The 139,878-nt window shown below is 33.1% G+C and overlaps 6 protein-coding genes across 10 annotated transcripts; 5 read left to right on the forward strand and 1 right to left on the reverse strand.

Moving 5' to 3' along the window:
- Positions 1–31,100: 31,100 nt before the first annotated feature.
- Positions 31,101–43,129, forward strand: LOC133189851 (cadherin-23-like). The gene is made up of 18 exons (XM_061325243.1): positions 31,101–31,264; positions 32,878–32,993; positions 33,218–33,398; positions 33,635–33,793; positions 33,941–34,078; positions 34,368–34,490; positions 34,660–34,842; positions 35,057–35,250; positions 35,373–35,784; positions 35,920–36,110; positions 36,718–37,141; positions 38,258–38,448; positions 38,988–39,411; positions 39,502–39,692; positions 39,871–40,649; positions 40,737–40,832; positions 41,047–41,096; positions 42,875–43,129. The coding sequence occupies exons 1-18, from the start codon at positions 31,114–31,116 to the stop codon at positions 43,072–43,074; spliced, it is 4,203 nt and encodes a 1,400-aa protein (XP_061181227.1). The 5' UTR covers positions 31,101–31,113; the 3' UTR covers positions 43,075–43,129.
- A 23,000-nt stretch (positions 43,130–66,129) lies between these two features.
- Positions 66,130–75,468, reverse strand: LOC133189852 (perlucin-like). Its single transcript, XM_061325245.1, has 5 exons — positions 75,441–75,468; positions 71,624–71,712; positions 71,340–71,430; positions 66,801–67,038; positions 66,130–66,179 (listed from the first exon to the last, which is right to left on the reverse strand). Exons 1-5 carry the CDS (start codon positions 75,466–75,468, stop codon positions 66,149–66,151), a joined length of 477 nt encoding a protein of 158 aa, XP_061181229.1. The 3' UTR covers positions 66,130–66,148.
- A 363-nt stretch (positions 75,469–75,831) lies between these two features.
- Positions 75,832–81,890, forward strand: LOC133190112 (uncharacterized). Its single transcript, XM_061325585.1, has 4 exons — positions 75,832–75,910; positions 77,296–78,236; positions 78,385–78,536; positions 79,354–81,890. The coding sequence occupies exons 1-4, from the start codon at positions 75,891–75,893 to the stop codon at positions 79,621–79,623; spliced, it is 1,383 nt and encodes a 460-aa protein (XP_061181569.1). The 5' UTR covers positions 75,832–75,890; the 3' UTR covers positions 79,624–81,890.
- Positions 81,891–89,478: 7,588 nt separating this feature from the next.
- LOC133190113 (temptin-like) lies at positions 89,479–100,289 on the forward strand. 3 transcript variants are annotated; one of them, XM_061325586.1, is made up of 3 exons: positions 89,479–89,661; positions 91,192–91,342; positions 92,022–92,129. In XM_061325586.1, the coding sequence occupies exons 1-3, from the start codon at positions 89,479–89,481 to the stop codon at positions 92,102–92,104; spliced, it is 417 nt and encodes a 138-aa protein (XP_061181570.1). In that variant the 3' UTR covers positions 92,105–92,129. The 3 variants fall into 3 exon arrangements, with proteins under 3 accessions (XP_061181570.1, XP_061181572.1, XP_061181571.1); XM_061325588.1 differs by lacking the exons at positions 91,192–91,342; positions 92,022–92,129 and adding exons at positions 98,750–98,900; positions 100,174–100,289 and having other exon boundaries at positions 89,509–89,661; XM_061325587.1 differs by lacking the exons at positions 89,479–89,661; positions 91,192–91,342; positions 92,022–92,129 and adding exons at positions 93,347–93,523; positions 98,750–98,900; positions 100,174–100,289.
- Positions 100,290–105,805: 5,516 nt separating this feature from the next.
- LOC133190114 (temptin-like) lies at positions 105,806–117,229 on the forward strand. Its single transcript, XM_061325589.1, has 3 exons — positions 105,806–105,984; positions 116,700–116,850; positions 117,108–117,229. Exons 1-3 carry the CDS (start codon positions 105,808–105,810, stop codon positions 117,194–117,196), a joined length of 417 nt encoding a protein of 138 aa, XP_061181573.1. The 5' UTR covers positions 105,806–105,807; the 3' UTR covers positions 117,197–117,229.
- Positions 117,230–117,802: 573 nt separating this feature from the next.
- On the forward strand, positions 117,803–129,973 carry LOC133189991 (nmrA-like family domain-containing protein 1). Of its 3 annotated transcripts, none has more exons than XM_061325448.1 (8): positions 117,803–118,179; positions 120,048–120,229; positions 120,471–120,598; positions 123,265–123,409; positions 123,849–123,893; positions 128,322–128,417; positions 128,629–128,822; positions 129,089–129,973. In XM_061325448.1, exons 1-8 carry the CDS (start codon positions 118,112–118,114, stop codon positions 129,284–129,286), a joined length of 1,056 nt encoding a protein of 351 aa, XP_061181432.1. In that variant the 5' UTR covers positions 117,803–118,111; the 3' UTR covers positions 129,287–129,973. The 3 variants fall into 3 exon arrangements, with proteins under 3 accessions (XP_061181432.1, XP_061181433.1, XP_061181434.1); XM_061325450.1 differs by lacking the exon at positions 117,803–118,179 and adding an exon at positions 118,924–119,208; XM_061325449.1 differs by lacking the exon at positions 123,849–123,893.
- The last annotated feature ends 9,905 nt before the right edge of the window (positions 129,974–139,878 follow it).

A 139,878-nucleotide genomic window follows, 5' to 3' on the forward strand; every position in this document is an offset into this window, starting at 1 on the left:
AAGAGATCCAAGAATATTCAGTATCTTGTCCTTAGTTTAAATGGACCGAATTGTTCCGGAGAAGTAAAACAAGAGGCCCATGTGCCACATCGCTCACCTGAGCACTGTGGCTAGGAAAAAAGCAGAAGTCAGTTCAGTATTGAAAAGCTTAAATGTGGTCCCGACCTACCCCTGAAAGGGGGGATATGATTTGAACAATCTTGAATCTACACTAACTAAGGATGCTTAATACATATTTCTTTTAATAACTGTGGCTTTTTCTATAATTTTGAACTTTCATTGTGGTCCCACCGTAACCCATCCCCCACCTCCCGCGGTTATGATTTGATCAAAATTGAATCTATTCTACCTGAAGATGCTTCCATATCAATATGATCAATCATGGCTTTGTTGTTCGTGGGAAGAAGGTTCTTGAAATATTTTTTCTAAATATTCCTATGTAAAATTTGAGCGTCCATTGGGGCCCCATCCTACCCCCAGGGGTCATGATTTGAACAAACTTGAATCTACACTACCTGAGGCTGCTTCCATAAAAATGACCAATCATGGCTTTGCTATACTTGAGAAGAAGATTTTTAAAGATTTTTCCTATATATTCCTATGTGAAACTTTGACCCCTTATTGTGGCCCCACCCTACTCCCGGGGGTCATAATTTGAACAAACTTGAATTTACACTACCTGAGGATAATTCCACATAAGTTTCATTTTTCCTGGCCCAATGGTTCTTCAAAAGAATATTTTTAAAAGATTTCATTTGAAGAAACTTGAATCTCCTTTACCCAAGGATACTCTGTACGAAGTTTGGTTGAAATAGGCCTAGTGATTCTGAAGAAGAAATTGTGAAATGTTTACAACAACAGCGACAACGACGACAGACAACGGTCAATTTTGATCAGAAAGCTCACTTGAGCCTTCGGCTCAGATGAGCTAAAAATACTAAACGGAACAGAATTTTTAACAGAAGGCAGAGGGGAGATTTTGAGGGACAACAGATACCCGAAAATTTTACTTAAATAAAGAACGTGAAGATAACGAGCAGTGATCGATCTTCTAAAATAAATCTACAAACTGTACAATTCTGTGAACAGGGCATAAAACACGGAACCCCCCCCCCCCGAAATTCCAGAGGTGGGATCAGGTGACAAGGAGGAGTAAGCATCCCCTGTCGACGGGTCACACCCGCAGTGAGCCCTATGTATTGATCAAGTAGACGGAATATTCTCTAGTCAAATTCAGTATAAAAACAAAGACCTAACAATTTGTGTGTAATCTAGTATGTTAGTCAAATTACGACCCAGTGATAGGTTATATTTGCTAACGAGGTCATTATAACGACCATACAAATTAAGAAATATTGACTTTAAACGAGGTTGTTGAAATCCCTGTAACATCAACTAATATGTCAGTAGTTGTCAATTAAGCTGTTCGTTGACCCTTATCGTCTATAAATGCAGTCAGTAAAACATTCTTTTACTTCGAGTTAACTGGGATATATCGAGTCGACATACGAATGGAATTGAAGTATTTGTTGTGATAAAGCGTCGTCGATATCTGAATGCGGAGTTGAAGGACACAGCAAGTGTTTTCTTCTTCTTATGTAAAAGTTTCTGAATAAATTCTGCTTTATAGGAATTTAAAAACAGGTCGGCTAATAAATAACAGTTAGTGTCCATCGAAATTCCAACAGTTTATTGGAAGACCTGGTCTCTGAAGACTACATATTTGTTGCCAATGAGGAACTCCAGCATCCTTTTAATATCAACTTTAGAGTACTTGTATGTAGAATCAGAGTGATTTTTAGCAAAGTAATTTTTGTTCATAATCAAACACAAGATCTGAAAATTTCCGAGTTCCGTTTTTATTGAAGAAGCAGTTGTCTATATAGCTATGGTTTAAAAAGAACCCTATTTTTTAATTTATCGTGAGAAATGGTTGTATATGAATCGTAGAAAAGTCGTTCTTTTTTATGTTAATGACTTTTGAAAAAATTGGTGATTTTAAATTATTTTTTCTAAAAGTTCTTTGGATTTTTTTAATATGATGCAGCAAACTAGCTGCCAATAAAATGCAATTTCCTTAAGTTTCATCGGCATAAAATCTAATTCAATCAATCAATCAATTTATAATATGCTTGAAATGTTTTGGTTTGTTTGACAGGCTTTTTGTAATGTGAGACAGTCACATCCACAAGTTTACCGCGGAAGTGGGTGTCTTGTGGAATGATTCTTCTGCATTGTAATGTCACTTTCTTGAATGTTGATTACAATCGGAAGCATTGCGTATTTTGTTCATTGTTTAACAATGTAAAGTTCTGTCAAATCTCTCTGTCAAAATGTATATATTCTGGTCACATACATGCACATTTTGTTGAAATCCATGTTACTGGGTAAGTAATTATTTAGTACAATGTATAACACAACCTTTCCCGGTTATGTAACACTTTAGTTTGTGTAGGAGGAGGATGCAATGTTCCAGATGGTTCTAGAATCAATTGAAACTAATTTAATTTCCTTATCTATGAATATGGAATAGATTTTTTTTAAATGTGTGTTTATTTAATATAACTTTAATGATTAGATAGAGTTTTTCAAAATTAAATTGAACTAGAAAGGATTCATCATTTAAGAAGCATTGAAAAAAGTCATACTAGGTATATAAGCAATAAATATCAAATACATCCAAAGCCCTACAATCTCCTGAGGACAATAACACTAACACATTTATTCCCCAGATATCTGTAAATAATCCTACCTGGCATAAAGTATAATTAAATCAAAAGTTTCGTAGTGTTCGCTGTAGGTTATATCTTTGAATACAGTTTAACGTTATCATATACTTTAATGTCTTTTCTTAAAGGTTATTCCACCTCTTTCGCCTGTTTGGGTTGCAACCAAAGTATATACAATTTAATTTTGTTTGTTTGTAACAATTTGTTTTTATACTGACTTGGACGACGGATTACTCCGTCTACCTGATCAATACATAGGGCTCACGGCGGGGTGTGACCGGTCAACATGGGATGCTTACTCCTCCAAGGCATATGATCCCAATTCTGGAATTTCCAGGGATCCGTGTTTTATGTCCTGTTCGCAGATTTGTATAGTTTGTAGATTTTTTTAGATCAATCATCGTTCTTTATCTTCACCTATTTCATTCAAAATAAATTACTCAGTAGTTTATACGATTTCTTCAGCTTTATTTTTTCAGAATTTCGACTTCTTCCTGAGTGCTCTTTTCACTAATGTTTGACCTGTGTATGGAGGATCGTGACTCTCCATGTAAAATGAAATTTCTTCACAGCAAACTGGACTGATTCACGATAACTGCGGTACTGTCCTTTTGCAGGTTTGATATAGTTTCGTGAAATTTCTCGTTATAGCAACAATTTAATATAAGTCATTTAATTATCTGTTAGCAAAAACTTCGCCAAACTTTATTAATTTGCCCTACAAAATAGTAGTACCGTATACGTAGTTCGTGAGAGGGCTATTTGGCCTTCTTGCAGAAACCTTAAAAAGGTCCCATGACAGAGTCGGCTTGATTCTCCACTGCCCGAATTTTATTTAATGTTTGCTTTGACTTACAGTTACAGTACTGTAAGTACTTTGATTATTCGTATCTGCAAAATCGTGATTCTCTGGAGACTTACTTAATAGAATTAATAAATTTGCAACAAAAGGAACAAGGAAGACTCTCTTTAAAAAAAAATAAAATTGTGAATGATGCGGTTATGAATGAAACGAAACAAGTAAATCACTGGCAAAAAATATTTCTGTATCCATTTTATTGCTAACATATAAATGTCAAAGAAAAAAAAAATTAAAATCCTATTTTGTGGGGAAAAGAATATATATTTGTGGTTTGTTTTAATGACTTCAAATGTGCCAAGGTTACTCGAATATATACAGTTGTTATATAATTAGGCATGCCACTGCATTATTAGTACTAGTGGGTACATGATTCAGAAGTAAGCAAAGAGGAATAACAACCATAAGTTAAACTATGAAAATTGAAAAAGGAGTTTAACAAGAAAACTAGTTTTTGCAAGGAAGTAATTGCATAAATGGAAATCATGAAAGTTTTTTTTTTTCAAGAAAGTAAACCACTATATTAATAGAGCACGAGGCGTCAACTGTTACGTCATATCCCCTAAACGGATTATTAATAACAACACTCCCTTTCTTCAGGAAACGAGTCAAAAGTTCAACCACATTCGTTAAGCACTTGAATGTGAAATACAGTAAAATTTATTCATAATGTTGCATTTATTTTAAGACTGGACAGCTGCTATGAAGAATCAAAGACCTTGTCATAACCAGAGTGATAGCAGTCTTGTGACGTCACTTGCACTGACAAATAGCCTACAGTCTGTCCCTCCTGGACAAGCGTGATATGTCAATAAATAAATATAGTAGCAATCTTTGTCGTTATTTGATGTTTGGTTGCAAAGGTTTTTCACTTTCAGCCCTTTATCCAATACCATTTTTTTCAATTTTATTTTCTACGTGTAAATACTGATGTTCCTATATATTTAATTCTGTGTATTTCATTTTTAATAAACTGACATCCTTGTTTAATTGAAAAACACCGAGAAAAAAAATCATACTTCCTGAAATAATGTTTTAAAAATAGACAAGGTGATGAAACACAGTCGCGTGAATTGAATAAAACGTATGTATAGCAACAGATTGATAAAACATGCATTTCAATAGAAATGTTAAATTACCGTTCCCATGGAAATCAAGCATGTTACAATTTATTTATGGCCAATTTCATGATGGGTAGAGGCAAAGAACAAGGTTCACATAGGGCCTTTTTTGGCCCTGTAAATTTCCGAAAAAGTGAAACTGTTTAGATTTAGTTGATAATGTATTTATTATCATTTAGACCATTGACCAGTGATTGTGTATCTATCAAAAATGACGTAATTTTCTGGCTAGTCAATGCATTATGACGTCATGAATTGCGTCATTTTCCTCACAAGCTAAAAAAAATCTACAAAAACGGCCTATTTTTTAAGCAATTTTTCAACATTTCATATAGAGCGCAACCTCTGATCTAAGATATGCATTTAATAAATGGTAGAACTGTTTCTGAGGATTACTAAACTTGTTTTATTGTTTTATTTTTTGGATCAGAGAGTGCGCTCATATTATTTTCCTTCTTTGAACGTATTCAAATATAACTGTTTTCATTAAAATTCAAGGACATTGTGATTTCATAAAGCTTGTTTTCCAATACCTGGACTTTCATAAGAAAATTTTTAATAGGAAATGAAAGCACTAAGTCTCTACATTAGCTTGATGTTTGAAATGGAACATAGAGTGTTTGTCAATAAATTGGTATATCTACAGGGCCATTTTAAGCATAAAGTGAACCTAGCTCTTTCCCTCTGATACATGTATCTTATTATATCAATTTTGAGTTATCCTGATAGCATATTCTTATATTCTTTTTTGAAAGGATAGCTAATGGAATATATATGATTTTTTTCCAAAGCCAATATCAAGTTGGCATAAGATGTCACCCTTTAACTTGTCTTACACCGGAATATATGTGCATTATCTAAATAATTATTCGCTAGATGTGGTTAAATATCATCTGAATATGTTTGTATTAAAGTATTTTTCCAAATGAACTCTATCGCACTGAGATACACTGTTTTGTTTCATTTACATAAAGCCAAAACACAGTAAAAATGGAAGCATTGTGTGGAAAACTCACAAGACCTTGACTTAGGCCATAGAATATTTATATTCTAGGCTCCTGGACAGGGGAAAGCCATTCAGTAACATGATTCATAATTCGTTATTTTTTGAAAGGTTGAATGGTTTCACTAGTGAAAGAATTTGAAATCACGTGTTTGTGCATTAAATGTCAATAATTTATATTAATAATAAATTGTTAAATACATTTTGAAAATAAAAAGATAAATGAATATAAAATGCAGAATTTGAGAGTAACAAACATAATTTTTTTTTATCTATTTAGATTTATCTTGAACATACATGTACTGTATGTCACCTTTTAAAAAAAGTATTATATCCATATAGGTGTAAAAAAAAATTGGACATAGGATAACATTCAAGTAAAATATATAGGAAAATACAAAAGCTATACATATGTATACTTCCGTAAGAAACAATGTCTGATTTCTGGTGCTGTTTATTGTCTGTTTTTCTGCAGGAATGATTAAGGACGGAAACAAAACCGTATAGCTTTATTTTCTTGGAAAGAATTCCCAGTTGCATTCATAGAACAGATTTACTCTTAACCAAACATCGTCTACAGCATGACAATATGCAATTTCTTGAAACAGAATGTTCACGTTTGGTATATGATGAAGTTATATCTATTTGGTTTTATTGTCATAAATGAGCTTTGTAATTTTATAGTCGTTTCTTTTCCATGAAGCATCTTCAAGAATGCAGAAATCAATAGGCACAAATAATTAAACAGAATGAAAACTCACGATTTTTCAACTTCAGGTTCTCAATTATACCCTTCTAATGTGAATGTTTGATAGCTTTTGAAAACAAACCTTTTTTCATGCCTCCAAATTCTCACGTGTTACCGATTTGGAATGTGACAAATTGTTTGAAAATGCATTATTTTGTTTACAAATAGAATGACTAGGATCTCTGGCACGACCTAATCATTACTGACTATACTTTCATTCATGTGATACTCAAACAAAATACAGACTCTCAATCATGTCATACCTTTTTTTTTTTTAAACACTTTCACCTTTTATTTACACCTACATGTATTTTGACATATTTCTGACAGGAAATAAAATTGTCTGGTGCGGGCTGTAAAAAATTAGAAATGATGTAATATAATTTCCATCAGACCTTGTGAATAGATTCCCGTTCTCTTCAGACCATAACAAATGTCAACAAAGTGAAAACAAACAGGAATAGCAATTCTGTTGTAGTGCAAATGCTTAATTCAAGAACAAATGAACAGAATTTATTTATGAAATATAAATATTTAGAAAACGTAGATGCTGTAAATGAAAAGAAAAGTATTTGTTTCAAATTCAGATGTTTTAAAACTGTAATATCATATAAAGGGGAAGTCATGCTCTTCGCCTTAAATAGTTCTGTCAAAAACACATATCTGTGTTTGAGTTTCCTGTCACAATAGCGTGCTGAACATTGAAATATTCTCCCTTTTTCAATTAAAATTCACTAAACAAACTAAGAACTATAGACATTTTAAGACAATCAATAGATAATCAATAGATAAATGGAATCGTAACTCTGTTGCATTGTATATATGGAAAAACAGCATACACATTCAGAAAAAATGGTCACTAGGTTAGTTTTTAGAGGCACGTTTTACCCATTTCTGTTTTCGTTCGGTGTACTTATTATGCTTTAAACGACGCCCACGTGTGGCACAGAGCTGTGATAGTATCTCATCGTGGGTCAATTTTGAAAGAAAATTGATCGGTTTCGTACAATTTCCATTACACTGAATTAGAAAAAAATTTAATTCATCAACAAAGAAGAAAAGGTATTTATCGTCTTAATAATATATACTGTATATATATATATATATATATATATATATATATATATATATATATATATATATATATATATATATATATATATATATATATATATATATATATATATATATATATATATATATATCAATGGCCCAAAAGATAATGTGTTTTTAACACATAAATATTTTGAATTTATTCAATTTATTGACATCACCATGTTGGTATACAATCAAAATAACAAATCAAATGACAGACAACAGAAAAAAAGAAAAAAATATATTATAGCATATGGCTAAAATATGGCTATAGTCTGTCGGACAAATTTAATCTAGAATACGTGCTTTGACACCGTCCTTAATTCATGTATGCATGAATAACAGAATTCAGTCATTTGTGAAATGTAGCCAGTCAGATACAGCATCCGAATGTTATTTAAAATGTCCTGCAATCAACTCATGCTTTTTTATTAATTTCTTTTTTAAAATATATTAAAACAAATGCAGCTGTCTTTGATATTAATTTGCAAGTTAGCATTCTATAATCTTCATACAGAAATAATTAAACGAGTGATCCAATCACAGAAAATATCAAATTGTTATTGTTATATTTACTAAGTTCTCTCAAATGCCAAATTAAAAGATCAAATGTCGACACATGTCTGTACGCTTCAAAACATTCACACTACTATACATTTCGTGTTGAAGAAAGTTTAAAACACAACAAAATAACTTTATCACGTCATCCAATCTTTTCACAGATCTAGAGTTTATAATTAAGAAATATTTTAAAATATTAAAAAAACAATTTGCATCCACAGCAATATACGAACGTGTCTTAAACTTTCTACGAATGAAATTAGACTTGTACATTTTTGTAAGAAGGTAATTACCTGTATAGTTTAACGTGTCATTTTTAAGAAAGTGCAGGAAAACAAATCTTTGTTGTCCTTTTATGGATATGACTTTTTAGGAAAGATGTCAAATACAGAATCTGAATAAACATTATTCATTGCAACAACTCACTGAACTGGGTTACCTTTGAAAACACCATTACTTTAAATGTAAAAGGTGAAGATAGCGAAAGGAACAATGTCATGAATCCCGTAAAACAAAACAAATCTCGAACAGAGCAAAAACACGGACCCCAGGAAACACCAGAGGTGGAATTAGATACCTAAGAGGAGTAAACATCCCCTGACGACCGGACACGCCCACCGTGAGCCCTATGTATATATCAGGTATACGGAGTACTCCGTAGTATAAAAAGAATAGCCTAACAATTATGTAACATGTCCAGTCAAATACGACCCAACGATAAGTTGCATTTACAAACAAGATCATTATAACGACCGTAGATATGTGAAATGAAATATGTGGAGATAACGAACAGTATTCGAGCACAAATGTCCATTAATCATTACAAGATAGGAGCAGAGCAAACACGGACCTTTAAGACATCAGAGGTGGGTTCAGGTGCCATGGAGGAGTGAGCATCCCCTGCCGACCGGTCACACCCGCCGTGTGCAACTTGTCATGATCAGGATATAACGGAAAAATCCGTCGACAATTCAATGTGTAAATAATGGCCTAACAATTAGTATGATAAAAGTCAGTCAGCATTTGACTTAATGAAAGATTATATTTGCTGATAAGGTCATTGTATCGATCATAGAACTTACGAAATGATGACTTTAAACGAGACTGCTGATATTCTTGTTTCATCAACTTGTTTGTCAACAACTTACCTCGTTTTAGAAGTTGTTCATACGTAGAGCATGCTCTGGCGTATCGAATCAACTGTGTGAGAGATATAAACCCCGTATGCAGGTGATAAGGGTATATTGCTGCCTAAGTAAGGGAAGTTAACGATTGAAAAGTTAAAGTCATCACGTTTATCATCTTTTATCTCAAGCTCACCGGGATATATCGTGTCGACATTAGAATGGAAATAACCATTGTTAATTGACAATACGTCGTTGATATATCTAAATGTCGAGTTGAAGGCCACAGCAAGTGTTTTCTTCTTTTCACGTAAAAGCAGACTTTAAATGGTGTTGTTAAAATCCTTGTAACATTAACTTCTTTGTCATAAGCTTGCCTCTGTTTAAAAGTTGATCGTACTCAGAGCATGCTTTTGCGTAACGAATCAGTTTGGAATGAGGTGTAACTTAAAATATTTCAATACCTCACACTAACTGCATATTGTGCAACAGTGTCTTTTATTACATGTAGATTTGTGTGTTTGCAGGTTCACGTGGTAAAATAAGCTTTTGCAAAAGTTCTTTTTCAAAATTTTCCGTTAAGGAACAACAAACAGGTCAATATTCTCTGGTGTTGTGTATTTTTTTTTTAAAAAACAACCTCTCTAAAGTGTTTGTGCAGTCCATCAATCCATATAGTCTTCTATCAATTTTTTTAATTTTTTCATGATACAAATATTGATTTTTTAAAATTAAAAGATAGAGTTGCTGAGTGGAGGATGTACAAATTTTGAAAAGACCTTCATGAAGTGTGAGTGGAACACTCTCTTTCTTCTTGTCAACTGCAAACAACTCTGTCAGAAAGATCAGTAGAAAGATATTTGTTTATAAGTTTCTGAAGTATCAAAATGTTGACAGAACAATGTTTTCCTGAGAAAAGAGATTACTAGCAGCAAATCTGAGATGATTGCAGTTGTGTGTGTATATAATCCCAATGTACACGGAGCTGTAATTAAATTGCCGTAAATAAATAAAATCTTATCATTTACTTCAATTTCAAACATGGTTACCTCACCTGGGCCAGGGTGTGATTCGCAGGTTTTGTTTCACGTGTCATCCACATGGTTAGTTTGGTACATAATAAGTGCTTCTGGTAGCAACTATATGGCTCAGAAGTGGTAATCTTGTTCGAGTGGAGTGGATATTTTTTCGACATTCATATACAGTTCATGTAACAATGAACAGAATAGAACAATCCAGTAGGACATGTTATACAGCAGTGTTGGTGAAAAATTATAATTTTCGTGCTAAGTTTCTTTTTAATGAAAGTGAAAAATTATTACTTTAAATAAACAACTAAAATGTTACAGGGAAAACATGTGTTGTCTGCTATATAGCATCATTAAAGATGTAAATAAATCTAAGAGTGTTCAGCTATTTATCTGCTACTAGCATTATACTTCATACTTTTACATGCACTTTATTCGTTGTTGAATCCAACAATCCCCTAGATTCGTGAGTAGAGAGATTTCACTCTGTCTCTACTACAATTGTCAGTCTACAACTTTATTTGAAGTAAAATCCATTTTGGTATACCGATCCTGTTGTATTTTCATAGTAAGTTGTGGTAACTGTATATAATACAGTTTTAAAATTAAAGTACAGTGTCACGAATTCATAAGCATGTGATATTTATTTTAGTTTACGAAACTCTGCCTCTCAAAATTCAAAAGACAGGTTTTAAACTAACCGTTCGAAGTATTTTTGCAAAGAAGGTCAAAGGGCAAGTGGACTGTCACCCTGGTATTTTTAATAATATCGGACAGTAAGACAAACGGACGGACGGACAGACAGACAGACCCCGGGAAAGTGATCATTAAGTGTCGCTCTGCTCTGCAAGCGACACAATAAAATTACTTCAAGTCTTAGTTTTAATAAGCCAAATCTAAACTCTGGTGGTAATTTAAAAAAAAAAATCAACATTTGCTCCAAAATAAATGATAAGATATTTTGAGAGAAAAAAAAATTACAACCATCTTGTCACATTATATATTGTATGTATCATACCATAAAATTCATATGTTAATGTTAAAAAAAAATGTAACATTAATACATATTTATCTAATGAATGTTAATTTTTAATTAAAATTAATATATATAGCCAAGTTTCATCTAAAGCGAAATTCATAGAGGTATGCAAAAATTATTTAACAAATACATTACAACCCTTCATAGATGATGAAAAATGTGAAATAATCATCAATATCCAACTATAGAATAAGATAATACAACCCTGCTTCATTATGCTACCATTAATATTTATGTGAAAAATATTTGAGTTTCTTAAGTTCTTTGACGAAATACTGTGACAAAATTATGGCAAAGTTTTTTTTTTTTAATTTTGAACAGAAAAGTGTTTTCCCCCCCATTTTTCGAAATTTCAAACACCTTTACTATGAGAATATCTCAGAAGAATACCTTTTAAAATATAAAGTCACATGATAAAGAAGAAGGTACAGTTTTGACTTTATTATGCCCTAAAAATTTAATGTCTTCAAAGAGTTTTGAAACTGGCTTAAATATTAGTGGGGTATATGACAGTGATAAATCAGGAAAGAATATGACATGAAGGAGTACCATTCTGGAAATATGACGTCGTTAATTTGATGCATTTCTCTGTTTTAAACAGAAAAAGCCACAAAATGACCCATTTCAAGGGTCATTTTCATTAAGAAAATAGTGTCCACAGCCGTTGCCCACTATAATATTCGGATATGTTGTGTAAAAGTCTTTGAAAAATCACATATCTCAAAATCTTTGTGGGCGATGCCTGTGGACAATATTATCTGAAAGAAAATTCCATGGAAAATTAGTGTCCTCTGCAACTTTTTAAGAAAATACGGGAAAATGCACATGTTTATGACATCACAATTAGCATTTAGAAGGTCATGTGAGAAAAATGATTTGCAAGATCTTTCTGCATGGAATTTCAATGATTCAGAAAGCATGAGTTTTAATTTTTTACAGCACTTTCATTTTTAAGAAAAACACAGGGCAAGATTTGTATTGAAACCGTACCTTGTTCTTTATACTGTATTTTTGTAAACGCTGTAGAAACTTTGCAAGTCATTCTTCACAGATTACCTACTGCACAATATAATGCTTTTTCAGAATTAATTTACATAGATTTTGAAAGAGAATTCTTGTCGAGAATATGCATATCCATATCTATTTCATGTATATACCCGTATGTTATGTATAAATTATAGAAACGGGGAAAAATTAAATTTTAGAATTTCCGGGTTATATGTAACCCTATAACCTATTCAGTCATATATAGGTATAGTTTATATGTGAATTAGTACGGTATTTAGGCTTGGGAGCATTTATTGTCTGGAATTTTGGTTTCTCTTGTGAATGAAACAGAACTGACGCCAGTTTGTGACCAAAGGTTGACTTTTTTCCAAACATAAACAACATACTAGTCATCAGACTAATATATGTACTAATATCGGTGCTGTAACATCAAAATTGGTAAACACATTCGACTAAAAAAAATCTAGTTGCTATATTTTTCTAATGCTAATTGTTTTGCTGCTAAAGTTGATATGTATGTTTTACTTTTAAAATATGTAATTTATATACATGTATTATTGTATTTTCAGAGAAATGTTTTACTAGATATTGATCAATTATTCAAAGTCGACAAAAAATGTTAGACAACTGTTTTTTTTTCTCCAATAAAAATAGAAGTCGTAAATTTACAAAAAAAATTACCTTGTCACTGGTCGTCTGCAAAATTATTTTGTTAAAATACAGTCTGATTCTTCACACAAGGGCTCCGAGGTTGAAATCGATATTAAAAAGATGGTTTTTGTTTCTCATTAACTATATCTACTTAGTTTTTGGAGACAAGGTCTTTTAAAATTACTATGGGTACTCATAAAACCCTTTATAAGCAGACCTGTTTTTGTATTCACATGAAGCAGAAATTTTTCAGAAACTGCTACGTGAGAAGAAGTCTATCGCTGTGGCCTTCAGTTCGACATTTAGATATATCGACATTTTATCAATCAAAAAACCGTCACGATATTCAGTCGTTAGAGCGCTCGCTCCGTGTTCTGAACGTCGTGGGTTAAAACCCGGCTGCGACTGAGCTAAATCGATTTAAAAAAGGTAGCAACTTTTCTTTTGCCAAGCGCTCGGCACTTTGAAGCGAAAGTTGCGAGTCTTTCGGATAAAACCTTAAAAAGCGAGGCACCGTGTCACAACAGATGCTGGCACGATGAAGATTCCTCACTGCTCAATGCCGCTAAGCGCCTAGTAAAGGTCTGAATTTGAGTCCCTTCACCGGTATATGGTGGCGTTTCTATGTGCGTGAAAAATTCGCGAATGAGATGTAAAACAACATACAATCGCTCAATAAACAATATTCAGTTTCATTCCTACGTTGATTCGATATATCTCAGTGAACTCAAAATAAAGACATTACAGAGTCTGTTTCATGTGTAGATGTTTTACTAGCGAAAGACAATGATGGCAGATTGAAGATAAACGTGATGACCTTATTTATGTAGCGACATACCATTAGTTTATATTACCATGAAGTTTATATCTCCCAGTTGATTTGATAAGTAAAAGCATGTTCTATATACGAAACAATATCCTAAACGAGACAGCCTGTTGACAAATAATTTGATGATACAAGTATATCAAATTCCATGGTGTTTACTGATCTATAGGGGATGCTTATTCCTTCATGGCACCTATCTCCTCCTCTGTTTACAGAGGTTCGTGCTGGCTCTGTTGTAATTTGTATTGTTTGAATTGACTTCTGAGATTGATCACTGTTTGTTATCTTCACATTTCATTTCAATCTACATTGGCTTATTTACATTGTCATGTGTATATGACCACAAAACACACTTGCGATAGTGGGTAAGCTGAGAAAAGCTCACTTACTAGGGGCAATTATTGCATCATATGAGTGCCTTGCATCATCACTGATAAAACGTACCAGAATAACAACTTTAAGATACATAATAAGATATGTTAAATATACTTCTTATAAGAACAAGCAAAGAATATATATGTATGTTTTGATATTTTGATTACGCAATTTGGATTAAAGGTCATTTTTGTTTATAAGCGTCATTTTGGACAAATATGCGCAAATTTGACAAAAACTGACTTTTTATTCTTTCTTTGGTAATTGAACAAAATGTTTCCAATATTTGCACAAAACATTGACTTATAATAGAGACACCAAATACATGCAGCATGCATGTAATCAGTCAAATAAAAAGGTCGCCTATTGCATCAAATGTTGTCTTGAATATATTATAAAGGAGCAACATTTAATAAAACGTAACAAAAATAATTTTCTTCTAAAGTTTAAGGGAAAACAAATAAAATAATCTTTCATCTGAATTCTGTACTGCTTCCACTGCATACATATTTGTCCCAGAATGACCTCTCAATGACCAAAATGGTTTATTATAAATTGTATTATGAAAACATCAAAAAATAAAAACAATTACAAATGTACATACACTATGATTAGGTTACAAGGTCCAGTATATTTATAGAACTTTTGGGAATAATTACTCATTGTCTGGAATTCTGCGTTTCTCTTGTGAATGGAACAATGCTGGCTACAGTTTTGACTAAAGGTTAACAATTTAATGCATATAAACATCACAGTCACCAGCCTAATGTTTGTACATCGAATTCTCAGTACATCAACATCACAATTAGTAAACACATTGAGTAAACAAACGGTGTTTTTCTATGAAAGTTTTTTTCTCTCCATACTTCATAATGGCAAAAAAATATTCTCGGATAGAGACTGGAAATTAAAAAAAAATAAGCAAATTGTGCAAATAAAAAACTATTGGTTCTTTATTTTTTTTGTAGTAAATTGAAGAAAAGGTTTCCAGACTTTGTAAAATGATAAAAAGACCAATCCACAATAAGTATTTATATATGATCACTTAAAACATACGTTCATATATACGCTAGTCCGTCAAATTAAAAAAAAATCACTTCTTGCATCAAACTGTGTCTTGCATAAAGGTTGTAAAAAGGAATTCTAATGCAAACTTTATCAAATAATCACCTTTTAAAGGCAATTTTAGTACATGTAACATTATATTTATGATATTTTTATGACACAATATGCATTAAATCAGTCAATCTGGTCAATATGCGGTCATTTTGGGACAAATTGTGTGCAGTGGGAGGCAGTAAAGAGTTCAGAAGAAAGGTGTAAATTGATGTATAGGACATAAAGACTTACTTTATAGCCTTTGTATAGGGACCATGGCCACAACGTACCAAAATCAGAGGCAACGCCTATTTTTATATTCTACAACCATGTGCAATATCATTTTAAGTGTAGTTTGTCGCCAAAAATTTAATTACAGAATGTCTCAATATAATGTAGGAAATGATAAACCTTTAAGAGAGAGACTTTGAAGTTCTATTATTAGATTAGTATTTATGAAGATGATATAATTGATTTCTAGGCGTCGACTTATATGTAAATCGAAAAATGGTAGTCAAATTTAAAAAAAGAAAACTTTTGAAAGAATAAACATCAATTTTTTTTATAACTTGGTATATCAGAATTTATTAAATGTTTATCTTAGATTTGTTTGACAATTCCAGAGTTAACAGAAACAACCTTGTCATCTCTATAATCTGCGAACAATGGCCAATTATGACGTCTTCATTGAAAATGACAATAACTTTTCATCAAATTTTGGATTTATACTAAACAGGCGCCAGAAATTCTATGTTCTCACAGTATTACACGATATTTATAGAAAAATATTTATTCAGTTCAATATATATGTAAGTATACTGTATACAAGGAAATTTTCGCTCCCGTTTTATTTTTATTTTCGCCCTGGTTGCAAGTGGGCGGATATTAAATGGGGCGAATTTAAAGAAAAACAACATTTATCTTTTCAACACAACCGTGTCTATGCGAATTGAAAACGGGGTTAAATTGTTTTCAAATGAGAAAGGGCGAAAATAAGACGGGGCGAAAATAACCCTGTATACAGTATTGAATGAAACGGAAAGCTGACGGTCGGTCCCCAGTCATAAAAATATTAAAAAGCACACAAAATTATGATTTGCAGCCGGAGATGATTGATTAGTTGAAAAAGAAGGATGGATATGACATTCTCAGGTATTTTATAAGCTCTTCCCTGCATAAAACTCCGAAACATTTATATTATTTCTAATGAAATACTGTTATTTGCACATACATCGAAAGTTGGAAGACTATGCAAGAACGATAATTCTATTTTCTTCGAAATATGGTGTTAATCAATGGAAAAAAAACAGCTGAATTTATCAAGAGCTGCATTATATATGACTGAAGTATATGAATTTGAAAATGTTTTTTTTTTTTTTGATATCAACATTTTCTCTTTAAAGAAAGTAATATTGGAACTGTCATAAAATTCCCATTTTCAGCTATTTTAAGACAACTTTCTGCTTCGTATACATCTCTGATACATCTGATACTTATGTCAATTAAATCTGGCAATGTTGCTCTACCTTTTGATTGACAACACATCCTGCCTAAAGCAATATAAGTTGCATTTTTGTGTTTCATTTTGTTGTTAAAATGTGCTGTTATGATAAATCTGCATGTAATTTAAACCTTTATGATCAATTAGACTGATGTAAAGCATTAAATTTTTTTCAGAAGAAAGTTTTCTATTTAATGGAAGGTATAGCTTTATATAAGAAATCAATATTGTACAGGATGACAATAATGTAATTTTGCTTCAATCAAAGCATATAAATAGTTCTTCCATCTCAAATATAAATAAACAATAGGTTTATAAACCTTCTTTTCTGTCATTTAAATAGTTTATTATAAAATTTGCAAAAAAAAAATTTCCAACATCAAAGTTGCAGCTCATATTGCTTTAAGAGTTACATGTGAATATATACTATTCTTACTTGGTTCATGTCAATAGTGATTCATCAAATGTTTGTGGTCACAACTTTTCCATCAGTAAGATTTTAGTGTTCGATAAGGTATAGAAAGAGGAGTGTGCCTTCCCTCATATCACAATGTCTCTCTTGTCATAGCCATGTGAGCAATGACAAATCAATAATTCATTTTGAAAACAATGTCTAGTACACATACACTAATTCAAATCTAACTTCATTTTGAAAATCTTTCTTCATTCTATTCCTGTGGTTAACATGCTGTGGAAGATTTTGGGATTCTATTGTTACTTCAGTTTAATTTTAAGTTTTTCTGGTCTGTCCTTTATTTTAAAAACTTTGTAAAGCTAAAATAATGCTTCCACATTAGGACTACTCATTTGGATTTTGGTCCAATTCATTATTATTTCAGTAAACATATTGTTTAACATATAGCTGAACATTACTAGATATTCTTTGATTGGTAGTTATAGACAGTAAGGCTATCAAATAAATATACAAAGATAAAGAGTTGTTCTTTGTTTGGCATCAAATTGGTGCTCTTGACCTTCAACAGTCGATTTAAAAGGACAAAATAGAAAATGTTTTACAAACTTTAATTAAAAATACATTAACAACAGAAACTCTCCATATTTCTGTACATTGGGGGGGGGGGGGGCTAATCTTAATCCGCCACTTAATTTATAACTTTTGGGACAAATAGTATACGTTACTGTTGTAATGCATTGCAAGAAAGACAACTGTACCATTTTTAATATAATCCTGTGTAAAATGAAGCAGCGATGTATTTGAAACACACGATTACAACTTATCTGTTCTTGAAAGTTTAATCATGCCTAGACTTTCATGAATTAAAAGAAACATAATTAATGTATCTCAAGAATGGAAACTAAATACAGTCATTTATCTGTTCATTTAAAGAAAGAGACAAAAGAATTTTCGGTCAATCTAAATCATTTTCGTGGAAAGAGGTGGGGGTAATTTTCTTTAATTTCGTGATATGAAGACACTCACAAATTCAGGATTTCCATTTCCAGAAGATTTCGAACTATACTATATCTTTTTAAAGAAAGAGACCAAAAAAAAAAACAAAAAAAAACAGGACAAAACAAAACAAAAAACAAAAACAAAACACACACACACACCCTCACACACACACACACACACACACACACACACACACACACAAACAAACACCAAAACTCGGTGGCAACTGCCAATCTTCTAAAACTGAAAATTGCTCGTCTTTTATGTAAGTTTAATATCAATTTTACTGAATGCTACAAAATTCTGTAAAATTCTGTAGCTCCAAGTATCAGTCGACAAATAAAATTGAAGAATATTTGAGTTAAGAGGCCTTCCTGTAGGTCAGCAATAATTTCGCAATATATTTACTTATTTCTCCGTCCCCATTATTGAAATTTGCTAAATAGTGTCAGTCCAAGTTTATACCTCCTCGGATATTTAAATCAATAAGCAACAAATACTTTTTATGTTCAATGTTTACTGACAGATTTCACGTTTCCCTCTGAAATTCTAAAAATCATAAGAAAGAAAGAAAGAAAGAATAGTCTGACAAATTTAACTTTGTATATAGTTATTTTCCTGACAATTGTTCAGAAATCAACCAAGTCTTACATTTTTTTTTAAATAATAAAATAAGATCTGTAAAAAGGTTCACATTTAAAATTTAAAAAAAAAAAACTGTCAGCATATTCTAGAATTTTGAAATCAAATGAATTCCATCACTTTAAGCTTCTATTTAATATATTGTTTAACATGAATCATCTAACACAGAAATGTAATCACCTGAGGTTCTACTTGACTTTGTTTTGTTTCAAAAGGGACAATTATAATTTCAAAGTTGTAGTTTTACGCAGAATGTAAAAATAAAATAAAATAAAATAAATTAATTAATTAAATTCAAAAATAAATAAAAAGCAGCATGATCAAATCTTAATTTTCCCCCTTATATATTATAATTACCCACAGTTAAAAAGACGGGGCAAGGAATTAAAGATTGAATTGTTAGGGGGAAATAATTAATTTATACCAATTTGACATATGGTTTATTAAATGTAGTCTACCTCAAAAGGAGGAAGTTTTAGTGTATGAAGATAATTAAAGAAGTCGTTCCTAGGGTTGCTACATTGATCAAGATGTTCAAGATGAAATGTACTTCTTAATTGAATTTCCGTTTTTTCAGATGTAGCATTTATCTTCACGAGAGCGTGATAATAATGATATGAAAACATAATTTAATGAATTTAAACATCTCTTAAACTAAAAAAAAATCTCTAAAGCATGGTTGTTTTCAGTTTTGGCCCCCAGAATTAAGTACCAGACAAATGAAATAATATTTCAATAAAAGAAACTGAAGCAGCATTGATAGCATCTCTTTAAGAATTGTTTTAAGAGGGCTGGGTGGTTGTGGCCATTTTCAGTCTATATTGATCTCCTTTAGAAGAAGAGCTCCATATAAAGATATACAAAAATGATCAAATTTTAAAACTAAAATGTATGAAATTTTTGTTTGCCAAATGATAGTTGACAGCTTATGATATCACTTCTAAAAAATTAAGTTATATCTGATGGTTAATTTGGTGACCCCCAGCCTCCTTAATTATAAATTTGTCGGAAAAAAACCCTTGAAAGAAAATTCTATCCACAAAAAAAAAAAAAATAAAAATGAAAAATAAAAAATAAATAAAAATTTTCAGATACATGTACATATTAATTCCAAGAGAAACTTTTCTGTTCAGTTAAATTAGCAATTGAACTCTTTTAAAACTCAAAAAAAGGTGTTTAAATGACGAAAACTATATTGAATCACTTGTTATTTCTGGCGCAGTAAATGGCTGATGTGCAAATTTGATTTCATTCAATATGCGTTATGTTTGCTGTTTAATTTACAGAACAAACAAGACAAAATATCAAATGTAAGGTCAATGCACGTGTGCATTGTTTTCTTTGCCTTCAGTTCCATTACTTGTCAATCAAATTAAAGATTTGGTTGAGAGTAACCAATTTACAGACGCGACATGTGTTCATCCCCAAACCTTAACCTTGGGTCACAAATCAGAGAATGCTCTACTTAATTTTTGATACTGTTGCAAAAACTCAAGTGGGCCAGAATTTCAAAATTGAATTAAAAAAAAATCATTTTCGACCTCCAAGTGATGATAGATGGGCAAGTGAAAATGGTACTCAAACTGATTATGATGATGACGCTTCTTAAAGCTGGTAAGTATTGATAAATCTTATTTTTTTTTAATTGAATGATGAAATATTTGCAATTACAATCCCAGCACTTCATATTTTAAGGAATGGCCGCCACATGTACAACCTCAGATTTCGCTGGTCATAAAGATGCGCAGGGTAAAAAGGACAAATTTGAATCAGGAAATCTTGGTAAGTTTTGAAAACTATTTGTAATTTTTCAAGAATAAAAAAATAATGTATTTATTAGATAAAGTAGTTTAGTATAAACCACTGATCTGAATTCTGTTGAGTTTTGTTTTTAAGAATGACATGTTGCATTATTACTTAGAAAATCCGATAAAGTGTTTATCGGAATCAAACGATTTTTAATTTTTGACTAGGCATTTTGATTTTTTTTTGTGGTTCATTTATTCGTAGTAGGAGCAAGTTTTAAACATTTTGTTCATAAATGCTGTTTAAAAATTAAAAAAAAATGTAGATTAGTAATTTTACAAGTATTTTTATAGATGAAATAGAGAACAGTAGTAAAGATCATTTAAAAAAAAAAAAAACTTAAAATTTAGGAGGAAAGGGAATTGAAAAACGCAACATCAGTAATTTGCACTTTTATTACATTTACATATTTCAAGGCCACTATTAAATACCTGTAGCTAAATATATTATTTAGGGAGCTACCAAGATGCTTGTTACACGAGAACTAACTTTGTTTTATTTTTTTAAAAATTCCAGTTTTATGAGAATCCAAAAAAGGTTACGAGATTACCTCACTCATTTCAACTAGAACTGTCATTCTGAACAATAAAATACATCTTTTGTTAATTTAGTTGAAGTTAACAAGTAGCGACATTTTTAATATTTTATTGAATTAGAATTACCAAAAGTTGTTTAAGTTCACTACAACAATTGCATTATGATATTAAAGGCCGAGGTCACTTAACCCTGAACGCTTTATACATTGTCCCATGCTGTGGAGAGGTCCAACAATGGGAAATTTATGTAGAACAGGCTGGGACGGTCCACCTACAGATATGGCGAGATTCTACATCCGGATATCGACTTGTAGGACAGAATAATTTTACATTTACATCAGGTTTGTTGTTATTTAAAAATGTGGACTACAAGCGAGACTTTATCGTATCATTTACAACAGTTTTCCCTTTCATCTACTAGAATTTTATTTCATTTCAACTATAATTATTCCATATGAAATTCTACTTTGCTCTTTATACCTTACGTGTACGTTATGTCTTGAATAGCACCTAAGTAGAGAAAAGAACCAAACTTTCACCATAGAATTAATTTCAAAAGGGGTTACATGTATGAATTAGATTATGATTGCTTACAAGTTAATTCGTTTAAATTTAAATAATTATTTATACAGAAATATTTAATTCTCCATATTCAGTATTTCCAAGCTCGAAAATAATTCAAATGAAAAACAAAAAGTATTTTTAAAAATCAAACTAAAACTGCAGACATAATAAAAAAAAATAACCAGCACCAGAAAGGAAACCTGCTACTGATGCAAAATGAAGTCAACTAGAAAATAATTAGCACCAACAATAGAATCTGCTACAGCTGCAAATTGTACAAATAAGTAGAAAACGTGTATTGTATCAGGGATCAGGTCTATGAACGGTATAAAGTTGGCTATATATCGAAATTTATTTTCTTTACTCCTGAACTTCTAGTATAGAGCAGTCCATGCCCAGACTGTTCATAGCCTGAAAAACTCATCATATTCAGGTGACCATCAAGGCCCATTAGCCCCTTGTTTTAAATTTTAGGAGTGAATGAAATATGGAGATAACAAAAAGTATTCTAGCTCCAAGTCCATTTAAACAATACAAATCGGGAGCAGAGCAAACACGGACCTCCAGAAACATTAAAGGGGACCAGGTGCCTTGGAGGAGTGAGCATCCCCTGCCGACTTGTCACACCCGCCGTGTGCTCCTTGTCATGATCTTGAAAAAACGAAAAAATCCGTAGACAATTCAGTGTGTAAATAATGGCGTAACAATTATAAGAAAAACGGCAGTCATCAATTGACTTAATGATAGGTTTCAGCTCTTCAGAATCTTTCTTATTTAAATTTTTTGGATTTCCAACCTTTCGGCATGAGCATCACTGAAGAGACATAATTTGTCGAAATGGGCATCTGGTGCATCAAAATTGGTACCGCATATGATTTACATTGTATTCGCTGACAAGGTCATTGTATCGACCACAAAACTTGCGAAATGTTGACTTCAAATGAGACTGTTGATATCCTCGTTTCATCAACTTGTTTGTCATTAGCTTGCCTAGTTTTAAAAATTGTTCATACGTAGAGCATGCTCTTGCGTATCGAATCAACTGGGAGACAAAACCCTATATGCAGGTGATAAGGGCATATTGCTACATACGTAAGGGCAGTTGACGATTGAAAAATTGAAGCCATCACGTTTATTATAAAGCTTTGTTGTAAGGTTACCATTAAAGCCTTTTTAGGTCACCTGAGTCACCCAGGTGACCTATTGCTATCCGTTCTCGTCCGTCGGCGTGCGTCGTGTGTTAACATTTGAACATTTTTAGCTTCTTCTCTGAAACCGCTAAACCAATTTCAACCAAATTTGGCATATAGCATCTATGGTGAAGGGGAACAAAAATTGTGAATTTCATGGTCCCGCCTCCCTGGGGTCTGAGGGGTGGGGCTAAAACCACCAAAAATAATGCAATCTTTAAAAATCTTCTTCTTTACTCCAGGACATCAAGCAGTCAAACTGTTGGCATCGTTGTAATAAGCATTGAGCCCTCTACCAAAATTGTGAAATTCATGGCCCCAGGGTAAGGGGTTCTGGCCCCAGGGTGGGGCTATATAGATCATATAGTGAAAGTGCATTATTTCTTTGAAAATCTTCTTCTCTGCTCCTGGGTATTAAATAAAGTAACTAAGTACAACGTTATGAAGAGCAAGAGAGCCTCTTCCAAAATTGTGAAATTCATGGCCCCAGGATCAGGGGTTCTGGTGTTAGGATGGGGCTCTATTGATTATATAGTGAAAATGCATTGATTCTTTGAAAATCTTCTTCTGTGCTCCTGGGTATTAAATAAAGTAACTAAGTACATAGTTATGATTAGCAAGAGTGCCTCTTCCAAAATTGTGAAATTCATGGCCCCAGGGTCAGGGGTTCTGGCCCCAGGGTGGGGCTATATAGATCATATAGTGAAAGTGCATTATTTCTTTGAAAATCTTCTTCTGTGCTCCTGGGTATTAAATAAAGTAACTAAATACATAGGTATGATGAGCAAGAGTGCCTCTTCCAAAATTGTGAATTTCATGGCCCCAGGGTCAGGGGTTCTGATGTAAGGGCGGGGCTCTATTGATTAAATAGTAAAAATGCATTAATTCTTTGAAAATCTTCTTCTCTGCTCCTGGGTATTATTTAAACAAACTAAGTGCATGGTTATGATGCATAAGGATGCCTTTTCAAAAATTGTGAATTTCATTGCCCCAGGGTAAGGGGTTCTGGTCTTATGGCGGGGTTCTATTGATTACATGTATATAGTGAAAATGCATTGATTCTTTGAAAATCTTCTTCTCTGCTCCTGGATATTAAATAAAGTAACTAAGTACAAAGTTATGAAGAGCAAGAGAGCCTCTTCCAAAATTGTGAAATTCATGTCCCCAGGGTCAGGGGTCCTGGTGTTAGGACGGGGCTCTATTGATTATATAGTGAAAATGCATTGATTCTTTGAAAATCTTCTTCTCTGCTTCTGGAGATTATTTAAACAAACTGAGTGCATGATTATGATAGGCAAGGATGCCTCTTCCAAAATTTTTAAATATATTGCCTCAGTTTTTGAGGTTCTTGAGGAAAGGGGGGGGGGGCTCTATTGATTATATAGTGAAAAAGCATTAATTCTATTAATTAATCATTAATTAATCCTGTCTGCTCCTTAGCGTTGAGCTGATAAATAAATTGCTTAGCTATGATGAAAATGGGAACTTCGAACAGAATTTTTAAATCTTGTGGTCCTAGGGTCAGGGGTTCTGGCATAACGAGGGGGGGGGGGGCTTTTGATAATATAGTGGAAAAGTGTTAATTCTTTGAAGTCCATAGTTATGATGATGAAGGTAACTCTTCCAAATTTGTAAATTTCTTGATCCTTGGTCTTGGGTTCTGGTGTTAGGGTAAGGCTTTGTTGAATCTGTAAATCTGTGAAATTCTTCTCTGCTTCTGGGCATATCGGAAGAAAACTGAGTAAAAGTTTAAATGATATAGGTAAGCGTATTTCTACCAGATTTTTGAACATCTGGACCATTTGTCTAAGCATTCTAGTCCTGGGCAGGGCTCTAGTAATTTGTATTCTACTGAGAGAAGTTATTCCCCTTTCCCATTCACCTTTGATAATTAATCACTGTAAATAATGTATTTGAAAGGTTAATAGAATAAGATAATTATGCAAGAATGTTTATCATATAATTCAAAAAGTATTTTCTTAGTTTTAATAATCAGGTAGACCTGTAAGTAATAGATAAATAAAAATGAGACAAAAATAACTTATCTTATTAAAAGTTCTTCAAAGACCATAAGAGAGGTCAATGCTAGAGGTCTTAATATGGGTTTAAAAATAGTACAGAAGCACTAATAGTTTGTTAATAGTCTGCATGGTGATAGTGTTAAGTGGGGGACAGATTAGAACTTAATTTATGAGTTGATACTGAATACTAGACTAATTATTTTGTTGATCCTGATCTTCCTACTTCTCTTGCGTTAGGGCAACAGAGCTTCATCTATCAGTGTATTTAACTTCTAAATTGTTGTATTATACTCAGGTTACCGTTAAGGCCCTTGGGTCTCTTGTTCTATTAAAATCAGATGTGTCAGACTCTGTGGTACATGTATCTTTTATTTCAGGCTCAATGGGATATATCGAGTCGACATATGAATGGAAGTAACTTTTGTAAATTGAAAATACGTCGTCGATATATCTGAACGTCGAGTTGTCTAAGTTTTTGAATAAATTTTGCTTCATATGAATACAAAAATAGGTCTTATAATAAGGGAGCACAATTGGTACCCATGGCAATTAGAACAGATTGTTGGAAGACCTGATCCCCCCAAAACTACATAGATATTATCAATCAGACACTCAAGCATCTTTTTTAATATCAACTTCAGAGTACTTGTGTTTACAATCAGAATGTTTTTTAACAAAATAATTTTGCAAATGACCAATGACAAAGTAACTATATTTACGAGTTCCATTTTTATTGGAAAAGCAGCTGTATATGATATCAAAAAGCCTGAATCCGGTTGCACCAACGTTAGTTAAATTAACTTCCTGTTAGTGTCGTAATTAGCTGTTAAATTTTTAACGACGAGTTACGTAAATGTCAGTTAAAATATTGTTGTTCGAAAGTCTATTAAAAATAAATTAGCTAACTCACATTTAATTGATGTCTTATAGTTAACTCTATGTTAAAACCGTTCTACACGCACATATCCCTTACCTATGGTGAAATATTTCTGACGTCAAAATTAATATGACGTCAATTCATAAATGTTTTAATTTGCAAAGGTTATATACTTTAAATGTTAATCTTATATTTATTAAATATATCTAAATATATTATTATAGATATTTACTTCGAATATAATTTTTTGCATTGAAATATAGTCATTTTACCTGCAGTAAAAGCAATGTAATTACAAAGTACATAATGTAGTTTTCTGTATTTTAAAAGTTCTAACACGAGGCATTGATTTTTGGGAGGGGAAATTGAATATAAAAATAAAAAAAAAAATCGCGAAAAAAATCTCTCAAAAAGTGGGACAGGAACACCCTCCTCGTGTTACGTGCCTGGTGTATGTGGAATTGAACAATTAACCTACCTTTCAGTAACTTGTCTGAAGTAATTTTTTTAAAAGATGATCTTTCTGATAAAATATAATGTCACTTATTGTATGCATAATCGGATTAAAAAAAATTACCTACATCTCCTCTCATATGGAATGATTCGTTCTTTGCAGATAATATCGCAATATATATCCGCAATATGCAATGTATTGTACAACCTTGCTAAATAGAAATCAGGATTGAATTTGCGAGTTGCTCAAGTCAGACATTTCTATTACCTCTGTGTAAGTTCTTCCTTCCCAGAAAACAAATTTTGAAATGATAACAAGTCCGCGATCATGATTTTAATGTTTAATTAAATATTTAATGTACCTAGGTAACCTCAGTTAAATCAGAAAATTAATTAAGCTTTAACTGTTAGTTTACTTTTGTGCAACCGGTTTTAATCGCCGTTAAATTTAACGTCGGGTTAACGCAAAGTTAACGGCCAGTTAAATGTAACTAACGTTCGTGCAACCGGATCCTGGACTTTAATTTATCGTGGGGAATAGTTACATGAAGTGTAGAAAAGTCGTAAGTTTTGATGTCATTGATTTTGTTAAAAATTTTTGATTTCAAATCTTCGAAAAGTTCCTTGGAGATTTTTTTTAAAGTATCCACATCTGATTTACACCACTTCTCGGATATACTGTTCTACAGTACTCCTGAAGTTTCTCCTTAACCGCTGTAAATATTTTAATGAGGAGTCAAGAAAGAGGTTTGGTAGAACATTTACTGGAACCCGCTATGTATCTTTGGAAGGATTTTTATGGAGTTTTGGTATCCAGTATAGGTATGGTAATTGAAATTCATTTTGATTGTTGGGAATATTAAAAATATTTAAAACTGAGACATCTTTTAAAAATTGTTTGGTTGCTCTCTCCCGACCGACTGGCTAGTATTTTTTTTTTGTATTCAGGAAAATAGATCTTTAAAATTTAGAACTGAAATTTTCTGAGAGAAAAAAATTTTCTCACCTACCTACCGACCCATTTCTTTCATCCTGAGTCGGGAGAGGGCAAATAAACATTATTTTAAAGTTGGCCTGACATATGGTTCTGAAGAATTTCCTGCTTAAAAAGGAAGCTATGGGTATAAGTTGGATTACCATTTGCAGAATTATATCCGAGTTCCTCTAAAATACAATTCAAATATTTAGCCTTAACCTTTAGCTTCAAGACAATGTTGTTACCTGCTCTGTCAGTGAGGACTAGTACCATACTGATAGTGTAATCTATTTAATTCTTGTTTCACTTCTGTATTGTCGAAGACAGAAGGAAAATGGTTTTCATATTGCCCCTTAATCAAGCCAATCTTCTGACGTAATCTTTTACTGAATTCATAATATTTATGAAATTATGACGCCAGTTTCTTATGCCAGGATTCTTTAAATTTCCCTTCCCCTATATTTCAACGTCAGATGTGCCACAATCAACTTTCTGTAAGATAAAGTATTACCCTCACATCATTCATGAACATTAGAAGACGTTCATTCCTCCGTGTCTGTTTTTTTAATTGTTTAAATATCTTGTAATCATAATATATAATTTCGTGCTGTAACTGAGCATTTAAAAGTCAGATTTAGTGGCAGATGCATTTATTCAATAGAATATTTTAAAATAGGCATTATCTTATAAAGAAATACAAAATATTAGATACAAAACAATCTTATAGATATTTGATATTTCAAGTACATAGACCTATGACAATAACCTTTAGCACAGTATACGTTAAAATGAGAGGAAAAAAGAGAAAAATATGTACTGTTTACAAACTGACTTATGAATTTTACAACAGAGAAAGATCAACTTCAACTGCAAAAATACAATAAAATATAAACTTTGCAGTTTAAATGAAATAAGATTTACATGAACATTAAAGTAATGTAACATATAAGTATTATATGAATATTACATAATATAAGATGCAACTGATGCTGAGGAGATTGAATTGATTATCATAGAATAGAATATTTATTCCACCAATTTCGGCCCACAGTGGAGCATAAAGATGAACAATGTCCGATTTCAGTCTGTTGGAATTGAAATTGCCAATGAAATGATGGAAAAACAATTCAGTCCAATATATATATATATATATATATATATATATATATATATATATATATATATATATATATATATATATATAGGTTCATAGATTTTTAAGATTTTGTTTATGTATTTAATAAAACGAAAAAATGGGGTTAAGATCTAAAAACAAAAACATACAAAAATATCATAAATAAATTATTTGTACCATCACATTTGGCCGTTTTATAATATCGGTGTAACAATGGGTGTAATATGTAATAAAACTTTGTGCCTGAGTCATATATAAAATTTAGAAATTCTTCAAGATCGCTTCAACTAGTCTCCATTGAGTTTTATTGAAGCAGTGAATGTGACTAAACTTTTGACACTGTGTAATGTATAATGGTCATTCAATACATGAAAAGGTCTTAAGTTGTAAGATAATTACAGATTTGAAAATATCTTGAGTCATTTACTTTACCTTTAAAAAGAGTGTATAATTTTGTGCAATAGCTGGCTTGAAAGAACAGGACATGGCTATACTTCCAGCACAAAGAATACATGTTCAGCAGAACGACATGATAGGGTGGTAAGTATCCAGCTCTGAATGTACATTCCGCAGAAACAGTTTATTTTTGTTTATTTCATTTGTATACTGTGTTCAAGTATATTACAACATTGAAAAAAAAATATACGTGTACTCGTAAAAAAAATCAAATTACATTAAGAATGTAAGTAAATTTTGCTAATTCATAAGAATATACATACAAACTTTTTTTCATATATTCATATCGAATACTAGTATTTTTAACCATACAGTGCGTCTTCTTGAAAAAAAGGTCTATATTATATTACATTTGAATAAGACACGGCTGCATCAATTGAAGAACATGCAGCATTGTTACTTCTGTTTTTCAGGTATTCCCCTGTTGACGAGGTGATCCCTTATAAATCGGAGGGAAGTGGATCGACGATTATACAGGATAACATGGCGATTGTGTCGGTCGGAGGAGTGTTTGATTGGAGTGCGGGGACACACGTCCAAAAGAGAACATATGCCATTAAAGCTCTGTTGGCACCAGGTTGTATCTGCTTTTCTGCACATAATGTTCAGCTGTATCATAAATGGGGGGAAATATTTAGATACTGCAGTGGACCCAATGTTGAAATATTATTCCAGCTTATGTAAAATTCAAATTTTATATCATTGAAATTTTGAGACACGTAATATTAATTTCATTATTATTCTATAGTAAGCATTATAAGTCTCCTGAGTAACTCAGGTGACCTATTGCTATAGGATTTTGTTTGTCGTCGTCCATCGTCCGCCGTGAGTTGTTCGAAATTTTTTTTCAGCATTTCAGCATCTCTTGTACCACTGAACCAATTTTGGATGTAGCATCTAGGAATAAAGGATAACACATGGTATCTAGGGGTGGGGCCAAAGCAATCAAATTAATGCAAACTTCAATGCAAACTTCAAAAAACTTTTCTTTACTATTAGGCATCACGCTGACAAACTGTTGGCATGATTATAACAAGCAATAAGCCCTCTACAAGATGTTGTGAAATTTATTGCCCCTAGGTACAGGCTCCAGGTGGGACTATGTTGTACATTCATTGAAAATGCATTATATCTTATAAAATCTTTACTCATGGAGATTAAGAAAGGGAAACTTCTTGCTTGATTATTAGGACCATTCAACATTTTACCATAAAGTGCGAAATTCATGCCCTGGCCCTTAAACCTATATCAAAATTATGAAATTTATGATCCCCAGATCCATATTGCTCAGGCCCCAGAATGGGGCTAAATTGTTCTTATATTGAAATATCATTTTATCTTGAACATTTTCTTCAATTCTTAATGATATCTAGAATGTAAATGGGTAAACTGACTATATGACTATATTAAAAAAGTATTACTGGTCATATATTGATAATACAATGCACCTTTGAAAATTTTCTTATTTACTGGTCATGGACATCTGGCAAACAAACTATTTTGCATGATTATAATTAGCACTAAGCCCTCGATCAAAGGTGTAAAATTAATGGCCCCATGGCCAGGCTCCGGGGTGGGACTGAGCTGGTCATATATTGCAAGTGAATCACACCTTTAAAAAACGCCAGTGCTCATGGACATGTATCAGGCAAATTGTTGGTATGATTAAAATGAGTAACTAGCTCTCGACACAAATTATAAAATTTGTGTCCCCAGGAGCAGGTCCCAATGTGGGGCTAAGTTGGTCATATGTTATTGAGAGAAACCATATATAGTTTATTATATATTGTAACTTATCTTCTTTACTTCTGAATTTCTGGGAGACAAGTCGTATGAATATGATAATGATTATGGAGTCCTCACTAAACTGTAAATTTTTTAACACATAAGTCCGGACCAGTTCCAGGTGGGCCCAAAGTAGTCATAGCCTGAAAAATTCATGGTATGCGGTGACCTTCAAGACCAATGGGTCCCTTTTCCCTATTTTTTCACAAACGAAATCATGAAATATATATGTATACGAAATTTGAACCCCTGACAATTCGAAGACATGCATTATTTTCCTCGTATACAAAAATTATGGTTTAAGAATCTGAAACAATTGGAAAATAACATTCTTTGTAGCTGCTATTCTCTAAATCAAAAATGAAGAAAAAAATTCATTATACATTGTATACACATGTTACCTGCCTTCTACTTTCCCTCACAGATAACTATGCAAAATTGTTTTCTGTAATCTTTTGCGTTAACTTTTGTTTACCAGGCAGTAATCCAGTCATGACCACATTTCCAGTCTCTGTGACCTTCAGTCACATGACCTCTATCGGGACTACGGTGTACATTCCTGTCATATCAGGAAAGGACGAGACCACCACATACATATTTACACTTAGTGGAGCAGGATCATTTGTAATCGACTCTGGATCTGGTAAGTGTAGATTTTTACTACATTTGAAGGCACTACTATGATTCTAAAGAACAAGAAATGAAATATGGAGATAATGAACATTTTTCAAGCTGAAAGTCCATTTTGACAATACAAATCGGGAGCAGAGCAAACACGGACCTTCAAAAACACCAAAGGTGGGATCAGGTGCCATGGAGGAGTGAGCATCCCCTGCAGACCAGTCACACCCGCCGTGTGCCCCTTGTCATGTTTTGGTAAAAACGGAAAAATCCGTAGACAACTCAGTGTGTAAATAATGGCCCAACAATTAACATGAAAAAAAGTCAGTCAGCATTTGACTCAATGACAGGTTGTTTTTGCTGACAAGTTCATTGTATCGACCATACAACTTGCAAAATGATGACTTCAAACGAGACCGTTGATATCCTTGTTTCAACAACTTGTTTGTCAATAGCTTGCCTCGTTTTAGAAATTGTTCATACGTAGAACCTGCTCTTGCGTAACGAATCAACTGGGAGACATAAACCCTATATGCAGGTGATAAGGGTATATTGCTACATAAGTAAAGAAAGTTGGCGATTGAAAAAATTGAAGTCATCACGTTTATCATAAAGCTTTATTGTCAGGTTACCATTAAAGTCTTTTTCCAGTAAAATATCCAAATATGACTCTGTGGTGTCTTTTATTTCAAGCTCACTAGGATATATCGAGTCGACATATGAATGGAAGTAACTATTGTTAATTAATAATTCGTCGTCGATATTTCTAAATGTCGAGTTGAAGGTCACAGCAAGTGTTTTTTTCTTCTCATGTAGAAGTTTTTGAATAAATTCTGCTTCATATGATTACAAAAGTAGGTCTGCTAACAAGGGGGTGCAATTGGTACCCATGGGAATTCCAACAGATTGTTGAAAGACATAATCTCCAAATGTAGAACATGTCTTTTAATGTGATCATTAAGGGCATTAGGGGATAAATAGCATTGTTTATTTTCAATATTATCTCATGTTAACATAAAGAATCTTTAGCAATATTTTCTCAAAGTTCTGAAAAATGAAGTAAGCTGTGCTCTGAAAAAAATCAAGCAAGATTTTTTTGATGGGGAATTAAGGGTCGTACATATATATATATAAAAATTTAGATTGCATGATAACTTACCAAACGCTTATAAATGTCATTAAAAAGTATCATTAAAGCATTTAAAGGTATAACTGCTCATGTTCAAATTGGAGATTGACAAAGTTCAAATTCAAAGAAGCATTTTAAATAAAGTTTCAAAATTATGAACTGAAAGTTGAGTGTAATTTCAGTTATTCAAATTAATCGATATGAATGGGCTTATTATTTCATCAATGATACATGTACATGCTCAGTATATACTGTATGTGTACTTGAAGAAGTGGGCTTCATATTTTAGCGGCTTTGGCATAGACAACGATGCGCTAATTTATGAATACCGCTAAGAAATCATTTATAAATACAATATACGGTACGGACATGTATAGCGCGAATAAATGATTTCGCCAATAACTCCATAACCAGTAATTGCGCTAAATTTTGAATACACCAATTTAAGTACACGTACAGTAATTATTCTGCTGAAGTAACTTATCACATTCCTCTTTTGTCACAAGGAAACATAACCACATCCTCTTCAGTGACAGTGGGTACTTATAGTCTTTCTGTAACCGTTACGGACGCCTGTGGAAGATCTCAGACCCAGACCCTCAATGCCATATTCACAAACACGGTAACTTGTTTCATACCACTAAAACAGTATTCTTATACATCTCTAAATCCTTCTTTTGCTTTTATTCATATTTATAATAGCTAGAGTACTCCTTTTGCCACTGAAATAAGGGGACACTTTGTGTGTTTTGTAGAATGTTTGACAGTTAATGTAGTAGAAAGATTGAAATTGATGTCTAAAAGTACATTTATCTTGTAGACCAATTTTTCATTAATTTGAATTAGGCTCCAGCTATATCTGGTCTTCCATACAGCGCTGACCTTCAGGAGACTACCGTCCTTGAAAACTCTCTTCATTCAATCAGCATAGAAGATGGTGACGGCGACTCTTATACGTGCATGTTGGAAAACACCTTTCCTTCATCAGGAAATTTCTTTTTAAAAGCTAATTATTCCAATGGACTTGGTAATGTACTTTATATTCTTTTTCTGATCTTTGAACGAGTATTTTGCAACCAAGAAATTCAATTGGTTCGAAATTTACTAGTATATAGTTAAATTGCTAACGTTCATCGAGTCACAAAAAGAAAACACGAATAATTTTGCAGTGCTTATGGTTTAATAAGACGATTGTCCTGAAGGAATGTATAAAGTTGCTTCTTTCATAACTTAACAACAAGCTAAGGACTTTTATTTCTCCAGGTTATGACATACTCTCCAAAAGCAGTCCAGTTTTGTCCTACGCCTCTACTAACACATACACACTGAATATCAGCTGTTTTGATGGTATCGACACATCGTATGGAACGTTTACAGTTTATATCATACAGAATGTAGCGCCTTCATTCACCAATCTGCCATGTAAGGGAATAAATGAAATTATTTATTCAAATAAATAAAATAAAAATAAAAGGACTACCTCATTCAAAAATCTACATACAGATTAAATTGGTAAAGAGAATATTATACTGATTCTACCTGGTTGAGAAAGTGTTTTTATTTTTCTAGATTCACTAATATTGTCCGCAAAGTCAACAGCTATAGGAACCTCTGTGTATCAAGTCCAAACTGCTGATCCAGACAGCAATAATCTGGCAACAAGCAGCACTTGCTCGCCCTTTCCATGTCCCTTCTCTGTTGCCAGTGGTAGGGAAAATGCAGTAAAACAAATATTAAGAGAACATGCTTATAGCGAATAAACACTTATGATGAAGTCATAGATGAACAAAAGCTTAAAATGCTAAATGTATTTATAGCTTAAGCACAGAAGATACACAATGTACTAATAATCAATTTTGCCTGTAATTTAACGATTCGACATAAAAAGTTTTCCTTAAGTACGGTGTATATAGTTGGAACTAACATAAGGACAATATAGAGGAAAGTATTTGCTTGCTGAATACAATATGTATATAAGTATTTTTAACTGTTGAAGATGGTACAGTGACGAGCGTCACGGATCTACGGACGGAGACAACCGTGGCGTATACCTTACAGTTCTCCGTTAATGACAGCTTGATTACAACTGGTCCCGGTGTCTTAACAATCACATTGACAGGTACATAGATTCACTTAATAAAATTCCTCGAATTTCCTCAAAGTAAAACATTACAGACTGTGAGTAATATTTCACATTGAAATGGTCGACTGAATAATTTATGGAAAATTTTCAGTAGTTTTTATAATTTTAATTTTAAAAATATTGTAATATTTGAATCCTTTTCTAGATTTGAATACAGCACCTACCTTTCAGAACTTACCAAAAACAGTGTATGTAAGTGAGCATATCTCGGAATCCTCTGTAATTTATCAGATTTCAGCGAAAGACTTAGATGTTTCTGATGTATTATCAACGACATTTACAATTCAGCCACCCGATGGGACACTATTGTTTGATATCAACGCCACTGGTATGTATATAGATTATTTCTTCTTATAAGTATTAATTTACTAGACTGAGATTATAAAACAAAAACCATTTACAAGGAAGTCTTCAAATTTTAATTCGAAAAGGGTATTTTAGCACAAAAAAGTAACTTAAGCTGAGATATACCCTTTTTTAAAACTTGAAATAAAATTGCAACAGACCCTTACTTAGCATTTTTTTTTATAAATTTCATTTAGATTTGACAATCAGGCGAAACAGTGGAGAATCTTTCAACTTTGAGTCTCTATCTGCATATAATTTTACCATTTCTGTGACTATAAGTGATGGGATATTCAGTGCGACTTCAAATCTGATGATATCAATACTTGATGTTAACGATCCTCCCAGCTTTGACCAAAACATTTATTATGTTACCTGTAACGAGGGGCAGGTAAAAGATACAGTTAGATGGGGAAAACTATTGTAAAGAAAATTAACATTCCTTATATTCACTATCCATGTTTCTCTAAATATCTACATTTACACATGTTTGATTTTTTTTTATTTTTGAAGAAAGGTTCATTACTTCCGGCCTTGGGATTTACAGTATATGATGAGGACATTAGCGACTCCTTTACATATGGGATTACAGACGGATCAAACTTTGTCATCAATTCTTCTACCGGAATTATTTCCTTTGCCATAGATATTGAAGTGACTTCAAACACTTCCTTCAATTTAACTGTCCAGGTAACAGACACAGGTGGGTTGTCTGACACCTGTATCGTGATGATCACAATCCAGAATGTCAACAGGAAGCCGTATTTTACGAACTTACCTCAAACAGTTACTGTACCCGAAAATACAGCTTCCGGATCCTCTTTGTTCTTGTTGGGGCTAATTGATGAAGACCTGATATCTACTACTGTGTCCTACACAATCTCCCCAGTGTTGTCTTCTAATCTGTTTTTCTACAATGATTCAGGTATATCTACTAGTATTAGACATGTATAAGCACGGTTTCCACAAAATACAGTCTAGTTAGATATTTTATGGGGAAAATCTTGTGATTATATTATGTACATGTATATATTCATCAAATTTTTCTCCTTTTCATCAGAAAGGAGACTTTATCAAGCAAATGGATTTTACTTTGACTATGAAGGAACCAATGTTTACAACATTACCTTTGAAGCCAACGACGGAACAGAGATCTCGGACCCAGCAATTCTGTATATAGATATCACCGATGTGAACGAACCTCCAACATTTCAGTCACCATTTTATTATTTAACATTCAACGAAAACAAGGTACATGTATATATCTCTTATTATATAAATATTGCATGTAGTTGAATGTAACATTGAAAATTTTCACCTTAAGAAAACCATTGTCAACCGAGGCGCAGCCGAGGTTGACAATGGTTTTCGAGGGGTGAAAATTTTCAATGTTACACTCAACTACATGCAATATTTATTATATTATACTGAATGTTTTATACAAATACATTTTACAGTGAACCTTGCGCGCATAATTTCTGCGCAGTCAATATTTTTTTGGAATATCACCCGTCGTCAAGCAATGTTGACTGTTGCTACGCTGGAGGGCGTGGCTTCATTATTCAGTGGGTAATAGTGTTTTTTAACAAATGTTCCTCGACGAATCAGATTTAACTAATTTACATGAAAGTATAATATTCTAATATATTTTTATAAAGTGATTTAAAAAGCTTTAATATTTAACTAAACACTTTGCTCTTAGTCAAATAAAATTATAAAATGAAATCGGAAAAGCCAATTCTCTTCACTGTCATACCTAAAAGATTATTTTAAAAAAAATCCGAATTTAATCTTTCATGTTTTAAGTTGTATCTCAAAGTTTATTTAAGATGAAATAATTTGGTTAACCATATTTCAGATTGGATATGCACTCCCAAACATAGCGTATAACGTTACTGATCCAGATGCAGGTGACATTGTAATCTTTAGTCTAATAGACGGCCATTTCGTGACAAAAATAGGAATAAACTCCGGTACTGGTCAGATGCACCTGACAGCAGACATTCTAGTGGATAGCACTCTTACAACTAACCTCTCAATACAAGCCACAGACTTAAACGGTCTATCATCCACGGCTACCATTGAAATAACAGTTTATAACGTGAATAATGCACCTTATTTTACAAATCTACCTTTCACTATCAATACAGATGAGAACATTTCGTCTGGAAGTGTTATATATGACGTCACTGCACGAGACGATGATGTAGGGGATGTTTGTTCTTGTAGCGGTACTTTTTTACCGTCTGCTGCCGCTACATTACTGCACTTTGATTCTGCAGGTAATTCAAAATCATTTTTTTACTAGATAGCCTTTGTGAAGGAGGTCCTATGTAACAAAGAATACAATAATTGACATTTAGTCTTACTCAGAATAAAATATAATAAAGTTCTCCACATACTTCTTGTCACTTCACAATTCTTATTGGGGGGGGGGGGTTCGTCCATCCTGTCCTTCTTTCTACAAAACTTTGACATTTAACTTTACCTTTGAACCACCTTAGGTAAACTCTTCAAGTCTGGCAAGCGTTCAACTATTAATGCTCTTGGAAAATACTCAGGCTAAAGACCCTATGTTCATCTGGTTATCTTTACTCATATACATGTACATGTATTAATGAATAATACCCGATTGGCATTCCTTCATCTTAGTAAGATGACAGGCAAAGAAAATATTTAAGTGTTGTATGCTTACGCATTGACAGTACTAAACAACATTTATACTTCGTTTTCTTGGCTGGGATTAGAATTGGCAATTCAATATGCAAAAATGTACATTTTACAGGCAATATGACCGATGCCTCAAGAAACTATATCTGAATTACCCCGGTATTAATTCTTTCTTAGGACTAGGAGTGAACTAAATTTAGCGAAGTTTATTAAACCATATATATTATATATCTCATGTGTAAAAAAAAAAATGATTTGTTCAATTCTCTATCATACTCTGCGTTTATGGCCTTTGAGTACTGAGGGTTCTTTTACGTGCCATACGGACACTGCTGTGAATGAGCAATAACTTTACAGATTTTTAATATATGGTCTGTGATAAATATAAAGAAAGTTGTCTAACCATACTTACACGTATGCATTTACTAACGCTGTTCCAGAAAATAGTATATTCTTTGTACAGGAACGATTTTTCACATCACAACTTGACCACATTTGAGGGCATTTGTGTTAAAATAAACACTTTTTGTTTTTATTGCACATGATCTTAACGTGCGACTAATTTACATAATTTATCCATAATTTTCCAATGTACTTGTCATCTTTAAATGTGATATAAAGAATACTGAATTAAAACAAAAGACGAAAGTCATAATAATACTTAGATTGTTTTTAAAATTATTTTTAGTACATTAAAATAAATCAGTGGATATTTGGATTACTTTCAGATCAAAAAATAAAACTGCGAGACAATGCAACATTGAATCACCAGCTTTTCAGTAACGTAATCGTGACTGTTAATGCTTGGGATTTGACGGGCGCTACATCAACATCAAACCTTACACTCCACATCGTCAACATCAATGAGGCTCCCCAATTTTCTTCGAATATTTATTATGGAGATGTAAACGACGGAACGGTGATATTTATTTCTTTTTTTCATCTGCAGAGTGTGGTGGACACAAAAGTATCACTATTTCCACCTTATATTTAGGGGTTAAGGATAAAATTTTAGTAAAATGCCATACACATATACTGGCGATGTATGTGTTCCAAGATCCCTTTAATTTATCAAAAGTTTTTAATTCAAACTAGATTGACTTAATCAGATCATTTGGTCCATCGCATAAATTGCTACACAACAAATCTAACAGCGTCTCATTTGGGTTCCTCTCGGACCCTTTAAATACATGTAACCATTCAGCTCATCGTTTTCTCAACATTCGATTTGTCTATTCAGAATGTAGATCTAGTACTTGTGTTGACTAAGGCACTCTTAGAAAGTTGTATATTGTGTGGAAAAAATATATGCTGTTTTGTTCCAGTATGTTCATATTTCTTTTCTTCTTCTAACCTTTTCAAAGAGTACTTGACCTGTATCTTGTAAATCTAAAAGTCAGTAAGATTAAAAAAGTCAGGTAAGTGACATGCTCTAATTTTGGAAGTTATATTTAACAGTTGGGATCACCTGTCACAGCCTCAATATCAGCAGTAGACCCAGATATAACAGATGTCCTTACTTTTAGTTTAATCAGTCAGAGTGTCAGTGGAATATTTAACATAAACACTAGCTCCGGAATACTTTATACAGCAGTGAGTGATACCTATTCCAAGTCAAATGGAAACTGCACTCTTGTTGTTCAAGTGGAGGACCAGTATGGTGCGTACGATCAGACAATATTAATTATTAATATTCATCATGTAAATACAAAACCAGAAATTGTTAATTTTACTGGAATTTTGTATGTGTCGGAGGCACTTCCTACTGGCTCCTTGTTGACCATTTACTCCATCATCGATCCCGATACGAATGACGTCATTACAGAGAGAATAACTTTGGCGCATGCGTCAGCTGAAAACAAGTTCCTGTTTAATATTTCAAGTATGTAAACGAAAGCTATCAAAATGAATGTTTTAGTTCAAGCATATTTTATTTTTTATTAGAATATGGATTATCCTTTTAATTTTACAGATCGACAACTTTACATCTACTTGAAGGATCTTGTGGACTTTGAGTCGGAGAGCTCTTACAATCTCACATTCATTTTAAATGATGGTTATAACGATTCTCCTTTGTATGAGCTGATGATAGCCGTGGCAGATGTGAACGAATCTCCATATGTACAATACAGTATTAATCACGTGTCATTAAAAGAAAACATAGTAAGAGTGCTAAATCTCATTTTGCATATCAATAAATTGTAGACTGGAATTTGTGATTTTCTAGATACTTTGTATATCTATAAAAAGGTTTTTACTATTAACTGAGGTTATTAAACCATTTATGTTTTATATCTATTTTCCTTTTTTCGTAAAGCTTTGTAAACGCTCTTGCTTTCAGAGTGGAACTTTGCTGGATTTAAACATTACCGTCTCCGATCCCGACATTGGTGATACTGTCACATGCATTATATTAAGTGGAAACGACAACCAATACTTCAGCATTCATCCTACTACGTGTACAATGTCTCTGACCAAAGACTACGATATTGATTCGGGACTGCCCTCATCGCATTCCTTAATAATTAAAATTATTGACAACAAAGGTCTTTTCACAACAACGACAGTTAACATTGACGTTGTTGATGTCAATGATAACGCCCCCCGCTTTGAATGGCCTGAATATGTTACTTTCATCTCTTCAGACTCCTTAATCGGTCATCAGCTACTGACTCTTAATGTAAGTGATGGCGATAGTGGCCTAAATGCCAAACTGACGTGCCAAATGGACATCAACCATTTTACTAGTCTTTTTGTCGTTTCGACAGACTGTATCCTTTACCAAAGTGAAAGTTTAAATGGAATGGCTGAGGGGACTGAAGTCAATTTTACCACAGTTGTAAAAGATGCAGGATCGCCGTCTTTATCAGCATCTGCATTGGTCCGTGTTATTGTCCAAGGTACAGCAAATACTGTGGCACCTCAGGCAAGCGCTACATACCAAGTGACCAACAATTCCGACGGCATAGACTTCTCCGATTGGCGAGTTTTAGCGGGATGTGGCATTATTGGTCTCGTATGTCTTCTGGCAATAGTAAATTCCATCATTTTAATCCGAAGAGGATGTAGTAAAAAGCCAAATCTTGAAAAGGGTCACTCAAGTTTTGCAAAGGAGGAGGGGTAATTTGCAAAGACTATTGAGAATATTTTACAACTTTAGCATAGTGATGATTTTCAATGTCATTTACGATTTCACTCTGTTTTCAGTACAGTACAGAAAGAGGAGAGAAAGCACGATTCATTTGAGAATAAGAAGCCAGTGTACAGTCGAAGTAGCTCTCAAAATTCCGTCATTAAAGCTAGGTAAATTTGGGGAAAAAACAGTAAATCCTTCCCTCACTGCTTTCACCAATCAGTTTAACGCACCGTAAACTTTGTATTTTCACCAACTCAGTCAATCAATGATATTTGCAGTATGCTTCAATATGTCATACTTATATTAATAAAATACCAGCAGGGTTTTTTTTTTTAGAATGTTCAGTTTTCTTTTAATGACTGTTGTATAATCTATTAATAGGAGGACGTCTTCATTGCCTCTAACAACTCCAAAAATGGAAACCATATCTGGTAATTAATAGAACAACGTTTTCAAATATTGAGAAGTAATTTCCGAAAAACAGCACCGACCTTTTCATTATTTTCCTTTACACAGATTTTTTAAAAATTTTACTTTCGATTTGTTCTCTTTCAGCGATAAGAACAGATATACATCTAATCAGCCCAACGTATTGTTATTGAAAATAGAGTCTTCAGTTGTAGATTATACTTCAAACTGATAATTGTCATCATTAATACAGCTTTATTTCCATGTTTATCAGAAAATCATTAATTAAAATTGAATGCCTTAGCCTGTTGGCTCTGTGTAGGTTACCTCCGAGGATGGATGAACATAGGATAAAATTATTTATAACCCCACCCCACCCCCCACCCCCCGCTTGGAAAGAGGGCATTTATAGTGATGGGGTGTCCGTCCGTACATTACACTTGGGGGTAGCAATCCCCAATTCGCAACGCCTCTCACACCACTGAATGCAATTTAATGAAATTTTTACGAAATCTTTATTACATTGTGCATCTCCTATTTTACGATACACATTTAAGATTCCCATAGCAAAAAAAAAACAAAACAAAACAAAACAAAAAACAAAAACATGTCACTGCTTTTTTTCTATTACATTGGGGGTGTCCCTCTCTTATCGGCATATCCTCAAATACCACTGAATAAAATTTAATGAGACTTTCACAGAATCTTTATTACATAGTGTTATTGTGCAGTTCGTATTTTAAGTTTCGATCGGATAAATATTTGTTTTCTACAGCAAAAATGAACCTTGCTATTCTCATTACACTTGGGGGTCTTATCCGCAATTCATCTTAACCACTGAATGCAATTAAATGAATTTCTTTATGAAACCTTTACTAAATAGTGCCATTTTGCACCTCGTATTTTACGTTTCGATTGGAAAGAAATTTGTATTTCCTTGAGAAAATCATAGACTTTGCCGTTATATTCAATAAATTGGGTGGGCGCCCAAATTGTTATCGCAACTCCTCCAAAACCCCTACATATAATTCAATGGAAATTTCACACAATCTCATTTACATACTGACAAGAAATGCACTTTTCCATTATACTCATATGGGAGCGGGGGTATCATTTGTAAGACAGTGCTCACAGTACCTCTAGTTTATACAAAAGACTTCTATTTTTTTTTCAAGTATGGAACAAAAATTTTGAAGGCAAACCATATTTGAATCTATATTTAGTATTACTCAATAAATAGGGTATCCATTTTGTTAATGCAACGCCTGATAAATCCCTGCATGACATTCAATGGAACTGTCACAGAATTTCATTTGCATACTGACAAGAAAGCATTTTGTCATTATACTCATAGGGAGGGGGGGGGGTATCACTTTGTGAGATCAGTGCTCACAGTACCTCTACTTTATACTAAATACTGCTTCTAAAGTTTTTTTTCCAAGTACGGATTAAAAATTTTGAAGGCAAACCATGTTAGAATCTATTTTAAGTTTTATTTATCTGTATTTCAGAATATTTGAGGATGCACTGTTTTCTTTATCTGTAATTTCGGTAAAAAAGGGGCAACAAAATCTTTGTAGACGTCTTGTTCATTTTTTTCGGAGATGGTCTTCCCAAATATACATATGATAAAGTAATCCAACTTATATTGTCATTCTTTCATTAGATCATGTATATAAGATAAATTTTATATTTAGAATACAAAATGCTGGTTTGAAACATTGTAAAATTTTTGTGCTGTATAGAGAATGCTTTAGTTTAACTTGAAAGTATTGATAAACAATTCATGTACATTTTACAGTTTCCAGCGCACGATCTGAGGATCTCAACAGTACGCTGACTCCTACAGACGTATCTCTGAATGATTTCCCATCAAACTACAGTCAGACAAGCAGGTCTTCTTTTGCAAAGGAAGAAGACAAACACTTTTCAGCATTCTTTAAAAGCAGTCGTCGTATCAGCGATATAATGGGGCCCAAATCCAATTATGACTTTTTTTGATCTTGAGAAGTTGCAGACCCTTTGCCTCGGATGTTATCGTTCTTTGCTGAATATACTGAAGACAAAAATACCAATTTATCTTGTCATTATTTTCAATTAATATTTTTTTCTTTTTCTTTTTAATGCGTGTTCGTATGTTTTGACGTGTTCAACTGAAAGAGCAATAAAAAAGTTAATAAAACTGTAGTCTTTCGATTAGTACTACATACCAACATTACATGTATAGTGTATATACAAATGTATTTGTTTTGGCCGCTTTTGTGGATGAGTAAAGAGGTGATACATATGTGGCGTGCACGAATCCCGCTGCAGAGCCTTTGGATGAGACTGTAAAAACCGAGGTTGTGTCGCAGTAGTTGCTGGTGTGAAAAAAAATCCCCAAGTCCCCAGCTACTCAATGGTAAGTGCCGAGTACAGATCCAGATCAGATAAGGAGGCCTCATGTTTAATGTTGGAAATTAAAGTTTAGGTTACGACGTCAATAGCTATAATAACCATCCAAAACGTAAGCGTGGGATAAAAATTGGCGGGGGTGTAAAGTGATGGGGCTGTCCGGCCAACCGTCCGTTACGCTTTGGGGTACCCATCTCTAATCCGCTAGTCCTCTTATACCACTGAATGAAATTTAATGAGACTTTCATAAAATCTTTGTTACAGAGTGCCATTGTGACCTCCTATTTTACTTTTTGATCGGACACATATTTCGAGTGTCCAATATCAAAACATAGACACTGCTATTTTTTTAGGTCACCTGAGTCACTCAGGTGACCTATTGCTATCTCTTTTCGTCCGTCGTCGTGCGTCGTCCGTCGTTCGTCGGTCGTAAACTTTTGAACATTTTCAGCTTCTTCTCTGGAACCAGCAAACCAATTTCAACCAATTTTGGCATATAGCATCTATGGGTGAAGGGGAACAAAAATTGTGAAATTTGTGGCCCCTGCCCCCCTGGGGCCTGAGGGGTGGGGCCAAAACCATCAAAATTAATGCAATCTTTAAAAAATTCTTCTTTACTCTTGGACATCAAACTGTCAAACTGTGGGCATGATTATAACATATGATGGGTCCTTTACCAAAATTGTGAAATTCATGGCCCCTGGGTTCAGGGTTCAGGTTCCAGGGTGGGGCTAAGTTGGACATGTACAAAAACTCCCATATATCTTATAAAATCTACTTCTTTACCCATGGACAGCTAGTAAGCAATTTGTTTGCATGGTTTTGGTGAGTACTTAAATCTTTACTAGGACTATGAAATTCATGGCCCCTGGATATATGGTTCAGACCCCAAGGGGGGGCTAAGTTGGTCTTATGTTGAAGATATCAAATATAGTGAATTACATTGAAAATCCTACTGAAATATCTTAATATTCTTAATGTGTAATTTTTGAACCCTAGTAGAAGTTTTTTTTTTTTTCCATTATATGTATTATTTAATTATTTTTAAAAATTTACCTGAGTTTACAGTGAAAATAAATCCGGGAATGTAGTGGTTCGGTTCTCATTATACAGTTTTTCCTTGACGCATGCGCATTATTAAGCGTCTCGTCTAGAGAAAGCAAGGGAGATTGTCGTCAGATCGGTGAAAGTGTGCAAAATATAGATCTATATCTAACGCGTTTCAGATCAAGGTTTTGCGTAAAGAACGGTGGGTATGGGTTGTTACGGTTTTACAATCTTGATAAACAGCATTAAATGAAATACAACAAATATGTCCTATTTTCATGGTGTCATTCGATTCGTTGATAATGGCGTAGTTTGTGCACGAATGTTTCGTTTGTTCTCATCTGCATTTTATGTGAAGCAATAAATTCTTCTATATGTGTTAAATTATGCATCTTTTTCTGTTTTACGATAATCTGCTCTGAAATGGAAATAAAATTTGGATACATTCAGTTCGAATTATCTCTAAAATGAAGTGTTGTTATTGATGTTATTGTTATTGATGTGTGTATACGATGGAATTCGTCCCATGTAATTGCAAAATATTAGAATGAAGCGAAACTAGCTAATGGCAGTTTATGAGTCAAATCACTATGCTGCAACTTTTATGAGGATGCTAGAGTCGCAAGAAATGGCAGTTTAAACAATGTAAAAACTTTCACCAAAAAAGTGATCCATTGAGCTTCATGTGTACTGTTTATATATTGCTTTATTAATAAAACTGCAGAATCAGAGTTAACCAAAATTCATATATTGATTTAATATGTGTCTTTATTGATTTATTGTTCTAATCCTTTTCGCTATTTTTTTTTAAAATTTGAATTTATCATTTTTGTAATAGAGGTCTTGGGATAAAAATTGTAGATCTATAAAATTTTATTTTTACACCCTGCATGTATTGAATAGAGATGGGAATTGTATTGAGTCATTACCAATATTTCAAATGTTGTTTAACAGTTCAGTATAAATCATGACATTTCAAAATACAAGGGGGGGGGGGGGGGACTAAAGTATTTGCTTTAAGACTTGTGAAGAAGAAAGGAAAAGAAAGTGGTGTATGTTACTGTGGCAGAGCTATTTATTGTCATTGGAGTAAACCTTTCTGTGTCAATTGTATCATTAGTCCCATCACATTTGAATTCATATAGTAGTGATTTTTCCATTGGTGAAAGATAATTATATACCTCGTCAATTAAGGTATGTAATCTTAGTTGCTGAAGTATTTATAAAAGTAGATCTATATGATAAAAAAAAATGTGATGAAAAGGTGGTGTTTCAGGTTTCCTCGGTATTGATTATAAGGCCAAAAAAAAAAAATAATAGTCTTGTTTCCTGCTACCAGCCTGAAAAATATAGGGTAGGTAGGTAGGAAAATTATTTCATTTTTATATTTTTATTTAATTTCTTTCCAACAGCATTTTTGGATATGAACTAATACAAGATAAAGTTAAACATGTCACAGGTCAATGATATTATTGTCTTTTAAAATTAAATTTCAAGTCTTTTTATGAACAGTGGTATTTTATGAAAGTCCATAACTAAAACAAGAATTTCATGAAGTGCTTGTTTTGTGTTAACATGGAAACCAATTACGGTGACAGAATGATGAAATTCCGGAAATTCCCGATTTTTTTTTCTTCCAAAACTTAAAAAAAAACTTTAGGGTCAGGTGCAAAAAAAATAGGGTAGGTCGGGTAGCAGGAAACAAGACTATTATTTTTTTTGGCCTAATTTTGTTATAATAATAAGAAGTACTTTTTATTTTAGTTACTGTGTTCATATTTTCCTAAAATATTGCCATTTTACGTTTATAGGCATTCTTGATATTGAGCTTCCATGTACTAAGATAAATTTTTTTTATACGCCCATCTTGAGACAGGATAAATTATGATATCATTCATGTCTGTCTGTCAGCTTTTTCTTGTCTGGCTCATGAGTTAAATAGTCTGAGGCCTAGAATAATCAAAGTTTGTCAACTGATAAATCTTAGGTAGAAGATGTGTTGCAAACTAAAAATCACATTAGATGTCAAAAGAGCAATAGATTAGCAAAATACTTTTTGATTACTTTGCTGAAAAGCAAAATCTGCATTGATTTGAAAATCAGGGAGTAAATACACTTTGCGGTAAAAAAATCATCTGGAGCTCTGCACTCGCGCTTTTTAAACACCCCTCCTCAAACGAAGTTGGGGGGGGGGGGGTATATAGGAATCACCTTGTCCGTTTGTCTGTGCAAACCTGTCTGGTCGATATCTTTTGCGGAAGAACATTAGAATAAATTTACTTCACACAAAGATTGTTCATGACCTGAGGGTTTGTCATGACCTTGACCCAAGGTCATTTGGACAAGTTCAAGGTCACTGAAAGAAAAAGTTCATAATTTGTGTCTGGTCCATATCTTTCTTCTTGATATACTTGGTGAGTTCCCATTTTACACAAAGATTGCTTATGACCTGAAGGTGTGTCATGACCATGACCCAAGGTCATTTGGACAAGTTCAAGGTCACTGAAAGAAAAAGTTCATAATTTGTGTCCGGTCCATATCTTTCTTATGGATAAACTTGGAGAGTTCCCATTTTACAGAAAGATTGTTCATGACCTGAGGGTTTGTCATGACCTTGACCCAAGGTCATTTGTGCAAGTTCAAGGTCACTGACAGATAAAGCTCATAATTCATATCGGTCCATATCTTATGGAGAATAATGTTGGGAGTTTCCACTTAACACAAAGATTGCTTATGACCTGAGGGTGTGTCATGATCTTCACCTATAGTCACTGTGGAAAAAAAAATTGGATAAATAATGCATCTATACTTTCCAGTAGAGAAATACTTGAAAAATTGTTATTTATTTTTTCAATTTAGTAAAAAACAATGTTATTATTAGCATTGATGTTTTATTAGGCTGCGCTTTAGTTTCATTCATTAAAAAATATAATGAGCAGTTACCTGTAAATTTTCACTCTAAATGTTTAAACAAATTGTGAACACCTCTTACATCCATCAAATACTAGTATTAGTGACTTGGCATTTCCTTTGAAAAACCTGCAGAGGGTATTTGTCCATTTCGGACAGTTCTAGTTTAGACAAACCTTAATCATTGAAAAAAAAAATCCAGGGACAGTTTATAAACTTCCAGAAGAAAAGGGCTGGTAGTAACAGTTCAAGGTCACATTTACAAAATTTTAATGGTAAATTTAAAAAAAAATTGCAGCATTGGGTATTTAAGAAATGAATTTAATTTTTGAAAATTCATGAGGACATGAACGCTTTGTGCTGGTATATTTCATAAAGCGAGTTAAACTTTATGATAAATATGCAGGCGTGAAGCGTTGTAGTTCATATACCTCATGAATTCTCAAAAATTGAAATCATATCTTATATTTACATTATTTTTCTGACATTATGTCATCCAACGATCATTTTTGAAACAAAAGAGTTTGCACTATAGTTTTGATGTCAAGTATGGTATTATGACGTCACATTGGAGATATTCATGCTCACTCATGATAGTTCATGAGAATATGGAACTTTTTCTAATTTTCAAAGAATTTTAAGGAAAAATACTTGGAACATCCGGCAAACCTCGGCTGATTCCGTCACCTTCATCAAACCTAGATTTTCCAGATGAGTGACCAGGTTAAAGTTTTTGGAGCAGGTCCATTCCCAAGTAACTATAAGCCCTACCTGGACCAAACTTGCATGGATAATGCATCTAGGGATGGACATTACCACACTTGATTCAGATGCTGGATCTGATTTAGATTTTCCACATATGAGACCAGATTTAGATTTTGGAGCAGTCTCATTCCCAAGTGACTATAAGCCCTACCTGGACCAAACTTTCATGGATGATGCATCTAGGGATGTACATTAAAAAACCTGCTTCGGATGCTGGATCAGACGTAGATTTTCCACATGAGTGAATTTTAGCAATATTTTAACTAAATTAGCATGGATGCTGTATCTAGGGATGAACACTTCCAGACTTTCTTTGGATTCTGAATCTGACTTACATTTTCTAGATGAGTGACCAGGATAATTTTTTTTTGGATTAGCTATATAAAATTATGGCCTGTTATGATTAAATTTGCATAGATGGTGCATTTGAGGATGAAACTTCCAGACTTGCTTTGGATGTTGGAACTGACCAAAATTTTCTTGATTAGTAAACAGGTTAAAGTTTTTTGAGCAGGTCTTTTTCCAAATAACTATAAGTCCTACTTAAACCAAACTTGCATGGATACTGATCTTGGGATGTACCCTAACTAGAAAAAAAATATGATGTGAAAGAGCAAGAACCATCAAAAATGGCCCTGTCTCAAAAATTAACGGGTTTTTGTCAATTGATAGTGAAGACTTTTAGCATTTCTTTTCCGTTTTTCTTTTTTCGATATCGATTATATTTTTTGAAAAAGAGAGTCTGAAGTATAATGGTGTTTTAAAGGAAAATGTTAGTAGAACGTCATTTTCTGTAACGTCGTAGGGCGGAAAAAATACCTTGATCGATTTTACACGTATGAATATGTGACTTTGAATTAAAACTAGTATTAATACTATATAATAATAAACATCATAATTAATTTAAGACTTTTTAAAGGATTTTGGAACTTGATTTTACATTGGCAACCTCGATCGTATTTAACTGATTGAATTTTAAAGATACATGTAGTAAAAACTAGAGGTACTGTGAGCACTGGGCTCACAAAATGATACCCCCCGTCTCCCATATGTTTATAATGGCAAAGTCCATATTTTGCAATGGGAAACCCGAAATACATGTATGTGTCCGATCAAAAAGTGAAAAGGAGGGCGCACAATGCATGGCACTTTGTAACAAAGATTCTGTGAATGTATCATTAAATCTTATTCAGTCGTATAAGAGGAGTTGCAGATAAGAGATGTGTACCCTGCAGCGTAACGGACGTACAAACAGACACCCCCATCACTATATACCCCCCCACTTTTCAAGCGGGGGGTATAATAATTTGTGTGACTGTCTTGGTAATTTTTTTTATTCTACCTGGTTCCTATGTAATATAATATTAAAGAAGGAACGTTCTATTTATTTTCCCTTCAACACATTTTTGAGCGATGCTTTGCTCCTAGTTAAGTATTGATCATCATAAACAATATATGACATGCTTCAAATGCTGATAGTCTGTCCAACTTTGTTTTCCGGATTTTTCCTTACAGGCCTGCAGGTATTAAGCTGATCTTTGGCATGTGCGTCTACGCACGTAGTATCGTTTTTCAAAGTTGGGAAGGGGGCAGTCAGGAAAAAATAATTGACAAGATAACTGAAATGATCTTGAAAGGAATGTTTCTGAACTGAAGAGCTAATTCTATAACTGGATAGAAGTTAAGTTTCAAAAAGTTTTGTTTAAATTGAAATAGACTTTCAACGCGAAATTCTTAGATCTTGAAATTGCGAGTATTTTAACATTTACATGTAAAAGATCTAGATTATTTGCAAGAGAGGAGGTAGAAAAAAGTTGGAAAGACTTGTAACTAATCAATTTATCTATTTATAACAATAATTTGAACGTTGTTTTCGATACAGAAACAGTGAAAATTTTAAATTAATTGGAAAGGGATTTCGCAATTCATCAGAATGTTTTTTTTTAGTAAAACAGAACTCATCAAAGCATTCTAGCCCTGTGAGTTTCTTTGGAGTAATATGGAATATATTTACATTTCAAAAAATATTCTTAAGGAAAAAAAAAAGTTAAAAAATCGCTTGTCACTTCCAATATTACCGGTATATATTTAACGGTCTTTGCTACACCCCCCCCCCTTCTCCTGCAAAATATTCGAATATTTTTCTTGCAAATATCTTATCTGCGAGGAATTTGTAAAGGTAGGAGTCTGCGAAAATTCTATGATTATTTTCCATGTAAATGTACCAAAAGATTAAACATCAGCAATTTTTCGATATTATCATACGTAACTATAGTGTAAGATCCACACTTTCGATTTCATTTGCACATTGTTTTTGTTTTTTTGTTTTTTGTTTTTTTTTTTTTTTTTGGTTTATAAAAAGAGTAGAGCTGCATTTATATTGCTGATACGTGGGTCACTATCATAAGTGAAAAACAAGTACATGAGTTCATTTATCCTTGTTTAATTGTCCTACAATCATCGGAAGATTGATTTTACACAAGAAAAGCTTGCTTAAAAAGGTTTTACTCAGAGAACCAATAAGAATTGTCCTTATATATACGTCGTATATATATTTTTAGTTTTCTTTATGAATTTTTCTTTTTCGTGAAAAGTGGCACCGCCACCACCACCCCCCCCCCACCCCTCCCTCATTCAGGAAAAATAGGTGTAGGAAAATATTAAACAATTTTCAATTACTATATTGAATTCTATTAATTAACAATAAAGAAAGTTAAATTCAAGACAACTTATGAGAATAAACTGAAAATAATTAAATTAGATGCAAGTTTTGCTGTCATTAGTTTGTAGCCCCCCCCCCCCCTTTTTTCAATCTCAACTCGAAGTCTTGCATCTACCATTCTATATATCATGATACCACATGTAATAGTTAATACTGAGGAAGGAGGTACTATACCAGAATAAGCTGACAAAAGATTTAAAAAAGAGTAAAATTAATTATCCACAAAAAAAAATCACTTCGTTGGCCCGGGTTTAAAAAAAGGCTATTAACAAATTACGACCATACGTTTCAAAGAATATATTCCCGGTTTATTGTTTTATTTTTTAAAACACATTCTAAGGACTCTCTCTTTCTCTCCATGTGTTTTCACGGTGCTGAATTCTTAGATTAAAAAACCCGTATACTATTAATGATAAAGTTGCAATGAAGAAGTGATGACAGATAAAAACTTTAAGGTAAATTTACTAAATTATATGTAGTGTACTTATATTTATTTATTTATATTTTGCCTAAATAGATTTAAAATCACTACCCCTTTCACTGACTGACGATCTGAAGCATAAAATTGTGATAGTCACAATGAAACATTTGGAGCACAGTACAAAAAAATGCATGAACATTTTATACTGACTTCTAAGACATCTGACATGCATTTAATGCATTTTTGCTCACTCAGGGTATATTTGAATTATGTTTCACAAATGATGACAAGATCAATTATTTGTTATATGTATACATGCATCAATATCCTCACTAATACAGACATACTAAAAATATATGCTATGTTCTAGATCACGGGAACGGGTTCTTCAAGTGCAAGTGTTTTGACGAAAGTCGATATCGGTACAGGCCCGTAGGAAGCAATTTCAGTTTGGGGGGGCACAGCCATACATTTTTCAGTTGACAGTTGAGGGGGCACTACCAAAAATTTCCTGACAAGCAAAAAAAAAAAAAAAAAAAAAAAAAAAAGTCATCAAACGTTTTTATTGAGGGGGCACCAGCATATACTACCTATGTTTACTATAGTAATCTATATATCGGCAAAATTATTGGGGGGGGGGGGGCACGGCCCCCGTGCCCCCCCCCCCCCCGGTTCCTACGGCCATGCGGTAAACACATACAAGTATACTATAACTATACATTATTTTGTATCAGCATGTATAAGTCATCGATATATCTGAATTTAATAATTCCTCTGAGATGATTCTTCTGCATGTACACAAAAGGGTGAATTTCGGTGCGGAAATGTAGATTATTATCTTAATGCGTATTTTTTTTTTGCCATTTCTTTTCTTTTAAATTCTTGTTTTAATTTTCACTTTGGACAGCACGCTATGTCATTATTATTTCGCTTATTTTACAAAGGTCTAGCGTGATATCTTCGTTACATTTTTTACTAATTTGTTTACAATTTAAGTCATGCCTGTTAACACTGTAAGCAACAGTATTCTGAATTATTTCAAGGGAGGGGGGATAGGGGTGGTAAAAAAAAAGCACCGTGGCGGGAATTTCTGATAACGTATAATTTGATGGTATCATCCAGTTGGGTTTAAATCATATAAATAGGGGCAGTATCTTAATTTCATTATTCGAGAGCGTTACAAACTTTTCAACACTATCCCAAATAATTTACAGCCTTTATGACGTCACAACTGACGTATTACTAGTAACGTCATATATAATGGACCTATTCATAACAAAAACCTCAAGTTTTTCCAGATATTTATTTCAGAAAATATATATAGTTGACTCTTCTTCACATTTAGCGTTTTAAATGAACAATAGACTGATTTTCTAGCATATTTTGTGAAATTTATAATTTTTTTTTTATTATTGCATGAATTGAATGTAAACGATTGATTCACAAATTAGCGATTATTTGATCCATCAGAATTTAAATATAAAATTAAATTTCATATTGGCCACAGCCACGAACAACAACGATAATAAACATAAAGATTTGTGTAGGCGATATCTATATCTATGGTAAGTATGAAAGTTGTTCTTGACTGTGGCCACATCTAACTTTGGGAAAATCTGTCGAAAAATCGGCATTTTTAACGTTTGAATGAAACTGTCGCATTTTCCAACTGCCGCACGTGCTTAAAGGCGGATTATATAACGAAATGAGTTACATATGGAAAAGAAGTATGTTGTCCTGTAACATTTAACGTATAGTACTCTTCTTGAATCGAAACTTTATTTTTGTGAAAAACACAGGGCCAAATATGATGGTTCGTGGCTTTAGCTCTTTGCCTTACTTATAGATAACATTCGTCGAGGTGAGCTTCGTAATCTTTGATTACCTATGTTTTAATTTCAGATTGCAAAACAGGTCAGTTTATTAGTGTAAACCACACATAACAAAAAGGATAATGTATCAATTCATATAGTACATAATTATAATGCTTTTAGCTGCTTTATTAATTTTGAAATTTAAACATTTTGTGGAGGACATGAATTTGTGGTCTCTTCATACATCCAAACCACTATCCTCTGAAAATATGTGATTTCATAGAAAGTTCTATGTTATAAATTAATATTTATTTCCCAATTTTTTCAAGTAATTTTGTGAAGAAATATTATTTAGTGAACAATACTTCAAGAAACACAGATTACAAATTGAATTTATTGTATTTTACAGAAACTTTAGGATGCCACGTAAGAAGAATTGGCGGATGGCATCAGCAAAGATGGGGAACCAGAGTCGTGCCAGGAATGACATTAGACTCGTGGATACTAGCCACGTAAAAAATAGTACAAAGGACCCAACAATTGACATAACAGCTGACGGACCTTTGAGCCACGTAAAAAATAGTGCTAAAGACTGGGGGGATACTGCCTCCTTAAAAAGAGTACTAGATTTGCCTTCGGGCACCAGTAACATTGCAAATTTACCTTCGGGTGCCAGAAACATTGCCAAAAACAATGCTATGAACTTTACCAATTTGCCTTTGGGCACTATAAACTCTTCAGATATGCCTTTGGCTAGTATGAACTCTGCTAGTTTGCCTTCAAGCATTATGAATTCTAACAGTTTGCCATCAGATTTTATGACATCTGACAATATGTCTTTTTATTTAAAAAAAAACGGATAATTCTCCCAAGAAAAAAACCATGGCTCATTGTTTTTCTTCTCAAAGCCCTGGACAGGCTGCAACATGCATGTCTTCTTCTAAGAAAAATCTGCCTATGACTAAATTATTTGGAACAATTAATCAAGCTAGTAATTTGTTTCCAGCTTTTTCAAGAGGAGTTCAGTGCACATGCAATGCTTTGATGTCCATTATTTTGCAAAATGCATCTACTTCAGTAGAACTGGATGGTGCGCTCATTGCAGGAGATGATTTATTTAGAATCAGAATTGCAGAATTGAAATCAAATGTTCAATTTGTATCAAAAATGCTACAATTTCAAGAACTTCCCAGGTCTGTATATGTTCATAACAACCAGTATGAAATACGCTATTTTGAAGAGATTTATGGAACAGTGACTCATATCGATTGGGAGGAGTCATGTCAAAGTAATAATTTGAAGCAAGGCATTGAGTCACTCTTCATGAGGCACAGTCAAGGATTAATTATAGTTGAAGGGATTTGCTCTGCAATATATATGAATGACAAGAATTGTCCTGTCTTTTTTGATTCTCATTCTCATGGAGAGGATGGTCTTTCATGTGCAGATGGAAAGGCTATTAAAATCACTTTTAGTGATATTGATCAACTTGTGGACTACATGTTTGCATTTTATCATAGTTGTAATATTTCAATGAAAAGCCAGTTTGAGATACAACCAGTGTCTGTAACTAGAAAAACAAGAATGACCATTTCAGGAAGTAAAAGACCTTCATTAATTGACACTTACTTTGAGTTCCAAGAGAACATGTCTAGAAAATTTATCATTTCAGAGTCACCCCAAAGAAATCGAAAGGAATACATGAAAAATTATATGCGAAAAAGGAGGGAGAACTCAGGTACAAGAAAAAGTGATAATGCACTGTGTGCCACAAGTAAGAATCGAGCAAGACGGAGTGAAGAGTTCAGAAAGAAAGAACTCATTTCCAAACAAATTGCCAGAGAAAATCCAGAGACAAGGCAGAAAGACAGACAAAGTGCTTTTAAAAGTAGAACTAAAGCAAGACAAAGTAAAGAATTTAAAGAGAAAGAACTTTCTTCCAAAAAGATTGCCCGAGAAAATCCAGAGACAAAGCAGAAAGACAGAGACAGTTCTTTGAAAAGTAAAACTAAAGCAAGACAAAGTAAAGAATTTAAAGAGAAAGAACTTTCTTCCAAAAAGATTGCCCGAGAAAATCCAGAGACAAAGCAGAAAGACAGAGAAAGTACTTTAAAATGTATGAACAAAGCAAGACAAAGTAAAGAATTTAAAGAGAAAGAACTTGCTTCTAAAAAAGTTGACAGAGAAAAACCAGAAACAAAACAAAGGGACAGAGAAAGCACTTTAAAAAGTATGAACAAAGCAAGATTAAATGTAGATTTTAGTTTAAATGAAAGAGAAGCAAAACAAAAGAAAAGAGATGATGCACAACAGCTAGAGAAGGAACGACTTTTTAAACAGCGGAGTAGAAGAAATTATAGAGAAAAAGAGAGAGAAAATGAAAGAGTTTCTAAGGCTGAAAAGAGGCTTGATGAACAATTCAAAGACCACGAAAAGAAATTATTGAAGAAAAGGTTTCACGGTAATTCTTTAGAAGATTGCATAAAGAAATTCCATGATCAAGTGAAAATTGGCCCAATTTATGTGTGCACTTGTTGTCATCAGACTTGGTTTTTGAAAAGTGTTGTGAAACTAGATGCGACTAATCTTTCTGCTAGTAGTAAAAGTATTTGTACAGGAATTAGATCTGTGGATGACATAGAATGGCTTTGTTTGACCTGCAGTTCAGCTCTGAAAGATGAGAAAATTCCAAAACTTTCAGTTAGAAATGGTATGAAATGGCCTGACAAACCAGATGCTTTGAATTTACATCCACTGGAAGAGAGATTGATATCTCTGCGGATACCTTTTATGCAAATAAGAGAGTTACCAAGAGGAGGTCAGATGTCGGTGAAAGGAAATGTTGTAAATGTTCCAGTTGATATTCAGCCTACTATAAATGCCCTTCCTAGACAAATGGATGAGCATGTGACTATAGCTGTAAAGTTAAAGAAGAGATTATCTCACAAGTCGGCATGCTTCACCGAAAACGTTCGTCCAAATATGGTGATAAATGCTTTACAGTGGCTTATGACAAATAGTGAATTGTATAAGAATTCAGGTATATTGTTAGACAATTCTTGGAAAGATGACATTGAAAAAAGTAATGAGGAAACTGTACAAGAACTGATAGGTACTTCAGTTGATAGTGATGATCGTGAGCCTGAAGGAAATGATGATGGTTTTTGTGAGGTTACTTCAGATGATTGTATTCAAGGCAACTCTGACACACTTGTTGATGAAGCAGACAGTGATACAAATAAACTTTATGCTTTTGCCCCTGGTGAAAATCAAAAACCAGTAAGTTTATTTGCTGATAAAGATGCAGAATTCCTGTTTTCCTACAATATTTTGTGGTCATCGGAGAACTGAAAGTGAGGATAGAGAAGTTCCAGTGCACTACAGTGATATTGCAAAATGGGAGTTGCGCAGTGTAGATAGACGTGCAGCACAATCTGTACCTAATATCTTTTTCAAATTGAAGAAGATTCAAATTAAGCAAGTTAGTGACAAAGTTAACTTGGCATTGCGAAGATGTAAATCAGAGGGTAAAAAAATCACTGCAGAACGAGTTTTAAATCCAGTCTCTGCAGAAAAAATTGTGAGACTAAATGAAGGATATTATATATTCAGAACACTTAGAAATTCTCCTGCATATCTTTCATGCAAAAAGAAAGATGTATTTGCCATGATACGGCAGTTGGGTCTTCCAACATGGTTTATTTCTCTTTCATCAGCTGATACAAGATGGCATGATTTGCTCAAAACATTAGCAACACTAGATGGAAAAATACTGTCACAAGAAGAATTAGAGGATTTGAACTGGAATGAAAAATCAAAACTAGTAAAACACGATCCAGTGACATGTGCAAGATTTTTTGACAATAGAGTTCAACTCTTCATCAACACTGTACTAAAGAGTCCTCACAATCCTCTTGGTGTTGTCACTGATGTATTTAGAAGAGTAGAATTCCAGAACAGAGGTTCTCCACATATTCATATGCTGGTATGGACAAGTGATGCTCCAAAGCATAAAGAAAATAGCAATGAGGAAATTGAAGCTTATGTAGATAAGTATGTTACATGTGGTTTGCAGGAAAATGACCCTCAAATGAAGCAGCTTGTAGAGCTTCAAGTACATAAACACTCAAAGACTTGCAAAAAAGGTGGTAAAACTGTATGCAGATTTGGATTTCCATTGCCACCTTTGCCCAAAACCATGCTTCTTGAACCCTTAGATGTTGATATCGACCAGTACAGAAAGGCATATTCTGATATTCAGAAGAAAATGAATGAATACAAAGATGGTTGCAATTTAGACTATGAGTCATTCTTGCGCACTGTTGTAGAAATGCCTGAAGATGAGTATATCAGATGTATTCGAGCATCCTTGAAAGGTCCAAAAATGTTTTTGAAGAGAAGTCCATCTGAGATGAGAGTGAATTACTATAATTCATCAGTGCTGAAGGCTTGGAATGCTACCTTGGATATTCAGTTTGTACTTGATCCTTACGCGTGTGCCACATACATTGTTGCTTACATCAGCAAATCTCAGAGAGGAATCAGTGCAATGCTTGATAAGGCATCTCAAGAAGCTGCAGAGGGAAATATGGATCTTAAGCGTCAAGTTCGACATATTGGAAACAAGTTCTTAAATTTTGTTGAGGTCAGTGCACAAGAGGCAAGTTACTTGATCCTTCAGATGCCACTTACACAAGCTAGTAGAGAGGTTGTTTTTATAAATACCTCACCACCTGGAGACAGAGTATTCTTACTCAAACATCAAAATGAATTGAATGAGTTACCAAAGGATTCAACTGATAATAAGGCAGATGGATTGATACAGAGATATGCAAGAAGACCAAAACAGCTAGAAAATTGGTGTTTAGCTGATGTTGTTTCAGAGTTGGAAGTTACTTTCCCAAAAGAAATGGAAAATGATATGTTTAAGGAAGTGAATGATGATAACCCAGAAGAAAACTTTCAAGAAAACATTTTCTCTGAACATGATATTTTACTTCATTTAAAAAATGGGATTAAGATTAGAAGGCGAAAAAACAAACGTGTAATTAGATATGTAGGGTACAGTCAAAAAACAAATTCTGAACAGTACTACAGGGAAAGAATTCTTCTCTTTCTGCCTTGGAGAAATGAGGATAGTGATCTACTTGGTAGTCATCAAACTTATGAACAGCACTACAGGCAAAAAGCATGTATAATACAAGTGAAGCAAAAGCAGTATGAGCATTTTGCAGAGGAATTGGAACAAGCCCGACTTCAAGCAGAAGAAGATCTTGATAATATGGAGACAGTAGCACCAAACACAGAACATGCTGAAGCAGAAGATGCAGAGATAAGGTCTGAACCATCTGAGGAATTTGTTCATTATGATCCTAATACAGTTTAACACAGAGATTTTGATATTGGTCCGGAACTGAGCTTATCCTCAAAAGTGTCTGAAACAGAAATGAGTGCTGTCCGCATTCCTGATGAACAGTATTGTAAGCTTTTGCAAACGCTGAACAGAAAACAGAGAGAATTTTACAACCATGTAACAAACTGGATTCAACAAAAAGATGAACCACTATACGCTTTTCTTACTGGTGGAGCAGGTGCAGGAAAATCAGTGGTTATTGATGCAATTTTCCAAACATTACATAGAATACTGTATTCAAAAGAAGGTGAAAACCCAGATGATATTAGAATATTACTTTGTGCTCACACTGGCAAAGCTGCATACAACATCAAGGGCACTACTATTTCATCATCATTTCACAGAAAAATGTATCAAACTCAGCAGCACATGAGTGCTGATGAATTGAACTCATTTAGGACAAAGTACCGGAATTTGTCAGTTGTAATAATAGATGAAATTTCAATGGTTGGAAATAATATGCTGACATTTATAAATGATAGACTTCAGCAGCTTACTGGTACAAAACAAGACTTTGGTGGTATTAGCATCATAGCTGTTGGTGATTTGTATCAGTTACCACCTGTTGGAGACAAGTGGATTTTCAAAGACCTTTCTAATCCTGGTCAGAGTTTAGCAAAAAATTTGTGGCACGAGCATTTTCATATGCATGAATTAAATGAAATTATGAGACAAAAAGATGACCTCAGATTTGCTGAAATGTTGAATAGACTTCGTGAAAACAAGATGACAGATGAAGACAAAGAACTCATTTCTCGACGCATCATCAGGCAAGACTCAGAAATCTATCCTAAACAGGCACCTCATCTGTTTATTGAGAACATGTTTGTTGATTGTTTTAATAACAATTTAATAGAAAGCCTTTCAACAGTTAAAGTAAATGTAAGGGCAGAAACAGATGTGTTATCACAGACTAAACTTTCTGCATCAGTGAAATCCAAACTAGTTCAAAATTTGCCTGAAAACCCAGCATCTACTGGACAATTAAGAACTAATCTGGTTATTGCTGTGGATATGCTATATGACATATCAGTGAATCTTGATGTTACAGATGGATTGACAAATGGAGCTTCATGTGTTGTGAAATACATTGAATATAAACAATCACATTTAAGGCCTGCCATAGTATGGGTTCTATTTGTTGATTCAAACATAGGTTTTTCAAGAAGACATCAATACAGCCATTTGTTCAGCACAAATCTTAATACTGCATGGACTCCCATATTTGAAGCTAAAAGAACATTTGTGTTTAACAGGAAGACCTATGAGAGAGTTCAGTTTCCACTCCAACCATCTGCTGGAAAGACAATCCATAAAGCACAAGGAGCAACTCTTTCAAGTGCAGTAATCAACTTAGCACAGACAAAGCAGCGCAAAATTCCTCATATACATTATGTCGCACTCTCAAGAGTAAGGTCACTTGATGGTCTATTCATTCTGGATTTCAATGAAAAAAGTCTTTCTAAAGATGAAAATGTTGATAAAGAGATGGAAAGATTGAGAGAAAATAGATTACAGCTTTCATACATGCCACTTTACTCTGTATTTAAAGATATAAAATTTTTGTTCAACAATGCAAGATCTCTACACAAACACTTCTTTGATATAAAATCAGAACCAAGCGTTTTAGCTGCAGATGTTATTGGTATAGCTGAATCTTGGCTTTGTGAAGTAGATTCTGACAAAGACTTTACTTTGGAGGGTTTTACAATGTTCAGAAATGATGAAAATTGTTCCCAGACCAGATCACATCATGGCATTGTCATTTATCTGAGGAATCAATTTCAGTGTTTGACATACAACTCTTTTACTTCCAAATCTGTTGAATTTTCCATAATTTCCATTTTGGCGTCCAATACTCATATACAGTGTGTAGTTTTATATAAGCAGCCTTCTTGTACTCTTCAACTTTTTTTTGATACCTTGAAGAACAGGTTGCTTCCATTTGTTGATAAAGATGAAAAAATTGTGATAATGGGAGATTGTAATTTGGATTTGAATACAGGTCAATATGGACATTTCCTAAACTTTATGAAAGAAAACTTTGGATGTGAGCAAGTGATAAACAAGGTTACCACAAAAAACAATACTCAGTTAGACCTAATATTTACCAACTTTACTGATATACAAACAGATGTTCTTCAGGCTTATTGGTCTGACCATAATATGATTTATTGTGCTGCAAATATGACTTAAGCTACCCAATGATAGCATTTTAATTGTATTGTCCAGTACTCTAAAACCCTCTAGAGCACAACACAGGCAGTATGTAAATATTTAGTTTCCAATGGAAGCTAAATATTTACAAACTGCCAAGAGTGGTTAAGCAAATCAAGGGTTGCCACTCATCTACCTTATTTGTCCCAATAACTCCCCTGTATGTTTAAAAAATATATGTACATGTATATGATTTTAAAATTCACATAGATTTGTTTATTGGGAAGTTATTGGGGCAAAACTGTGTTTTAAAATTATATGTAATGCCCATGAGATGAAATTATTTAGTTTATATATGTTAAATTTGCAACCTTTCAAAAAACAGTTGAAAACAGTTTGTACTGGCTCCTAGCTGTCTTTTATATAGTATATATGATTCAAACTCCATTACAGCATTGTTTTCTTATAACAGAATATGTAAAATTTTTGCATTATTACACAGTATGTAAATTTGTTTGTAAACTTTTGTAATTATTGAATTAAACCTTTAATTATGTCATTTATAAATGGAATGTTATAATGATGTTTTTTAAAAATTTGCAATATGATAGTATTTTAAAAGATTCATGCACTGCTGTATATATCTGGAAGATTGATTGGTTCAGAAATTATGATATTCTTTATACATGTATTAATCACATACTTTCTTTTGTGGCCATGCCTTCATGACGATATATTAGTTTTAGATGAAAGATACAGTCAAGTAGCATCTTATTACTAATCTATTCCAATGATGAGTTTCACTTCTTTGTTAAAGTTTTTTTTTTTAAATTTAAAGTTTTTGTGTTTGTAAAGTACTATCTGGTTTGTAATGCATGTACATGTATAAAAATTTTAAAATTAATATTTCATCTCATAGGCATTTAAATCAACATTGATTTCTTTAGTAGATTAATTAACTTCTGGTGATACCTATTATATTGAATTTAAGAATTAGAATGAAAGAGTTTTGGTGTTATACACATAATTACTGCAGTTATTATACAACCAATGTCAGAAGGGTATATCTGCAAAAACATTGTAAACAGAACAGTTGTCCCTGTAAAGTCAAAGACTAACTCCTAGCTGTGTTAATGTAAAACTATTATATAAACACTTGGTTTATAAAAAGACTATTCTCCGGTGTTACATGTGAAATTTATAAATCATCATTCCATTTCTGAGAAGACTATCTCCTGTATTACAAGTGAAACTGTTAAATCAACACTCGATCCATTTCTGAAGAAACTATCTCATGTGTTACATGTGAAACTGTTAAATCAGGATTCCATTTCTGAAAAGACTGGCTCCCATGTTCCATGTGAAATTGTTAAATCAACTTTCCATTTCTGAGAAGACGTACTGGCTCCGTGTTACATGTGAAACTGTTAAATCAACATTTTCTGAGAAGACTGGCATGTTACATGTGAAACTGCTTTTTACATTCTGTTGTACATAATCAGATATTAAGAATATTTTTTAAAAACTTTTTTTGCTTATAAATGTTGTTGAATTACACTAAGGCAATTTAGAATTTTCTAAATATGGTATTTGTATAGTAATACATTCATCCTAACAAGCATCTAATATGCTCTTTTCTTGAGGATGAAAGTATAAATACTTTATAGTAAACTGTTTAAGTCCTAGCTGCTGTCACTAATTAAATTATGTGTATTTAGAAAATTTTATAACCAAATCTGTGACTACCAAATTTATCATATTTTGTGCATTTTGAAGTTCCTTCTTAAATGTAAATAATCCTATAATTTCCAGTGTATATTTGATTATAAAGAGACATGTAGATATACTTATTTTTGTTTAATTTTCATCTGTCAAAGGTGTTTAGTGAGGCAGATACAGTATTATATTTGATTTTGTAAAATATACAGTATGCATAAATTTAAAGGACAAGGATACTCAAAAAAAAAAAATATATATATATATACAAATTTGTAAAAACAGTTTGTACAGACTTGTTTATTGCTAAAACACATATTCATTATGAAGTTTTCCTATCAAGCCATACTTATTTTTGCAATATCCCCATTTCTATACTTTTAATAACTACATATATCTATATTGAAATTCAATGCAAAAACATAAAAAAAAAGATATCCCTCTAATAAATTTAGAATTTACCCTCATTTACCATATAACAAAAAACTGGAATGTAGAAAAAACACAATTCAAAAAACTATGATAAAACCCAATCTCCAGATTTTGAGCATCCTGTGACCTTAAATTTATTTTTCAAAGCTGATTTGTATTAAAAAAAAGTCTTGATATATGTATTCAGATCTTTGTAAACAACTTTTAATCTTTCTTTTCGCTTTCGCTATGTAAGATTAAAGAAGTTGTTCTCAACAATGACGGCAGCTAAATTTCCTATTTTCTGGAAATATATCACTTAGCTATCAATTTTCGTTGTGCAGATATTGAAATTTTAATCACAGATACTGTGAATTTAAAAGTATATTTACTTGATATAAAATCACTGGTCTAGGAAATCTTTTTTTTCAAAGGGGGGGGGGGGTGCATTGTTTTAAAACGCTATTGGAGCAGAATTATTTAAACTATGTACTAAACATATTTTTTATTCTTGTCATGTTGCATTTATCTGTTGATTACATTCTTGATCATATTATGAAAAGTTTAGGATAACTTTATGGTTCAATTTTTACTTCTTGTGCAGATTTTGAAATGTACATGTGCAATTTAAGCTAGGTGGACAAATTCATGTACTTGCACCATAACCTACTATAACTGCTAACTCAAATTTAAAAAAAAAATGTTCATGCTACCATGATTTGACAATATCTATTTAATGTTTAACTGTCTGAATCACCAATGACATGAAGCATTCACTTTTTAAAGGTAAGTAGTGTAGAAAGAGGGGGTCAATGGCCAGCCCGTAAAGGGAGGTAAACCTTGCTTCTTTCAGATGATATAGAAATAAAGTGAAGATTGCTTCATAAGTAGTTTGTTTGGTGGTAAAATTTCAGACAGTAGATAAAGTACTTTCATATTGTTGGAAAAATGAACAAAGTTAAATATCAATGAATTGTTCACCAGGCTTTCTAAATAAATGCAATAAATATATATTGCAACTTGATTATTTAAGTCATTATTGTGCACATATTGAAGTCAATTAATGAACCATTGTACTTTTTATATACTAACATGCATTTGAGTGTGTATATATGGATTAGTGCATACATGATGGAAGTTAAGCAAGCAGTAATTTTATATCTGGATCGATGTGCTATTTTGCAAAGGAATGGTCTGCTTTGCAGTGACTTTGGTTTTTTCCCTTAATTTGCTTTGTTATGTGGAGTATTGTGTCATATTTTAATTTAAGTCATTGTACAATGTTAGATATTAAGATATTTAATCATGAATCTTTTCAAACCTGATGTTATGATAAAGAATTCCATTGGTTACATGTAAATCATTATCCTTAGTGAATTTAAAACTCAATAAATCTGATATGGCTTTTTGTGTATGTGTCATTTTTTATTACAGTATGTTTAAAGGACTGTAAGAAAGGAAAGGTATACTCAGTTGAAAGTTGTTACATGATACTCAGGTGACCTACAAGGCCCATGGGCCTCTTGTTTATCATAGGGATACCCATCTCTTAATCGCAACTTCTCCTATACCACTGAATAAAATTTAATGCTTTCACAGAATCTTTATTACATAATGCCATTGTGCACCTTCTATTTTGCTTTTTGATCTAACTCTTATTTGAGGTCTCCCATAGCAAAACATGAACTTTGCCATTATAATAGTATGGGAAGCGGGGGTATCATTTTGTGAGCTCAGTACTCACAGTACCTTTAGTTTTTTTACTTATATCACGTGCACATCTTCAAAAATATACAAAAATACTAACCATACCACTGAAATTTATGACTTACGGTTCTTGTACAGGCACAGGTAAAACAAGAATGCTGTGCCCAATTAGACTTCTTAAAATAATTTTGTGATGAATCTAAAATTCATATTTATAAGGTCTAAATTAGATATTTAACTTGGATAAAACATTCAAGTATCATAAACATGTATTGAAAATGGTTATCGACAAGCCAGAGGTGGCTGATTATAAGAACAGAGTGCATGGCATCCAAAGTCGGCTGAGAACAGAATGTCTGGCTAGTTGGAGTAATAAGGTGATGGTCCCAGATACAGTATATTTCTAAATGATTTAATTTTGGTTGTAACGCGTCATTTCATTGGATAAAACAATAGTTTTTTTATTATATAGCTAAATAATAGTCTATCATAAAAAAGCTACTACAAGTCTAGGGAATTTTAGCGTTCAATGTCTTGGAGTTTTATTGAACGCTGAGATTGTATTACGTACGATGAGAGATGTTTTAGCTATATAATAAAGGAGTTAATGAACTTATGTTGGTGAAATTAAACTCGCAAGTTCGTGCATTTGTACAGCCAACTCGTGCCATTATTCACCGAATAAAGTTCAATAACCCTATAATATCGTATAACCCGTGTTGCTTACGTCACAATGACTTACGTCAAAAACGTATCAATCCACTTGACGTTTCATTTAAAATTTGTACAATTTGAAGGCATTTTTGAAGGAGAAATTGTCTTATTTTCTACACCTAATGATGGAAAAATAAATTATAAGGAATGAATGCTACCTCAGTTATACTGGTATAACCTGGGTTGCAACAGTTGAAGCTATTATATAAACCGCTTTGCGGTTTATAAAGCGTAAACTGTCCCAACTCAGGTTATACAGTATTATTTGGGTAGCTTTTAAATTCATTTTTTAAATAATTCACTTTTACTTACTTAAAAATATATTTTTCATCAGCCATGTTAACGTCATACCAATATTATAGAATTTGATTTGCCCGTTCATGCGTTTAGATTAGCTCACAAATCAAATGTGTAAATAAAGTGACAAAAATTATCAATATTTAATTTACCATCTAATGGATTATTTTGGCGACCAGCAAATGTAGCGATTTTATTATCCTTAACGTTGGTATTTATTACTATTATTTTTATAATTAATCTTTAGCAATGATAAAGATAATTCTTTTTACTTTCTATGACAATATTTGTGATTGAATTATTAGCGACTTAGTATTAGCGTTGATATGACAATTATGTCAAAATTAGATGGTCGCTAAATTTACGTTCTATGGTATCTTATCAGAGGTCACCATCCCTAAAAATGTTACAATTATGATCTGTTTACGCAAAATGTACTTTGTGAAATATTACATTTGTACCTCGTCTGTACTCGTCATAATATGAAAATGACGTAAATCATTTTCAAATTTTCGTAAGCATAATTTATTATCCAGTGTAATGAAATATAAATAAAAATCGTTTTCAACTTTTGTAAACATACTTTATTATCCAATTATCATGTCTGTCTCTTTTGCACTGAAATTACAAATAATATTTCAATATTGAGTAAATTACTATGTAACAATCTAAATTAATGAAATCATAAATTTGTTTTTGCACATGGATGCTGTAATTAAAAGATTCAGAAAACATTTACAAATCAAAATACTGATATGTCAGACAAATGTACTTCGGTAGATTAAAAACACTTGTGTTATTTTTGATGGGTAAACAAAGATAAGGTCTAGTATGATTGATTCATATTCTTGATTACTGTTCGGTAGCTTCATAGTTCAATATTTCATGAAAATTATAAACATATATAATATAAACCAAAAATAAATAGATAAAAAAAAACGTTTGTGATAAGATTTTGGTTGTTAATGCAGATGGCTTTCATATATAAGAAACAAACAATCTGTACCCTTAAAAAAATGTATTATAAAAGGATACTGATATTATTACCACTTCAAGATAAATCAATGGTGGAATTTTGTAAAACATTCCAAACACTATATTTGGAAAGTTCGTCTGTTAAATAAAATGGAAAGGACATGTATAACGTTGTGTTATTTTTGAGTTGCTCGAGGTTTTTAGCTTGATATCTTTGATTACTCACCGTATTTAGTTTGTACCTTTCTTGTAGAGATTTCATACCTTTTCTCGCAGATCGGATAAAATTTATTGTCGCACTGATTGTCATTCCACTCGTAGTTGTAATCATACGTCATTTCCATGCAGTGCTCATCAGAATCGTCTCCCCCGTTATCCGGAGATCCGCCACGGTAATTAGTAAATCCTGCGTCAAGGCGGACCTGAGTCCCTTCCCATATAAATGTACCAGTTTCTGCAATGTCTGTTGCTCCTATCCAGAATCTCGGTGAATGGAACTGCCCTGTACAATTGAATTTAACATTAATTCATTGCAAAAACTTATTTAAGATTTCAGGATGATTCCTTTAGAGCAGAGCACATCCTATTTCTCGTGTTTCAAGCAGAACTTGTTTTCAAACTAGAGGTACTTTGAGCACTGAGCTCTCAAAATGATACCCTCGCTCCCATATAAATATAATGGCAAAGTGCACTGCTTGACAGTATGCAATTGAGATTCTGTGAAAGTTCTTTTGAATTTCATTCAGAAGTTTAGGAGGAGATGCGTTAACAAAATGGGTAGAGTCCATGTTTTGCTATGGGAAACCCCCCCAAAAAATTGTCCGATGAAAACGTAAAATAGGAGGTCATAATGGTACTAAGTAGTAAAGATTCTGTGAAAGTCTCATTCAATTTTATTCATAGGTATCTAGGAATTAATAGTTGCTGGGTACTCCAGTGTTAAATAAGCATGGCAAAGCCCATGTTTTGCTTTTGGAAGCCCTAAGTATCTTTTCGGTGGAAACATAAGATGGGAGATGCAAAATGGCACTAAGTAATAAAGGTTCCGTTATAGGTTTAAAGGTTTAAATTTCATTAAACTGCACTCAGTGGTGTAAGAGGAGTTGCAAATATGTGATGACTACCCAAAGTGTACCAAGGATGACATAGTCCCATGTTTTGCTAAGGGAAACCACAAATATCTGTCCGATTAAAAAGAAAAATAGGAGATGCAAATGGCAGTATGTAATTAAGATTCTAAAAAATGTCCAAGTTTTAGACAGTGACATGGGAGTTAGGACAGTGATAGATGAGTATCCAAATGTTAAATAAAAAAGTGTTAAATCAATGTTTGTCTATGGGAAACCCTAATTGTCTGCTCGATCTAAACGTAAAATAGAAGGTCACAATGGCACAATGTAATAGACTTTTTGAAAGTATCATTAAATTTTGGTCAGTGGAATGGGAAATCAAGGTCAGCGGAACATGCCTGGAAACAGTGAAGACAATTAATTAGTACCTAGGCTCCAACTTATCAGACGAAGGTTCGAAACCAGAAATTATGACAAGGATTGCACAAACGACTGCACATTAGCAAAACTACAAAACATCTGGAGAGACAGGAACATTACCCTGCGCCCGAAAATCCAAATAATGCGCTCCATTTCTATGTCGGTCTTCCTACACGCCTGTGAAACCTGAACACTCACCACAGAGCTGGAAAAGAGGATTGTGGGCACCGAGACAAGATGCTACAGGAAGATACTAGGCATCCGATACACTGACCATGTGACCAACGAAGAGGTCAGCAGGATAGTCTCGGAAGCTATAGGACCCCACGGTGACCTCCTCACTGTTGTCAAGAAGCGGAAATTAAACTGGTACGGCCACATTTCCCGCTCAAGAGGCCTTGTAAAGACAATTCTGCAAGGGACAGTTGAAGAAGACTAGGAAGACAGAAAAAGAGGTGGGAAGATAATATACAAGAATGGACAGGATTGAGCCTGGCTGAATCTCAGAGAGCATGCAGCAGAAAACAGTGAGATGGATGAAAGTGGTGGACATGTCTTCAAAGATGCCCCAACGACATCTACGGAAATCAAGGAATAGTGAAGGAATAGTTGAAGGTGATGGGAAGAATTGCGGTGAATATCTCTAGTATTATACACAGCTGTTCATGTTTCTTTATGGGAAACACCAAATATGCTTCCGATCGAAACCTAAAACTAGAGGTACTGTGAAAATGATCTCACAAAATGATACCCTCTGCTTCCATATATGAGTATAATGGCAAAAGTCCATGTTTGCTATGGGAAACCCCAAATTTCTGTCTGAGCAGAACACAAAATGGTAGGTCACAAAGGTGCTATGTAAAAAGATTCTGTGAAAGTCTCATTACATTTTATTCAGTGGAATAAGGAGGAGTTCCGGATAATAGATCGGTACCCCGATATTATAGAAAGAATGTCAGTGTCAAGGTTTAATTTGCTATGGAAAACTTCAAATATCTGTCCGATCAAAACGAAAAATAGGAGATGCACAATGGCACTTTGTAATAAAGATTCTGTAAAAGTCTTGTTAATTTTTATTTAGCGGTATAGGAGGAGTTGCGATAAGACATGGGTAGCCTTCTCCCCCCTCTTTTTAAAGAAAGAATGGCAGTGTCGTGTTTTGCTTTGGGAAACCCTAAATATGTGTTAGATCAAAAAGTAAAATAGGGAGAGCACAATGGAACTACATGTATTTAATAAAAATTCTTTGAAAGTCTCATTAACGGATGTATACAGAATTTCAAAAGAATTGACCTATATATGTAGAAGAGAACAATTTCCCGGAAAAAGTTGCATTAAAAATCATTGATCACTCGTTATTTTTTTATCGTATATAGGTCTATAATTTTCAAATTTGCATTTTGAACTTAAAATTTATTATTTGTAACTTTGAAATTAACCTCTAATGTTGGCTTAAAAAGCACCGATTTTTTCATGAATTTTGAAGTCCATCGGGGTAGGCCTGCCCCGAAATAAAATTATGATATTTTCATAGATTGTGATCGAAGGAATAATTCAAGATAGGATTTTTTAGGGGCACCCCTGCCCTAGAGTTGAAATTCATAAAAACCTACAAAAATAAGTAGACCTGTTTCTGACAACCTGGTTCATATTTTTTGCCATCTATTTTTATCGCCAGATTAGTTCTAATGGTATAATAGCTGATTATTATCTCTACATACTAAAATAAAAAGATTTATAATGAAATTAGTACATGTGCGGAGCCTTAAGTCATTGACCAGAACGGTAATCGACAAGTTTTTGTAAATACTAAAATCTATCCCGGCCCTTTAGGTCCAAGCTCCATTTATATATAACGAAGTGTTCCCTTTATTCATGGATATAGGAGGAGTTTCGGGTAAGAAATGGGTACATCCAATATTACAGAAAGAATGGCAGTGTCCATGTTTAACTAAGATGACAACCTCAAATATCTATCAGATCATAAATTAAACTAGAGGTACTGTGAGCACTGAGCTCACGAAATTATACCATATGATTATAATGGCACAGTCCATGTTTTCTGGGAGATCCGAAATAAGTGTCAGACCAAGAAGTTAAATAGGAGGTGCACAATGGCATTATGTAATAAAGAATCTGTGAAAGTATCATTAAATTTTATACAGTGGTATAGGAGGAGTTGGGAATAAGAGATGGGTACCCTTCAGTACTATAGAGAGAATGGCAATGTCCATGTTTTGCCATGGGAAACCCGAAATATGTGTCCGATCAAAAAGTAACATAGAAGGTGCACAATGGCATTATGTAACAAAGATTTTGTGAAAGTCTCCTTAAATTTCATTCAGTGGTTAAAGAGGAGTTGCGGATAAGAGATGGGTACCCCAAAGCGTAACAGACGGACGTACAGCCATACGAACGTACAGACGGACGGACGGACATCCCAATCACTATATACCCTCCCACTTTTCTAGCGGGGGGTATAAAAGGTGTAATAATGGCACTGTGTAATAAAGACTCTGTTAAAGTCTCATTAATTTTACTCACTGGTAAAGGAGGAGTTGTGGATAAAAGATGGGTACTCCCAATGTTATAAAAAGAATGACCGTGTCCATATTTTGCTATGAGTAATCTAATTATCTATTTTATTTATCTACCGGGTCAAAAAATAAAATAGGAGACGCACAATGGCACTATGTTATAAAGATTCTGGGAAAGTCTCATAAAATTTTCAGTGGTATAGGAAGAGTTGCAGATGAGAAATAGGTACCCTAAAGTGTTACAGACGTATGGAAGGACGTGCGGAAGGATGGAAGAACGGACACCCCCATCCCTATATACCCGCTTTTTTAAGCAGGGGAAGGAGGGGGGAGTAATAAAAGATGCACAATGCAATTATATAATGAAGACGTTGTGAAAGTTTTATTAAATTGCATTCAGTGGTGTAAGATAAGTTGCGGATAAGGGATGGCTACCCCCAAGTATAAAGGACGTACGAACGGACACCTCCATCACTGCCCCGCCCTCACTTATCAAGTGGGGGAATAAGAAGAAAATGACCATATAACGTTCGTTTTAGTAAAGGAAGCATATTGCTTTTACTTCTCGGTCAGTCAGATGGTTAATGAAATGGTTTGTATGCTTAAGTCATAACCGTTTCAATATTTAAAATAAATTTGAACTGTTACCAAATTTTCTTGACAGTCTTCGAATTTTCTTTAAGGAAATTGGCTATGAAAAGTAAGTCGTCCTTCAGAAACATTTCTTCTTTCAAATACACTGTATAAAAACAGAAAACTGAGAAACTGATTCATACCATGAATACTTTTCAGGTAATGAACAAGAAATGCGTTTTCTTCTTGGGTTTCGATGCTGACCAGTTTGGTTCCATAAGCATGACAATACATCTGTATAGATTTTAAAATATTTTTTACAGACTTCATTGATTTGTTTTTATATCATAAAAATTATATACTAGAGTACACAGAAGTTGGTTTTTACGATGAATTTCTGTATATCCACAACAGTAATCAACAAAAGAGAGGTTTACAAGAACATTTGCAAGATGAATACTATTGGAAGATTTTCTGGAACACTTACCCTGCCCTCTGCCCAAGTGGCCTGAATTCTAAGGATGTGGTAACAGGAGTCATCGTGTCGGACAAATCCATTCGGACACAGGGCCAAAGCTAAAAATAAAAGATGACCAATTTGTCTCTTTCTCTAAATATGCTTGGAAAGCAATTGTAGCTGCTAAACACAATAATTGTAAAGGGCATGAGTTTGTTTATTGTTTTTTTTTTGTTTTTTTTTTTTTATTTCCGCTTTTCAATATTCATATAACAGTATATTCATACAGATAAACATTGCGGATTTTTATTAAACATTCACTCTCCGATTCTTTCTTCTCACTCATTCACTTAGAGTATCACCTACATATAATATATATATATATATATATATATATATATATATATATATATATATATATATATATATATATATATATATATATAAATTCCATATATTTATGCATGTATACAAATTACAATGTTTACTATCTTTATAAGAAAAACAACAAAGTAAACAACTGCAATTTTTCTTTATAATTGTAATACATAGCTAATTATTTTTCAAATAAATGGTTTCAAAATAACCATCTCTTTTTGAACTGAATGTCCTACATATTTATTTCAAACAAATATTTTTCAAAAGTATAGTATTTACATATTATATTTTTAACTTCATCAAATATCAAAGATTTACAATTTCTAGATTTTTGGTATATATAATGTTTAACAAGCAAGATAATGACATTTGTCATTTGTTTATTGTTGTTTAACATCCCTGTCGAGAATTTCTCACTCATATGGAGACGCCACCACTTGGCGGTGGAGAGCTGCAAATTTGGCCTATACGTATACTCGGATCTCAGGGCCATTTAGCAGTGAGGGGCCTTTTTCGTGCCAGGATCTACTGCGACACAGGACCACGGTTTATACGGTCTAATCCGAAGGACCGATCTCCACGTCCCACAGTGGGATTCCAACCCGCGACGTAAGGATCAACTCCTTACTCCGCGACTCTAGAGCAAATGCTCATACTACTGCGCCACGCGGGCGACTAAAGGGCATGAGTTAAGGAATCACTGTCTAGTTAGTAGAGTATGCCAGGACAACAACGATAGTTGGAAACGTGGGATAATTTGCATAACGGGCGAAGCCCTTTATGCATAAATTATCCCACGTTTCCAACTATCGTTGATGTCCCTGGCATACTCTACTAACTACACAGTGATTTCTAATATTTCCATTTCATTGTGAAATAAAATTGTAAATTTAAATTTTAAAAATGTAGACTAATAGATTTAAATTACACGAGGCCTCACATGTCAATTTCAATAGTCCCCGCCCACTGTCGTCAAACACAAAGACAGCCGCACGAGAATTACATGCAAATAAGGCCTCCTTAGCGTCAGACACAAAGACAGCCGCACGAGAATTACATGCATATTAGGCCTTCTTAGCTCCTGACCTTTCGCTTGGCGAAATTTGCATTCCGGTAGAATGATCAAGAAATCAACTCAAGAAACTTTCAAAGAATTATCACAGAGAAAACAAATAGAAATGGAAATATTAAAACATCAAAGATTTTCAGAAAGGCTTTAACCAAAGACAAAGTGTTACAATAACAAGGATTATATCGATGCCATCCCTTTGAGGAGAAAAATAAAACCTTTACTTTATAATGATGTCAATTCAAAATTGTCAATGCTTCTGTATTATGTACATAGTTGATAGAAAAATAATGAACAAGTACCTTGACAAAGACTAACCAACAATATCAAAATCATCTCCATTTTGTTTTCTTATCTCGAATTATTCCACTTTTCGTGTCTTTCATAGTGTTTATTGAAACCTAGTATTTACATATAACAGTATTTAGTACAATGATATACTAAAAGGTCATATTCAACGAGAGAAAGGAGTCATTTTCATACTTTTCGTCATTTGATTGCAATGGGGTTTTGAGTTGTGACTGCCATTTATAATTGAACATATTTCTAGTGTATGGGGTCAGTCAACATTGATGATCTTGTAACATATTAGATGATTTTGTCCTTTATTGACTCGAAATCAGGAATGTACGTTTTCTTTGTTAAAAAGTGCACGGTCGAATGATTCTTAAGCTTAGAGAATAATCTTTGTTTCTTTATGTAGGAGTCGCTGATTATTATTTTGTATTTTAGATCTATTCGTGTCATTTTCAATGTAGATGAAACACACAAGGATTTAAACAAAATTAACAATGTGGAAATCTTTAAAATCTGACAGTCAAGATGTCATCCGATATTCCCTTTAGAAATATCTCGGCGTGAATAATTTATGAAGTTTCAAGTAACCGTGTTCATATAGAGAAGTGAAATGTTTAAGAATCCTAACTATTAAAAAAATCTTAAGAAAATGATTACATTCTGTGGGAAACGGGAATTAAGGTATTCTTTTAAGGAAAATGTTATAATTATTTCGGCCTAAAATTGGGAAGGGGAGACAGTAGAGACAGTCCGCTTGATTTGATTACCCCTTATCACTTTAAGATAAGTTATAAATATGCCTGTGTAGTTTTTCTTCACGGTTTCAAATATTCAAATTGGCTTTCCGAAAATATGGAGCGCTTGTCTGACAATAAAAGTGGAAAATTTGATCTCTCTTCTTTGTGAAGTATTTACAATTCAAGAAAATGCCAAGATTAAGAAACAAGAGAAAGAATTCTGTCGGAAAAGATTTCTGTCTCGCCCTGTTGACTATAATCAGGGGCTGTATCGCCTTCTTATTTGAAACCATATGATTAAAGACTAAAATTAAAGTTGTAGTAAAATATTTACACACACATACACAAATTGAAAATAATTTTTAACGCATAAAATGCAGAAAACTGTTTTGCAAAATGATGTTTGTTAATTACCAGAGAAGTGACGCTTGTTAACGTTGAATACCAACTCTTCAGATTTGAAGAAAAATGAAAATATTTATTTCGACTGTAAGAAAATGCAAAATTTCTCCCTGAGATCCATGTTTAAATATAAAAGTATACTAATACTTAGTTATAAAACCCTGGCCTGCATTATGATATTGTGAGAAATAAGAAATGGTTGAGAATGTATCGTTTAAATCAGTTCCAAACTTGGTCAGTGACCTGAACATGAAACTCTCTAATTCTTGGAACCTGCATGGAATGTTTTCATTGTAATTAAAACATTTCGAAAAATACCTTTAATAATCTTTTTCATTGCCAATCTTTTTTCGATCGTCATGATTATTCATCTTCATCAAGCAGCATATATACCCTTTCACGAAGAACAAAAACGAAGATAAATGAATATTATAAATAAGAAATATTCATGGCCAATCTTTTTCGAAGATAAATAAATATCATTGATCTTTACCAGAGTTTTAAATACAATTTCAAAATATTAACATTTTGATCTTAGTCACTTAACAGCCTTCGGCTATCGGCATGTGCCCTTCAGGTTTGGGCCAATAACAGCCCCTCAGAGACTGACAACGGGGACAATGTCAAAACAGTACTGTAAAAACTCTGCTGATTCATTTGCCTGAAACCCTGGAATCAATCAGATCAGGCCACTAATAAACTTGATGTGATTTTTGTTAAAAACTGTAATTCATTATTATAACTTGTATGCATTTTTTCATTCAAAAGTAATAAATATAGCGAGAGTTTACATGTGGCAACTGTTTATACGCACGTAGGTATAAGTAAAAGGGAATCAATATAATCCTCTGAGTTTGAATGTATTTAATAAAATACCTACATATGCATATTTGCCATAACTTAATGCACTGATGAGCATTCGAATGAGTGATGAATTCTATACAAACGACGATCCTTATACTACCTTCCTCAGTGGTGGCTACACCAAACATTTCTTGAATTCGGTCCTTTTTTACTAAAATAAATAAATTTAAAAAAAAAATAATAAAATTTCAAAAATAAAAAATGATAATAATAATAATAATAAAAAACTGGTTATGTAACTTGAAACGTTAAATCTTTTAATCTTAATATGTTTTTTAATTTTTTTTTTAAAGAGGTTTGAATTCCATAATGAATACTGCTCAGGGATATTTAATTTAATTTTTCCCGATCTAACTGCCGTACACTTGAACTGAGGAGGACGTCTGGAGAGTAAAGCCTGCAAATAATAAATCAATTACATAATATTGTCACCTATATCCTGCATTGTCAAGTGCTGTTTAAAATTCACATCGACATTGTAAAACCTGCTCAGTTTTTCATTCCTGCTTCTCTATACGTAAGGATTTTTTTGAAAACCAGTTTGGGCGCCATGTCACTGATCAGAAGAAGGTATGTATATAGCAAATAATTATAATGAGGTGTGATCTACTGAATATTGTTCTGTATCTAGAAAATGATTTTAGACGAAACTCAAAGGGAAATCTAATAGTTTTTATAGCAACAGAACTATGCACTACGTCCAGGTGCACCAAAGTCTTGCAAAGAACTTATCTATGTATTGCATTTAAAAATCACTTAATTATGGTTGCATTTCAATGAAGTGACGGTGGAATGCCGTTCTTCAGACATTAATTATTTACTTTGACATTTACAGATAAGGGAACACGACGTCTGCACAAATTATGTATATTTATAATATCGACATTTTGTTTATAGTGTAAATAGTTCAGTAAATTTGGGGTCACATCAGAGTATTTCTTGTAAAAAGTATTGAAATTGGCAAGTCGAATGATGATACAGAAACACATAAGAGTCCCACGACATAAAACGATTCACAATGTAGTATAGTACCATGGGATATTTAGAGAATATTCGATGTTTCGTAGTTGGATATGTTTATTTTACGAATGGGACATGATGTTTTTTAAAATTATATTTCCATGCGTACGAAGCATGAATGAAATTATTATTAAAGAAATACTGTTTCACGACTACAAAACATGGAATTTTTTAATTTGACATATAAGTGTTCCGATTGTTATTTTCACATCGTTAAAATTGCATGTATTATTTCCCAAGAGTGAAATTATCAGTTGATTTCATTCAAAAATGATTTCCAGTATTTCACTGTTGTAAATGTGAGAAAAAGAGTTAGAGAGAGAAAGGAGAGAGAGATTCTTTGCCAAAAATTAACGTCATTCTTTTTATTTCTTGAAGATCAGGAATTTTAAGCATTTTCACGTGATTTTTATAAACCTTTTGTTTGAAACTAGCATATCCGGGCATCGGTATCATAAAATGGCTTAATGTTATGTAATACTTGATTTTAAATTCGGAAGTCGAATATACAGTGGTATAAATCATTTCTTTGTTAGACCAAATACAAAAAAAAAAATGTTTTTCACTTTTGTATGTTATCTGTAAAATACGTACTATCAGCTTAAGTACATGGTAGTTTCTTTTCTTGTTGATAATGAATACGTCAGACCAACTAAAATTCTGGGTTTTTTTTTTTACAAGGACGCAATTTTAATAAATTCTAAGAACCCAGAATGAATCTCTCTCTCCCTACCTCTCTCTCTCTCTATATATATATACTTTAGGTGGGAACTCTATAATTGAAATTCCAATTAGTACCAATCTAATTGAAATTAGATCTTTGATCCGCTCCAACTAGATGCTACACACAGTGTAGCGATCTGGTTGGAGCGGATGAAAGATCTTACTTTAGTACAAGTCTTTCTTTTTTTTCTTTTTTTTTTTTTCATTTTCAGGGCTTTGTATAAGCGAAAGTCTGATTTTTCCAGAAGTTACAGCGATGAGGGCTCATTTCATGGCGAGACAATTTACAGTCAAACTCTCGAAATCTCTAATGACGAAAACGATGATGATTACGATGAACGAGTCAACGAATATGTAGAAAATGTTGTCAATGATACCAAGCAAGTTTTTTACACAGGACCGGTATTCTTCAAAGGATCCATTATCTGTGAAAAATCTCGTGGAGAGTATACAGTACACTTCTATTTGTATACAAAGTCAATATGGAAAGAAGACATAAAAACCTCAGTGAAGAAACATTATTTGGAGGATTTGGTAGGCCAGTCACCTGCATTGTCTCTGAGATCAGAGAGAATATTGCAACCCTGGAGGTGTGTCTTTCAGGGTTCTGTAAATGCAAACATTTCTGATGGATGTTCAGCTTATGGAAACAAGAAAACGCAGATTGAAGACACAGAGAAGGAAATGATTACGAAATTTCTCGAGGGTAACTCACTAACAAGATGGACTTTCATGGATATTTTGAAAGAAATGTACATGTTTGAAGTGTCTCATGTAACTTTTTTATCTCGTTGGGTCCATTTCATTGCAACACCAATCAACATGATATTGAGCATGATGTTTCTTTCGCAATTTTACCTGATTGGCGGTCGCTATGGTAGCATAATAAATCTGAACGCCTCCCATATACTGGTTTTCTTTCTTGTTGCCGGCTACATGCGACTGGGAACTATAAGGAAGTGCGAGCTTTGGGGAATCTCTGTGTCTATCGTGATACTCTGTCTTTCTTTGACGGGAAGGTCTCTCTATATCCGGGTCTGTGGATACGAGTCTTGCTCGGAAGGCATCTATATTTTACCCTTAGTGTTTGGATTTTTTACCAGTTTGCTTCAGATCACTAGCGACTACTTGTATTCAGACTTTTCAACAGGGGGTACACATACTTTCAAAATATTTACGACTGAATTAATTACATTTATATTCTTTAATTTGAAATTTAAACTTTTTCAATTTCACTTTTCTATAATTATTTTCTACATGATTGAAGGTTAGAATAGATAACTTGAATTTATTATCTGCAGATATTACTTTCGAAATACTGAAAGAGATTTTGTATGGGTTCACGTTTGACACCAGTCTATCAATTCACGATCAACTCAGATCAATTGTGTGGTTCTTTGCTTGGACAGTACCATCTACATTTATGTCTTGGGTACAACAACTTGGAATACAGGTGAGATAACCATAGGATCATACAATTGTTGATACACATTCAAAATAAATTTGTAGCCTAACGCTTTTTAAACATTGCTAGGCTTTTTCAATCCGCTTTTTTATAAAAAAAAAAAATTAATTGATCATTTAAACGACATACTTGCTATGTAAGTTGACCATACGGAGATACATTTTGATATTAGGGTCCAAAGTTATGGTCAGTGATGATATTTTTTGAAACGTATTGAGAAAGCAAATCAAGGACTTGTTACAGGTCCAAGAAAGATCACATTTGATTTTGTCTTTATTTCGAGTCAAAATCAAGGTCAAAGCAGCTATGAGCGAAGTTTGAATATAAGTTTTAAGTAACTTTGAAATTGCCATCAAACACCTTTAAACTAGGTGCCCTTGTGTGTAACATTATTTTATTTGTGTGATCAGAAAATAGAAAAGGGGGTGTGCAATTTTCAGAACATTCAAAGTAAAATTAGATATGTTAAATATTGTATCATAGATGTGTATGTGATTGTATGCATAATTGATGGAACAGCCTTTGCTAAAAAAATGTATACAGGTGGCTAGCTTAGTGTCGTTTACTTCATAAGAAATAATGGAATATTTTCAGTGGATGTAAATATACATGCATAATGTTTTCATATATTCAGTTATCATATGTTTATAAACGTTTAATTTAATCATAATATAAATAATCTTGATCTGTATGATTATTCAATCCTGCATCTTTCTTTAACAGTTTAAGATAACTTTCTTTAATTTTCTTAAACTTTCTTTAATTTTTCTAACGTCGGATGTAATTTAAAACAATCCTGTTTTAGGTAGGATTTGTTCTGACAAATATTGGATATAGACCACCAGAAGCAGAAATCTATGTCAAATACCTGAAAAGATGTGAACAAAATAACTTGGACATTTATCATCGCTTGCCAAAGTCTTCCATCGACGTGTCCAGAATGTCCATGTCATCCCCATGTGTTCTGGCTCTCAAAGAATGTGGACTGATGAGAAAAGAAAAACTGACTACCAAGGAGACCCTCAGCCTCTGTGTTACCATCAGATTATGTTCAATTTATTTTCAAAAGAAGTAATATTATGATTTTTTTTAATCGAAGACAGAAAGGAACCCATGGTCTAAATTCTGCATCATAATTTTTAAACATGTATAGTTTGACATTGTCAGTTAAGTCGATTAAGACTTGTATTTGTCATTAAGTAGGATAATTGAGGAAATTTTCATGTATATGAAGTGTCTTCTTGCTCTAATATTTTATTTTGCTGTCGAAAGAGCGACAACTACATGTAACATTCAAAAAAGACTGATCCCAAGCATGAAAAATTATAAAGTCAACTACGATGGCCGATAGTCGCTCGCGTGGCGCAGTGGTTAGAGCGTCTGCTCTAGAGTTGCAAGGTAAGGAGCTGATCCTTACGCCACGGGTTCGAATCCACTGCTTTGGAATCCACCACTGACGTGGAGACCGTATAAACCGAGGTCCCGCGTCGCAGGAGGTGTTGGCACGAAAAAGATTTCTCACTGCTCAATGGCCCTTAGTTAGAATAATCTAACTGTGTCTCGGGACAAGCCCTCACCACAGTTAGAATACGTCCCATATACTTGCAATATAGCAAATTGGAGCGGATCCGCTCCGAAATGATTTTGATGAATACAAAAGGACTAAAAATAGCTACCAAGTTAATCATAACTAACCTTTTTGAGATTGTATATGCCTTTTTACCTAAAAAATAATCCATATAAATAAGAAAATTCAACTCATTTTCTCAACGTTTTTTCCTCGCTTCAAATTTACACGCCATCTTGACATTCGGAACTCTCTGGATTGTTCATAGAAAATGCACAGAGTTCGAGTTATCGCCCGTGTTTATTTTGATACATTGCTCATACACGGAACGAATTCTATCGTTAAACCGGGTCCGTAGGACAATATCATTTAACGACAGCGTTTTATCTTAAATGGCCCTAAGTCCCAGTATAATGTATAAATTTGCAGCCCTACACCGGCAAGTGGTGGCGATTCCATTAGTCGCAGGTCTGTAGCTCGCTGGTCTGAAAAAAAATTGGGATGGATGACAAGAAAACTACAGTGCCACCCATTGAAAAAAGTGGAAAGTTATTGCGCACAGAAAAGTGCGCCGTTTCTCGATTTATTTCTCCATATATTTAAGCTCCCATCTCAAAATATAATAAACCATGTGTTCCTAACATATTTTTTCCCTTCTCCCACAGTAAAACATTTCCCAAAACCGTTGTTCATAGCCCTCCTGTGCCTGAAATTGAGACCATCGAAAATTTCGCCTATTTATACTGCCATGATGCCATCTTGGGTGGCAAGACGATTCGGTCCATGATTGGTACATGAGTTGTACATACAGTTTTTTTGCGTAAGTAGTAAAAGAATATGTTAGGAACACACGGTTAGTAATATTTTGATATTTACGGACAAATAAATCGAGAAACAGACTGACAGAGCACTTTTTTCTGCGCAATAAGTATTCACTTTTTTCAGTGGGTGGCACTGTAGCTCTCTGGTCGACCATCCCAATTTTTTCAGACCAGCGAGCTAAAGATTGGCAGCTACGATTCCATATGAGTGAAATATTCTCGAGAGGGACGTTAAACAATAAACAAACAAACAAACAAACGATGGCCGATATGAGCCTTCAAATTACAAGTAAGAGTAAATCTATCATGTGCCCAGAAAAAAATGACTTTAACAGTAATACCAGTGTCATATTGTACATATACAGTTTTGTACATATACATGTACAGCTTTGTCAATGACAAATCGCTTGTAGTTGTGATATAAATTTGTACATGTAAAAAATCTAAAGACAAAATACATTTGAAACTACTTAACATTCCTCAGGTTTATGGAGGAGATTATCTGTATACTTAGACAGGTACTAAAACAAAACACGTATGTCTGGTTTTCTTCTCATTTTTTCCCTTTTTTACTGGGGGGGGGGGGGTCGTTAAATAAATGCTGTTTGCCCAAATATTTAATGATATTAAAAAGCATAAAAACTGTCTTTTCTTTCACATACTCGTCTGAGATCACAACTTTTTGATTTTTCCATCAAAGAATATTTTGAATTATATATGAATGTTGTGTAGTTACCATGGAAACGGTGTCTAAAGTTGATTTTTTCTGAAAAATGCAATTTTTGGGAATGTTACTTAATGAAATGCGGCTACTTCAATTCATGTTACTGACACAGATATAAGAAATATGACATCTAATTTTAAAAGGCATTTAAAAACATTGTTGGAATTCAGTCTATAAATATAAGAAATCTATGATTAAAAAAGCAGACATTCATTAAAAATTGAATTATCTCTCTTTGATTATTGTGAGCTCTTTAGTGTGAGAGATGAAAAAAATCATTGGAAGTTGTTTACATTGTCAACATATATCCTGGATTTCAAGAAAAATCAAGTGTTATTTTTCTTTATATTTAATGTACATATACATTTTAACCTCTTTGTTTATTTCCTGCATGCAAAAGAGTAATTTTGATGTGTGAACAATGGTGAAATGTACAAAACCACGTGCTACAGGAAATCAGCTCTGTACACATTAATGATATTGAAGTCTAAGGCTCAAGGTCTTAGGAGTTTCAAAATGAGGATCAAATATAAACTTAAGATATCAAAATTATATTGAATTGGTTGTAAGAAGAGGTACAGTGTCTCAGTCAGAGTGATATATTGCCTTGGAAAGCCAGTGTTTTCTAATAGCGAGCGCAGCGAGCGGCGCGAAGCGCCGCTCGTCACTGCGAGCTCTAACGACAACGCCTGGGCGAAGAGAAAATTCAGACTACTGCACATTCATTCAATGGAATTTTTTTCCGCAGTAATTCTGGACCCACAATGCATCGCTTCTTGTTCTCGCTGCTAGCTTCATTAACGCGGTAACAACAACTAAAATTTCACAAAAAATAAACTCACCTTAATTTAATGGATTTTGCATGCAGATAGTAGATTAAATGTTCTTTGTTAAAATATTTGCACTTTTTAAACTTTGTTTATGGAAATGCAGCTAACATACGACGTCATGTGACGTCACAGTCTAGACGTTCCAAATGTCTCGTGCGGTTTGAAGAGGCGGATCTTAAAATGAAGTGAACAATGCGCTCGCCCCAACGGTCGCACCGTCAACATATTAAAAAGAATGTAAAAAACAAAACTGAATTATAACGTGAGAGAACTAGGCTATTGATTTTACCTATTCTCTATTGAGAAGTTGATGGCTCGTTTTAATACTCCCCCTCAAATTCTTTACGAAAGGCCTAATAAAAGCAGTTCAGAAATTGACTAAATGAAGAACCAAAGCGGGTCCCAATTCGATCGATGTTTTAGGATTGATGCATTATCATAGACATATTTTGGATGCACAGATGTTGTTTTGCAATTGAACTGCGATTAAAAATACCCATTCTGCTGACTTAAAAATATTTATCACGGTAGAACACTTACTTGCGATATCTTTGTCACCGGATTCGTTTATTCATTCAAAACTGCGTTTGAACCCTGTTGACGTCTGAAAAAGGTTTATAACTTTTTTCCCCGGATAAATTGGATTAAATGTTCCAGCATTGAATCTTTAGAGGTCAACCCGGGTTCAAACGCAGTTTTGAATGAATAAACGAATCCGGCGACACAGATACACAGATATCGCAAGTAAGTGTTCTATCATTAAAAACGTGTTTTAAGTCAGCAGAATTGGTATTTTATTCGCATTTCTATAGCAGAATAACATCTGTGCATTCAGACTACGTCTTTGACATCGCATCAGACCTAAAACATCGATCGAAGTGGGGTCCGGTTTGGTTCTTCATTTAGTCAATTCTGAACTGCTTTTATTAGGCCTTTCATACAGAAGTTGAGGGGGAGTATTAAAACGAGCCATCAACTTCTCAAAAAGAACAGATTTTACCTAAATAATTAAAGTCAAGCTACATTTACATGGTCGTACAAAAATTAAAGTTGAAAGTTGGATAAAAAATAGGCTTTGTAACAATAAAGTACAGATGTATCAAGTACATGTATATATCGAATGTTTTTTTATATAAGTTGATGCCTGTCATTAAAGGGACAACCATTTGATTCGGGGGGGGGGGGGGGGGGGTGACAGATTTTAGAAACTTATAATCTGTTCTTGAAAATGTTGACAATAAATGATCTGTCCTCGACTGACGGGAAAATAAATTAACTATCCTTGATAAGTGCTACAACCTCACCCCCAACCAAAGGCACTTGTTTCGGTATCATTTTTCGGTAATATTATTATTATACTATGGGTTAAAAAATTATTACGGAAACAAGTGCCCCCCCCCCCCACACACACACACAAAAGAGGGGCTCTTCAGACTTTTTTCAGTGAATCAGACAGAAAATAAATAATCTGTCCTGGATCATCTTGGATCATCACTACCATGAAAATGAATAATCTGACTCGAAAAAATTTGCATCCCCCCTTCTGAATCAAATGGTCGTCCTTTATCCCATAGTCGTATTCTGCAGTTTTAAACAGGATTTATGTCATTCATAATTTATAATTATTTTACATGTAAAAAAAAATCCACACCTAAAAACCCTGTTTTTAGTGAGGGTTGTAACAGAAAACTCAATCTTTTTAGTTCCTCCTACTGTTTGCCTTAAACTGTATCATAAAAAATAGAGAAAAGTTATGTGTGTATATTTCAGATCTAGATTTGGACATTTTATTCAATGATTTTAAAAACATTTACAAAGAAATTTAATGTTGCTGATCCAGGAATTTTCTTTAAGAAAAAGGTCTTTACCCAATAAAAAAAAAGAATAAAAAATATTGTTTAGGCCATTAATAAATATGTTTTGTTTGATTTCTGTCGATTACTCAGCATTCAAAATTATACTTTCAATTTTTTTTTTGGGGGGGGGGGCATAGAAATACAAATTGTCTGAATCATATTTAAAGTTAACTGTTTATCATTTCTCTAGACTAAGATACAATTAGATTGAACCTTATAGCAGTAAAATTAATATTAAATCTGTCTAGCTCTATTTTATTAATAATGAAAACATAAATTTCTGACAAGCCCCCCCCCCCCCCATTTCTACCAAAAGAAAAAAAGCATAAATTAAGCACAAAATATCTATACCTCGGGAATGGGGGTGGGTTGGGGTTATTCACTTATGGATGAATTGCTTTCTTTCATATTTATAAATAACGCTTCTTAGCGTTTTACAAGGGATCCGTGTTTTTCTTACAAATGACTTTTCCCAATTTATGTGAGGTAAGTGTTTTTACATGGTTCCTGGAAGGGGTGGAGTAAGTCCTGGTCATTGGTTACTTATTATATTCATTTTAAAAAATGAAAACCGTAGGAAAAAGGCAGGGACAGATTATTTATTTTCAACATTTTCAAGGACTAAAGTTAGAAAGTATGTTTACATAACACAGCATACAGTGTACAGTTCCATCAAGCTTACCAAAACAGGGCATACGAACAGGTCCAGCAGAAATTATTTTTGATTAAATTTCGGAAATAGCAGATCTATTACGTAAATCCAGGCATATTTTGGTTGAAATATTTTTCAACAATTCTCTAAATTTTGAAGTTTTTAAGAATAAATTTGCTAAGTAAAATGGATTTAGGCTTTTTCTGTCAACTTCTCTGAAGTCACAGGAAAACACATTTTGACTGTCACTGGAAAGGTGCAGAGTCTTGAATAGGGCTTAGTCTTCAAAAACAACAAAAGAGTGTTTTTACATGCATGAAGCACAATTCTCAATATGGTAAGTGTATAGGCTTTCGATATTTTGACTTAGGTACTTTTTTTTTCATTAATAAATGACTTTTAAAAAATCCTTCTCATAACATTGTCACATTAGGCATCAAGCAGAGAATGTAATACCAGTTTCTGTAAAATACGTTGTATATAAAACAGGACACGACATTCACAACATCCGAATATAAATGCTAAAATAACAAGCTTAATCAGAGAATCTGTATCATCTGCTTAAGGTAAAAAGAAGAGCATGTACGGATCTAGAGGGGTGTTGGGTCGGGTGAGGATGGGGCGATGGGGACACTTTCAAGGGGCGGGCTGGACCATAAGGAGTTATGATATAAAATTTCATTGCAAAAGCTTAAAAGCTTCTTGAGATATCGATCGGAAATGAAAGTTTTACACACAAACAAAATTTATATATTTTTGACCTTTTGACCTCGAAATTAATAGGGGTCTTCTTAAGGCCATAGGGAGTTGTGGTATAAAATTTCATGGCAAAAGCTCGAAGGCTTCTCGAGATATCATGCGGAAATAATGTGTTAAAACAGACAGATTTATGAATCCATGACCTTGACCTTTGACCTTAAAATCAATGGGGGTCTTTCTTAGGCAACAGGCAGTTGTTATGCTAAATTTCAAAGGCTTCTTGAGACATCATGCCGAAACGAAAGTATTACAGAAAGACAGACTGACGGACGGACAAACAGACCCAAATTAATATCCCCCATTTTCAGTGAAAGCGGGGGACAAAAAGGCAAAGTTTGTATAGCGTTGTGACCTTGAACTTTGACTTTCTGTCCGTATTTACCAATTCATGTGATGCTAGTTATTGTCCACCAGAACTGTAATTTTGTTTATTCATATTATGTTGTTTAAAAAACAAGTATTAGTTATGACACACAAAAAAATATGTGCTTAGTTTCCTTTAATTTCCATCTAGATCGAGTCATTTTGACCTTGACCTTTGACCTTTTGTCATGAAAATTGATTTTTCTCATTGTTTTTGCTATTGTGTACCACATATCTAAATTTGGTTTTAATCCATTTTAAAATACTCAGGTATTTGTATGGAAACTGATTGTAGATACCTATTGCTTTTGCATGGAATTCTTTAAAAAAGCATACTTTTGTAACCATTGTAACATGAAAACAAAATATGAATATCAAGTGTTTCTTTACAATTTATATTAGAACTATGTATGGACTTTCAAACCAATGTATTTATTTTTTCCTAAATGTCCGCAAAATTTTATACCAGGTTTTTCAAAAGAGCCTAAAATCTACACTATTTCCCCAGAAAAATCCTACTTAAAAATGGGAAATATTTTTTCTATGAGGTAGAGTAAGTCAAATACTAGAAATTTCTAAAGAACTATAAAGATGATATATTTTGGCAAAAAGATAAAGTCATGTAAAAATATCTTGTTCTATTAAAGACTTTTAATTAGTCAAAAAGGGTCATTTTTCATCAAAATTTAAAGTATTTTAGGCCATGAAAATTGTATTTTGGTTGCCATGGTAACCACTGACCATAGCAACCATTTTATTATGAATTTTAGTGTCATACATCAATATAGGAATGTGTGCCAAGTTTCATAAAAATCGAAGACCTAGCGTGCCTAGCGTCTCCCTATATGAGAGTTTAAATGCTTACAGAGAATGGCTATTAAGTAGTTTCAAATGTATTTTGAAACGTATAATTTGTTTTTCATACAAATTGTTAGGCCATTATTTTCACATTGATTTTTCCTTTTTCCCAATCATGACAAGAGACACACGGCAGGTGGGAACGGTGGACAGTGGATGCTTACTTCTCCATGGCACCTGATCCCACCTCTGATGTTTTTAGAGGTCCGCGTTTGCTCTGCGCCTATTTTGTAATGTTTAATGGACCTTTGTATTGTTTCAATGGACTGTTGAGCTTGATTACTGTTCGTTATCTTCATATTTCATACATAATTATAGTGTATTTTTTTTTATTTTTAGGTCACTTGAGTCAGGTGACCTATTCCTTTCTGTTTATGTCCGTCGTCGTCCATCGTGCGTCGTATGTTAACATTTGAACATTTTCAGCTTCTACACTAGAACAGCTGAACCAATTTCAAAAGGAGGTAAACCTTTGATGTTAACAAATGAAGATAAAAACAATATAGGCCTAATGGGTGCCAGGAGAAAGGATGTTTCTTTAACACAAACGTGAAGGTAACTGTAGTGGAAAAATTGGGAAAATTTTACATTTTTTTTAAAAATATTTTTAGTGTGTCAGTTTCTGAAAAGGAAAAAGAATTTAAAAAATACCAATTTTGCCCACAGGATGTGCAAGCTATTTAAAAAGCATGAAAATTTACTGCAGAAGGGCTTCATCAAATATTTCTGCCTTATAGAACACAGAAACTATCCAAACGCACTGTTCTAAGGAGATATTGTATGTGAAAATGGTATCACAGCATGCGCGAACCTAGAGGGGGGTTTGGGGAGGGGGGGTCCGGACCCCCTGGAATTTGCAGAGTTATTAAAAGTATATACTGAAGCAAATGAAAAATTACTTTGGAACCCCCCCCCCCTTTGAAAACGTGGACCCGACCCCACCATCACCACCATGTAATAGGTATTTTCACGTTTGAGAAATGAATTTTTCCTTTTTTTTTTTTGTGAGAGTAAAATTCTGGAAAAGACGCCCTTGCTCTTTATAACCATGCACTTAGTTTATCTTCAAAATACCCAAGAGCAGAGAAGAAAATTTTTCCAAAGTTATAATGCACTTTCATTACATCATCAATAGAACCCCCATCCCCTCCCGCAGAAGCCCTTTGTAATTTTTGGCTGTTTTAAAATCGCTTAAATGGGAAAAATAATTTATTTATTCCCGGGGCTCTGGTGTTAGGGCGGTTTTATGTCAAATCTATAATGAAACTGCATTATTTCTTAGAAAATCTTTTTGTCTGCTTCTGGGCATCTAGGAGGTTGACAGCGTCATGGTATCTCATTCGGTAAAGCGCTTGCTCCGTGATCGGAAGATGGTAGGTTCGAACCCTGGTCGCGACTGACCTAAGTCGATAAAAAAAAGTAGGTAGCAACTGTTCCTTCGCCAAGCGTTCGGGCACTTTGAAGTGAAAGTTGCGGGTCCTTCAGATGAGACCTTAAAAACCGAGACCCCGTGTCACGACAGGCGTAGGTACGATAAAGATCCCTCACTGCTTAATGGCCCTAAGCACCAAGTTAAGGTCTAAATTTGAAGCCCTTCACCGGTTTATGGTGACGTCTCTATATGAGCGAAAAATTCTCGAACGGGACGTTAAACAACATACAATCAATCAATCAATCAATCTGGGAGGTTGAGTATATAAAGTTGTAATAAACGAAGGTATTTTAACCAGATTTTTGAAATTATGACCACTTGGTCAATTTATTAATTTGTATTCTACTGGGAGAAGTTATCGGTATTCCCCTTTGCTATTTACCTATGATAATCAGTAATTGAATTGTCAATTGAGTAGCAGAATTATGCAAGAATTATTAGAATATTTAATATGAAAAGTACTTTCATAGATTTTAATGACCAGGTAGACTTGTAAATGATAGATAAATAAAAAAAACGAGACAAAATACTTTATCTTTGTACATTGAAATTAATATTCTTTAAAGACTAAGAGAGGCTATAAGGAAGAAAAAGAAATAAGATAGGTTAACTTAAAAAGCTCGAGCTCAAAACTATTGTTTTGTATATTCCGCACTGGGATAGTGAAAATTGGGGTGAAGTAAAGGCAAATAAATAGATCAACTTTAAGATTTATTTCTGGGCACTAAATTAAGTATTTTGCTGATCATTGATCATTCTTTTTCTTTCGCTTTTGGGCAACATAGTTTCATTTATCAGCTTATTTGGTTTATTTTATATTCAATCTATGGATCCTTTACAGTGTTACATTATACTCATGTGACCGTTGTAGCCCTTGGACTTCTTAATTCTTGCGCAGTGTATAAAGTCTACAGATAGAAGAGAGCGACTTTGACCCTGATTTATAGAGCAGTCACGTATAGTGTCTACTAAATGCTGGTCATGCAATGATATTGAGATAAAGAAGGTATTTAACATAAAAAAGACTCGCATTCTCTATGTTCGTATCCTAGAAGATCCTAAGACACAATGATCAAGATATTTGAAATTCTTTGCTTCGTTGGATTTATTTCTGTGATGGCTCACCCATACTACAGGGATAGAATTCCAAATGGGTATGCAGTGAGCAACCCATGTGGAAGTGGTTTTTGGGAGGCTGTGGGACATTATGACCCCCTTCATCACACACATGACAAAAATCCATTTGGCCTGGTAATATTTGCTATGTAGTAGTGAATTAAAATGCTGTTGAGATTCTTTCATAACCTGAATAATTCTTTTTTTTTCAAATTCAAGTACAAAAAATCTGGCTGATTGTGTAAGAATTATCTTCATCGGCTTGCATCTTAAAATAAATAAAATTTGGACATGAAAAGAATTAATTTCATGAAGAATTTAATATGGGCCGGTCAAAATTTATCGTTCAAAGCCGGTCCGGTGAAAATACACGAGGACAAGGACTTTTTCATGTCTTTAAATAATGGAGCTTTGACTGATTTTTTTCCAGTTAATGAGCATGGGGCATCAACTTAATTTTTCAATGAAAAAAGATAAATCAAAGAAAAGAATTATTCAAAACAACAAACTAGGAAAACTATTACACACAAAAATTTACAATTTATCTATTTAATAAGTATATAAAACTATCCATGATAACTTCTCAGTTCTGTTGCAGATTACCGTTTACTGTACTCATTTGATGATTTAAAAAAATAATAATGAAAAATCATTGTATTATCTTGTTTAATGAATTTACCTTGTTATTATTAGACAAGTATTTCTTGTTTATATGCTAGAGTTCTGTAGCTTGCAGTTTGACCCCTTGTCTATGCAATGTACTACTTAAAGAATATGATTTTTATGATCCACATAAGATATACATTGTATAGGACAATCTCTGTGGTAGATAATACACACTTACATATAATATTGTATTTACAGTTTATGCTAATAATATATATATCTACATATATTTTCAATGCATACATCCCTAACAAGAAAAACTATTGTTAAGTATAGTTTTCCTTAGTTAACTATAGTTTACTATAGTATCAAATTTTTACTAAAGAAAATCAAAGTATTTTTAGTATGGATTTCTGATTGTTATATGTTATGTTCACCAGTTCATACATGCACAGTTTTTTTAATCATAAATGAAGGTATTACTTGTATATTCACATATTATTTCCAAATATTACATCACTGTTATCAAACGTAAGAGATTTAAAGCTGTGAAATCTCAAAAAGGTTCCAAATTTAAGTGTCATAGTTAATCAAAGTATTTACTATAGTTAACTATAGTGAACTATAGTTAACTCTAGCAATTTTTTTTGTTAGGGAATTTACATGTACATGTTGTAGACTAATGCTCTTTCAGGCTTATCAAAGTTGTAAATTGTCAGTATGAATGGATTACATAAACTGTGTTGTTGAAAATTATAGAAAATTAAGGTTAAAAGCATATTTGAAGCTTGTAAATAGCAGGGGACATCAACTTTTTTACAGGGTAGAGCTCTAGTATGGGACCAATAATTTTTACCAAACATGTTAGCAGGGGGTCGTAAGATATCTAGTTTGCAACGGTCCCGTGCCTCAAAAAAATTTTGACTGGTCCCTTACTGGTTTCTTCAAATGTTCGTAGGATTATTTATAATTTCGTTAAAAGTATAATACAGAACTTTTCATCTAGATAGAGGAAATGCATTTATAATGATTCTCAATAATCATAATTATTTGGTGTAGGCCTTCGCCGCCGCTGGACATCAGTGGACTGTGGACCTTTGTAACGCAGACTCAGATGGTGATGGTGTGTCCAACGGCGCTGAGTTGGGTGACCCCAATTGTACATGGACAGCAGGAGACACCCCGGAGGGTAAATCAACCGGACAACCAGGTACTTTGAAAAAAAAACATTGAAATGTTCTCTTTTATTCAATTAAGCTGGTATTCAGATAAGGTGGGCATATCGAATTAATCAGGATATGTCTAGCGTAGTTTAAAGGTTTTAAAAATGCACATCTTTGATTTAGGACCTTAAAAGAAAAGGATTTGATATTTGTGTTTGCTATGTAATCTTTTTATGTAATAGTTTCATATATAAAAATTCGAGAAAAAAAACCGAAAGAGATTTATCGTGAACCGGTGTTGTAGAGTAGGATTTCCTACAAAGCCATTCCTCCCCGGAATCTGCACTCTAGAGACATTATGAGCATTAAAAATATGTTTCTGTTCCAGCTTATATGTACAAAGCTTGTAATAAGATAGTCTTCGTAAGGCTCATATTACACTCTTTAACTATGAAAGGAGAAGAATTTCTCCCAGGATAATTGAATCCCGAGTCGGATGTCCTTATGGAACACCCTAGTGCCATTTTTCCTTATGTATGTGTATGTGTGTGTGTGTGGGGGGGGGGATTACTCTAGAGCCAGATTTCGAGGGGAAATATTTTAGAAGGGACAAACTCTAGAAGACCGGTAAGAACAGGAATCGTTTCACGAATACATAATTCTTTTCCAAAGCCCGATTTTTCAACAACTGAGGATTAATTATAGTTTTCACGCTTTATGTTTTAGGAATCTGTGAGCCCGTTGGTTCCGGGGCGTGTTCTTCCATTGCTTTCTACTGTGGTTGCCATGGACATGCCTGCATTGGTTAATAAAAGTTTTTTTTATTGTTTTAAACCTAGTTTATTATTACTGAATAAGAAAGACATCTATATTATATACAGTACTTGAAATCCATATATGTAGGTATCAATACACCATTTCCAGGAGATGCATACTATCATATATTATATAATGATATTATTACAGCAGCGGTCGCGGTCGCGGAAACCTAGTGGTAGGAAATCCCGCGCTCGATTGTCGTTCCCGGCGTCTCGTCAAACCAAAGACGTTTAACAAAATTAGTGACTGTTTCTTCGCCAAGTGCCTGGCACTAAAAGTGAAAGCAACGGGTCTTTCGGATGAAACCTTAAAAATAGACGTCCCGTGTCAGGTAGCACGTGGCACGGTAAAGATCCTTCACTTACAGCTATAGCTGTAAGGGTCATGCATAGGTTAAAATTCGTGACACTCCAACTAAAACAAGTGACGTCTATGAGTGAAGAAATCTCGAATTAGACATTAAACAGCATACAATCAATCAATCAATATTACATATATTAAGATGTGCATAGAAAAGGGATTTTCCAAAACAAACAAATTAAACAAAGCTCTTTCATTTTACTGCAATGCATCGAAACCTTTAAACTTAACTTAAATCCTTTCGAGTTCCTTCCAACAAAGTGGTGTTATGACAAAAACCTGGATAAATATAAAGTTCTATTATTCCTCACTGTCTTTCTCTCACTCTGTTTGTTCCATAAAGTTTTTGCTTGATTAACTATAACTTTGTACACACGAACAGAAATTCTTTTGTTCTCATTAAGCAATTACTAAACATACTCTTTAGCTGAAGTTTACCATTTAGTAAATAGAAAGTTTTGATTAGCTTGTATTCTACCTTTCTATTCACTGAAGCCAATTGCACTTAATGAATTTTGCTCATCGTTATTTGCGGATTTAATTACATAAAACCCCCTGTCCCACGATATCATTTCGTTTGCTATCCCTTTTTAATATTAATATGTTGTCTTGTAGTTTCCTGTATTTTTCCATGTGTACATGTATCTCTGAAAGAACGTTAAGCAAATCGTACGAACAAAACTTTGGTCCATTATTGCTCATGTACTTTCAAGTTTTACACAAGTCACTTTTAGAACTCCTGACGACTTTGACCCTGTACTATAGCAAAGTCATGTCTCACAAACGAACTCGTGAACTTCCATTGAGATAAGCGTAACGTATTCCATATATATGTCTGAAAAAAAGAGAAGTGAATGTACCAAGATTTCACAATGATTAAGATAGTCCTCTGCTTTATTGGAGCTATTTCTGTGAGTGCTCATCCATACTACAGGGACATCATTCCGAATGGGTACGCAGTGCACAACCCATGTGGCGGTGGCTTTTGGGAGGCTGTTGGACATTTCAACGCCCTTCATCATACTCATGACAAAAACCCTTTTGGATTAGTAAGATTTTTTTTATCAAATGCTTCTGGAAAGTTAAGTATACTAGGGTGCTCTCTATATTACAATGTATTTTATTTAGTTGGAAGCTTTTTTTATCAAATAAACAAAACCTTGACTCATAAATGAGAAATTAAAGCAAAAAGAAAAAATCCATAGAAGTGATTTTATCGTCTTTTAATGAAATTAATTTTTGTAGTAAATATCAAGACAATATGACAAAGTTTCCAAGAGTTTGAGGTTCCTTACTCAGATTATTCATAGTTAAATTTACAATGGAAATAAAAGTCATTTCACTCCAGTATATACGAGTGTTGTCCATTAAATAGGTAGACAAATGCTTTACCACAATACCAGTTGTGTACATATTATTTTGTTAAAGACCATGATTTAATATATAAAAATTAAAAACAATACACACCATTAGTGTGTTCCCCGACGTCTACTGGACAAAACCAACATCTAATTATCACAATCAATTAAGGGGCCCTTTAAGGGGTACAGGTAGAGTTTACCTTTATGAACTAACTATACCTGCATTTATTGAAGGAGGAATTTTACAGCAACATTTTATTTTTTATTTTTATCTTTAAGGCATCTCCTTTGTAACATGGTTTCAGCATGGAAAGATTAATAAAAGATATTTATTATTTTACATGATTTTTCCCCCAGAGGAAATGTAAAAATCTTCTAAATTTTATCCATTGATTAGAATTTTTTTTAAAAATGCGTTAAAAAAATGTGTTCTATTTTCATAAATAATAAAAATAAAAAGCTTATTTGACTTTTCTTGGCATGTTTTATAAGATATTTATATTGTGCATTTATTTACAGCAAACTTTAAACTCTACAAAGGATCTTATCTGCAATTAAAAACAATCTTTTCATTTTCTCCTACAAAGGCCCTAAAAATTCATAAAAATTAATTGAAGTTAATATCAGTCTTTCCATACTTAAGCCATATTCCAGAAGAGATGTCTTAATGATCAGTGAAATAGAATTTCGGTGAACATCTAAGAAAAAATCTATCGATCATATGTCATTTTTCTTTTTTAATATATCTTATTAAATGAGTTAAATAAATTTTGCTTTAGATTCTTTATAATTTCATTTAGATTTAATCATGGTTTCAAAGCATTAATTTTAAATATCATGGCAATAAATAATTTCAAAATCTTTGTTGGTTTGCATCATAAAACTCGAATCTTAAAATAATTTATTTTGGTAAAAAAAATTACCAAGAAGCATAAGATACAATTATTTGGAAAAAAAAAACTTCTATTTTGAATCCCCCAATGAAATTGGATTTTAGACAATATTTTTAAAGGTAAATTGTCATCCCCCTTTCAAAAGCGATACTATGCGTCTGAACTTTGATGTAAATAAAAAGGTGCTAACATACAGATATATCTTCCAAACAAACAGGTAGCTATGGTTTAAACAGTGGGGGTAGGGGCAACCTCCCAAAGAAATCTGACAAGCAAATTTGAAATAATTTAAAAAAACCAGGAAAATCCTACTTTGTGTGTTTGTGTGTGGAGAGGGATGGACTTTCTCTAACTGTTTGTAATTTGTTTTCAAGTGCTGGAATTCGCCATCGCTCGACCTTACAACAACAAAAAGTAGGGGAAGGGCCAGCATCTAAATGAAAATTTACATATTAAATCTAGAGGAAAAGACTATACTCGGAAAAATGTGCCCCTCTTTCGTTCTATGAGCCTGCAAATGCGCTGTGAAAAAAAGTTCTCCATGTTTAATATAGATGAAACAAAGCTTTTAAAAATGTTAAAATGTGATGTACATGTAAGTAATGCTTTAAGTGCCAAGTGTTAGGTTAAAAAAGTAATGTTTGACAATAATTCATAAACATGCTATTTATTAATTTACGTGTCTTGTGCAGTAATGTTTCTTTTTCGAATTTTAAATGTATTTTAAATAAAAATATTTATTATATAAAAAAAAAATTTGTTTTATGCCTTCAATTATAGCAAGTATTTAATCAATAAATCTGTGCTTTAGTACACAAATTTATCAGTAAATGTTTTAAAAATTGTTTAATTTAGACTTTTTTACAAATCAAGGTAACACAGGTAAACTCCACCGGTACCTGGACCCCTTAGAGGGCCTCTTAATTGAGTGTGATTGATTGATTATTGTTGTTTTACGCCGAGTCGGCCATATTTCGGCGGTTAATTGCGTGTGATAGTTAAATAGTTGTGATAATTAAATAGTTGTTTTAGCGAGTAGACGTTCGGGTAATAAACCGCATAATTATACAATCTATTTATACTGTAATTTTCATATAATAGTATGAAAGTTTTTTTTTCAAGTCAAGTTCTTTATTTCTTTGCGTCATACGACACATCAGATTACATATATAAACATATATACAATATTGTAAAATATAACAATATGAGAGTGAGCCTAATCAATAAATAGCAAGTAAACTATGTAGGACGTGTTTTCTAACAGGCAACTGTAATTATAAAACACTAAAAATTTACAAATGTTTCATTCTTCTAGTGGAAGCTTGATATAAATATTTTCCAAGGTTACAAAGTTCCTAGTTATAGTATAAATAGATTGTATATGCAAGCCGCACGACCCACTCGGACGTTAAAGTACTTTGGTGATAAACATCAAAACTGTGGATTTTGAATTTTTATCTCATATTCGTAGACAGACCCTACTTTCTTTTTCTTTATCATGCCACATTACTAAATGTGTGCGATATTTTCATATAGTAAATAATTGAGTATTATTTTTAATTCAAAGCAGTATACGAGTATAAACACTTAGGAAACAGAGGCTGTACAGTCCAGTCAGACGTTGCGCTAGATCTCGTAACAACGTCATACATGTAAATACTTGATATCGCGATTACTAAAACGGAATGAAATATAAAGATAACGAATAGAATTCAATCTCAGAGGTCCATTCAAACAATACAAATTAGGAGTAGAGCAAACACAGACCTCTAAAACATCAAAGGTGGGATCAGGTACCATGGGGGAGTGAGCATCCTCTGCCGACCGGTCACACCAGCCTGTCTATATGTGCTATCCATGGGAAAAAATGCGTAGACAATTCAGTGTGTAAAGAATGGCCTAATAATATGAAAAAATCAGTCACCATTTGACTTAATGATAGGTTGTATTTGCTGACAATGTCATCGTATCGACCATAGGACTTGCGAAATGTTAACTTTAAATGAGACTGTTGATATTCTTGTTTCATAAACTTGTTTGTCGTATATACCAATTTCAAATCAATAAACTAAATATAGTCTAATAATTTCTAGTTGTTTGAATAATTAATTTGTCTCCGACGTTTCAACCACATTAAAATATTATACATATATTACATGGCTTCGAGGGCAACATACCAGAATATTTGCCCCCGAGGTGACAGGAAAGCCCTGGAGTGTTATGTCGCCCGATGCCGAAGGCAGAGGGCGACATAACACTCCAGGGCTTTCCTGTTACCGAGGGGCAAATATTCTGGTATTGTTGCCCGAGAAGTCATGTAATATATGGTATATAACATTTTTAAAAAATCAAAATCGGACATATTTATTGACGACTATATGTGGACCTGTGTAAATATCTAGAAAAAAAACATGCAAATTATTTTTTTAAATACATTTAGCTGATTGGTTACTAATAGTTTTGATAATAATGCTATGGAATATTAACACTATTGTTATTAAAATGATAACGGGGATGGCTGAAAGTTATGAAGGCCAATTTCTCTTCCTTTATAAATAATTCCGAAATATTCCGTCTTGTTTCATTGCAGAATGTTTTCAGCACGCTGACATTTGTGTTTATAAATTTTGTTGTATTTACGGAAATTTCTCCTCAATCAAACTATCTAGTTCCTTTGAATTTAAACGAACATAAAAAAAAGCAGACGTTGTCCAGACATTTTCATTTTCGCGGAACTGTTTACGTTTGCTTAGCAACTGCCTCTGTGAATTTCGAACCCGACTTAATTAATATGCAGAATGACTGCACGCGAGGGAATATAACGGTGTTCGGGAGGGCAATATAACTGTTTCCGGTGTAATATAACTATATCCGGCGTGATTCAGCAGTTTTTCAGGGCATATGGATAAAAATGTCATATTTGTGATATAATGGGAAAACTTCTTCAAAAATGTTATATAACTTAATGTTCCATTCGGAAGGCCGACGTCAATTTTTGAAACATATTTGCGTTTTTCCTTGAAATTTTGACTTTCTGTTCAATAAGCGACACTAAGGGCATCAGAAAATACCAATAACTGTTTTAATTAGGAAACATTTATTAATTTTAATTAAGATTTGCCTTGTTTTAAGAAGAAAATACTCATTTTAATTCGAAAACCTTATTTCAAAGCTTAAGACATTTTAACTCTGGGCCATGCGCAATATCTGCGACCTATAAAGACCTCGACTTTTAAAAAAATATTAAAGTTGCATAATGAGTCAAAACCATGTGTTTCTTTTAAGAAAATTGTATCACAAAACAAAAGATTTCTGTGAAATACGAATATAGCGAAGTTTTGACAATTCAACTGCACTGTAAAGCAAGAAAAAAACTGCATAATATAAGTGCCGGAAAAACAAATGTTGTATCTATCGCTTTGTCTTTATCGTCAATGTCAACAATTTCAAGGTCACGCGTCCTTTATTTTTAGCGTGAAACTTGTAAACAACATTGAATTGGGGCAAGCAGAAGTAAGGAATAAGTTATGATCATCTTTTTTGAAGATTATATCAAAATTCACAGTCATCCGACATTTATATCTATGGAATTGAAACCATGGTAAATTCATCAACTTTTCAGCGCATGCGTACAATAAAGAGGAAGAAGTGAAGCAATATTTTTGTGATGGGTTATACAAAGATTTTTTTTACTTTTATTTTTCTCCATTAAATTAGTTTTTATAGGTTCTGAAACCTGTAATTTTCTGAAACCTAATATCTTCAAGAACTGAACAAAATTTGCATTTGTCATGCAAAAATTCTACTGTTGTCAATTTTCCCGTTTGTCCGTCACAGTGTCACTTTAAGTTCAAACAACCAAAACCTGACTATTCTGCCTTGGATTTTCATAATAAATATTTTGGTATACAATAAGAATATCATGGACCATTTACTTTAACAAAAAAAATTATTTGTCCATCTTCGTGGACGACCCTCGTATACTTGCAATGATACGTTAAACAACGACTTTCTGGTGCAGGCCTTCGCCGCCGCTGGACATCAGTGGACGGTAGCCCTTTGTAACGCAGACTCAGATGGTGATGGTGTGTCCAACGGCGCTGAGTTAGGTGACCCCAATTGTACATGGACAGCAGGAGACACCCCGGAGGGTAAATCAACCGGACAACCAGGTACTTTGTAAAACATTGAATTATTCTCTTTTATTCAATTAAGCTAGTATACAGAAGGTAGGCATACGGATTTAATCATCAGATGTGTCAGCGCAGTATGAACATTTTATGCACATATTTGATCGCCTTAAAAGAAAAAGTTCCGATATTTACGTTTGCTTTTCAACCTTTCTAACTAACAGTTTGACATGTCCATATATAAAAATTCGAGGAAAACATCTTTTTCAAGAGATTTATCGTGAACCAGTGTTGTAAAGTCGGACTTCCCTCAAAACCACACAATCCCTATTCGCACACTAGAGCCAAATGTTCCCCTCTTCCTTTCGCGAGTAGGGTTTCCCACTACTTTATAAATTCTAAATTGTAAGGTTCAGGGCCATTATATATCACAGCGACAGTATTTTGGCTCGTAAGAAAGTCAACTCAACTGATTTTCTAACAAATTTTATGGGCAAAATTAATGGGTGATACACTGATCAATTTCAGTATGAATTCTGAAGATATATATTAGATAATGGAGTCAGTCCAAAATGTTATCTCTCAAAAGAAATTCAAAAAATCGGTCAGTCGTAAAACACTTAAGATTCGATGACTCAACACCTCTCGTGGTGCAGCAGTGCATGTATGAAATATGTATTACGAATTCTAATTTACATATTACACTACCTTTTAACAATTTATTTGTTTACCCTCTACCTACCAATAGTTTTTGGTATGTAAAAAAAGATTCTTTTTAAAGAGTGTGTGAGAAAACTGTAAACTTTATATCATTGCTTGATTCCACATCTATACCATCTTGAGATCATTTGAGTCGGGTAGATCTTCAATTGGTCGGGACAGCTAAGCACCCCCCCCCCCCCCAATTTAAAAGTCATGTTAGCAAAGAGAGACCGAGACCCATATTCAAGTTTTACTTTGCAATCAGGCCAAGTGTGCTTTTGGATAAATGAATAAGATTTTAGTTGGTAGAGGTGGTTGGTGCGATGCTGAGCAATATTACACTTCATACGTATTAAACAGAGTAGGATTTTCCCCAGGAAAATTGAATCTCGAGTCACATCTTTGGGAAATCCTGCTCTTATTTCATTTTTCCATGGGGAAAATCCTATATGTAGCCTATTTTCAGGGTTTGTCTTACTTTAAAGCGAGTTCTCGAGGTTAAAAGTTTTATAGAGGGATATACTACAATACCAGAAAGATCAGATATCATGTCATGAATACAAATAATCATTCTATTCTAAATCCCGATTAATTTTCTCATTTTATGTTTTAGGAATATGTGAGCCCATTGGTTCCGGGGCGTGTTCCTCCAGTGCTTTCTACTGCGGTTGTCATGGCCATTCATGTATTGGTTAAATTGTCTAATAAATATTTATTTTGTTTTTTAAACCTAGTTTTTTTCCTAAAAAGGAAAACGTTTTATATTAAGTAAAGTACTAGAAATCCATCTAATTCAATACATCAATGTAATTTATAAATACGAATGATTGCACCATTTCCAGGAGTCGTACACTTATTATTATTTTTACATACATGTGTGTTGTGTAGAGAAAAGAAATCTCCAAAATAAACCTGACTCCACCCTCCACACACACACTCACGCACACTCTCTCTCTCACACATACACACGAGAGAGAGAAAAGCTTGTTCTTTTTATTTTACTGCAATGCATTGAAACATTTGATTAAATTTCTTTCTTTTACATTCTTTCCAAGCAAGTAGTGTTGTGACAATATTCTGGCTAAATATATTAATTTCTTCTCATTCTCTCTCTCAGTCTTTTTATAATGTCCAGAGTTTTTGTTTGATTAATCATAACTTAGTACATCCGTATAGAAATAGTTATCTTATCAATAAGCAATTGCTGGACATACTTCTTGACTGAAGCATTTAGCAATAGAAAGTTTGGAGCCTATATTCTACTTTTCTGTTCACTGAATCCAATTGTACTTTTGCTCATTGTTTTTTCAGCTTTACTAGATAACATCCCCCCCCCACGATTCCATTTCGTTTGCTGCCCTTTAAAATTTTATACTAATACATGTATGAAGTTGTCTGTGTTTTTCCATGAGTACATGTATCTTTGAAAGAAGCTAAGACACATATTTACGGAGAATAAAATCTTTGGTCCATTATAGCTCATATACTCTCAACAGTTTTACACAAATTCTGACGACTTTGACCCTGGACAGCTATGTCTGATGTATGCCTCACAAATGGACTCGTGGACTTTAACTGAGATAAGCCTTACGTATTCTATATGACTTATTTCAATAACCTAATTCTTTCCGCTCTTCATTGAATTGAATGTTCCCATCGGCGTTAAACAATTGTCTAACCTTTTCAAAGCTGGCTCCATGATTGGCGGAGTCAAACCAAAGAAGTAAACAGATTTCATTCAAAGAGAAACTTCACATCTAAATTCCTGGCAGGGATATATATATTCAGGGATATATATATATATATCAATGCTAAATGTAATGGTAATCATTGCAATGCATTATTTGCAATTGAACTCAAAGTAATGCTAGTAATGTGTAATGCTCAAAAATTTGCATTACATGTAATGGTAATGTAATGCATTACTTTCTAAAATCCAGAGTAATGCTGGCATTTCATAGCATTACAAAGCATTATTGGGTATATATATCTATTTAAAAAAAAAAAAAAAAGAAAGAAAAAGAAACATGGAAAATATCGTACAGATTAAATAATTTTTTGAATGATAGAAATGAATTAAAAAGAGTTTTAAATTAATGTATTTGAATACATTATACATATATTCTGTTGAAAGAACAATTACCATACAATCAAATTTTCATTTTGATTTAGATTCTCATATAAATAACATATATTTTCAAAAAATATTTGAGTTTTAAGCAAATTTCTTGAAAAAAATAATTCTGGCATGAGGAACACTAATTAATGTACACTGTAAACAGTACACTGTAAATTGATAATTGCCACCTTTTGAATGGTGTGTCATCAAAACACTTGATGCCTGTAGGATTATGTAAAACAATGTATTGTTTTGAGAATCGCTCCTTCTCCTTACTGTATAAAATATGAAACATTAATTGAGCTGGTCTATCTTGAGCTGACCATGACAAATCCATTGCACTACCTAAAGGAACAGAAGACATGCATTCTCTTAGCAGAGCAAAATGTGCATACTTTCCAACCCTTTTTACAAGTTTGTCAATGCATTGAATTTTTTCATAAGTCACTAGATCCAATCAATCTATGTATTTAATTAAGATAGTGTTGGGGTAGAGTTAAAGTGCCCCAAAAGTTAAATTGCTTTATGACATCAATAGTTAAACAAAAAGTGTATGTTGTACATGTTTTTATCCTTTGGTAATTGAAAAGTTTGAATTCCTTATGAATAGAAAAAAGATAGATGTAAGATATTTACAGTGTAATAAATACAAATACTTGAAATCAAATATGAATTAACACATTTATCAAGTTTAGTTTTAAAGGGATGGGGTGCATGTTTATGAAAATAGTTGCACATCAGTCCGAGGCTCTGTTTTATGGAACACCATAGCTGCCTTATGTGGTTATTTCATGAGAAGAGGGTGCTTTATTATGTTATGCTGTGGTTATTTCATGTGAAGATGGTGCTTTATTATGTTATGCTGTGGTTATTTCATGTAAAGATGGTGCTTTATTATGTTATGCTGTGGTTATTTCATGTGAAGATGGTGCTTTATTATGTTATGCTGTGGTTATTTCATGTGAAGATGGTGCTTTATTATGTTATGCTGTGGTTATTTCATGTAAAGATGGTGCTTTATTATGTTATGCTGTGGTTATTTCATGTGAAGATGGTGCTTTATTATGTTATACTGTGGTTATTTCATGTGAAGACGGTGCTTTATTATGTTATGCTGTGGTTATTTCATGTGAAGGTTTTTTATATGAAGGTGGTTTTTTACGTGAAGGTGGTTTTTCATGTGATGGTGGTTTTTCATGTGAAGGTGGTTTTTCATGTGACGGTGGTTTTTTATGTGAAGGTGGTTTTTTATGTGACGGTGGTTTTTTATGTGAAGGTGGTTTTTCATGTGATGGTGGTTTTTTATGTGAAGGTGGTTTTTCATGTGATGGTGGTTTTTTATGTGAAGGTGGTTTTTCATGTGATGTTGTATTTTATGTGATGGTGGTTTTTCATGTGAAGGTGGTTTTTCATGTGATGGTGGTTTTTCATGTGAAGGTGTTTTTTTATTCAATGTGATTGTGGTCACTCGGAACTCCTAATATTTTTGAAGACTGAGTTTAACACTGAGCTTAACCGCTATTATCTTGAAACAAATAGTCAATATTATTAAAATCATTTTAATACGCCATTGCTAGTTTTTTTTTCCACAGGCGCTTGGTTTCAGGATGGTGTATTTTGTGTATAATATAATTTTTAGCTCTGTCTGAATAAACTCGTTTACATAAGAATAAAAAAAAATCACTGAAATAAGCAAGTTTTAAAAATGACATATTACTTTATATAAAAAAGTGTGAAGGTACGACAGTTGCAATCATCGATTTTACGTGGTGCCCGACTCGGTTCACACTTGATTTTAATCAATATCTACACTTTTCCTACCAGTTTTGGCCAGAGTTTCGGGTGAAATCTACATTTAAAAATGATTTAATAACGCCTTTCAATCGTCTGCCAATTAGAACTTGCCGTATAAAATATGCAGTAAACAAAAACCTCCTGATACCTAGCACTGAAAGTGAAGGCAACGGAAGTGACGATTTTTAACTAAGTAAAATGTAGAGGCGTCCCGGAATAACGATAACAAGTTTGGAGCGGTTTCTGACCTCCCTAGATTTTCCGAAGATGGCAACTGTCATACCTACACTCTTACTATGTAGAGTTCAGTGATTTTTTTTTATTTTTATGTTTTTGAGTGTATTCATACATACGCACAATTAAAAAAATCATAATACACAAAATACAGCATTTTGAAAACAAGTGCCTATGGAAAAAAGGGGAACTAGCAATGGTGTATTAAAATGATTTTAATTACATTGACTACTAGTATTTGTTTTATTTTCAAAATTTCGAGATAATAGCTGTAAAACTCAGTGTTAAACTCAATCTTCAGAAAATATGAGGAGTTCCGAGTGACAACTTCACATCAAATATAAAAAACCATCTTCACATTAAAATCCACCTTCACATGAAAAACCACCATCAGATAAAATACCACCATCACATGAAAATCCACCTTCACATAAAAAACCACCATCGCATGAAAAACCACCTTCACATAAAAAACCATCATCATATGAAAAACCACCTTCACATGAAAAACCACCATCACATAAAACACCATCATCACATAAAAAACCACCTTCACACGAAAAACCACCATCACATGAAAAACCACTTTCACATAAAATACCACCTTCACATAAAAAACCTTCACATGAAAAAACCACAGCATAACATAATAAAGCACCGTCTTCACATAAAATAACCACAGCATAACATAATAAAGCACCATCTTCACATGAAATAACCACATCATAACATAATAAAGCACCATCTTCTTATGAAATAACCAGATAAGGCAGCTATGGCGTTCCATATGTTTCGTCTATAATTATAATGTCGTCTGTGATGTCCGAGAAGGAAGGTTGGGACTGCACAGTATCATTATTATGTTCTCGTGAAAATAATCATGCTCAGTTTTAATAGAAAATGTCGACCAACGACTTTGTTAACGATGTAAAACTCTATCAAATTTTTCTTGTTGTTTCTTGCTTTTAAAGCCAATACCTCTCCGTTTTTGTTTTATTTCATTCCATATGGAGAAATGGTGTTCATTCTTCTCATTTACATATCGGCCATATTGGAGCTATAAAGGTTTATATAGAGAACGAACAAAAACCCGCAGATTTTATATACTAACTATTTCGGATAAAGTTCTTCCGCCGATATTTAGATTTTTCTTAATATCTTCTACCGGAAATGACAATATTGTTGATGCCAAAGTGAAAGTTGCGACCGCCTTTTTGATTTGAAATTCCGAAGCGAGAGTATAATTAATGTTTTAATGAAGGAAAGAGCACAGAATTGGTGTCTTTATCATTTCTGGTGATTAAATGTAAGTGTTTATTGCAAGTTGACAGAGTTCTTCCGCTGATTAATAGGTGCAGACAAATGCCTATTTTTATGAAATACAGATGATTTATCATTTCATGAAGAGTTACGACCGCCTTTTTAATTTGAAATGGCAATTTCTTGCATCAGTGTGACCTACTTATTACCAAAAAAAAAGATGATTTCATGAGTTGTCAACTGTTAATAACCCAAAATTCTGCCCTAATAACTATGACGGAGGCTTAAAAAACAAAACAAACTGTGCTTGCAGGTTTTAATATAAAAATTTAAAGAAATGGTATATTTCGAGTTTATGCAGGATCTTATGAATATTAATGAGAAGTAAATCACGTGGGAGCAACCTCATGAATAAACTGTACACCATTTCTCCATATGCCAATCTCTATTTTCCTCTTATGAGAACATACCGCAAATGAGTTTAATTTGTTTTCGTAATATTGCAAGGTGATTTAGCAAAAACTTTTATTAATCTTTAACAACGTAATAAAAACAGAGGCATGAAAGTTTTTTATTTATTTCTCTTAAAATTCTAATTATTAATGAATAGCTAATCATTGAACTTTAAAATACAACAGGTATTCCTTATTTTTGCACTTTCAGATGCGCAGAGTGTTTAAAATCGTGACAAATGACATACCTTAAACAGCATAGAACTTCACCAAGACATGCTGAGTCCTATCCACATGACTTAAACGACCCCAGGTTCATCATATTCTATAAAAGGAGGAATCATCTGCCTATATTTGTGATAAAGACAGGTGGTAGCAGATATTAAGGATGATAGTTCTATATCTTAGCTTAATTGGAATAATCTGTGTAAATGCCCTTCCCTACTATAGGGACCGAATTCCTAATGGATACAAAGTATTTAATCCATGTGGTTCCAGCTACTGGGAGGCTGTAGGGCATTACAGTCCCTTTACCCACACCAGTGAGAAAAACCCATTCGCCTTGGTAAGTTACATTCAGCTGAGGCGTAAATTACAAAAATGGGGGGTTATTTCCGTTTAGCTATAAGAAAATCAAGGATAGCTTGGGGAGGACGCGTATTGGCAAGCAAAATAAATAAAGCTAGACAGTAGAAGACAATGGTCAAAATGAAAAAAGGTCAAGATATAGAACATTGATCAATCTCAAAAATTTTTTAAACAAAACAAATTTGTGAACACGACTTAAAACACGGACCCCCCGGAGTTTTCAGAGTAGAGATGGGATCAAGTGCCTCGGAGGAGTAAGCATCCACTGAGGATAGTTTTACATAATTAAATAGTATAAATATCCTTATCATTTGTCGTAACACGTGCACGTTGGAGAAACGATGTAGAAAGTTCAAATACTGGGCTGGTGTAAAAGTGGGTCAGGCTTTAGGGTTCAAATTATTCCAACGTACACGTGCTCTTCAGACTTTAGTAGAAAAGTCTTATTACACTCATTATTGAAGGAGAGTCTGTGTATATTGTCTGTCACAATTTCTTGTTTTCGCTTTACCGCCTACGTTTCTAGATCAAGCCAAAATTGATTTTGCATATTTATAAAATAGATGCGAAACATGATATGCTAAATTCATTAAATCAACCCATGGTAAATTCACTATAGCTTAAATTTAAAAAAAAAAAAAAAACAGAAAAACAAAAACAATTTATAATTAAATTTAACAAGCATTCTGAGTATATTGCATTAGCAATACTAGTCCCCTACCGGCAAGTGTAATCTGGTTCCCGTTAAAAATTGAAAAAATGCCATAATTCCGTCAAAAATCAATGAAGCGGAACGAAATGGAAACTTGATCTATAACTCATCAAGGTAAAGTCACATACCAAAAATCAGCTCAATATCTGCAAGCGTTTAGAAAAAAATTGCGGAAAACCCTGAAAAAAATGAAAAGGTCGTAATTCCGTAAAAAATCATTGAAGCGGAACGAAATGCAAGCTTGATCTGTAACTCATCAAGATACACCCACAAACCAAAAATCAGCTCAATATCTGCAAGCGTTTAAAAAAAAGTGCGGAAAACCAAGTGGGACAGACTGACAGACAGAGGGACAGACAGACGAACGGACAGACTCAGAGGAAACCTATAGTCCCCTCCGGTTTCACCGGTAGGGGACTAATAATCTCTTAGCACAAAGTTAATGAATACTCTGTTGAAGCTACTATAACATTTTTTTTTTTCGAAACCTTGTGGTGCGACGTTCTTATGAAAGTTAAATAATATCCTTAATGAAAAATGTAAATGTAATATTAACCTTATTAAGGCTATAGAAATTACTGTTAGAATCCTCTTTTTTCAGTACAAATTGATTATAATCTTGCTTATATACCAAATAATTACAAACTTTTCTGCATGGAATGTCGGTAGACCGAGGATTTCGATATAATCTCCGTATATTAAATATAATCAGCAGGCCCGTAGGAAGCAATTTCGCTCTGAGGGGGCACAGCCATACATTTTCAGTTGGGGGGGGGGGGCTATCAACAACCAAAATTCCTTGACAAGCAAAAAAAAAATCATCAGATGTTATTATTGAGGGGGCACAAGCATATACTAGTAGTAGCTATGTTTGTTTTCTAATAATAGTATTCTATATATCGGAAAAATTATTGAGGGGGGGGGGCACGGCCCCCCGTGCCCCCCAACCGATTCCTACGGCCATAATCAGCATATATTTCTTACTTTTGCATGCTCCAATTCAATGTTGTTTACAATTTTTACTCTATAAATGAAATCCTTTTGACATAGACAATAACAATGATGCGATAGAAACAAACTTTACTTTTCCGGCACATATATCTGCACTCTGTTTGCTTTACAGTGCAGCTGAGTTCGTAAAAAGTTCGCGTTACTTATATTTTTTGATTTATATGGAAGTCCATTTAGGACCTATCAAAAATTATTTTTTAATTCGATATAAAAAAAATTGTCGAATTGTTTGAACGAATTTAATTCGTTTATAACAATTTCTTGAATTCTTGATAACGAACGAATAACTAATATACCATTTTTTGAATCCATTGAAACAATTCCAAAATGTGTTATAATAAATTTAATTCGTATAATATATGAATTCATAAATTTGATGATAATAACAAATTAAATTCTTTTAAACGAAATCTTAAATAATAATTATGAATCCGATAATTAAAAACGAATGACCGAATTCGTTCAAACGAATTTTATCATTATTACAAATTTTAGAATTCGTTTAAAAGAATTTATTTAAACAAATTTAATTCGTTTTAACACATTTCAGATTTATATAACGAATTAAATCAGTTAAATTTTTTTAAATTTGTTATTACGAATTCAACAAATTTGTAATAAAAGATAATATTCGTTATAACGGTTTTAAAAAAAAAAATGTTATAACGAATTTAAACAAATTGACAATTCGTTATATCGAATTCAAAAATATTTTTGATAGGTCCTAAATTCTTAATACGGGAGAGATATTGTTGTTAGATCTCATTATAACAAGAAAGGATGTCGCTATGACAAGGAAATTATGTAAGTTGTTATCCTTAGGCCAAACAAAAAAATATGTGTGGTTCCGGTTATACCTCCAAAAAAAATTAGGGTAGGTAGGTAGGGATTTTTTTTTTTTTAACAAAATGATTTTCTTTATTTTTCTAAATAATACCTATCACTGCTTTGCAAGTGCATTTAGATGTGGTGTGATAATATACTAGTCAATATTGGTAGGGGACACCTACATGCTAGCTTGCTTTGGATTTAACACTATTAAACACTTGCACTATGTTTTGCAAGGAGGCCGTCATTGCTGAAACTAAAACTTAATTAAACCAGAGCCATTGATGGAAATCGGGGAAAAATATGAAAATTGTCAAAAAAAGTTTAGGGTCGGGGGTATACAATAGGCACGGTCGGGTAACCGGAACCACACATATTTTTTTATTTGGCCTTAGATATTAAGATTTAGGATATATCTACTCTGTAATATTACATATATTTTTTCAACGAGTTAAAATAATATAGGCCTATGTATTTGTGAGTCTTATCAATCAAATGTAAAGGACATACACAAAGTCTACCATATCTGTTTCATGGTTTGATGTTTTACTGACTTATAAGACGTTAATGTCCAACCGACAACTTAACTATATAACAAATGTGACGACATCAGCTTTTCCTTCGTCAACTTTCCTTATTTATGTAGTAATATTTCACTATCACCTACATAAGGTAATTATGTATCCCAGTTCATTCAGTACGCAAGAGCTTGCTTCGAGTACGATTTTTATTTTAACCGAGAAAGTCTACTGACAGTTAAGTTGCTGTTACATAGCTTTCTACAAACTCGTTTAAGGTCAGCATTTCGCAAATTCTGTGGTGGTTTTAATGATCTCGTTTGCAAATTCAACCTATCGTTCACATGTTTCATACAAATTTTTAGGCCATATTTAATACTAATTTTGATTAGGGATTGCTCCATTTACCTGATTAAAACAGAAGGCGATTGTAATTGGTCGACAGGGGATGCTCACTGCTCCTAACCACCTGATCCCTGGCCTCGTTTGGTGTTACCAGGATTTCGTGTTTTTGCCCTGTTCACAATTCTTGTTTTATGAGATCTATCACTGTTCACTATATCTTCACCATTTCATTTTATTTACACAAATTCAACCAGTTGGACAAAGCAAAATTATAAAATCACACGATTATATAATTATGTTCTAGTTAGCTCATACGAATTTATTAGCTCACTTGAGTCACTCGGGTGACCTATTACTATCTGTTTTCGTCCGTCGTCGTGCATCGTCCGTTCGTCGTTAACTTTTGAATATTTTCAGCTTCTTCTCTTGAACCACTGAACCAATTTGAAGGAATTTTAGCATGTAGCATCAATGATAATATCTTTAAGGATGTCCGATCCTTAGCCAGAAAGGATAACTCTTAAATTTATTATTTCATTCAAAGTCTCAAAATGAAGCTTAAAATTAAGATCTTTTCGTGCAACAATTTTCATTTTATGCATCTCAATATGATTCAAAGCTCTTTGAAGTCTTAGAAACGATCTTGTAAAAAGTTGACATTTGTACCCCATAAAAGAAAATAAATTCATTTTTAGAGAAATCAAATTTCCTTTAATCTAGCATTAGATACCAATGATTATTAGCATGATATGAAATTAGGCGTGATATGTGGTGTCTAGCAATGATAACACCAGGTTTTTACACTATGTATTATATAACAATTGAAGTAAAGAGAAGAACTAAAATACTGTATAAGCATAAAAACGATGCAATTTCCTCCAAATACCTGGATACCTATATTTTTTTTTATCCTAAATTATATTTGTTGATCAATTTTCAATTAGAAAATGCTTAGCTGGTGTTTTTATTCGCATTTCCAGAAAATATATTTGAGGTTTGATAATTTTCCCTATACATGTATAATATGATTAACTATAATAATGAACTTTGAAAAAATACCATGGGTAAATTCACGCTACTATGTGAAATCAGAGACATTTTTGTGAGCATTTTCAATTACTAAAAGGCTGATTTTTCAGAACCTGAGGATCGGACTACCTTAAAAATCGTCTTCTTTACTCCTAGATATCAAGCAGTCAAACTGTTGGCATGATTTTAATAAGCATTGAGCCCTTTACCAAAATTGTGAAATTCATGGCCCCAGGGTCAGGAGTTCTGGAGCTAGGGTTGGGCTCTAATGATCATATAGTGAAAATGCACAAATTCTTTAAAAATTTTCTTCTCTCCCCCTGTATATAAAGCAGATAAACTAGGTGTATGGTTATGATGATCAAGGGTGCCTCTTCCAAAATTGTGAAATTTATGACCCTGGGGTGAGGTGTTCTGCAGGAGGGGGCTCTATTGTTTGTTTGTTTGTTTATTGTTTAAAGTCCCTCTCAAGAATTTTTCACTCATATGGAGACGCCATCACTTGCCGGTGGAGAGCTGCAAATTTTGAACTTAACTCGGCACTTAGGGCCATTGAGCAGTGGGAGGATCTTTTTTATGCCAGCACCTACTGCGGGACCTCGGTTTATACGGTCTCATCCGAAGGACCGGTCTCCACGTCCCACATTGGGATTCGAACCCGCGACGTAAGGATCAACTCCCTACTCCGCGACTCTAGAGCGAACGCTCTAACCACTGCGCCACGCGGGCGACGGGGCATCTAGGAGGCAAACAGAGTATAAAGTTGTAATAAGCAAGGGTGTTTTTACCAGATTTATAAATTCTGTACCCTTTGGCCAATTTATTGATTTGTACTGAAAGAAGTCATTCTTCTTTTTATTCACCTATAATAGATAATCACTGTAAATAATGTAACTGAAAAGGTCAATTGAATAACACGATGTTGGTGTCAAAAAGTCCAAATTTCCATTGCGGTAGCATTTGCGCTATTTTTATAATTTTGAAACAATTAATAACTGTATGAAAACTATGTATCATTCGATCGGTAATTGGATACTTGATACATTTTAAAGTATATATTGGTCGAAAAATTCCATTTATCAAATATATGAATTCAACTATTCCGACAATTACGTCAAAAACGCACGTAGACAGGTAACGGGAGCGTCGCACATGCAATAGCAAAATGTTGATAACTTCCATAAAACAAACAATGCAAACATAAAATTTAGCAGAAAAATTCAAAATATGATGTAAATGATGTAAATTCTTACAATTGTGATGTCATTCAATCCGTATGCTGTGAACGCGTCGCTCAAAATGTAAGACAGAGATGTAGATCAGCGTTAACCGAAAACATATGGAATGAACATGAAATGCCTTTGGGTTCTTAGAAAAATATTAAATAAGAAAAATCAATCAATCAAAATCAATAATCCTTTTGGTGTGTAAAGAACTATTTTTATGCCCCCGGATCGAAAGATCCCGGGGGTATATTGTTTTTGTCCTGTTTGTCTGTTTATCTGTTTGTCTGTCTGTCTGTTGTCAACTTTAACCTTGGCCATAACTTTTGATTGGTGGGAGCTATGACTTTCATATTTCACATGTGTATTCCCTGTGACAAGACCTTTCCTTGGGTACCATCATATTTGACCTTTTGACCTTAACGTTTGACCCACTTTTGCAAAATATTATGAGACTTTAACCTTGGCCATAACTTCTGAACAGTTAATGCTTGGGGTTTCAAACTTCACATGTGTATTCTTGGTGACAAGGCCTTCCTTTGGATACCAACAACTTTGACCTTTTGACCTTGACCTTGGAGTTTGACATACTTTTGAAAAACTTTAACCTTGGCCATAACTTTTGAACGGTTAGAGCTAGGGCTTTCATACTTCACATATGTAATCCTTGTGACAAGACCTTCCTTTGGATAACAACCACTTTGACCTTTTGACCTTGACCTAGGAGTTTGACCTACTTTTGAAAAACTTTAACCTTGGGCATAACTTTTGAACGGTTAGAGCTAGGGCTTTCATACTTTACATATGTACATGTAATACTTGTGACAAGACCTTCCTTTGGATAACAACCACTTTGACCTTTTGACCTTGACCTAGGAGTTTGACCTACTTGCGAAAAACTTTAACCTAGGCCATAACTTTTGAATGGTTGGTGCTAGGGCTTTCATACTTTACATATGAATCCTTGTGACAAGACCTTCCTTTGGATACCAACAACTTTGACCTTGACCTTGATGTTTTACTTACTTTTAAAAAACTTTAACCTTGGCCATAACTTTTGAACAGTTGCAGCTAGGGCTTTCAAATTTAACATTTTTTATCTTTTGGCCTGGATTTTGACTTGCATTTGAGAAACTTTAACCTTCGCCATAAGCTGCCATACGGTGGCATCAGTGTTTCACAAACACATCTTGTTTTAAGAATAGAATGATATTGTGTGTTCATATGTATGTTGGGTACCTGATATTTAGAAGATTCACTGGGAGGATATTGAATAATTAAGATGGTGTGTCACAAAGTTTGGAGGTTCGGCGTCACAAAGTTTTTAAGATCCGTAGAATGGCTAATTTTGTAATACTGAGTGAAAAATCAATGTTAGATATTTTTTAAATTCTACAAAAACGTTGCCATGTTATTAAGAAAAACATATCTATACAGAATTTTAATTGGGATGTCGTAAATGTGTACATGTAGCATTGTGTCACAATGAAATTTGACTGCAAAAACGTAACATTTAAATACGACACTCAATAAATTGCTTTCATTTTTAGAATTATTTTTTCTAATTTGGCACCATACAACATTAAACACAAAATGTGCATAATCAAAATTTCAATGAGATATAAAATTGAATTGATTCTTGATAGAAGTGTTTGTTTTAGAGGCTATCTGCGATGTCAACATTGAATGTCACACATTGTCCAAAACTAATAAATCTAATTATCATGGTACAACTGTGGTTGGATAAATCATATATGTAGTCAATAAATAAAGACACATTGAAAATCAAACGATTTTTATCAAATGTGAATCTCTTCAAAAAGTTATTAGTATATTCCAGATTAATATCAATTGAATGGTGACAAAATCCTAACAAAACATAAATGTTAACATGTTATGTCACAGACGTAAAAATAAGGCATTTTTGACGTTATTACGTGCACTTGCATAAAATATCATCTAAAACATTTAAAGATTTTATCCAAAAACTTACTCTTTTTGCTGATATGGATGAAATAAAAATGTACCAATAATGATTAATTTTATGAACAATTTAAAGTTCTGTCAGGTGTATTTATATATAGAAGCAAAAAAAGTACAGTGTATACACTGTATCAGTATATATCCTTGTCAGAATCGGTCCAAAAGTACTCATCACTCGCATTTCGAAATTTAGAAAAGAGAAAAAAAAAGCACATACACCAAAATTTATATAAGGATAACGATTTCAAATTTGAATTTCCTGGCAATAAAGTGTGTCAATCCTATTTGCTGCTGTCAAACCGTACTACATGGGGCATTGAAAGGCATTTTACATTGGGTAGTCGAATATTGATTAAGGGGTGGGGTGGGGTTTGTTGAAGGTTGTGATTTGACTTAAATTTCAGATTTTCACTAGCATATTGATAATTATTTCTTTTTGTCATCAACCCGGTAGCATTTGAAATAAAACAAAGTTGTATTTTATTATGCTACCGTGAACAAAAATAGGTGTGCAAACAACATTCAAAATGGCCGACGTTGTCATGGAAACAGCATTAGGCGAGATCGGGGTATATTACGCTATTTCTTCTAATTACAAATCTTTGTTTTTCATTTGAACTAAAAAATGAAAATATTTGGATATAAGTAACTTGCCCTTCCTTTTTTCATCTTTTCATTATTTATCTATTTAAGTACTGCTTCATTTTCTTCTTTGAAATTTATAAAAATAATGCTTCTAAATGCATCTAAACCGACCAAAATGATAACCATTTATTTAAACAAGTCTAGTTTAGGGAAAAGATACTGCCTCTATACAATCCCCTGTACAGCCTTTCCAGAAACCCAGAAACGGACCCAAAGACCTCATCAAACTCGGCATACCTTGGCCGATTCGTGCATGTACCTCATCTAATTTGATATTTTAATAGTTTGATGAAAGGTGGAATCATCCGAGGTTTGCCGAATGGACCTCGTTATAGTTTATCCACGGATAGGGTATAAAGGGTGTAAACAAGATATGAGTATCAAAAAAGAAAAATATATATCATACATATATCAATATTTTGACATGTGTATCATGATGTGTATTGATACGTGTAACTTTCCAGTTTTGTTCTATAAAACAGTTTTTAAACATAACTTCAAAAATTTCATTTCAATATTGACAGGTGTAAATGTATTCTGCTATCTACTCGTACAAATACAAATAAGAATACAGAAAAAGAAACGAATTACATTTTGTAAAGCAGGAAATGACGTAGATTCTTTTAATTGTTTTTCATTCGTATAAAAAAGAAGGTATTTCAGATAATCGATTTCAAGCGAAAAGTATTACCATATCTCGGGATATCGTTACACCTCTTGTTAACAGGCCCGTAGCCACGGTTTCAAAAGTTGGGGGGGGAGGGGGGCAACTTCTCAAAAAATCTGACAAGCACGAAAAAAAAACCCTATACTGACCAAAAAAGTGAGAGAGCCAACTGGTATAAAACACGCCTAAGGAATTTGAAATGAGATGGTCGATTAATATTTTTAATCCTTTCATTCTTGAAATTGAAATGCTACGAAAGCCTATTAGGATCAAACTACGGTGAAAAAAAAATTTAAAAGGCGTTATAACGCCTTTTAAAAAGGCGTAACGCGAAAAAAGGCGTAATAACGCCTTTTGAAAAGGTAAATTAAAGGTAAACTGCATAAGTATCCCAATGAGTACGAAACCTACGATCATTATCCAGATCTGTGAGGCACATTGCAACGCATATACATGTAAATTGGGGGGGGGGGGTTAAGGAAAAAACTTAAATATTTTTTGAATAAATACAAAACCTCGAAACTGCCGCACATCGAAAATCCTTTTCATTGAGAAAGTTGGGGGGGGGGGGGGTCTCGGTTTCGTTTCCTCTCCTTTTTTAAATGAATTATTTGAAATAGTTAGATCTACTTTAACAAAAAGAAGTACTCAGTATGTAAGTGTCTGTGCGAGGGTGGGGCTTAAAGGTGAGGTGGGGATTGGGGCTTTTTATGAAAAAAAATAAATTCATTGCTATAAATCAGCAACATATCTACACTATACTGAAAACAGAGGGCTGGTACTAGGGCATACTGATATGACATGGAATTCTTTTGAATGTATCTCAATGAAATAAAAAGTAGGTAAATTTAAGATATGATGTCAAATAAATTTTGTAATTTCTACCGAGCTTTTCATTAAATGAGGCAAATTATGCACATATTTCCCTCCCGCAATATGCATGCAAAATAGCAGAGAATTTAATTATTTTCAATGAACTGCATTGTATATTTGGCAACATAATAGGTTTATATTTTTTCTTTCAAAGAAAATGTAGGTCAAAAAAGATACGTCAAATTAATTGTCTAATGTCACGTAATCTAACGTCATTTTGACGTTACCGAAATTGACACTAACATGGTGCTCTAGTATACAAGAATTTTTTAAATATTTAATACTAAACGTACTTTCGTAGTTTTTAATGGTCAGAAAGACTTTTAAATAATAGATATATGAAAATGGGACCAAAATACCGTATCTTTGTACATTAAATAATCTTCAAAGACTAAGAGAGGCTAATGTGAGGGTGAATGAAATGTGTTAATAGTGTTGCAGTACTATTGTTTTGTTTAGTCTGCATGAGGATAGTGACAAATGGGGGAAAGTAGAAGCAAATAAGTAGATCAACTTTAAGATTTGTTACTTAGTACTAAATGAATATTTTCCCGATCCCTGATCATCCTATTTCTCTTGCTTTTGGGCAACATAGCTTTATTTATCAGCTTATTTTGTTTAAATCAATGGATATAAATTACATACATGTACTCAGTTGACGTGAAGGCCCCTAGGCCTCTTGTTTTTATTAATTGAATTTGATACAGCTCCTTGAAAATACTCCAAGACTGATTAATATTGATTTCCTGTTTGAATTGTCTCTTTTTCCCATTTATTGAGAGCAATGTTAATTCATTAAGCTATGCACAGAGAGTGAAAGAGAGAGACTTAAACAGTCCTCTTTGAAATTTCTCTCAGGATTTTAAAGCGGCTGGACATACGTGGACCAGAGCTCTGTGTATGAAGGACTCGGACGGAGATGGTAGGACTAATGGTCAGGAACTGGGGGATCCGAACTGTCACTGGACTGAGGGAGGTACACCAAAAGAGAGTTCTACAGGACACCCAGGTACTGATAAAAATTTAAATAAAGCGATGGCCACTTCACTAAATGTTTTATATTGTTAACCTGATAACCCTACTTGCACTACTTAGGATGGTTACATTAAATGTTAAAAGTACGGTATACGAGAAATTCTTATAAGAAACAATTATATTTTTACTTAGATACATGTAATATTCTTTTGAAATTTTGGAAATCTAATTAAGGAATAAAATGTGGTCAAATACAGTGTATAATGTATTATGTTTTGTCCGTTTTTCAAGGTATTTGTGAACCTGTTGGATCTGGGGTATGTGCATCAGTTGTATTTGCCTGCGGATGCCATGGATCGGCTTGTGTTTCACGAAATTAATAGTAGATGTTTCTTTAAATAAAAAATAAATAAAAATATTGGATCTGAAGATTTTTTTTTTTATTTTTAATTCATTTTTATTTATTTTATAAATGAATTGAATAATATACAACTAAAAATGTTTTTAATGAAGTGATTAGATTCTGTGTTAACTAGATGTGTATTTTACTAAACATTTATTTGTTCCCCTTTTTCATCTATAATAGTACAACTAACCCTAATCTGTTGCTTGATAATTCACTTGAGGACCTTTTTCCATCTTGCACATGTCAAATAACCTATTTTCAATGTTGTACGCTTAGAATATGCCAGATATAAAGAAAATTGTTCTTATATTTATGTATAAAGAGGGATGATAAACAAATTAGTTATTATATAGTAGTTGCCAAAAAAATCATTTGGACAATCAAACTAGCATATAATTATGCAGAGTTGTTAAAATCTATCTTGTTTATAATTAAGCTCATTAAGATCGATAGAGAACACAAAGCCTAAGTTTTACAAATGATGTGTAACAAAGTGTGTCGTTAAAGCCAACACATTTTTAGAATTTAATTTTCAAGTCATTGGTACATAATGTTTAAATATGAGACGAAATGTAAACGATTTGAAAGAAACACGTTTTCTTTTCGGCTACTTCTAAAATTCCTTTTATTGATTGATAAAATCAATATATTCAGAACTTAAAATTTGTCAAGGACATAAAATATTAAGGATAGGGGGCTCGTGAAATATTGAAGCACAGTATAATGATTTACCAGCAGAAGGATATTACATAATTTTAAGTAATCGTCAGCATGGGATGCTGTGGGTATGTTTGTAGAGGAAAGAAGTAGGCTTTGTTTTCTGTTTCTTTTGGACGTTTTTGTTTAGTTTCTGTTTTATTCATATGTTAAAACTTTATTTGGATCTTTGATGTTACCTGAAGAATGTGTTATGTTCAAACTGGACTTGTTTAAAACAGATCCATCAGAAAAGTATAAGTGAGTATGATATTTTTTAATTCTATATTTGTGAATCGTGATTAAATATTGATTGTAATATTAAGAGTCTTAGATTTGAATGACATAATAATCAAAATTTTATTCGTCTCAAGAAGCCTATCTGCAACATACAAAGTCATTTGTAAATGTTTTCATTTCGTTTAAAATTTGGGAAAAGAAAGGATCTTTATTACTTTCGAAATCGGACTTGATTGACGAAGAGGATCCCATACGATTCATTAAAAATTATTACAGTAACTGTATTCTACATGTATATAAATAAGAGACCGCACAAGTCACTGAGTTTCATTTAATTATTTACCATATTTAATCACTCATTCACGTTTCAGTCACGTCAAATAGACAAATTTAACATGCTAACATTGAGAAATAATATGGTATTTTCCAGAGGGTTTAATTTGTGGCCTCATTGATATGGTTCAATACAAGTTTACCGATGGAGTAAAACTTTAAGAATGTGTTTAAACTACCTGCGAATCGTGTTTAAAGCAAGTCAGATTTGAAGATTAGACAATGTAATTCATTAAGTTATCATTTCCGATTTTAAAAATTTCAAAATCGTATTCGACATTAAAGTAGATTAAGATAATCGCTAATGTAAACCAACACTGCAATTCTGCCTTAACATTATACAGCTATTGACCGATTTGATCTACCATGACCTGCAAAATAAAAAAAAGAAATAAACCCATTGTATTCACAAAGCCAGGTAGAATATATTCTCAGTCATGGATATTCAGTGGCTGGCATTTAATATCTCATAGCAATATATCAAACAAACAATTAAAGACCAGTAGTGCTTGAAAGTCAGGGACGATAACTCTAAAATTCCAATATGGACGGTGAATATCCGATATGTTCCAAGATTGTAATCGTTACCAATTAAACAATAGTCGGGACAAGCTAAGACCGATAGATACTCATTTTGTGCACTGTCTAAAATTTACCATGACTGGATTTATAAATCTATATAAAGCCATGGGATAAACACTGGAGTGTACTCCAAAGGTAAGTATGCTCGTCCAATTGATTTTTTGAGAATCTGTCTGTTGCTATGAGCTGATACGGCTGATGTAAATAATACTGTATGGATGGAAATGAATTATTACATTGAAAAATGTATTCTTATCCAATTATTTCTTTGTTTTTAATTGATTGGAAACATTGGCATACATGTACATTTGTGTACATGGAGTTTTGAATATTTCCCAATAAGGCGTGAATTATTTATGTAGGAATTGATTCTTTAAATTAATTGAACTTGTCACTGTAAATCACATGTATCTCTCAAGTTAATGCACTAGTATAATTTTCCTTCGGTGGATTTGCACTACCGTACAGTACAGAGAGATTAACTGACCCTTCAATTTGGAGTAAGATTAAATCAGACCAATAGTCCTTATTTAAGACCTTTCACTCAAGTTAATCCAAACAAGACCTGTGCAAAACGGTTTAGGCTCTAATTGGATATTCCATTTAACCATCATGTTTATGAGGTATTTTTTTAAAGTAAAAATGATATGGTTAATAATTTTATGCGGCTTCTTTACAAGTGTCTGGGACACTTTGTAAAATTTGTAATTTGTAAAATTCCAAGAACCCAGAAATGGGAAAAGGACATGTTGCTGAAATCAAAAAAAAATTTTCTGTAATACATCATTAAATCTTTGTATTTCTTTACCTATAACACCAAGTTTTCATGAGTTTCTCTCTTATTTAAAAACCAATGCTTTCAATTATTTGTTTGCAGTTGTGTTTAGTAAATAAATACTTGTCGATATTTATTTTTAAATTGTAGTCTTGGTATAATACATGTGTATATATTTTTATCCTCTTTTCCTGAGCAGAATGGGTTGTGGATCTAGTTATGATGCCTCAGATGGCCCTAGAACGGTTGTTGTCTTTGGCGCCACTGGGATCCTAGGTGGCGCTATTGCCAAGCGATTGCTCCAAGAACCATTCCTGTATAAAGTTCGGTGTGTAACTCGACGCTCTTCCAGCGACAAAGCTCGTCAGTTAGCAGAACATGGTGAGAAAAAGACAGAAAGCGTAACATTTCAAATTTCAAATTCTCATTCGCAGTGCTATCTAATGATTAGACTATTTACTTATCTTTCTTTAGTCCGTCAAATCCAGTCATTTGTGCTTAATTGGCATATTTATGGAAATGTATGGCTTATTTACCACTACAATATAACTTAAATACCGATTTCCACTTTTTCCCGTTATTGTGTTAAATTACACGTGATATTTTGTCTCGAACTTTGCAGGAGCAGTGATTGTTAACGCAGATCTCGGGGAGACAAAAAGTTTGGAGAAGGCGCTAGAGGGCGCCGATATCATGTTCTTAACAACCCATTATTGGGAGGACAGAAACAAGGAAAAGGAAGTGATAAAGGTATGCCGGGATTGATATAAGTATTTCGAATTGAATATAGGCATGTCAGAATCCATTCACACTTGTTAAGATATATACTAATACTTGTTAAGATATAAACTAGAGTGTTATTATATACACGTGACTCAAATGTCAAGATTGATTCAAACTTATCTAGATTCTGGTAAAGTGGAAAGGTACGTAAAAACAGAGGCTTCCTTTATAACGTGATATTGATAAACATAAATACTAGGAAAACCATGATATACATGTAATTATGCGCAGACAGACATTGACGTTAGAATAATGTTTATAAATGTATGTCAATACTGTTGATAAAGGTATATCGATACTTGGTATGTCAATTCTGAGGGTGACGTTAAAACTATGCTTATAAAGATATATCAGTAAAGTTAGGAATGCTATAATAATGGTATGTTGCCTGTATGCTCAGAATTCTATGAATGTTATGAAATATAAATTTAAGTCAAGTTGGCCTGACCTGACAATTAGCTGAAACAAAGGTTTATTGTACTAACCTCTGTGTATACTTTATAACGTACACGGTGCAGTTGCAAATACTAGTAGACATGAAGTAATGCCCCTATTGATCTAATATACCCATCAGCTCATAATGTATGAAGAAACCTGTAAACTACAAATCTGTATGGAAGATCAAGTTATGCAACATTTAAAAAACATAATATACAACGAGTCAAAATTTTGTACAATTATTATTTCATTCTCTTCTATTAGTGATGTGTAATAGTCAAAATATTGGACAGCTGCCTTACTAGGATACATAAAAAATATTCCTTCTTATACTATACATCACTCTTTAGCATACATATGAAATATCACCACATAAACTAAATAACACTCTTTAGCCTACATACATGTATGAAATATCACCACATAAACTAAATAACACTCTTTAGCCTATATATGTGTTTGAAATATCACCACGTAAACTAAATAACACTCTTTAGCCTACCGGTACAAATGAAATATCACCACATAAACTAAATAACAGCCTTTATCTTACATGCATGTATGAAATATCACCATATAAACTAAATAACACTCTTTAGCCTACATATGAAATATCACCACATAAACTAAATAACACTCTTTAGACTACCGGTACAAATGAAATATCACCACATAAACTAAATAACACCCTTTATCTTACATGCATGTATGAAATATCACCACATAAACTAAATAACACTCTTTAGCCTACATCTGAAATATCACCACATAAATTAAATAACACTCTTTAGCTTACATGCATCTATGAAATATCACCAAATGTACTAAATAACACTCTTTAGCCTATATATGAAAAACCCAAAATATATACTCTGAATCACTCCTAAGTATGCATATGAAATAACACAGATAAATAATACATTACTCCTCAGCATACATATGAAATATCATGACTTGTGTACTCTACATAACCTAAAATACATATAAAATGTCATTATATAATCTATACACCACTCTCTAGCAAAGATATGAAATGTTACCAAATAAACTAATCAATACCTTCTTTTAAGCATTTAAAATATAATCACATAAACTATATTTCACTCTGAAGCATTCACTTGAAATGTCAACACATTAACTATACAGTATTCTCTGGGATACGTATGAATTCTCACCAAATAAACTGTAGTTACATGGCCGTAGGAACCGGTGGGGGGGGGGGGGCAATAATTTTGCCGATAGATAGATTACTATAGAAAATATAGCTACTATATGCTTGTGCCCCCTCAATGAAAACGTCTGATGACCTTTTTTTTTTTTTTTTTTTTTGCGCTTGTCAAGGAAATTCTGGTAGTTGATAGTGCCCCCTCAACTGAAAATGTATGGCTGTGGCCCCCAAACTGAAATTGCTTCCTACGGGCCTGAGTTAACTCTATAGCATACATATGAAATATAATATCAACATATACACTTGATATAAATCACTACATAAGAAATATCACCCATAAATTATATATACTCTCTAGCATACATCTGACTTGTGAAATATCGCCCATGAACTACACATTGTCCTTCAGCATACAACAAGCTCTTTATGTCACTAAAATACATATGAAATATCACCCATAAACTAAACATAACCCTTCACCATACATAAATAGAATATTGCCACCGACACATACATGTACCTACTCTACATAAATCCCTATAATACATATAAATATTATCATATAAATTATTCATCACTCTCTAGCATACATATGAAAAATCACCCATCAACTAAATATCACTCTTCAGCATACCACAAACACTTTACTTTACTCTATAGAATACATATGAGAAATCACCCATCAACTATACGCACGTCACTCTTTAGCATGCATATGAAATATCACCACATACACTATACATCACGCTCTAGAATACATATGAAATATTACCACATAAGTATACATCATTTTCTAGAATGCATACATGTATGAATTATCACCACATAAACTATACATCGCTTTCTGTAATACATATGAAATATCACCCATTAACTAAACATCACACTCATAGAATGCACATGAAAAATCACCGCTACCAGTATATACATGTACATATATATCATCTAAGGAAAAATTCTCCGATCAATACCGGTGTGATGATAGTAAAAGAAAATGTTCCTGTGATCATATATTTGATACTTTCAGGGACTGAACGCCATTGATGCAGCAATACAATGTGGCGTAAAACATATCATATTTAACGGGTCAGAAAATGTTAAGAAACTTATAGGAAAAGAATGTAATCATCTCGACTCCAAGTCAGCTATAGAGGAGTATATCAGAGAAGTGGGTAAGTATCTCAATGGTTTCTCTTCCATTTTGTTAACAGTATTATTTTGCTTGAATGATCATAAACAAGACATTCATTTTTTTCTTTCATCCATTTACCACTAAATTATGCGAAAATTTTATTATATATAAAAATCATTTGAGAAAAGATTGTGATTTTTAAAAATTTCTTTGGGACTCTATGAGGGAATTTTAAAAATAGCAAAAGAATCTAAACATATTTCATCTGAAGATAATAATAACACGAATCTCCTGTCTGAGTTAAAATCGTTAAACAACTTTTTTTCAACTTTACTTGGTTGCATATAAATTTATAAATGATCAGGAAAGATAACTCAAAATCACGACAAATTTAGCCTCTGCATATAAGGAGACCATTCTAGCTTTTTGCACAGTATTATCTATGTCATTTTCTATCATTTACTCACTGCTTTACAAAGACAACCCCTCGGAGGACGTCACGGGTTTAAATCACGTGATGCCGGGTAAGTTAGAGAGTTAGGCTGCATGTCTCATGGTTGACAGTTCCTAAGGTTATTCAGAAAAGTGGCACCTAATGCGTTTTTTTTCTTTCTGGAGAAAAAAATGGGGATTAGTAAATGTAACGGTTCTATCCAAAAATAATAATAATAACAATATTTATTAATAGTAATAAAAATTAAAAAATATATATCAAAAAATTGTTTTAAATTAATACACAATAAACATCTTTGAAAATAAATTCCTGATGGTGATCTTTGAGAAAGCGTTTTAGTGCCACAAAAATACTCATTGCATGTTGTTCATTATAAGAACCTAAGAGACTGTCATTAGCGTAATCATAGCAAGAATGGAATGACGTAATTTTGTGTTTTTTGTTAGTGGCGCTTGTCTTACGTTTCATACAAGCTATAGGCATTAAAATATAAAATATGAGCAGAGAAAAAACATTATTAAAACCAAGATGATTATATAACCTCTAATATTAAAAGATGAAACAAAAAGGACGTGTATTGATATACAGAATACTATAAATAATCGAAGTCCCGATTTAAAGATGATTGGAATATTCATTCAACCATTCGTACAATAAATAAACTCTTTCACAATTCTAGGAGTTTGTGATCAAAACTACAATTTTTCTTTCGATTTTATGTTTATTTAACACTTACCATATTTTACGACAGTTATTTGCAAAATAAAACAAAGATGATTTCTGCATGATTTAGAATTTTACTTTGAAATTTACCATAAAACTGATTTTAAGTGATTTTACATCATCTCTGAAGTAACGAGTTTTGATATTTTTCTGTAACAGAGGTAACAACGAATGATATAGGTAATTAAAGGTCACACTATATCTCTCATAGTTCTTCCTGTGACCTACATATATCTACTTTATCATTAATACATATCAATGACTTCTTAAGTCTTTTCTGTTAAACAGTTGTCCACTCTCGGCAGCTAACATTTTGGACAGAATTTTTGCGCCTCTTGCAATAATTTACAACACTGCTTATCTTAATAGTAGACTTCAATGCTTTTAACGAGTTCCTTATTATTTTGAGGAATAGACTAAAACTTAATGATAAGGGTGTGGATAGTTATATTTCTTTGTGTATAGTAAGGAAAGGTCTATATCACTCATGCCTAGTTAAAAAGGAGAAAAAGAATGGTAAAGGACAAGGTATGCTAACGGCCGAATCTGGCCCCTTTTTTGATGTAAAAATCAGAAAACAGTTAAAATTGTGATAGTTTGTAGTTAAGATCTTAAAATGATGCTTGTTTTAAAACCAGCACTAATTATGATTCAAAGCTTACACGGAGGCCACTAGATGGTGCCGTAGTAGGACATTTTCCCGAATTTCCTCAATTCTGGTGGAATTTCGTCAAATTTGAGATACTTTTCACTTCGGGAAACATAGAGCACAAGCTTGCCTATCTGAGATTTTTATACGCAAGATGCATCTGATGCTAGAGTATGAAATATATCAATTTGGTAGATAGGCAAGCTTGTGCTCTATGTTTTCTGAAAAAAATGTGCTGTAAAATTGATGAAAATTTGCATAAAAATGAGAAAATTCGGAAAATGACATTTTCCGACCTTCCTCTAACCTCTGTGTATCCCATAACTTAGAACCAATACTCATTTTGTAGCAAGGGTGACACCAGGTTTTTATTGATAAACTGTTGCATCATTCTTAAAGACACCCCAAACCAATGGCCAAATAGGGATCTTAGCCTATCTTGTCCTTTACTTACCTTTGATCAATTAAATATCAAAGTTTACATTGACATTCTTTTGTATAAAAATAATAGATACAACTGTATAGACAAAGTAAATTATTTTAAAACTTCATGTACTTATTTGTATCATGAACACACAAAAGTAAGATGAGTTATACATTGTAGCCTTCCTTTTGACTAAAATATTCTCTTTGTTAGTGACCTTGTAGTTGTTTTATCTTACTGTCAGTAAATATGCCGTTGTAATGTATGAAGCATTTCTGTTTGTTCTGCTTGATTTTGTAGGGGTCTATGTGGGCAATGTCTTTTTGAAAAATTGCGGTGAATATTCTTGCCGAGACTACTATTAGATTCTATAGAGTATGATGCTATAGATTATAGAGCTATTCTAAGTTGGCTGGCTTAAGCTTGCTGTTTGTAGACATACTTATATATTTTTTTCCTATATATCGATCTGAAACAGATGTACTTTGTAGTGGAATAGTAAAAACCTTTGCAAGTGTTTTTTTTTTTTTTGCAGAGGATAACTGCTACACCAAAATCTTTGACCAAACTACATGTAGTACCGTTTTCCAAATATTATCAAACAAACATATTATATAGAAAGTACCCTACATTATAAGAGTTTCCATGAGGAGAAAGTCCCACAAACTTCACACAATCGGTTATATGTCCTGATAAATTAATAATCAATCAAACTAAGAAAGCCTCAAGCTAGGAAACTTTCTTTTCTTTCAAATTTTAATTTGATTCTAAATTGTACAAATAACTAGAACTTCATGAAATCTCTGTGTTTACTTCGCAACAGAGGGGCTAGTTGGTAAGTGATCATTTGATAACATGTACTAAACGTCACTTGCTGATAAATCGCACCCCTTGAAACCCATATAATTCAGAAACATATTGTCCTGGGGTGACTTTTATTATGAAAAAAAAACAATCATTTTGAAGACAGTTAACATCATATCTATGCTATTTGTATTTTAAAAGAAAATTCCACATATAAATCGATGTCTTTCATTTGGCACCATTGTATGATGTAAATGAAATTGCATGTTCTTAACAGTGCAGTTAGTGGGTAAGTTTTCTGCAGTAAAGAACACATTAATTAACGTTTCAGCAGACATTAATTTTGTATTGTAAACTTCTTACCTTGGTCTTTTTTAATGCAACTCCCCACACCAGCTATATGTTTGGCACCGGTTCCCACTCTACGAAAATGTTCAATGTATGCATAGTTATGTCTGGTTTAAGCTCCCGCATAATTAAAAAATGTTACTTGATCGCACATTTATGGTAGGGCATCCCTACGCAATTTTCGATAACTTTTTTGTCCCAATAAAGGAAAGACAACTACTGTTGGGTTTCAAAATGGGGAAACATACAAAAGAAAAAAAAGCTTTGACCTCAGTTGTCTTTCTTGGTAACCCATGCCTTTCAAGCTGTTCTTTTAAATGGTGTTTTAAAAATTCATGTGGATCAATAAAGTATCGGGTGCGATGTCGATCACTTGTACGGATTATGTGTGCACAAGGTATAGCATTGTTTCCCCATTTTTGGACAACCTTTCTGGAGTTTATATATATATATATATATATATATATATATATATATATATATATATATATATATATATATATATATATATATATATAGGCCTTTTTTAGAATCAGATAATTGAACTCTGATTTAAGATCGTTTACTCCAAAAAATGTATTGATTTTATTTCACTTTGTTCTTTCTCACACAACAAAACCACCCAGAACACTCCAGTCCTCTGTGTGTGACGTGTTGTTTATTTTATATACGATATTTTTCGTGGAATTTAATTAATATTCTTTTTTATGAATTTAAAGGAATATAAGGATAAAGAAAGCTCAATTGTATTATCATTGTTCATCCAGTATTACTAGTTCTGCAAATATCAGATAAACAAGTCTACATTTACCAAACAAGACAAAAGTATATATATATATATATTTTTTTTTTGATAACTGAGTCTTGTGGTGTATTTCAGGTTCCTCGTCAGGTAAAACCACGCGGCACTAAGTGTATAGGACTAAACAATTGTATAGTTTCCACTTACCAATATATACACGGAATTTTCTGCATTAATAATTGTCCCACCACTGTGTCGTCCATCCCTTTGTGCAAAATCGGTGTAAATATTTTTTATTTTAGAAAAGCAGAATTCAGCACAATGCATGAAGTACATGTAGCCCTGTTTCTTTATTACATGTAGATGCATGATATCCTTAGGTATACGTACAACAGTGCTTTAAAATGAAATATCAATTCGAATGTTCTACAGATATTTGTAATATTCTTATATTCTGTCTTCCCTTTTTCTTTTTGAAAGTACATGTATGTTTAAGTTATATAATTTCTATGGTAGATAATGCAGTATGTACTTGTATATACTCTGATTATTTGTCATTCTGAACTCCACTTTGTAGTGTAGAATTTTCAACATGTTCAAATTCCTTAACAGAATTGAATTGACTTTTAATTCATAATACACTAACCATTTTTTAATCAAAACACAGAATGTTATAATTTGGCTCTCGATTTATTTTTTGATATTTTTTGTTATACAAATATAATGAAAAAACTTGTCCTAATAATATATTTATAATAATATATCTATAATGTATTATAAAAATCATATTCAATTTTGAAATTTGCAGGAATAAATTTTACTATTCTGCGTCTCCCTTTCTGGTTCGAGAATTTTTATACAGTCTTCAAGCCGCATAAACTAAAACATGCAGTGTACGCCGTCGGTAAGTAAATAAATCTAAGTACCTGGCACTAAGACACAGAGAAATCGATTCTGTAATTCTGCTCTTAATGTCTTTCTCAAAGATTTTTTTCTCAGAATAACGACACTATATGATTCTTAAGATTTTGAAACGGATTACAGATTTGATTTTGAATACCTATCATTTATTTAAGAGTATACAGTGGTAAGTTGTTAAGTAATATTTTTTGCAGCCTTACCGCTAGAGGGCGCTGAACTGGACATGATGTCTGTTGATGATATAGGTGAAGTTATTGTATCGATTCTTAGAAGGCCAAAGCAGTATTATGGAAAGACATTGAACCTATCTGTAGAAAAACTTTCTATGGAAGAAATAGTCGATACATTTAACAGACATTTCGACAACAGGAAATTTACAGACCCAAAGGTAAACTCATTGAACGCCAAAATGTGTGAAATCAAGAAGTGCTTTTGAGTTTTAACTTCAAGATTTTCCTTAAAACATTTTAATATTGATTAATTAGACCCTCCATGTTAAAACAAATTCAAGTCCGAAAAATAAGATTTCAATTGCTGGTTGACTCATTTCAGGGCAGTAGCCATTAAATTTTGTATATGAACACTGGTGGTAGTATAATTTGGTAGCTTTCTTTTCAGCAATACCATTGATTAGGGTTTATATTTCTTTTTTAGATTAGAGTAAAAGACATGGAAAAATTTCAGTTTCCAGGCGCTAAGGATTTGGCTGCAATGTTTGAATTTTATCAGAGTGGACAGGCTATAAGAGACGTCAGATTAACCAAAAGATTAAACCCACATGCAATATCTTTTGACAGATGGTTGTCTGAAAATAGAGACAAAGTGGAAGAAGCTTTACGTGAATCTAATTGAAAATTCTTATATCCGAATGAATCTTTTTTGCAATTAAAAACAAAAGAATTATGGTCTGAGCAGCTGACTGTAGCTGCCAAAAGTGAATACTTTGGTTGTTTACGACAATGACGTCAATAATGATCCAGGGTTGTCATCGGGTTTCTGGAAAAGGTCACGGAGGAAAAGATTTTTATTTAAACATGTGAATTTTTGTCTGTGACAACCAATTTGGTGGTTTCTAATTTCATTTTTGAAAGTCGTAATTTTTATGCCCCCGGATCGAAAGATCCCGGGGGTATATTGTTTTCCCAAAAATTCGATAAAATCAGACAGTATTAGTTTAAAAAGATGGATATTGAATTTATTTAATTTTTTTCCGAATTTTCTTTTGAAAAGAAAATGCGATCGCATCCCATGCACCTCTCCTTCTAACGACCTTGTAATTTAATAGTTTACACTAGTCATCTATTGTATTTTAATCATTTACAGAAACGACGAATCTGATGGCGTACAGTGATATTATATTTGTCGAAGTATTTTGGAAAATATGCATTTAAACATGTACATTTATTATGTATTACAACCAATCAATTTTACTTCAGCCATAAGATACCTTGTAATTATGCAATACTCATTTTATCATATTTTTCTGCCAAACTGTGATAAACTTTTATTCTTTTGTAAATAAAAGTTTTAAAAAACTTCTTTTAGTTCAGTTCTGTTTATGAAAGTGGGACATACAACTGATAGACAAGAATTACAAACATGCAAACAGCATGTTCTTCTTCACTCTACAACTATAGTCCTGCTGGACACGTTATTACTGGTGACGTAAATATAGTTAATAATGAGGACCTTAAATCATTAATTTTTAAATGGGCCAAAACTTAGGGAACCCAGATCTTTTAACTGGCGTCAAAAAAAGAACTTACGACTAAGTCTGAAAACTTGAGCTGAATGTAAGATCTTAAAAAAATATTAATTCTGTTAAAAACTGGCATGTGCAAAATATATCTTTAAACTCTTTGAAAATATTACTAGTACAATTTTTGAATTAATATAAGGAAGAAAATTATTTACAAAATTACATTTTGGTCATAGTCGTAAGTTCTCTTGCAAAACGGGACCCTGGTCTTCCAACAATCTATCGGAATTCCCATGGGTATCAATTATAGCCGTTATTAGCAGACCTATTTTTGTATCATATGAAGCAGAATTTGTTCAAAATCTTATACGTGAAAAGAAGACACTTGCTGTGACCTTCGACTCGACATTTAGATATATCGACGACGTAATTGTCAATTAACAATGGTTATTTCCATTCTTATGTCGATACGATATATCCCGGTGAGCTTGAAATAAAAGATGCCACAGAGTCTGACACATCTGTTTCATATTTGGATATTTTACTAGAAAAAGACGTTAATGGTAATCTAACAACCAAGCTTTATGATAAACGTGATGACTTCAACTTTTCAATCGTCAACTTCCCTTACTTATGCAGCAATATACCTTCATCACCTGCATACGGGGTTTATATCTCTCAGTTGATTGGATACGCAAAACATGCTCTACGTATGAAAAATTTCTAAAACGAGATAAGTTATTGACAAACAAGTTGATGAAACAAGAATATCAGCAGTCTCGTTTAAAGTCGTCATTTCGTAAGTTCTATTGTCGATACAATGACCTTGTCAGCAAATACAGTTCATCATTAAGTCAAATGCTGGCTGACTTTTTCATACTAATTGTTAGGCCATTATTTACATACTGAATTGTCGACGGATTTTCCCGTTATTTCCCGATAATGACAAGGAGCACACGGCGGGTATGACCAGTCGGCAGGGGATGCTCACTCCTCCATGGCACCTGATCCCACCTCTGATGTTTTAGGGGTCCATGTTTGCTCTGCTCCAAAATTTGTATTTTTTAATGGACTTCTGAGCTTGAATACAGTTCGTTATCTCCATACATTCCACATAATAAGAATTTGTTTGTTTGCTTATTGTTTAACGTCCCTCTCGAGAATTTTTCACTCATATGGAGACGCCACCACTTGCCGGTGGAGAGCTACACATTTTGACCAATACTCGGCACTCAGGGCTCTTTTTCGTGCCAGCACCACTGCGACACGGGACCACTGTTTATACGGTCTCATCCGAAGGACCGGTCTCCACGTCCCACAGTGGGATTGGAACCCGCGACGTAAGGATCAACTCCTTATTCCGCGATTCTAGAGCTCCACATATTCTTTAACCAACCTGTATATTTTATCCACCTCCTAACCCTTTATAGTGGTCTTTACAGACCAATAAACTCGCTTGTTGTGAATTTGTTGTTGGATGGCATAACGAGTTTATTGGTCTGTAGAGACGTCTTTATAGTCGTCTTCCTGTCTGTTTGTCTGCTTGTTTGTCCGCAAAAACTTTAAGCTTGCCCATAACTTTTGATTGGTTGGAGCTATGGCTTTAATATTTCATATGTGTATTCCTTGTGACAAGACCTTCCTTTAAGTACAAACACATTTGACCTCTTGACCTTGGAGTTTGACCCACTTTTGCAACAATTTACCCAACTTTAACCTTGGTCATAACTTTTGAACAGTTTGTGCTAGGACTTTCATATTTCACATGTGTATTCATCGTGACAAGACCTTTCCACAGGTGTAAATATTTTTGACCTTTTGACTTTGACCTTGGAGTTTGACCCACTTTTAAAAAAACTTTAACATGGCCATAACTTTTGAACAGTTACTAGTAGTACTAGGGCTTTCAAATCTCACAGTGCATATTTCTTGTTACAAGACCTTCCTTTGGATACAAACAATTTTGCCCTTGGAGTTTGACCTACTCTTTTAAAATTTTTTACCTTGGCCACAACTTTTGAACAATTGATGCTGGGGCTTTTATGTTTTTTTTATGACAAGGTCTTACCCTGCGTACCATTAATTTTGACCCTCTGACCTTGACCTTGGACTTTGACCCGCTTTTAGAAAACATTAACCTTGACATAACTTTTGAATGGCTGGTGCTTTGACTTTCGTATTTATCGGGTATATCCATTGACACAAGTCCTTGTTTAGGTAACAATTTTTTTGATATCTTGACCTTGACATTGGATTTGACATGCATACGGGGGCATCAGTATTTCACAAACATATCTTGTTTTAATTTTAAGAAGGGTCCGTGTTTCCCAACCGGGGGAGGGGGACTAACTTCAATTCTTTTTTACTTTTACATACAGCTGTATAACTATTTAACTCTGAAAATCCTAAGGGGTGGAGTGGGGTGTTCGAAATCCCCCTCTCTAGATTCGTGCATGGGTGAGAGAGTATTATCATATATACTTGGCCAGTTCTCCTCTTAAGAAGTTTTTGTCTGTTTCATATTAATTCTTTTTAATCTTTATAAAGCACGTGATGTGACTCTTCTTTCGTCGTTCCCAACATTACGTGTTGAACGTCATTTTCTTTGTGATAGTAAAAATTGGACTAGTCCACTTATTGGATAAAACGAGAAATAAAATAAGAAGAGAAACTAAAAAACATTACTTAAGTGATACCTGCCCATTTACGATATGTTAGTGTTTTAAAATGAGACGAATAAAAATTCTAAAGGTCGAGAATCAGCAAACTACTGGCCGAAATAACACACCCGTCCGAAATAGCAACACTTTCCCCTATTTAATCCCTTGAAGCTATCCTGTCCATTTATTAAAATAAGCCAAGAAAAAGATTTACACGCGACATTTGGCGCGAAATCATTTTATTACCTCTTTCCTAGAAGACAAGTGGACTAATCCAGTTGTATAGAAACGCAGAAAAAAAGGTTACACGGACATGTTCCTATAGGGAATCATGCGTGCAACAACAACACACTAAAGGAAGTAAACACATAAATACTTTGCATCAGTAATATGATTGTTGTTGTTCAAAGGCAGGTAGAAATTTAGCCATGGAAAAATTTATCCTTAACCTACCTGACACTCTTGGGGTCAGGCTAAAAATTAGGTCTGCGTTTGGGAACAATAGAGATTAAAGGAAAAGAATTACTTTTAGATAGTGGAAAATGAGTAATTTAAGTATTATTATGAGAAATTATGTATATCAATTGAAACAAAAACAGCAAAACATGATCACCTAAGAAGGTACTGACTTCTCACTTACGTTAATATATATCAATAATAGTTTAAAACTAAAATTTAATGATTCCTTTGATAGAACTTGCAAAATTACTTACCAAAACTGATTGAATCGTCATATGACATTAATGCTGAAAAAAAGTGAAAGAAAATTGATCTTCGGATGAATGGACTTTTTGTTGCGTGCTTTTGTTTATGTGCCAGTTTTTCGGTCCAATTAAATGAAAAAGGCAAGAAAACCCCTGTTTCTGCCTTCCTTTTATCAGATACAAGACTCCTCTTCCCCCATCAATTTCAAAAGACTCTGCGGAAATACACCCTTTTTTAGACCACACTTACTTATGTGTTAGCTATTCCGGTTTTCCCGATTGAATGCCCCTTTATTATTAGTTCAGTAAATATTTATCCAGGAATTTTAGAAGAATTTTAAAATCAGTTTTCAGTCCATTATGTATATCTGTTTACAGTAGTTTTATTAGCTCACCTGAATCAAAGGCTAAAGTGAGCTTTTCTGATAGATCGTCCTGCGTACGACTGCCTGGCGTTTGTTAATTGCAATCTTTTCACATTTCATTCTTCTAAACAACTTGGCTAATATTAGCACACCCTGTTCACAAAAATTCCTTGGTGAAAAGGTGATTTGTATTCGAGGGGAGATAAGAAATACAGTGAAAATATGTTGGCAATTAAAAAAAGGCATAAAGCTCTGGGCCAGAAAAAATAAAACTTATATAAAATCTTTCTTATCAGGTTGAAATTTAAATGTGTTCAAAACATAGGCGTAGGACTGGGCCACAATAGGGGACCAAAGTTTTACTTGGGAATATATAGGGAAAAACCCTTTAAAAAATCTTCCTGCAAAGGACAGCAAGACGTTAATTTATGTTATTATACTTCTGTTAAAATGTTTCCTATATAAAGTTAAAAAGGTAAACTAACTATCTTTATAGTCTCAAAATTTCCACACATAGCAAAGCTATACCCCGGGGTATAGTTTTTGCTATCCACCCCTCAGAAAATTTTCATGCAATTTTTGCCGCCAAGTTTGATTTCCTGTAATCAATCTATAGACTTATGATGTCATCCTGACTTCAATAGCATTGTGACGTCATCAGGATTTCAGCTCATTCTAGCAGTGTTATCTTATTCCAAATACTTGTTCAAAACTTTTATAATTTTTTTTTTCATGTTTTTACTATCGAACTGTAGTATCAGGTAAATCCAACCCTCAGAAATTATGATACACATCAGTATAATAAAACTCTTATCCACTGGCTGTGAGTGGGATAGCTCTTTCATCAAACCCTTGACAGGAACTATTCCCCTCGGGCAAGCCCTCGGGGAATAGTTCCTGTCGCGGGTTTGATAAAAGAGCTATCCCACTCACAGCCAGTGGATAAGTGTATACTATTACTTTGCAGGCATCCTCAGATAATGCAGTTTCAAGTTTTCGAATCATACCCCAGGGGTTAGGATGGAATCACAATAGGGGATAAATATTTTACAAAATCTTTAAAATCTTCTTCTCAAGTACAACTGAGCCAATGCCCCTGCTACGGATGAATTCTGCTGATTATGCTGAGGTGTCAGCCAATTTTGCGGAATTCCTCTGTTTTTTTTCCATCAAAATATGCATACATTTTTGTCCACTAACTCCGTGTATAATCATTTAAGTTTTAATAGTCTTGTTGAAAAAATATTAAGATATTGTTTAATTCAAGATCATAAGTTTTCAGTGAAAGAAATTTTCCATTCGTTGTCTCTGAAAAATCCCAAGAACTCATATTTTAAATGCCTTGTATCTCAAAAATATGCTCACTTACTCATATTTTCTACGTCGTATTTTGTTTCAAATAATACATATATAATAATATATGTCTAATTAAAATGTCAAAATTGAAAAGTTAAATGCAAGTTATTTCCGCAGAATACCATGGCCCTTGGAGAGAGGATGGGGCCACAGCACAATAGGGGATCGAAATTATACATTCAAATATATACTCGAAAAAAAAATTATCAGACTCTTCTATTAAGAATAGCAGGGCCTTAATGTGTCATAATAACATGCAAGCATCCACAGGCAGTGTGAATCAAATTTACATAAATCATGGCGTCGAGTGTAGGGTTGGGCCTTAATAAGAAAAATACATTTTACACGGGGAAATAGAGGAAAACTTTATTTTTAAAAAAAAATCTTCAAAGATATTTTTTTCAAAGGGTTAGGTGTGGCCAAAAAAAAAAAAATCTTCAAATCAATTTTTTTTTTTCTTAAAGGGGTGGATGTGGCCACAATATTGCATTTTACATATTTATAGTAATATGGGGGGTCTTTTAAATGTTTCCTTCAGAAGAATAGCAGTGCCAAGGTGACTCAGGTGAGGGTTGTGGATCTTTGGCCTCTTGTTTCTGAAGGTAAGATAAAATCGATACTTTTTAATCAAAAAGGGGGGAAAATCAAAGTACCTGTACATCGTTACATCAAATTTAAGCCGTTACAGGATGCCGAATATTATTTCCAGTCAGTGATAATTTTTAGTGTTTCAAAGACAATTATGCCTTGGATATTTTGAGACTTCAAGATGCTTAAAAATGTAGGATTTATTTTTTATCTTTGTCGATTATTTTTTAAACTTTATTATTTTTAAGGTAAAATATTCATTAGATGTTAAAACATTTATCAGATTGGATGCTGTAAATATTATATGTCGCAGATGTCTATATTTCTAGATCTCGGCTTAATTTGCAGTCACAATGAATGCTTCTTTTCAGATTCTTAAAGAGAGCAATTTGACTCTCACGAGTCTTTCTTGTGTAACACGTTCTTTAAAAATGATGATATATTTTTTCTTCTGAAGCAGTGCTGCATTATTAACTGCGTATTCTGTGAAACATAAAGTATTACAGATAAATTCAGAGAAGCTATGATAAAAAGAAGAATTATAATTATATTCAATATCTTTTTGATATGAACTATTGTTCCACATAAAATAATTGTTCCAAGATTTTACTTGATTTTTGAGAAGGAGAACCGTCAGTTTAAGGAAAATCAATGTTTAATGGTTTTACTTTATTTATTTTCAGGTAGATCATTTGCTCTGTCAGCTTCTAGTGATGTTACATTGTATTACACTTACTCATTCTGCAGGTAAAATCAATTGACATTTTTACACTGTACACTTAAATATTCGATTTTACGCATTGTTTCTGTTTGAAAAAGGGGAAAAATATAAAATAAGAAAATATAACGTGCTCAGAGTTAACCACTTTGAATGTACAGATTGACACGAAAATATTAATTAAGTAAAGCTTGTAAATACTTTATGCGTAATACTGCCCTGTCTATAGACAAATTGATGGCCACCAAATGTCCACTTTCAAACATTGATATAATATGGTGACTTGATGCTTTCATTACGAAGAAGATTTTTTTTTCTGATGCTAGTAGTCCTCAAATTGCAGAATAGGCTTTGTGATACTGCAAAAGTTCTTAAATTTTACAGAAATGTGATGTACATGTACATGTATACGGGTACATTCAACAAAGAATAAAAGTATGAGCACTCCTTAGATCCCTAAAAAGATAAGATAGTTCTATCAATACTTATACGTTTTGAATCTTAAGGTCGGCCAAAATGTACGATCCTCTCCCATTCTGTAGGAGAGAGCTATATGCGGACTGTGGACCGTGGCTTGAGACGATGTCTTAAGGTGTGCTCTGTTTGAAACTATAGAATAAATTAAAGTTTGTAATATTGGACATTTTGGAAGAAATTTTCTGTAATTGGAATAATTATGCAACGCATGTCCTTATGATACATAGATAAGCAAGAAAATTACGTCATTATTATAGACAATGAAGGTAAATGTAAAATTTAATAAGATTGAAATAAACATATAATGGTGACAGTAGGTCCAAGTGTTATTTGACACTTTTTTACCTAAAATTACACAATGACAGTTTTTATTTTTAACAGGACCAAATAAGGCCGTTAGAAAACCTTGCTCTTCATATTCGAAGGGAACCTTTGAAGAATCAAAATAAAATCATATATGTGTATAAAGGAATTAACATTTACTTAGATTTGATGGGCACCTATGTACATGTACATGTAGGATGATCTAAAGACCTACCCTTTCAATGGGAACCTACGTGTATCACTATGTGCAAGGATCATGGTCCTCTTCGCACACTATTATAAACATATCATAATAAAGGTTGAAAAGACCATAAGACACATACCAGAAAAACACTATTTAACTGCTGTTAAAATAATGTTCGTGTAAAATTATTAAGATTTTAAGAGAGAGAGAGAGAGACTATGGCATGTCAAACGTTGCAATATTCGATCTTTATCATTTTTATTGTATAATATTCCATTTGCATTGTATAGTATAATATTCCATTTATATTCTAAAAACCCATTTGTATTCTATAACTTTTCATTTGAATTGTAACATTTCCTTTTGTATTGTATAGTTTTTCATTTTTATTGTAAAATTTCTGTTTGTATTCTATAATTTTCCATTTGAGTTGTATATAATTTTCTATTTGTATTGTATTGTATAATTTTCCTGTATTGTAAAATTTCCTTTTGTATTGTACACTTTTCCGTTTGTATTGTATAATTTTTCATTTGTATTGTATAATTTTCCATTTGTTTTGTATAATTTTTCATTTTCATTGTTTAATTTTCCTTATGTTTAACTTTTGTTATATATAAATTTTCCACATGTATAATTTTGAATTTGTTTTATATAATTTTCCATTTGTATAACCATTCTATGATTTTTGTGTGTGTGTGTGTGTGTGTGTTTTTTTTTTTTTTTTTTTGATTTTTTCTATCTGTAAAATCAAAGCATACAAATGGAAAATTATAGAATACAAATGAAAAATTATAGAATGCAAATGAAAAATTATACAATAGAAATTATAAAAAAAATAGAATACATATGGAAAATTATCCAATACAAAAGGAAATTTAAACAATACAAATTATACAATGTTTACAAAGTAAACGGAAAATTATACATGTCAATACAAATGGAAAATTATATAATACACAATAGTCAAGAAAAATTACTAAAATTGAAATACAAATTGAAATAACAGAATGCAAATGGAATATGATAGAATAGAAACAGAATATTATAAAATACAAATAAAAATTATACAATACAAATGAAAAATTATACAATACGAATGGAAAATTATACAGTACAAGTAAAAAGTACATAAAACAATAGAAATGTAAAAAAAAAAAAATAATAATTGAATATTGCATATTTTGACTTGTCATAAGTATTGAGACTGCATTTGCAATTGAGATTTTCTAGAAGAATAAATATACAATTACGAAAGAACCGTAAATCCCCGTTAATGGTTACCTTACTGTAAAACTTTATGAAAAACGTGATGACTTCAACTTTTTTATCATCAACGTAGCAATACAATCTTATCTCCTGCATATTGCGTATATATATCTTCCAGTTGATTCGATACGCAAGAGCATACTCCACGTACAAACAATTTCTAAAATGAGAGAATTTATTGACAAACAAGTTGATGAGACAAGGATATCAACAGTCTCGTTTAAAGTCATCATTTCGCAAGTTCTATGGTCGATACAATGACCTTGTCAGCAAATACAGTTTATCATTAAGTCAAATCCTGACTTACGTTTTTCATACTAATTGTTAGGCCATTATTTAATCACTGAATTGTCTACAGATTTTTCCGTTATTTCCCGATCATGACAGTGAGTATACGGCGGGTGTGACCAGTCGACAGGGGATGCTTACGCCTCCATGGCACCTGATCCCACCTCTGATGTTTTAAGAGGTCTGTGTTTGCTCTGCTCCCGATTTGTTTTGTTTCGATGGACTTTCGTTATCTCCTTATTTTGCTACGGGTAGCGAAAAGGGGGAAATGCTCTATAAAAACGATTTTTATAATTTCAATGACCATTAAAACTTTACAAATGGCATTAAATACATAATCAACACACCTTTTTGCAAAAAAAAAAAGAAAAGAAAAGAAATATTAATTGTACATAAAAGCAATAACGATATGTACATGTATACGTACGCAAAGATCACAAGTAAATGCAAAACAAACGGTTATCTTTGCATAACAAACAATATACAAAAATAAGACAAACCATTGAATACACAACAAATGATTCTAATTGCACGACATTATTTATAATTTTATGGTTTATTTTATAATTAATAATTATTTTATTTGCCTGATAATTATTAACTTATTATTATCATTTTTAAAAAAGTCAACTTGGAACCAGAAATTTGAGTTCCATTTAACTTCCTAATCAGTCGCTCAGGTTACAAATGGACTTGATACCTCTTTGTGAAATCATGCAGCGTCACCAAGGGCTGTTTGTTAAGTTTTCATGTCTTTTGTCACGCATTTTTGCATGTTGTTTTAATAGAATTATATTTGGCGAAAGACTGTT

The sequence above is a fragment of the Saccostrea echinata genome, unplaced genomic scaffold (assembly GCF_033153115.1).
Source record: "Saccostrea echinata isolate AGI-Se365-2 ecotype Australia unplaced genomic scaffold, CSIRO_AGI_Sech_v1 ptg000020l, whole genome shotgun sequence".
Taxonomy (NCBI): Eukaryota; Metazoa; Mollusca; class Bivalvia; order Ostreida; family Ostreidae; genus Saccostrea; species Saccostrea echinata.

Coding starts and splice junctions, on each gene's coding strand:
- LOC133189851 (XM_061325243.1), top strand. CDS start 31,114: ATGACCACATTTCCAGTCTCTGTGACCTTCAGTCACATGACCTCTATC. Junction 38,449..38,987: donor GAGATGTAAACGACGGAACG/GTGATATTTATT, acceptor TATATTTAACAG/TTGGGATCACCTGTCACAGC. Junction 39,693..39,870: donor TGTCATTAAAAGAAAACATA/GTAAGAGTGCTA, acceptor TCTTGCTTTCAG/AGTGGAACTTTGCTGGATTT.
- LOC133189852 (XM_061325245.1), bottom strand. CDS start 75,468: ATGTTTGGTGTAGCCACCACTGAGGAAG. Junction 71,431..71,623: donor CCACTTGGGCAGAGGGCAGG/GTAAGTGTTCCA, acceptor AAATCTATACAG/ATGTATTGTCATGCTTATGG. Junction 66,180..66,800: donor TATCCGATCTGCGAGAAAAG/GTATGAAATCTC, acceptor TTGTAATTTCAG/TGCAAAAGAGACAGACATGA.
- LOC133190112 (XM_061325585.1), top strand. CDS start 75,891: ATGTCACTGATCAGAAGAAG. Junction 75,911..77,295: donor ATGTCACTGATCAGAAGAAG/GTATGTATATAG, acceptor TTTCATTTTCAG/GGCTTTGTATAAGCGAAAGT. Junction 78,237..78,384: donor TTCAGACTTTTCAACAGGGG/GTACACATACTT, acceptor TATTATCTGCAG/ATATTACTTTCGAAATACTG.
- LOC133190113 (XM_061325586.1), top strand. CDS start 89,479: ATGATCAAGATATTTGAAATTCTTTGCTTCGTTGGATTTATTTCTGTG. Junction 89,662..91,191: donor ACAAAAATCCATTTGGCCTG/GTAATATTTGCT, acceptor TATTTGGTGTAG/GCCTTCGCCGCCGCTGGACA. Junction 91,343..92,021: donor TAAATCAACCGGACAACCAG/GTACTTTGAAAA, acceptor TTTATGTTTTAG/GAATCTGTGAGCCCGTTGGT.
- LOC133190114 (XM_061325589.1), top strand. CDS start 105,808: ATGATAGTTCTATATCTTAGCTTAATTGGAATAATCTGTGTAAATGCC. Junction 105,985..116,699: donor AGAAAAACCCATTCGCCTTG/GTAAGTTACATT, acceptor AATTTCTCTCAG/GATTTTAAAGCGGCTGGACA. Junction 116,851..117,107: donor GAGTTCTACAGGACACCCAG/GTACTGATAAAA, acceptor CCGTTTTTCAAG/GTATTTGTGAACCTGTTGGA.
- LOC133189991 (XM_061325448.1), top strand. CDS start 118,112: ATGTTACCTGAAGAATGTGTTATGTTCAAACTGGACTTGTTTAAAACA. Junction 120,599..123,264: donor AGGAAAAGGAAGTGATAAAG/GTATGCCGGGAT, acceptor TGATACTTTCAG/GGACTGAACGCCATTGATGC. Junction 128,823..129,088: donor GGAAATTTACAGACCCAAAG/GTAAACTCATTG, acceptor TTTCTTTTTTAG/ATTAGAGTAAAAGACATGGA.